We start from the raw sequence: 113,857 nt of genomic DNA on the forward strand, positions 1-113,857 counted from the left end.
TGCACACCCAGCATGGCAAAATGCAGCCAAGCTGCCAATCCTTCCATTCCAGTCCTTCCCCACCAACAGAGAGGCTGAAAAAAACCCTGAACTGCAGTGGAACCACTCCTGACACGAGTCCTGAACTCCATGGCATTCCCAGACATCAATCCAGCAGCAGAAATTATTGCTGGGATTGGACTTGGGGAGTGGAGCTGGTCTTGAGATCACAGAATGTTCTCAGCTGGAAGGGACCTACCAGGATCATCAAGGCCAGCTCTCAGGTGAGTGACCCACAATCACAGCATGGTGTTTTTACAGATATTAAACAGCAATTCTTTATAAGCACCTGGTTTTATAGCCACAAAAGGAATTTATGTTTTAAAAAAACAGGAAAAAACTCAGAGCAACAAATAAGTGCAAACTCCACATTCACCCTCTCAGCTGCTACCAGGATTCCCCAGGCACCTCGAAGTTTTCCATGCTGTAATCACACGAAATTCAGATCCCAGGCACACCCAGAGCTGGCAGGTCTGAGCAGCTCCCACCCCTCTCCCAGCTCAGCCTCCTGCCTGTGCTCACAGGCCCTTCCCAGGGCTCCAGAAGGGGCTGATCCCCACGGCCCCGGGACAGATCCAGTCTGGAGAGATGCCTTGGGAGGCTGCCCCAGAGCAGGGGCTGGGCAGAGCCCCAGAATAAAGCAGGGATTGATTCCAGGATCTCCTCCATGGATCCACCTGGGGCAGCACCAGAGCCCAGCCAGGGCTGCCCCCAAGATGACCCAAAATGGCCCCAAAATGCACGAGCGCTCCCGGGGTCTCTCCCTGGGATCAGCTCTGCTCCATTTGCACCTTGCAGTTCATTGTCCCAGCCCAGCTTTAGCCCAGGCACTCCCACCCTGCTCGTTTTTCTCTCTCCAGCCCACGGGGTTTGTGCTCCTGGGCTGAGATTTGGCTCCTTTGTCCTTGGTGCCCAGCTGGAGCAGGAATTGTTTTGTCTCCCTGCTCTGTGCACAGAGCTCAGCATCCCTGAGACATGATCCCTTTTACACTAAAGCAGCACAGAGCCTGAAAAATAGGAAAAACTGAACCTGAGGCATCAGGAGGGGAGGGAATAACTGGTGAAGGGGCTCTGTCCCTCCTGGGAGCTCCACTCAAAGGAGTTAAACAACACTCAGGTGTGGGAGATGTGAGGGGATTCCTGCTGGATTTGTGTGGTTTCTCCAAGGCAGTGTTCTATCAAACACCACAGAATAAATTCCTATTTATAGGAGTATAAATAAATAATATAATTATAGGATTTTACTTATGGAAACTGAGACAACTTGTAGGAAACAACAAAGATCCATCCAGCAAACAGGAAGGGTCCAGAAACACAGAGAGAATCACACACAGAGAAAAATTAATGCCAAAAGACACACAAAAGAAACACAGAGAGTCTCACAGACAGATGGGAATGAGGCACAGCAGAGAAACCACCAAGGGAATGGTGCTCCAGGAAACCCAGGCTCATCTTAGTGATGTGGAATAAAGATTGGAATTGTCAAGGATGGAAAGTCCTCCTCAGATCATCACAGGCATCCATTCCCAGCTCTGATCCACACAAAGGCCCACTGAGCAAAACACAGAGAAAGAGAGGAAAACACACAAAGGCACTGAGAGACACACACAGAGACTCACACAGACACAGGGATTCACACACACACACCCAGGGATTCACACACACAGAGACTCACACACACACAGGGATTCACACACACAGAGACACACACACACACCCAGGGATTCACACACACAGAGACCCACACACACACCCAGGGATTCACACACACAGAGACACACACACCCAGGGATTCACACACACAGAAAACCTCTCACTCACTCACAGACTCTGAGAATGACACCCACACTGACTCTCACACACAGAGAAACACACACACACACACACACAGAGAAATCACACACACACACACACACAGAAATCACACACACACACACACACAGAAATCACACACACACAGAGAAAAATCACACACACACAGAGAAAAATCACACACACAGAAACACAGTCAGACACAAACACACACAGAGAAATCACACACAAAGAAATCAGACACACACACAGAAACATAGACACAACACACACACAAACACAATCAGACACACACACAATCAAACACACAGAGAAACCAGACAGAGAAACTGACACAGAAATCACATGCAGAAACACTCACACACAGAAACACAGAAACAAACACGCTCACACACACAGAAATCAGACACACACACAGAGAAACACAGTCAGATACAAACACACACACAGAAATCACACACACAAACACAATCAGACACACACACAACCAAATACAAACACACAGAGAAATCACACACAGAAACTGACACAGAAATCACATGCAGAAACACTCACACACAGAAATCACACACCCAAACACAATCACACACCCAAACACAGACACAAACACACTCACACACACAGAAATCACACACCCAAACACAGAAACACAATCAGACACAAGTACACTCACAGAAATCACACACAGAAACACAATCACACACAGAAACACACTCACACACGCAGAGGAAGACACACACAAAATGACCCTGTCACACAAGACACCCACACAGACAAACTGACAGACACACACACAGACTCTGAAAGATTCACACTCACACACACAGACTACACACACCCCACAAATAACTCCCCATTCCCACACACAGAAAGACTCCCAGAAAGACACACACACACAAAAATCACACCCACAAAGAGAAACACACAGGAAAAGGCTCCACACACCCCTGAAAAGATTCTACACTCACACAGACTACACACAGAAGGACACACACAGACTGATACACACTGAAAGAAATCATACAGGAGCACAGGGGAACACACACAAAATGACCCCATGACACAGAAAGACACCCACACAGACACACACAAGAGAAAAACTGACACAGACAGACTCACACAGACTCTGAAAGATTCCCACACAGACCTCACACATGTCCCAAAAAAGGCTCCACACTCACACAGACTCACACACACAGAGGAAGACACACACAAAATGACCCTGTCACACAAGACACCCACACAGACAAACTGACACAGACAGACTCACACAGACTCTGAAAGATTCACACAGACCTCACACACCCCCCAAAAAGGCTCCACACTCACACAGACTCACACACAGAGAAATTACTCCCAGAAAGACACACACACACAAAGAGAAACACACAGGAAAAGGCTCCACACACCCCCAAAAAGATTCCACAGATTGCACACTGATTCTACACACAGAAATCACACACAGAGGGAAACATACACAGAAAGGCTCCACACACCCCCAAAAAGATTCCACACTCACACAGAAATCACACACACAGAAAAGCTCCACAGCCCCCCAAGAAGATTCTACACTCACACAGACTACACAGAGTTTCTACACACACAGAAATCACACACACACAGAAATCCCACAGGAAAAGGCTCTGCACACCCCTAAAAAGATTCCACAGATTTCACACAGATTCTACACACACAATGACTCACACAGAAATCACACACACACACATAGAAATCACACACACACACACAGAAATCACACACAGAGAAATCACACACAGAGAAAAGCTCCACGCACCCCCAAAATATTCTACACTCACACAGACTACTCAGAGATTCTACACACACAGAAATCACACACACCCACACAGAAATCAAACACACATAAAAATCACACACACACACACAGAAATCACACACACACAGAAATCCCACAGGAAAAGGCTCCACACACCCCTAAAAAATTTCCACAGATTGCTCACAGATTCTACACACACAGAAATCACACACACACACAGAGAAATCACACACACAGAAATCACACACAGAGAAATCACACACAGAGAAATCACACACAGAGAAAAGCTCCACACACCCCCAAAAAGATTCTACACTCACAGACTACACACAGATCCTACACACAGAAAGACACACACACAGAAATCACACACACACAGAAGAAGGCTCCACACACCCCCAAAAAGATTCTACACTCACACAGACTACACAGAGATTCTACACACACAGAAATCACACACACACACACAGAAATCACACACAGAGAAATCACACACAGAGAAATCACACACAGAGAAATCACACACAGAGAAAAGCTCCCCACACCCCTAAGAAGATTCTACACTCACACAGACTACACAGAGATTCTACACACACAGAAATCACACACACAGGAAGGCTCCCCAGCCCCCCAAAAAGATTCTACACTCACAGATCCTACACACAGAAAGACACCCACACAGAAATCACACCCACACAGAAGAAGGCTCCACACACCCCCAAAAGTATTCTACACTTACACAGACTTCACACAGATTCTACACAGAAATCACAGAAATCACACACAGAGGAAAAGGCTCCACACACCCCTAAGAAGATTCCACACTCACACAGACTACACACAGAAATCACACACACAGGAAGGCTCCACAGCCCCCCAAAAAGATTCTACACTCACACAGACTACACAGAGTTTCTACACACACAGAAATCACACACACACTGAGAAATCCCACAGCAAAAGGCTCCACACACCCCTAAAAAGATTCCACAGATTGCACACAGATTCTACACACACAATGACTCACACAGAAATCACACACACACACAGAGAAATCACACACAGAGAAATCACACACAGAGAAATCACACACAGAGAAAAGCTCCACGCACCCCCAAAATATTCTACACTCACACAGACTACACAGAGATTCTACACACACAGAAATCACACACACCCACACAGAAATCACACACACATAAAAATCACACACACACACACACAGAGAAATCACACACACACACAGAAATCACACAGGAAAAGGCTCCACACACCCCTAAAAAATTTCCACAGATTGCACACAGATTCTACACAAACAGAAATCACACACACACACAGAGAAATCACACACAGAGAAATCACACACAGAGAAAAGCTCCACGCACCCCCAAAATATTCTATACTCACAAAGACTACACAGAGTTTCTACACACACAGAAATGACACACACACACAGAAATCCCACAGGAAAAGGCTCCACACACCCCTAAAAAGATCCCACAGATTGCACACAGATTCTACACACACAGAAATCACACACACAGAAAAGCTCCCCACACCCCCAAAAAGATTCTACAGTCACACAGACTACACAGAGTTTCTACACACACAGAAATCCCACAGGAAAAGGCTCCACACCCCCAAAAAGATTCCACCCTCACCCACAGAAAACCACCACACTGGCACAGAGAGACCCCCCACACCCCAAAAAGCCTCCAGGCTGCACAGAGAGCCCAGCATCACCTGGCAGGGGAGGAGGACCTGCACTGCAGGCTTGGTTTCCCTTTTCCAACTCTTTTATCCAGGGACTGTGGCACATAAAACCCCCTGGCATTCCCAGGCAGCACCCAGGCCTCTGGTAAAGCAGGACAAAGCTCCCCATTTCCAGAGAGAGGTGGTTTTAAAGGGTTTTTCCCTCTCCTCCCTCTCCACAGCCCCAGCACAGGTAAGAGGAGGCCCCTGGCAGCTGCTGTGAATTCCCTGCTACCAGCAAAGAATCCCAAACACTGATTTTAGGGTCCCTAAAACGTGGCCTTGCCTGGATTTCACTGCTGTGTTAAGGGCTGCTTTCAAACTGTGTCAGAGTTTTCACAGGTAATCAATGCCTATCAGAGCAGGGAAAATGCATTTCCCCAAATGAGCTCAGGCACCTCTGACCCTGATTAACAATTAACCCTCCTCCAGTCAGACTCAGGAGCTGATTAACCACTGCAGCCTTGGTGCAGAAAGGAGACAACTCAGGTAAAGAAACCCAAATAAACAAGAGTTTAACATTCTCCCTGAAGACAATAACAATTTGTAGGGGCACAGCTGTCAGAAAAATCCTGAAGGGATTTCCCCTTCTTTCCTTTTCCAGAGAATAAATCCCAGATTCCCCACACCAACCCATGTTTTATGTGTATCTACATTACATCTTCCTGCAGTAGTAAAATGAATAAACCTGAAACTCTCAAAGGAACTTTACTGCCCATTTTATAGATTTCCCTTTGATGAGCTGCCATTCCAGCAGGCAATCTCAGTTTTGTACCTTTGGTGCTCCTCCTCTGCTCAGCCCCACCCATTTCCAGGCTGGCTGTGGGAACAGCAGGAACTGGGAATTTGCCAGGCATCTCCCATCAGGAATGCTCCCAGCAGGGAGCCAAACCCCACAAGGACTGGGTCCAAATCCAGTGTGGAGGGAAATAAAATATGATGGGAATAAGGCACAGCAGAGAAGCCACCAAGGGAATGGTGCTCCAGGAAATCCAGGCTAATTTTAGTGATGTGGAAAAAACTGGAATTGTCAAGGATGGAAAATCCCTCTCAGACCAAGTCCAACCATCCCCAGCACTGCCCCTGTCCCCAGTGCCACATCCACAGGGCTGTGAAATCCCTGCAGGGATGGGGACTCCACCTGAGCACCTTTTCCTGAAGGAATTGCCCCAATATCCAATTTAATCTTTTCCTGGAGAACTTTGAAGCCATTCCCTCTCCTCCTGTCCCTGCTCCCTGGGAGCAGAGCCCAACCTGGGACTGTCCCCTCCTGGCAGTGAATTCCAGAGAGGGAAAAGATCCCTGGGGATCCTCCTTTGCTCCAGGCTGAGCCCCTTCCCAGCTCCCTCAGGGATTCTCCAGCCCCTTCCCAGCCCCCTCAGGGATTCTCCAGCCCCTTCCCAGCTCCCTCAGGGATTCTCCAGCCCCTTCCCAGCTCCCTCAGGGATTCTCCAGCCCCTTCCCAGCTCCCTCAGGGATTCTCCAGCCCCTTCCCAGCTCCCTCAGGGATTCTCCAGCCCCTTCCCAGCTCCCTCAGGGATTCTCCAGCCCCTTCCCAGCTCCCCCATCTGCTCCTCACAAGATTTGTGCTTTTTGGATTGCTTGATCCCATATTAAGACAGAAATAAATGAATTTTGCTCCAGCCAGGAGAGCTGGACCTCCTCTTTCAGTCGCTCCAAATAAGTCAATTTTCTGCAGGTCTGAACCTCGAGTTTCCAGTGGGCAGCACCTTTAAAAACAGAGACAATCCCAAGATTATCCCCATGCCAAGGGAGGGAGCCTTCTCCATCCAGGGATTTTGGAACCAATCCCATTCCAGCTGTTCCTCCTCTGTCTAGAAATCAGGTGCTGAGGCTGACCAAAGAAATGTAAATCCTGAATCAAATTATCTGGCAAAGCACATGAAGAAAACATCAAAAAGCTCCAAGCAAGTGGAGGGATGGAAATGAAAGGCACTTGCCACAATCCACACAATTCCAACTCCTGCCTTTGTTTGGGGGGATAATCAAATCCTGCAGGTGCTCAGAACAAAATCCTTCCTTTAAATGCTAGCTTCAAATGGAAATACATCAGAGCTTTAGTCCACAGTTGCAAAGTTTATTACTTTTCAGATTTCTTCTGCAAAACAACCTGCAAAGAGCTCCATTTTGGTGGAGGACAGACTCCCCATCTGCCCACCTGATCTGACTGCTGGTAATTAATTTTTAACAGATTTTATACTCAATTTCTACGTCAATTTTAAACAATTTTTCAATCTACGGACACAGACATCCATGTACACCTGGAGCTGGTTTTCAGGGTTTTTCTGCTTGGAAGAAAAACCTGTCCTGTGGTGTCCAAACCCAGAAAATGTCCCTGGACACGTGAATTTATTGATGAGCACCCTTTGTGTGCCAGGGGAAGCACAATCAGGGCCAGCCTGGGATTTGAAGGATTTGGTGTCAGGGGTGCAGAGAGACAGGGAAGACTGACAGGTGATCAGAATCCAAATTTATTGTGGCCTGCCAGTGCTGATACCCTGTTTGGGGAGACCAGGAATGGTTACTGCAGTGATTAGGGTAAAATCACATGCACCAACTCAGGCATTTTAAACATCTCTTGCTTGCAGAGTTTGATGAAATTTTCTTTTTCTGGCAAACCAGTCTGGTTTAATCTTCTTGCAATCTTGATCTAATTCTCACAGTTCTGTTTGCTCTTGCCAAGGCATTTTGTCCATCAAATCTCTCCTGTTAACCAGGCACAAAGTCCATCCTCTGTCTGGTGTCCCAATATCCCAGCAGAGTGGACAGATTTTACAGATTTTACACTCAGTTTCTACATCAATTTTAAACAATTTTTCAGTCTATAGACACAGACATCTATGTACACTTGGAGCTGCTTTTAGGGGTTGTTCTGCCTTGGGAAAAAAAACCTGTCCTGTGGTGTCCAAACCCCAGAAAATGTCCCTGGGCACGTGAACTTATAGATGAGCACCCTTTGTGTGCCAGGGGAAGCACAGTCAGGGGTTTTGCAGGCTGGGTGGATGCACTGTGGACAAACCAGAGGTGCCCAGCAGGTGATTTTTGGCAGCTCAGAGGCAGGAGGAAGAGTTTCCTCTCCTTTCCTTGCCTGGGGCAGCCCTGAGAGGAGGACTGGGGAATGAATTCAGTGATTGCTCTGGTGTAAAACGAGCAGCACTAAAACACAGCCCTGGTGGCAGAGCCCAGCTCAAATCCCACTTTTACCTGATACACTCCAGAGAAAACTGAAGCAGCTTTGCACCAACACCTGTGCTGAAAGCAGTGCTTGAAAGAAAATTTTTTTTCAGCTTTTCTGTATAACTAAGGAACAGTTCAAGAGTTGTGCTGTGGCTGCTTTTAGCTGTGTTGACTTTAAAAGTGTCTGAAGTGCCAAGTTTCAGGTTTCACCTCCCGCATGTGCCCGGACATGTGGTTTAGCACATTATTCTCCAGCACTGCAGCCTTTTTTTTTTTTTTTTTTTTTTTTGGTGGAAGCACCTCAGGAAAAAACGGGGGAAGGCAAAGCATTCCCTCCCCAGCCCCAGTGGATTGTCTGGAAAAGGCTTCATAAACTGATAACATTCCTCAGGCACAGCAAACCCCTCTCCAAGGCACAGGGGGAAAAAAATAAAGCACAAAGAGATTTAAATGTGAATTGTGGCATCAACCTGTTACAGCACAGGGAGACAGTCCATGATCTTATCTAGGGGTGGTTAACCACAGGCAAGGTTGTAAACATGGATTTAACCGGTGAAGACAATCCTGACAATTCAGAGAAGATCTCAGCTCCCTTTATTTTGGCAGCTAAGCACACAAGTAAAAATTCCTTTGGCAATTAAACGTTCTTTTTAAAAGGGTTTATCGTGTAATTGCTTCACTGTGGCGGTTAAACTACTCACAAAGCCACATAGAGATATATAGTTTAAATAAATAAATATAATGTTTACTAATAAATATATATTTTATATATAAACTATATATATTGTCTATCATATAATAGATATTGCCTATTATACAATATATACTATATAATATATACTGTATAATAGATAATATAGAATATAGACTATATAATCTGATGTAATATATAATATATTTTTTATGCTTTTTATACTTTTATATCCTTTTTCTTTTTTGAATAAATATATCCTTTGCACTTAGCTGGGTATTAACTGAGAAGAAAAAAGTTGGTTTCTATCCACACAGAATAAAGGAAACTTTCTGTGGGAAGAGAGCTACAAATTGGATTTTCTCCCCCTCACAAAGGCAGCACCACATTTTTGGCAATATTAAAGAAAATATGTGGGTTTAAAATCCCCAAACTCTAAAAATGACATTATCTGATCTGAAAAGTCACCAAGCATCCACAGGACTCCACAATTAAAGTACCCAGGTGGAATATTAACACCATTCATAAAATCAGACAAAAAGCAGTTTGGCAATATTATGTACAACAAGCCTGAGTGATTTCCCTGAAATATCCTGGATTTTTGGATTAAACACAACCTGATAACCAGCTGGAACAACCCCACAGCTCATCCTTCCCAAGACCCCCAGGCCTGAGGTCAACCCCAACCCCAATTGTGGCCCTCATTCCCAAATTCTCCTCTCAGAGCTGTCCCAGAATTAAAGCAGGGCTGCCCCAGGCAAGGAAAGGAGAGGAAACTCTCCCTCCTGCCTCTGAGCTGCCAAAAATCACCTGCTGGGCACCTCTGGGCTGTCCACAGTGCATCCACCCAGCCTGCAAAACCCCTGACTGTGCTTCCCCTGGCACACAAAGGGTGCTCATCAATAAATTCACATGCCCAGGGACATTTTCTGGGGTTTGGACACCACAGGACAGGTTTTTCCAAGGCAGAACAACCCCTGAAAGCAGCTCCAGGGGGCTCTGCTCCTTCCTGGCTCTCTGCTCCCACTCCTGTGATATTCCTGCACAGATTTTACAGAGCTCTGACTTCAGCTGCTGACCTGAGGTTAAAACCTGAGCCCCGCTGCAGCTCTGGGGGTATTTTTTATTGAGTTCATCAGAGGAGCTGCTGTTTGCCCTGGGCTTTTTGAGAGAGAAGGGAAAACACAGCTCCTTTCAATCCCAGGCTCGTGCTGTCATCCAGCTTTTGGGGAGGCACCGTCCCACCCTACAGCTGCAATTCCTGAAGGATTGAAAGGCCTTCTGCAAGGAGGGGGTGAGAGTCTGAGGTCTGAAAAGCCAAGAGTAGCCTAAATACAAAGCAAGAGGTTTGGGTGATCAGTTTTTATGGGATAATAATCAGTTATTATGGGATAATAATATTATGGGTGATCAGTTATTATGGGATAATAATATTCCACTGCAGAATGCACTTTTAAAAATTATTTAAAATAAAAGAAGAGAAAAAGCAGCTCAATAAGTGATGCAAAGGCAATCACTCATGCTCTCCCATCAGCACATGAATGCCTGACCATTCCCTGAGGAAAAGCCCTCTTTGGAAAGACCAAATCCTCAGGTTTTATTGCTGAGGAAGACATGATAAGGTATGGAAATGAAGTGGAAAATGCCTTTGATCAGATCAGATCTGCCGTCCCAGCTGGCTCCAGTCAATGCACAGAACCAAATTCTGATGCAGAAAGACAAATTCTGCTCCTTTCAGATGTTACATAACCCAGCAGAAATGCATTTACAGTATCTGATGTGACTTCAGTCACCCCGTGTGCCTTTTGGTAAAAAGAAGAGGAAAGGATCTTCTCTGTATCAAAAACCCACATCTCATTATTATCCTTTTTAGAGCTGGCCCTTGCTGGGCTCACTGAGTTCTGCCAGGGAAAAATAAATCCTGGGGCACTGAAATACATGAACAAAGGTCTTTTCCTCCTCTCCTCGGAATTTTAAGGGATATATTTTTCTCTGCCTCTGAAAGGTGGCTTCAAACCACAGCAAACAATACTTTGCCAGCAGCCAACCACCATTTGTCAAACCACCAGGGCATTTCTGAGTCAGGGCTGGTCAGGAAAGGGAGTCAAGGCTACTCCAGCATTCCCTGGAGAATTCACAAGAGCTCAGGAACTGAGGCTCCCCGTCCTGGCAGGTGGGTGGGAGGGATAAATAAATGTGAGGAGTTGGTTCAAAGCAATCAATGCCACAGCCAGGAGTGACTGCAGCTGGCAGGGAGGACACAAAGGGACAAAAACAGTAAAAACAAAGGAGCTGTGGTTTGATTCCCTACAAGACAAATCCACAAATATTACAAACTGCTATGTCCTGGTTTTGAAAATTTAATCTGTTTGGTTCCAATATCCTGACTTGGAAGGGACCCACAAGGACCATCCTGCACCTCTCCCAGGAGGAAAGGCTGAGGGAGTTGGGAATGCTCAGCCTGGAGAGGAGAAGCTCTGGAGTGAGCTCACTGTGGCCTTGCAGCACCTGCAGGAGCTGCAGGAAAGATGGAGAGAGATGACTTCCATGGGATGGAGGGACAGGAGCCAGGGAATGGCTCCCACTGCCAGAGGGCAGGGATGGATGGGAGATTGGGAATTGGGAATTCCTGGCTGGGCTGGGATTCCCAGAGCAGCTGGGGCTGCCCCTGGATCCCTGGCAGTGCCCAAGGCCAGGCTGGAGCAGCCTGGGATAGGGGAAGTGACACCTTGTGAATGCTGCCCTAGAGCAGGGGCTGGGCAGAGTCCCAGAATAAAGCAGGGATTGATTCCAGGATCTCCTCCATGGACCCACCTGGGGCAGCACCAGAGCCCAGCCAGGGCTGCCCCCAGGATGACCCAAAATGGCCCCAAAATGCACGAGCGCTCCCGGGGTCTCTCCCTGGGATCAGCTCTGCTCCATTTGCACCTTGCAGTTCATTGTCCCAGCCCAGCTTTAGCCCAGGCACTCCCACCCTGCTCGTTTTTCTCTCTCCAGCCCACGGGGTTGGTGCTCCTGGCCTGAGATTGGGCTCATTTGTCCTTGGTGCCCAGCTGGAGCAGGAATTGTTTTGTCTCCCTGCTCTGGGCACAGAGCTCAGCAGCGCTGAGTGTGAAGCTCAGAGCTGCACACTGAAGCAGCACAGAGCCTGGAACACAGAAAAGCCAAACCTGAGCCATCAGAAGGTGTTCCTGCCCGTGGCAGGGGTGGGATGGGATCATCTTTAAGGTCCCTTCCAGCCCAGGCCACTCCTGGGTGCTGAATGCCCCAAATTCCACTTTGATTTAGCACAGAGCTCACAGAGCCTGGGGCACTCCAGGGAGGCAATGACAGCCCTTCATCTCTGCCTCCTAAAGGAAAAAAATGCAGATTTTAGCTAAATTAGCTGGATGATTCAACCAAAACCTCACTACTCTGAGTATTTCATCCAGCTGCAGTGGAGAGTGCAGGTCAAAGGACACTCACAGCCCTGCACCCCAAATCTCTCATTTCCTGTAACCACTGAAGGAGAAATCCTGCCTGGCTCCACACATCACTCTCCTGGTCTAATTGGACTGTAATTATTAACTTCACTTATTGCTTCACAGAGAAGAGATCTTCAAGTCTGTGCAGATCAGCTGTAAATCTGCAGCTCTTTGATACCTCATGAATATTATGAACACCTATATTAAGGTTTTCTCCACAAGAGACCATTGGTGCCAGTGTCAGTTTTTTAGCCATGGTTTCACAAATCTCTCCAAATGTGAGAATTATTACAGGGAAGGAAAGGAAAGAAAGGAATTTCTGTTTCTTCATTTTTTGAAATTTCTTCAATTTGAAGAAATTTCTGTTTCTTCATTTGAAGAAATGAAGCCAAATAGTAAATTCTGAAATGTTATAGAGACTTTATATATGTATACACACATATATATATACACATATATATACATACATATATATACATATGTATAAACATATATACAAATAAATAAAAGCCTGAAATAAAGAAACAAGAAAATGAAACACAAAAACCCACAGCTAAAGCCCTCCCTGAAACAGAAAGAGTTTTTCCCTTCTGTGCTGTGGATTTTCAGTGTTATCAGACTAGATTGATATCAGGCAGTGTCGCAACAATCTCAGAAAAATAAAATAATTATGAGGAACAGAAAGCAGCCCCAGGCTGGAATTAGGTCTGCACGGGGAGATTCCCCAGCCCTGACACCCACATGGTGTTCTAAAAACTGATATCCCAGAGGAGCAGCTGCAGTGCCAGGATCTCCTGGGTTTGCTGGGACATTCTGCTGCCCTGAGTGCTGCAGAAACTCTGCTGTTGGGTCTCATTAATAAACTTGAAATTCATTTTTATATATTTATATAAACACCCTCTGCTTTGACTCTACATCCATGTGAGGCAGATGAGCTGCCCTCAACCTTCCCAAAGAGGCAGGAACCACTGTAATCCTAATTTTTGGGGGTTTTGAGGTGTAGGCTTAGTTTTAAAGGATGGGCACAGGAGCTGCCCTGGGAGCAAACTCCAGTTTTGGAGCAGCCACGTTTTCCTGGAGAGCTGGGACCCAGCAGCTGCTGCTGAAACAGCCAAGGAGGGGATTATCCCACAGAGTCCAAGGTGGGAATGACAGGAACAAGGATGAGCCTGGGAAGATGTTTCACTTCTCCAGCCAGGCACAACAGATGGAGACAGAGAACTTCCAAGGGAAAAATGATGATCCCAGCCAGAAAACAGTGCTGGGACCTGAGCATGCACCTGATGCCCTGAAAGTAAAGGCCAAGGAAAAGCCATAAAAACCATCAAAACCCACAGCAAAAGCCATTCCTGAAACAGAAAGAACTCTTCCCTCCTGTGCTGTGGATTTGGAATGTTATCAGACAAACCACAAAGAGACTTTGGTGTGTCCAGCCTGGGGAAAACACTGAGGGGAGGGAGACTCATCCCAGCCCGGAGCCTCCTCCTGAGGGGCAGCTCCCATCTCTGTGGACCAGGGAACACCTGGAGCTGGGTCAGGGCAGATTTAGGATGGATTTTAGGGCAAGGCTCTTTCCCCAGAGGGTGCTGGCACTGCCCAGGCTCCCCAGGGAATGGCACATTCCCAAGAGCTCCGGGAGGGTTTGGATAACACTGCCAGGGGTGCCCAGGGTGGGGTTTTGGGGTGTCTGTGCAGGGCCAGGAGCTGGATCCATGATCCTGTGGGTCCCTTCCAGCTCTGGAGATTCCATAAAATGGATTTCCTTAGCTGCCAGCTGAAAGAAGGAACAGCCACACTGTCCAAGCCCCACACCTAACACATGAAAACTCTTCTCATCCAAGCACCAAAACGCCTCAAGCCCAGCCTTAAATGACATTAAACGGAACCAGCCCCTGAAAATGAGGTTTGAGGCACTCTGGAGGCACACGAGGCCCCTGGCTGTGCTTCTCTCAAAGCTTTTAGCTCCATTTCAGGCTCTAAGCTGAGCTCTGAATTAGTGCAATTTGCCACAACAGGTTTCTTCACATCAGGACAAAACCGGGGCAGCATTTTTCCCAAAAAAAAAAAGGGATTAGATGACGCTAAGTGCTAAGTGCTTCCATCTGCGTGTTTAGACTCCTGAGCAGGTAATCACCACCCTCCAGGGCACATCCCCAGGGCTGGGGAGATTAGCTGGTGTCTGCCTTGCTGCTTCTGACGTGGCCGAGAGGGAAGGTGAGGAAGGGAGGGTGGAAAAGTGCCCTGGAGCACCAGGAGCTCACCAGAGCCAGAGGCAGCTCCTGGAGGAGCCAGGCTGGGATGGCAGCTCCTTCCAACCCCAAACAGCTTCAGCCTGAGTCGATTCTTTGGGGATTTTTGTGAGGTTGGGATTAAATGTGTGAGAGGCTATTTCTTGTTGGGACTCAGGTGTTTATCAGCTCTTATCTCTGTCACAGCCCCACAAACCCTGAGTTCACAGCACTTCACTCTGACACACTGAAATGGAGCTCTGTCTCTCTCTACGAGGCCTTTGAAGGATCAACTGTCCCATTAAGAAATGACACCTCAATTATTTCCAATTTAACCCAAAAACCAACCACCCATGTCCTGCAATGGGGACTTTTTATCCAATGACACAAAACCACCCAAACCCAGGGAGGAGAAGGAGGAGAAGGAGGAGAAGGAGGAGAAGGAGGAGAAGGAGGAGAAGGAGGAGAAGGAGGAGAAGGAGGAGAAGGAGGAGAAGGAGGAGAAGGAGGAGAAGGAGGAGAAGGAGGAGAAGCCTCCACCCCAAACCCTCCACCTTGCTCTGTATCCATTCCTGCATTCTAAACCTTAAACCCTGAGTTTTGCACCCTGTGGTATCACACACTTCTATCCAAACTCCACACCCACAATCCCAGTTCTCTCATTCCATTCTGGAAGCTTCTCCACAGCCTCAGGTCAGTGCAGTGTTCTCCTGGGGTCAGAGCCTGCCAGCACAGAAATCTGAAATTCTCAGCAGGAACCAGAGTTCCAACAGAACCCCTCCTGTTTGAACTATAAACATTGTTTTGACATCTTTGTTAAATATTTGTTGGATATACTGAAGTAGACAAGGTATAAATACTATGGGAACTAGGATGGTAAATAACACATACAGGTATTCTTAAAAGTTTTCTCTACACTGTTTTTTCTACAACCTCAAATCAAACACAATATTCTCTTAAAAATCAATACCTATCAACACAAAAAATCTAAAATTCTCATAATTCCAACATCAACCCTGCACTCTGTGGAAGGGATTGAAGGGGTGAAAAGTTCCATGGGGCCACCAGGGAAGGAATTGTTATGATGCCACTAAAGATGGGGTTTCACACAGGTTTTTTGCCTGTTACATTTGAAGGAACAGACAAAAATTGCATTTAAACTTAGGCAAGGCTGCTCCTACAACTTGTTAACTCTCCACCCATATAAATCAAGGTAGGCTGAAGGATTTCAGTCTTAGCTTCCCTAACATTTGGAAATAGTCATCAAGGAAGAAAACCACATTTCTTTATAGGAAAACACAGGCATTTTGGCATTGTTCTCACAGACACACTAATTTATAGGCAAAACTAATTAGGAGTATGAGAACAACTCTATTTCAACATTTTGAAGAAGCAGAATGTCCAATCTATTTATTCACCTGATTTCTCACCCCGTTGTTGCAAGGATCTCTTCCCACTTTGTTTTTTAACATGTACTCCTGTTACAAAAAATGGAGGATAAGGAAGGATGAAAATGAAGGGTGGAGTGGGCCTTCCCCTGCATTGAGAGCTGGGGAGTTGAAACATTGAATTTCAGAAATCACAATTTTCCCTGCAGAGCAGTGAGGGCAGGACTGTGTTCTACCTCTGCCTCAGGAGAATTGCTGGGAATGGGATGAGCTTTAAGGGCCCTTCTAACCCAAACCATTCCAGGATGATTCTTTGGGGTTTTTTTAAGACAAACCCTCAGGTTCTAATCCTTTACCATTTCCAGACCTATAAGATGATACCAACAACGGGGTTCATTCCAAGCAGCTTTCACACAACAGTTCAGATTTGTTTGAACATCAAAGCAAAACCCAAATAAAAACCATTTTACCCCCAATTTGGTCCAAAGCCAAAGCCTGTGGCTCAACCCAGGCACATCAAAAAGCCCCAGGCTCCAGGCAAGAAATCCCAATCTTGTTTTGTTGGATCATAGCTTGTGCTCCCTGCTCGTGGGCACAGCAAGAAAACAAGGAATGCCAAAGGTTATCCTGAGCCTTCACTGAAAACCACAGAATCCCAGGATGGTTTGGGTGGGGAGGGACCTTAAACCAATCCCACTGCACCCTCTGCCACAGGCAGGGACACCTTCCACTGCCCCAGGTTGCTCCAAGCCCTGTCCAAGCTGGCCTTCAGCATCTGGCCCTTGGAATGACCATCCTGGTGTTCCAACATCTGCAGAAATCCCGTGCAAAGCCCAGCTGAAACCTCCTTATTCAGGCTAAAAGATTCTCCCAGCAATTACTGGAAAAATAGCTGCCAGCATCTCATGCATCACTCAATCGGCCTCAATCCTTCAGGAAAGCTGCCACCCGAAATTCCTTCTGAAGTTTATTGGCAGGGAACTATCAAAGGTGCCTTTTCACCACTTCTGAACCGTTGGACATGCACCTCATCCAGGAGGCCTTTGAGGCACACACAGGAATAACCGAAGCATTCCTTTCCTTTGAGTCCACAAGATCCAGCCAGCAGATCTGGGGAAAGGAATTAAAGTATGGAGGAACACAGACTTGGGGGGAAATAAACAGGGGGAATGTTCAGAAGTATCACACTTCATGCAGCAAAACTAATCTTTTTTAGAATTTTTAATCACAGAATGGTTTGGGTTGGAAGGGAGCTTAAAGCTCATCTTGTTGCAAGCCCCTGCCATGGGAAGGGAATCTTCCACAGGCAGGGAATCTTCCCCTTGGTGACTTCTGAGTTTGGAACTCCTGATTCTGAACAGGGCTCTCCCACGTGATTATCACAACCATATAAAAAGGAAATACTCCCTCTTTTTTCTCCCACAACTGAAACTTGGGAAAATGCAAAACCAGGCAGGAAGAGATTGGGATAACGTGCCTCGACCTTGAGTTAACAAGGCACAGGTGTCTCTCCTCCTACAGAGCTCCCAAGGGTGCAGGAAAAGGAAAAAAATTGATTTTTTTTCTTGCAGCACCTCGGGCTGCCAATGGCAATCACCTCCCTGACCTAGAGATCACATTCCCCCCACCTTGGCCGTGCTTTCCTTCCTCCTGCCAGACAAAGGGGATTCATCCCAAGAGGATCAGCAGGCGGGATCCATCCCGTGTAAGCCACTTATGGGATGTCCCTGCTCCTGACAGCGAGCATCACCCAGATGTCAAAGCTCAGAGAGAGGGCCCTGCAGAGCCAGGCTGAGGCCAGAGGCTGCAGATTGTCCCTCTGGAAGGGATGTCACCGAGAGGATGGGGCTGGCCGGGAGCAGAGCAATTATCACGCTGGGAAGCACTAATTGACTTAAAGCAAGGAAGGCACGGCGGGAAGAGGGGGAGCTCTGGTAAGCCAGTTAATTGTGGGCTGACTGAAGAGTAAAATATCACCATGCAAAGGTTGATGAATCACCAAGCCGTGGAACAACCTGGACAACTCCCCTGCTCCGTGCCATAAAACATCCCCCTGCAATTACCTCTGGAATTCACCTGCGCTGCAGGTACAGGGCCTGGCTGGGCAAGGGGACACAGACACACAAAACAGGGACAGAGTCAGCTCTGAATTCTCCTTCTCTGAGCTGATCTTTGTGCTCTCACGCTTTATTCTCTGTCATCACAAACATTTTAATCTTTTTGTCCTTTTCTTGGAAACTCATCCAAGCAGAGGTGTGACAGTGGGGAGGTTTGAAGGCATGGAGGAAGCTTGGAAACTTAGAGGTCCAAAACTGACCTGAGAAACAGAGATCTCAACACTTCATATTTTTATGATTTTAAACAAAAACATGTTGATTGAGGGAGAGAAACTTGACTCATTCTCTGAGCATCTGGGATTAGCAGCGCGGCATTCCTGGAGGAGGCTGCAGCACATGGCTCTGCAGCTGCTCTGATCTCTGCCTTACCCTCTGACAGATGGGAAATCACACAATCCCATTTTCCTGACACTGCCCTCAGGAATCAACCAGCTGGGTCTTGCAAACCAGTTCTATCTGCAAGAACCACGTGCACTCCTCAACCCCAGAAGTGTTTTCACTCCCTGCATCAGCAGAGCACCCAGGGCCTCGTGCAGAACCGAGCCCTCGGTGCCCACCATCCCCACACCGCTGCTGGGTGTTGTTCCCAGGGATTTACAGCCTGATTCAGCACAAGGATATGCACCTGGATGTGGGGAATAGGGACCAGAAGCCTGTGTCCATTCTGAAGGAAAACACCATGCTAAAGGCAGCGCTTTTCCAACCTGACAGTCACCCCAGCACCTGCCTGTGGGCCTTTACAGGATCACGGGATAGTTTGGGTTGCCAGGACCTTAAACACATCCCAGTCCACCCCCTGCCATGGGCAGGGACACCTTCCACTGTCCCAGGCTGCTCCAGCCTGGCCTTGGACCCTTCCAGGGATCCAGGGGCAGCCACAGCTTCTCTAGACACCTGTGCCAGGGCGTGCCCACCCTCCCAGCCAGGAATTCCTAATTCCCAATATCCCATCCATCCCTGCCCTCTGGCAGTGAGAAGCCATTCCCTGTGTCCTGCCACTCCAGGCCCTTATCCAAAATTCCCTTGCAGCCTTCACAGTGGGCAGCTTGTATTTTTCACTCACAGGTTTTGCTGCACTAAGTACATTTTTATGGTGTTCTGTCACTTCCTACGGTGAAGCCCCACTGCTAAAGAGCCCGAGGTTGGCGTCCACACCTGTGGAACAGGGAGCCCAGATCTTTTTACAGCTCTATAATCATCAGGAGATGTGTAATAACTGCACTTTTACAAGGGACCTGTTAAACACAGGCTGTGAACCGGGTCCCAGGCACTTGACGCTGCACACCCAGTGCTTCCCACAGCCGGGCTCCGTCCTGCCACTGCCACAGCTGCTGGGGACACCCTGGTTTTGGTGACACCTCCTGCTTGCTGTGTGGCTGGGAACACCTTGGTTTAAGGGCCACGTTCTGCTCCCCAAGACTGCCAGGATTGGAGACACCTGTTTTCAGTGCCACCTCCTTCTCCCCACAACCACCAGAGCTGCTGGCACTCTGATAACTCTGATTTTGGTGTTCCCTCCTGTTCCCCAAAACCAGCAGGCCTGGGGACACCCCCTTTTGGTGTCACCTCCCACTCCCCAAAACCGCTGGGGCTGGAGACATCCTGATTTCAGTGACACTTTCCACTCCCCGAGAGCTGGGGACACCCAGATTTCAGTGCCATTTCATGCTCCAGTGGGGCTGAGGACACCCAGATTTTGGTGCCATTTCGCCCTCCGGTGGGTCTGGGGACCCCCTGATTTTGGTACTACCTCTCGCTCCCGGAGGGGGTTGGAAACACCCACATTTCGGTGCCAGCTCCCACTCCCCGGGAGCTGGGGACACTCACATTCCGGTGCCACCTCCCAGTCCCCGGGAGCTGCGGGCACCCACATTTCGGTGCCACCTCCCAGTCCCCGGGAGCGGGGGGCACCCAGATTCCAGTGCCACCTCCCAGTCCCCGGGAGCTGCGGGCACCCACATTTCGGTGTCACCTCCCAGTCCCCGGGAGCGGGGGACATCCACATTCCGGTGCCACCTGGCCATGCCCGCTGCCGCCGGGGCTGGGACGCGGCTCAGCATCACCTGGGGCGGCGGAGCGGGACCCGCAGCCCCGAGCCCGTCCCGCTCCGCTCTCCCCTCCCGGGCCCCTTCCCCGCACTCACCCTCCGTGCCGGGACGCCGAGATACCGGGACAGCAGGACAGCGGGACACGGGAGCAGCAGGACACCGGGACAGCGGGATGTTCGCCCCTGGCCGTGCGGGCGGCGCCGGCGGAGGAGGGGCCGCGGCCGGGGCGGAGCGGGCGGCTCGGACACGCCGTGCCCGCCCCCGGGGCGGTGGCACCTGCGGGCAGGGCGGGACCCGGACACCTGCGGGGACAGGGGGCGGCTCCCGAACCTCCCCGGGGGTCCTTGGAACTGGAACCTCCCCGACACCCCCTGCCCCGGGAGCCACGCAGCAGTTTTCCATCAGAGCTCATCAGGGATCTTGATCCCGAACTAGCGAATATTCCCATTTTAGGGTAAATACAGCTTCCCTTGGGATCAGCTCTGCTGGAAGGTGAATTTACAGGGAATCGGTTTGAGCTGAGCGTTTGAATCAATACCGGCAGCGTTGCGGTGGGTCTTTTTCTAGGGATGCGACTCCCATTCCTTTGTTTTTCCTGCACTCTTGCGAAAGGTGGATCCTGGAAATGGATACAGTAATTTGTGTTTTCACAGAGTTAATTAACGGCTGCAATCCCACATTCCGAAAACGAAATTGTAGGGATACACTTGCAAACAGTCTGCTCTGTAATTGAGCTCATCCTCCAGGCATGAGCTTTATCGAGGAGATCTTGAAGGGTGAGTATTTTTTGACTCATGGAAAGAGCTCTGGCACCCTGCAGTGTTTGCCTTCCTCTGCAGGACTTTTGGGGAATGTTTGGACTTCCCACCTGCAATCCTTAATACAAACCATCTCCACTGGAATGCCTCTTCTTCCCGGGTGGAGCCATCTTCATCCTGCAGGAGCTTCTCAGAGGGTGAGGAGGCGCCTCTTACGCACCAAAACCAACATTTATGGCAATCCACAATTTATTCATCATTTTTAACAATCGACTCCAAATTGTACTGGACTAATTTCCATGTCTGCTCATGTTTTTATGGTGCAAACCCCACATAATCCTCATTAGGACTCTGCTCAGCAGCAAAAAAGAGAGCAATCCATTCCTACAGAAACAGGAATTTGCATTGCCGAGGAGAAAAGTAATGATTTAATTGTGAAATGCTCAGAGTTATAATTACTGGAAATAAGCTGTTTCTAAAGCTCCCAAGTATGACTTTAGGGAAGTGGCAAGGACACACGAATTTTACATAAAGTGAGTGTAATATTCCTATAAAAATGGAAATACATGCACAAGGGAAGTGGAAGAGTCTCCCTGTCATCCTCCAGCTAATGAAAAAGAGCAGGAAGAAGGAATATATCCATGGAGAGGTGGTAGAGATGATGAAATTATTTATTAAAAAGATTTAAAACTCTGCTGTGTTCATTCCCCTGTCACCCAAATCTTTTAACTAGTGCCCCTGGATCCCTTTCCAGTGTCCAAAGCCAGGTTGGACAGGGCTTGGAGCACCCTGGGACAGTGGAAGGAGTCTCTGCCCATGGCAGAGGTGGAATGGGGTGAGCTTTAAGGTCCCTTCCAACCCAAACCAGTCTGGGTTTTGATCATTTTGTGAATGACTTCGCACAGGTTCAAAGGAAAGCTGAAATCCAGAGCGTGGACTCAGCCTACTTTGGAGTGTGGTTCCACTCAGTGGGAATCTGGGAATCTCCTGAGCTGGAAGGGACCCACAGGATCATGGATCCAGCTCCTGGCCCTGCACAGACATCCCAAAACCCCACCCTGGGCACCCCTGGCAGTGCTGTCCAAACCCTCCTGGAGCTCTTGGGAATGTGCCATTCCCTGGGGAGCCTGGGCCGTGCCAGCACCCTCTGGGGGAAGAGTCTTTCCCTGACACCCACCCTAAACAGCTCCAGCCATTCCCTCAGTCCTATCCCTGTCACAGGGAGCTGTCACTGCTGCTCGGAGTGCCCTGTCCCGTGTCACACCAGGCCCACACGGCAGAGTTCAGTTCAGTTTTATTTTCCACTGTAACGGATTTCGAATGATACATCATGCAGTCTGCCAGTGTATCCATCCATCTCCGACAGAACTTCAGCACGAAGATAAAAGACTTCTCTCCACGGGCTGGGGGGGGAGGAGGGTTCAGGTCTGCTATCAAGGGTTTAATACAGTTCAGCATCATTTGATGCAATGGCAAAAAAAAAAAAAAAATTTCCCCTTGTTACCAGTAAAACGTGTCCACCATTTATTTCTTTTTTTTTCTTTTGTTTTTCTCTTTTTTTTTTCTCCTAAATTGAACACTACTGTAAAGATACATAGAGCCCAGAGAATACACATCTGCAGTACACGTTACACACTTTACAAACTAGACAGGGATAAATCTACAGAGTGCCTCAGCCCGTGGCTCCATCCCGCACAGCGGATGGCGCCGCTGCCCGGCGCGGCTCCTGCAGGCACCCGCAGGACTCGAGTCAAAGCAAGGGGAGATTCAGATTATCCTGCCCGTCTGTTTCCCTCTTTTTTCCCCTGTGAAGGAGTACTTCAGTCATGGTTAGGTGAGGTATTTCTCCTCCAGCAAGGGGGATCTGATGAGCCCTTTTCTTTCGGACCTTCATCGCCATTATTTAAACAGTTCTTGGAATAAAACCGTGTTCTAATTAAAATTCTTGATTTCGTTTATTTTCAAGCCTTAGGGCAGGGTTAGATGGGATTTTGGGAAGGAATGCTGTGAGGGTGGCAGGCCCTGGCACAGGGTGCCCAGAGCAGCTGTGGCTGCCCCTGGATCCCTGGGAGTGTCCAAGGCCAGGCTGGACATTGGAGCAGCCTGGGATAGTGGAAAGTGTTCCTGCCATGGCAGGGAGTGGAATCAGCTGATCTTTAAAATCCCTTCCAACCAAACCATGCCATGATCCTATAATTTATAAAGATTTCAGACAAATGTGCATCTCAGTCCATTAGGCTTTATAAAGTGAATTTGAAAAGCTACTCAAGGCTCTGTGGGCAGGAATTGTTGTAGCAAAATATTTTTGGTGACTTGTTTTTAAGTTTTCAGCATCTTCAGGATAATCGAACTCTCACCCTTGTTGAGTTTAATACAAAACTTAAAAATGCATCAGCCAAGGTCTTTCCAAGCTTAAAACTTTCCTTGCTTTCCAGAAAACAAGTCGATGAAACGTGAACTCAAGGACAAACACAAGATATTTGAACATATCAATAAGAGAAGCTCAAGTGAGCCAGAAATACTTTTCAATTACTAGCAAAAAGAACAATATGCACTTTAGTTCCATCTGAAATCCGTTTTCCATTTGGGAATGGTATTTCCACCCCAATTTGTCCCATGCATGACATTTTTGGATGTGAAATTTCATTTGCGCTGTACAAACCACAACTTTAAAAATGAGCCTGGAATAAATAGAACACAACACTCAAAGAGCAAAGAAAGAAAGATGGGCTCAGGAAACAGCAAGAGACAGGTTCTGCTCTCTGCAGAGCAGATGTGTGGTTTTCCTTTCCAGATATAAAATGTGAAAGCCTTAGAAATGGTACAAAAGTTGAATATACAACACGCAGTACAAACTGAAGTTGCCTAATTAAAATAGGCTTCAAAAATAAAAATTGATACAAGCAGAGTATGTTCAACTGAGAATTTGTAATTTCCAACTATTAAATATCTCAGGTATTTAATTTTGAGGATTTTAGCCTAAGGCATCTTTGGGGCATTGCTGAAAGTCCTCCTGCAGTGTTGGTGTAAAAGAGAACTTGGAGAAACTTCATCGTTTTGCTGCTGGTGGCACTGACTGGCTGATCAGCACCAGCATGAGGAAGAGATGTCCAAGTTCACTTCTCCCTCAAGCTGCAGGGAGCTGGCAGAACTGTCCCCAGAAAATTCCTGGAGATGCCTTGAGGAATCCAGACCTTTTTGTGGTCATGAATGCTGCATTTACAATAGAATTCCGTACCAAACTCTGAGAGACACAACAAAAAGTTTGCCTACAGTACAAAAATCGTTGCCAGCAAATAAGCTTGGGATCTTTTCCTAGAACCAAAACAAGGATTATTAATTCATAGTAGAAAGCTCAGCTCTCACCAGCTGGTAAGATAGCACAGAGTAGTTCTGAGTTAGTGATTTTATTAAAGATTGCATATGGCAAGTTCACAGTTCATTCTTCTGGCAGTGCACATGCACGTAACGAAAGAAAATATAAAACTTTGGAAAATACAAAATAAATTAAATACATGCAAATCTGCAACTTCGTTAAATATGTTTAGCAAAATGCTTCCCCAAAATAGTGCAACATTAAAAAAAAAACAAACAAAAACAAAAAAACCCAAAAAACAGTTAAATTAAGTTCAACTTGCTTTGCAACACCCTAATTTCAGTAGAAAAAAAATATCTAAAGTCAACTCACAATCTTCCAAAACGCTCTATGGAACTGAAGAGTTCTACACCTACACATTCAGAAATTAAAAAAATCCCAGTCAATCTCAAATGAAAGAAGAGGAAACGTCTGCAAAAGAAGACCAGAGAGCTACTCTCGGCCGGAGCCTTCCTGGAATTCCAGCTTCCCGGAGCCTTCCTGGAATCCCGGCTTCCTGGAGTCCCACCTGCCCCAGGAGATGGGGAGGGAGGGAGGGAGGAGGAGGAGGAGGAGGAGGAGGAGGAGGAGGAGGAGGAGGAGGAGGAGGAGGAGTAGCACCTCCTGCCTGCCAGCAGAACCTTCCCAGAGCAATTCCAGTGCCCCCTTGCTGGGAAGATGGAAATTTGCTGTCTGACAGATCCAGGGAAGGCTTTCCCTTCCCTCTGGACCTTCCACAGGATGAGAGGATATAGTGGCTTAAAAAGACATTCCCTTCCCCTTGAAATGTGCTCCTCACATCTCAGAAAAAAAATTCCCAAATTTGGTCTGCAAACAACAGCTCGAGTGTACAACTCTCACCTCCTTCAGGATTTTTTTAAAGGAAGGGTTTGGGAGATTTTATTTTCTTTGTTCTGGTAGGGGACTGTTCCCTCTGGGATCTGAACTCTGGTGTGAACAGATCAGGGCTTGTCTGGGGAAAGGGGGAGGGGGGAGATGCTTGTCAGATTTTCCAAGGCAAGATTTCCACAGCACTCTGAAATCCTTCAAAAATTCCTAGGGAACAACTCTTACAAACACGTGGCTAAGCCATCCCACTCCAGGAAAACCCACCACTGTAGGGAGAACTACAAGGGAATAGGAGCTTAATTTTGAAACAGGTCACACAGATAAATTCATGGAACTACCAAACTTCAAATCCTACATCTATACTAACAGATTTCTCTGCATCCCGTTTGTTCTTTACCAGGTACCGCAATAAAGGTTATTTTATACAGTCCAAAGATTATTATTTTTTTTTTTTAAATCAGGATATTACAAATGGTTCTTTGGGGAAATTTCCTTCTGAAAATGTTAAGCAGTAAAATTAAACCACATAGCAGCACATTTTCATCCCCTAAAAATATAAAATAATATGTATATTATACAGGAAATCAGTCATGACAGAGCACAATCACCTGCCTTTGATGGCACTTGGTCATTGAGTAAATAATTCCTTGATGCCAGAAGTCGGGAATTACCGATGCCAACGGAGGACTCGGGAGGAAAAAAACAAAAAGCATCACTCTGAGTGGAGAAGCCCCAACCTAAGCAGCGCCAAGGGGTCGTGGAATTCGGAGTGGCAGACTCCCTATGATCCTTACTGAGGTGGGAATGTTCCAGACACCGTACGAGGATCTGGAGGAGCTGAGCTGGACACTTCTGTACACGTGGAGATCCTACGAAGCTCGGAGTACCTGGAGCGGGGCGTCGCCGGCGGCCGTGGGAAGCGCGGGATGGACGGGACGTGGACCCGGGTGGAGAGGGGCAAAAAAGAAACTAATGTGACTTAATGACAGTCCTTAACATGCTAAGTGGAACTGACCTGCCAGAGAGAGCGAGAAAAGGAAGGGAAATTAGCGGGTTTGGGGGATTGGAAAGCAGAGCAGCCAAACGGGACGGGCAGCAAACAAAGAACTGCAGTCACGTTTAAAAAACGATGGAATTTGGGTCCCACAAAATGAGCCAGTTCTCCTGATGGAATTCGCTGTCTGCTGCCTGCAGCCTGGAATTATGCCTCACCCAAACACTGTGGGAAATGGATCTGTAGAAAATTCTCAGCAAGTATTACAATTCACACCAGCACAATCAAAACCCAACTATTTCCTAATTGCAATACACTAGAAACATTTCTTGGCCTATCAGCTTTTACCACACCATGCTACAAACACCTTAAAGCCAATCATCTAAAATTACCCCTCATGAGTCCTAATACAATACAGCTTTCATAGTTCTATTTCTCCAAAGTATCTAATCTTTTCTACAAAACTATCCTTTGAAACTTATTTCTAGTTCCATTTCTCTCTCAACAATGTCTGTCCTATTCTGTGGTATTTCTAAATCAACATTTCTTATCTCAAAGTTTACATACAGATACATCCTGTGTGAACCTTCTATCGAGTTTTAAGAATTTTCTACAAATCCATTTCCCACAAACACCATCTAAAGGTCTAACTTCTTTTTCCCCCCCTTTTAATTTTCTGTTCCTTTCATGGGATTTTTCTCTTGGCTCATCGGATGTGCTGAAGAGCTGGTGTGTGTTTATCTCATGAAATATAGGGAGGGAAGTAACAGCAGCACAATTTGAAAATTATGAAATCAAAAGGATGAAAAAATAAAAATTCAAACCAATCCTTGTCTCCTGACAGAGATATTTTCCTGATATATATACACATGTATAAAATAAGTGTTTACAGAAATGCCTGAAATATTTTCTATATAATATCATGACAATATTATAAAAATATATTCTATAATTTTATAGATGCACATTAAACAAGCACATTTTATTAAAACCCACATTTCTTTCTCTTCCATCTGCTGGGTTAATCAATCATAGCCACTGACCAGTGTAACAGCACAAAGTGTCTTTTATCTTTATGGTGAATAATGAATGAACACAAGATCAATCTCTCCTCAGCAAATGTTGAAATAGGAACCTCCATTTCATTTCTCTGCTGTTAAATGACTATAAATGAGAGTTTTGTTCTAGTGCCAGCTGGGTAGAACTGCCCCACTCCAAAGCACTTTCTGCAGAGCCCAGGAACGTCTCAACAATAATCAGGAAATAATCTGGATGAAGTTCTCCCTGCGCTGGCAGCACCTTTACTAACACCCTCACTCAGACCCCTGGGTTTCCATGCAAGATCAGAATTCAGCTTACTCAGATACTCCCAATTTTGGCAGCCAAATAGTTGGAATTTGCCAATAAAATTCTTAACCAAAGGACCAAAACTGAGGAGAACTGACCTTCTCCAGTCACTTCCCAGCCTTCCTGGACTACACCTTCCACACTTATTTCTGGATATGAGCAGAAATCTAGAACACACTGTTGAAATGGTTTCATTCCAGCCTCTAGGGCTGCCATTTGGTTTCCTGATTTTTTCCTAATTCTTTTCCAGAAACCCCAAGTCCATAACTTTATCCAGTTTCTCCTGAGATCTTCCATCTTCTTTTTCTCCAGCCTCATTTTCCTTGGTGCTCCTCTGCAACCTGGCCTGAAGCTGCTCATCTCCACAGCCCTCAAATCTAAACCTCAGCATCTGAAATACCTGGTGAGTATTTTATGCCTCCTGATTGCTTTTCCTTGACTTCCACAGTCCTGCCTTGTTATTACAAACCCATCTGGTTTGAAGTGGGGTTATTTTATTAATATCTTTTATTAATCTACAGTTGTTCACTTGACAACTGTGGCCTGTTTGAGTCTGACTCTTCATTTCACTGCAGCTGGTAAATTAAAGGTGCATTTATTTGAGGCAGGTGGCAGCTTTTCCCCCTCAGAGTAGCTGTTACAGGAAATGTTTAGAAATCTTTGACAAGGCTCTGTACCCCACTCTTTGCCAGGTCACAGAGGTGGGAATGCGATGGAGCAGATGGACAGAGGCACCTCACTCCTGAGGTGGAAAAGCCAATTTCAGACCAGAATGGACAAAACCACTCAGCAAAGCCTTGCCCTAATTTATCCACAGAGGAAATATTTGTTGCTGGAAGCTCATGGCAAACACAATGAGCAGGAACAATCCCCCAGCACAATAACAGCTTGAGTGTGGCGTGATGGATGCTTGGCATGCAAGCCTGACATGAAACATTCCCAAAAAAAAGCTAAAAACACCCAAGAATGCCTCGAGGAGACCACAGACCATGAAGAGAGTTGTGCGACAGAATTAATCCTCAAGGAAGGCAAAAAGCCAGACTTGGAGGGACAAGTTTGCTGTCCCCAGGCTGCTTTTCACAGCCACTCACTGCCATCCAGCTCTTGGCATGTCTGTGGCATAAAGTGATCGTCTAAAACAATGCAGATTTAAAACCTCTCCAATAAGCATTTATTTATATTATAATATATATATTATATTTATAAAATCTCTCCAATGAGCATTTAAAGAAAGAAATGGCAGGATGGAGTCCATGGAACAGTGTCCTGGGAATATGCTGCTCATCTTTTGCTTAGGAGAAACTCTCAAGCCCTGGCAATTAAAGTAAAATATTTAGGTTTTTTGTTTTGTTTTTTTTTCCATGAAGAGAACTAAGAGTGCAAAGTGTGCCCAATGATGACACTCAAATTTGAATATGTCTCTTGCTGCCACTGAAAGCTGCTCTACCCCTATCCCAGGCTGGGATACCCCAACATGGAAACACATCCATGGTACAGAAAGCAGAAGTTGATGCTGGCAGAAGGAACCTCTGGATCTGTATTTTTACTACAAGAGTTTCATACCTCTGTTTGTGAATTTCAGTCCAGATTTACCAGAGCAGTTTTTAAAAAAACTTTAAAGTGCTAAGTCATTAAAATAAAACCTCTCCTCAGCAGCTGGCAAAGCCACTTAACAGGCACTCAATTAATGAGTATTGTAATTATCAACAAACAACTACTAAAAATAGAAAAAAAATTACTGTGGGTCTCCTAAAAGCAAGATGAAATGTAAGGGAACTGAGTGATCAGTGGGAGAAGAGGTGAGTAAGTTACTCTGGCCTTACCTCTCGTTTATTTGGTGTTGTGGTAGTAGCTGGAGTTGGACATCCCTCCCCCTCGGATGGCGTGGACGGCCGTCGGAGAAGACGCAGGGTAGTGACCAGGGCGGATGGGCTTGGCTGCACAGGGGAAGGAGGGACCAAACAGGACATTTTACCTTTCCCATTTTAGCTTCCCACCTCCCCTTCTCCTCCAAGGGAAACCCCATTGCTTCCCAACTCAGTGGTTTCTGATCCAGCTGTGCAGAACACAGCACTCCCTGCTTTGGCCAACAACAAATACACCCGTTTTCCTGCTGGCAGATCCTTTTTCCTGCTGGCAGATCCTTTTTCCTGCTGGCAGAGCCCTTCCACCTTCCCATGCATTGGATCTACAAAGATTCTGGACTGTCCAACAACACAGGGAAGTCACTTGGTGGGCAGTGAGGCAATTTTTATGTCCAATTTACACCATTCCAGAAGATGTCAAGACAAAGCTTGGATGGCTCCCTACAAGAGGAAGCATTCAGGAGGTGACACTTTGTGCTGTGTGGTTCTCCCTCGGGATTTAATACCCCAATATTGTCATCTCCATCTAAATTATTATCCTTTTTAATCCCAACAAATCATTCCAAGAATTGCCCCATTCCTCTGTTGTGTGCACACATTGCATTGTGCCTTGGAGATATATCAATATCTGAAGTACAAAGGAAGATTTTTTTGGAATTGAATCACATGGAGGAGTAATCAGGGGGAAAAAAGAGAAATGGACAAGGTCCAGAAAGGCAAGGAAAGAATGAAAGCAGAAAGGGAGCATGTAGGGGGAGGAGGAGGAAGAAAGTGAGCGACTAATTTAAGGAGACAAGTTTTCAGGTCACTAGAAGGGCACACAAGACCCATTATGCCCCTTTATTTACCCAGTGGAACACAGAGCCTCTTTAAACTCGAGGTGGGGCAAATTCCATGAAAAAAACCCGAGGCCTTTGAAGATTCCTGTGCAGCACAGGAGAAGCAGCCCCTATTTTTTTCTCCCTCCACTGAACCCCCAGCAACCAGCCCCAGCCTGAAGCACATGAGCAGCCCCTTTAGCTCCATGTCCTCACCAATTTGGGCAGAGTGTGCTCTCCGGGCCATGTTTTTGGCTCTCACGGCCTCCTTAATGCGATCCACCTCCTGCTGGTAGCGCTTGCGGTCGCGCATGGCGTTTTCCTTGGCCTCCTTCAGTGCACTCTCCAGGGCCTTAACTCTCTCTGCCGTAGCTCGAAGGCGTTTCTCCAGCTTAGGAAGCTCGCAACGAAGATCTGCATTATCACGTACCAGCTGCAGGGAAAGCCGTGCAAAGTTAAAGGAGGTAAAAAGAAAGGGGCGAAAATCTCCTCAGAGAAATGGCGGGAAAAGTCCCCTCACGGGGAAGGAGGAAATGCCACTGGTTGCTCTACACTCCTCATACACTAAAATTAAACAGATTTCTCCCAGAAATCAATGTGAAAACTTAGGTTAAAGAGAAATTTAGAATGTCCTGAGCTGGAATGGACCAACAAGGTCAAAAGAAAGTGGTAAAAACCACCTCAGAGAAATGGCGGGAAAAGTCCCCTCACAGGGAAGGAGGCAATGCCACTGGTTGCTCTACACTCCTCATATACTAAAACTAAACAGATTTCTCCCAGAAATTATTGTGAAAAGCTTAGTTTAAAGAGAAATTTAGAATGTCCTGAGCTGGAATGGACCAACAAGGTCAAAAGAAAGTGGTAAAAATCTCCTCAGAGAAATGGCAGGAAAAGTCCCCTCACAGAGTGAAAACGCCACCGTGCTCTCCATGTGTCATGTACTAAAATTAAACCAATGTATACCAAAAATTATTGTGAAAAGCTTAGGTTAAAGAGAAATTTAGAATGTCTTAATTGGAATGGATCCACAAGGTCAAAAGAAAGTGGCAAAAATCTCCTCAGAGAAATGGCGGGAAAAGTCCCCTCACGGGGAAGGAGGCAATGCCACTGGTTGCTCTACACTCTTCATATACTAAAAATTAAACAGATTTCTCCCAGAAATTATTGTGAAAAGCTTAGTTTAAAGAAAAATTTAGAATGTCCTGAGCTGGAATGGACCCAACAAGGTCAAAAGAAAGGGGCGAAAATCTCCTCAGAGAAATGGTGGGAAAAGTCCCCTCACAGAGAGAAAACACCACCATGCTCTGCATATGTCATGTACTAAAATTAAACAGGTTTATTCCAGAAATTTATGTAAAAATCCTAAGTTACATAGAAATTTAGAGTGTCCTGAGCTGGAATGGACCCACAAGGATCAAGTCCAGCTCCTTACCCCACACAGGGCACCCCAGCAATCCCACCCTGTGCCTGAGAGCATCGTCCAAGCTCAGTCTTACTCATAAAATTCACTTCTCTGGCTGAGGAGTGATATTCATTTTAACTGTTCAGAAAGAGCAAAGAAAAATAGAGTTTATTCCAGTCAACAAGATTCCACAGATCTGATCCTGAAAGATGAGGACTCCAAAACCAACCCTGATACTGCAGAGCACTTGACAGCCAGATGTGCTTCTCTACACATCCAAAACTGCAGCAGAAACTCTACAATTCCTCAGAACACAGAAATCTCCAGGATTTTGCAAGTCCTTGATCACCTCATTATTTTAAAATAATAATGGCTGAATACATCTCACAACAACACCAGGGATCACTTCCAAATTCATCACTTCTGATGTGTTCCCTACTCAGCCACATGGGAAAACTGGGAATTCACTAAGAAATCCCTTTTAGGCCTGTAGCTACAAATATAATGATTCTATGCAACTTTGAATTTGTGCACTTCCTCGGTTTAACATGAAGCTGAGCGAGGTCTATCAATTACACAAATCACATCTGACCTCCCACGCAGCAACAGCCACGAGAGGATTGGTTTTGAACAAACACAAAACTGATGCAAACGGGCAGAAAATCCAGCCCAATTTCTACTGAACAGATTACACCACTGCTGGAAGTCCACAGAAATCTGCTCCAAAGGAGTGACTCTCCCTCTTCTGGAGAGAAAAGTGGATTAACAATCACATTAATAATACAGCAAAGCAACAGCATGTCCTGACATTCACACAGGATGTGTGTTGTTTAACAATCAGAGCATTTTGCACCTGCTGGGCCAGGCTTAGTGCTGGAGAAAAACACAAACAAGCTAAAAAAACATTGTCACAATGTGCTTTTACTGCAAGTGCTGAACCCTTGTTGTGTGAAATAGTTATGATACAAGATCTAAGCAGGATGGTATCAAGTCCAATGTCACTTTTCTCTGCAAGTTTCCTACAAGATGTGGATTTCAAGTTGATTGTGAGTAAATACACGCTAATGAGAGCTATAAAAATCCATATTTGAAACCCAGCAGATGCATGAAACGAGTGCAAAAAAAAGGCAAAATGGTAAAAGAAGAACCACTCTGAACATGTCCCAGTTTCCACATTTAGAAAGTAGGTCTTGAAACCATCTGTTCCCTGTGAATCTGAAAACCCCAAACCTTAGCAGACACTTGTCACAGTCCAGCACTTCCTGCTCTTTGGGCACTTCCACAGGAGTAATTAAAGCAAATCTGGGAGTGTGGGTCACTAATACAGATCAGGAGAGTGCAGTGCACAGTGTTATGCCACTGCTCAAAAAAGAAATCAAAACAGCTTGAGTGCTTTGTGGTGTGATGCTGAACGGTGGGACACAGCTCCAGCATAGTGGGAGAGGGGATTTTAGAGAGAAATTCTTCCTGCAAGGGTGGGCAGGCCCTGGCACAGGGTGCCCAGAGCAGCTGGGGCTGTCCCTGGATCCCTGGAAGTGTCCAAGGCCAGGCTGGACAGGGCTTGGAGCAGCCTGGGACAGTGTGGGACATGGCAGCATGGGACTGGATGGGCTTTAATTCCAGATCTGGGATTGTATGAAACTGGAATTCCACAAAGGAGGGAGGACACATAAATGGACAGGCCCAGAAATTACCAACATCAGCACCTCAGGGAGGCACCAGCCCTTTAGCTGCACAGAAAACCCCAATTCCACTGTTTTCATTGAAAACCCTGCTGGTTGAGCCCACTCCAACCACCTCCAAGGTGCCTCTGAGCAGCTTCAGGCCAGGAGTCAAAGTGGGGATGCAGAAAACAGCTTTTTTTATATTTCCTAGTGGCAAAACAGATCTATTTTCACAGGAAAAAAAAATGTCCTTATCTACCACATTCCTAGAAGTACAGGGAGTGGGAAGATCAGCTCTAACTCCTGATCCCAAGGAGTTTGTTGGGTACCTTTTCCTCAGACAGGTTACCTTCCAACATTCCTCTTGTAAATATTCCAAAAGTGCAAGTTTTGATGGAGGGAGGGAAGGAGGGAAAGGAGGAGGAAGGACAGGAAGGATAGGAGGCAAAGGGGAGAGGAGGGAAGGAGAGAAAGGAAGGAAGGTGGAAAGGAGGAAAAAAGGAGGGAAAAAAGGAGGGGGAAAAAGGAGGGGGAAAAAGGAGGGGGAAAAAGGAGGGAAAAAAGGAGGGGAAAAAGGAGGGGAAAAAGGAGGGGAAAAAGGAGGGGAAAAAGGAGGGGAAAAAGGAGGGGAAAAAGGAGGGGAAAAAGGAGGGGAAAAAGGAGGGGAAAAAAGAGGGAAAAAAGAGGGAAAAAAGAGGGAAAAAAGAGGGAAAAGGAGCCTTTACCTGTTTGTGAACCTTTGTAAGTTGTTCCAGGTTGTTCTCAAGAAAGGAAATTTTCTGCTTCTGCGCAGCACTTCCACCTCCATCATCACTATCCAGTTCAACACTCTGCACACAAAATTGCAGCACTCAGCAAAGCCAGGCACAAACTCAAGGAGAAGCTCAGCTCTTTGGGAAATCTGAGCTCCCCAAAGGCAGAAAAGTCTTACAGAGCTCCAAATTTAGGAGAAATTATTTTAACTCTTTGTTTGGTTTTTAGGAATCACATTTCCCCTTACACAAAAAAAAAAAAAAAAAAAAAAATTATATTTACTGAACAAGTATGGGGGAATCCTGAATAGGAAAATCAAGTTATAAATAGTTATAGTTCAAATCAAGTCATAAATAATTTCTAAAGGTCATCATCTTTGAGAATTTTGTAGCTGAACTGCACTGGATAAGTTTATTTCCCTCACCCACCAACATTTTCCTTATCAAATTAGGACCAAATAAAAGCTGATAAACATCAGAACAGTTTTAATCTTGTTTCTCACTGCTACTAAAAAAGGCAATATCCCATTTTGTAAATGCATGCACTAAAGGCTTCCAGCAAATCACAAGAATGCTGCACATAAAGGAGAAGATTTGGGTTTAAAAGAGCAGAGTTTTACTTTTTTAACACGGGTGGTAAGATCCTGGACAAACAGCTTGCGCAGATTGTGAAGAGTCTGAAGCTCCCTTGCCTGGAATAAAAGTAATAAAACAATAATTTTTAGAAAAGCACAAATGACTAGGACATAGCAGATGCTCTGGTGTAAAAGTTCTCCTTGGATTTGAGTTGGTAAGAGGAGATAAGAACTCTGGATTTTCTCTCTAGGAGTCACTCTGGATGCCACAAAATAAACCCCAGCCAGCCCCAAAACCACGCTGAAAAGAACAATTTCTCCAAAATTGGTAAAAACAACATTTTTTAATGTTAATTTATGTAGTTCAAAGCTGTTTACTCAAAAATTAAAATATTTATCACCAGGGTATACAGATATAGGGGGAAAAGCTGAATAAAGTGTAATTAAGACCTACCACTGTTTCCTCCAGCCCTTTAAGGTCTTCTCTTGCTTGTTCCCTTTTATCATTAAGGAGTCTGGAAAGATCCCAACATGGAACACAAATCAATCACAAGAAACAGAGGAGAATCAACCAGCACCCCCCTGGAGCAGCACATCTGCAGTGGCAGCAAATTGCACATCTCTAATTACGCTTTTGATTGCCCCAAATATCCAATTTTATCACCTGGAAGGGCTAAGTCACCACCTCCATCTTTGTGTCCACACATGGGATTTTTCTCTTATTTCCAGGAAAGGCTTTTTACTCAAACATCTGATTTTAACCCCCCCCCAAAAATCAACAAACCCCACCAAAAATTACCAACTTCTTTCATGCTTGTTTTGCTGTGTATTAAGGAAGGAGAGATTTAAGACTTGCTGGGATATTTATAAAATCAAAACTGTAATGAACTCTTTTTGTAGTCGTCAAAGCCACTATTAAAAAGCTTGTGGTATAAAAATAGAGAGTAATTGGTAATTATTTGTTAGTAGCTCCTGCTGGCTTTGCTACTAAAATCATATTTTCAGTGTGAATATTCCAACACAAATCCCTCTCCCTAGCACGTTTTCCACACATGAAGATGTTCAGGGATACCAAACTGTGCACTTACATGAGCTTCTCCAGTTTCATTTCTCTTTCCTGGTCCTCAATTTTTAATTTATCATAATCAGCACTCAGCTTCTCCTGTTCCAGCTGCAGCTTCTGGTTCATGCTGGAAATGTGAAAGGAAAAGTCAGCCCAGCTCGGGAGGAAGGGAGGTAAATCTCCACAAACAAAATGGGATTGGGCAGAGGAAAAGGAAAGCTGTAACTCTCTACTGAAAAGCTCTGGAAGAAATGAAGCATAAAGAACCTGGAGGACATTATTTTAAAATATTGGAGGGCTAAATTCAGTGGTTTGCTTTGTTTGCCTTAAAGGAGGGCCCAAATTGTTGTTGGTATCTTTCTGCCTTGCTTCCTCATTTCCCTAGAATTAATCTTTGGCCATACACAATAAATATGACAAAATAACAACTAGATTTTAGAAAAAGAAGAACACAGGAGCAAAGCATAACAGAGTCACATTAGTGAGTGAGGAAAAAAATATAAAAATGTGTGAAAATGGGAGCTGTTGGAGTCACCCAGACTCTCAGAAGGTCTGGGGCAGGACTGTGAGAATCTCAGAACCTCCCTGGAGACGTGGTTCAGTGGTGCCTGAACTCGACGACCTTGAAGGATTTTCCAACCCAAATGATCCCATGATCCTTTAAAACCTGCCCTCCTCCAAGCTCCTCTCACCTCCCGACCTGCAGGTGCAACATCACCCTTTTTTATAAGCTCCCTATAATTTTATGGCCTTGTTAAAGCTCCCCAATAAAGAATTAGGCACTGTAATCCACCCTGCAAAATAATTACAGGGTTGGCTGCTGCGTGTAAGGGCAGAGCTTGCAAAGAGACATCCATCAAACCTAACCAACCCAAGCCCAAAGCATCCCAGGACAGAGGAGGGCTGGAGAGGGTGAACTTACTCCCTGATTTCATCGATTGTTTTCTGCTTCTCTTCGATCTCATCCCTCAGCCTGGACAGCTGCTTCTGGTGGGCTTCCCTGTGGCTCTCCATCTGCTGCTCCAGAGCCTTCTGCAAACACAGAGCTGGGAGTCAGAGCAGCCAGGGACACACAGCTCCCTCTTCCCAGCCTCTGGATTTGAGGGGGAACACCAAATCCATCCAGGAATCTGCCTGGCATTTTCTTCTGTCACCACTAAACTCTGGGCCTGCTAGTCCAACCTTTTCATTCAGTTTTTAGCAACAGATAAACAACAATTTTGACTAATTTTCTTGCAAAAAGTACCCCATGAAAACCCAGGGCTTGGCCACAAATGCCACTGATTTTACACCAATCCTCTTTTATTTCCCCTATTCATCCACCCAGGAAATACTTGTACAGCTCTACCTGTGACAGAAATAAAACCCAAACCTCTGAGAATTGTTTATCCACAGCCCTGCTATTGAAATTGGTTTTTAAATTTAAATTCTAGGAGTAAATATGCCTCAAGCAACAGGAAAATACTCAATTTATGTCTTTAGACTGCTAACACAAACTTGGCTTTTTTCCTTGGAGCTGTAAGGTACAACCACTTTAATCACAACTGCTTTAATCACTTTACAACTGCTTTCATCACTTAAAATTTTAACAATGGAGTGAAAAGTTCTGCAGCTGGCAAAGCTCTATCACCCTCCTTGTAAAACTGTATTTTTCCTTGTCTGCAGTGTGCAACCCCATCAGAACAACTCATTATTGCAAACATTTCCTGGCATTCCAAAGGAAAAATACCAGAAAATGGGTTTATATATTTTACTATTATTTCCAGGAGATAATCAGAATTCCAGCAGAACTTTGGGGAAGCAGCCTCTTTTAAAATCAAATTTACAAGTACCTAAATGATATTAACCCCAGCAGCCTCATTCACTACTGAGCAAATTGACTTCCAGCAGAGCTCCAGCAGCAAAATATTAGTGTAACACAGAGGTGAATCAATGTAATTTTTACCATGTGAACAGGAAGACGAAATTCCACCCCAATGAACAATCTCACCAAGAAATTCCTTCCAAATTTCCACTGTGCCAAGCTACCTTCATCTCCTCTGCATCCTGGAGTCGTGTCAGGTGCTCCTTCTCCTTGTCCTTGAAGCTGACTTCGTGCATCTTTTCTGTATAAAGGTGTAGACAGTTTTAATTTTAAATTTAAATTTTAGATTTTTCATTAAGTTTAATTTATTCCAGGGGATGGAATAGAGATTCTGTTCTAACAATGCAGGGGATGATAAAAAAATTTTTTAAAAATTAAAAAGTCTTGTCCCCACCTGCTGCTTCCCCAGAGAGGGAAAATCCCTTGTGCAGAAATCCAGGAAGATTTTAAGGCTGCAAGGTTATAAATTGATATAACCCAGGAGCTTAGCAAAGCTACAAGAGCTCCTTTTGATACCTACACATTTTCCACATTAAATTGGAAGCCTTGAAACTGAAGTCAGCTGGGAAAGACATAGCTTGTGCACATCTGAGGGAAGCAGCTTGCCTTGGAACAAGGCAGGGATGTTGCAGAGGGACAACTGAAACTTAGATAAATCCTTATTTACAGAAATCCAGAATTATACAGCATATTCAGCAAGACTGACTGGTGCTGTTTGGTAAAGGATCTGTGTGGGGTTTTTATAGTTTCTGACATGATTAAGACACAAAACTGAGTCTCCTAGGATGGCAGTGATGAGGCCCAGAGCGGTACCTTGAGCGCGTAACTTGGCCAGCTCCTCGTTGAGGGAGTCCTGGGACTCCTCCAGCTGCCTCCTCTTCTGCTCCATGTTCTGCATGTAGTCTGTCAGGGATTTGATCTTCGCCTCGTGCTTCAAGGACAAGGAACAGCGGTGAGACGGGAGAGCACAGCCCTGCCCTGGGACTCCAGGGACAGCTGGCCCGTGGAAGGGAGAGGAAACAGGGAATTTCCACATCCTGAGGGGATGGCTGGGAGAACTCAGAGCAGGATGGCTGGGAAGGAGCTGAGAGAGAGTCTATCCTATCCTATCCTATCCTATCCTATCCTATCCTATCCTATCCTATCCTATCCTATCCTATGATATAATATAATATAATATGATATAATATAATATGATTTGATATGATATAAAATGATATCATATCATATACTATCAATCATATACGATCATATATCATACTATACTATAATAAAATATAATAAAATGTAATGTAATATAATGTAATATAATCAAATATAATGTAATATAATGTAATATACTATAGTGTACTATAATGTAATGGATATGATATGATATATAATATAATATGATATCCTATGATATGAATATACTATAATATAATATGATTTATTATATACTATGATATGATATATGATATAATATGATATAATATAATATTATATACTAGAATAATGTAATGTGATATTATATTATATTATATTATATTATATTGCTGATATATTATAATATAATATAATATGATATATTATAATATAATATAATATATTATAATATAATATAATATGATATATTATGATATAATATAATATGATATAATATAATATAATATGATATAATATTATATAATATAATATAATATAATATAATATAATATAATATAATATAATATAATATAATATAATATAATATAATATAATATAATATGATATACTATGATATGAATATACTATAATATAATATACTATAATATAATGTAATATAATATAATATAATTATATTATATTATATTATATTATATTATATGATATACTATGATATGAATATACTATAATATAATGTAATATAATATAATATAATTATATTATATTATATTATATTATATTATATTATATTATATTATATTATATTACATGACATTATATTATAATATTGTATTATAGAATACTACAATGTACTATTGTATTATAATATATAACATTACAATATAATATGATATTATAATATATCAGCCTTCTGAAAGCTCCAAGCCAAATTCTCACCTCCCACCTCATCCCCAAACCCTCAGACCAGCCCAGCTGGGAGGGCCCCAGGGCCAGGAGCAGGCAGGAGCAGACCCACCTGGGAGATGAGGAGCTGGCAGGCTGCCAGCTCCCTCTCGCTGGCGTTCATCTTCCTGTTGGAGTCCATCTGGGCACTCTCCAGCTGCTTGCTCCTGTTCACCAGGGACTTTACCTCCGACTTCATCTTGCTGATGTAGAGCCTGGCCATGGTGAACTCCTCCTCGATCACGCCGTTCACATCTGCCAACTGAGCACACGGGGAGGGCCAGCCGCTCGCACCCAGAGCTGCTCCTGCTCTGGGAAGCAGCCTGCAGGCTGGCTCTGCGCTTTGGCATGGCTTCACAGGCCAGGGGCCATTTCAGAAAGAGAGTTTGGAGCAGGGGAGAAGAGCATAAGCTACTTCTGAAAACTTAAAACTCGGATTTGGAGGACAGAAATATCAGAATTGGGATCTTTTCACAAAGCAATGAGTGCTTATTACATTAAGGAGATACCTTCCTTCAGACTTTTTGATTTGATTTGTCCTTTTATCTTGTATATTTCATTTATCGTGGATATTTCACATTTGCGTGAAGGAATATCATATCCAGGCATTGGTATGGACATCAGGGAAAGGCTCTTCCCCCAGAGGGTGCTGGCACTGCCCAGGCTCCCCAGGGAATGGCACATTCCCAAGAGCTCCAGGAGGGTTTGGACAGCACTGCCAAGGGTGCCCAGGGTGGGGTTTTGGGGTGTCTGTGCAGGGCCAGGAGCTGGATCCATGATCCTGTGGGTCCCTTCCAGCTCAGGAGATTCCACTGGGGAGCTGTGCAGGTTCTCCCTGAGCAGTAACACAGCTCAACTTCATCTGCTTCCCCTTTTTTCCCAGCACTGCCAAGGGGAAGGGAACATGTGCTGCTTCTTCTCCCAGAAATCCTGAAAAATGATACTTCTTCCAAAATTTTCAGTCTGCTCTGAGATTAGACACACTTGGAAAAGATGCTAATTGCCAACAAATTTGAAATTACTCTCAAAAAGCTCCTCAGTCTGGCCTGATTTTCACTGGCAGCTGCCCCCTGAAGTGCTGACATCTCAGTTCCTACAAAAACTTGTACCAAACTGCCTCTGCCTCCATTTGCAGAATTTCCTCTCCCATCCCGGCTCCTGCGGCCACCAGAGGCTGCTGTGACATCTCCGAAGGCTGCAATCTGCAGCACCTCAGGGACAGCAGGGACTGTGTCCTCTGCAGCAGGACAGGCTGGAGCTCCTGCTGGCCTGAGAGAGCCTTGGCAGGAGGACAACAAAAAGTGAACTAAAAGTATGAAAAATGTACTGCAAGGAGTTTTCATACATCTCAAAAATGAATTTAGCCACTTTCAACCACTGCTATTTTTCATGGGGTTTTAAATAGACAAGGATGGCATTAACACCACCAAGGAGATTTCTCCAGGCCATGGAAAGTTTCCATTGCTGCCATCTAGCAATGACCATACAAATATTTTCTTTGAAATCATCATTTTGTTCTTCTACAAATGTGACAAAGTGAGCAGCCCCCTCCTCTACTGTATCCCCAAACCCCACAGAGCCACACAAAGGCAAACCTCAAAGCAGGGCTGACCAAAACGTGCACCAAGCTTCAGATCAAAAACTGGCCACCTCAGAAGTCAGTATTTGCATATTCTGAGAATTCTGAGTCATGCCAGCTAGGGAAGGAGTTGGGCTACGTGTGTATTGTTTGGGGGGAATCCAGACCTCCCATTAATCAGTTCAGCGACTCTCAGACGGGCTCTGGCCCCAAAAACTGAGCTGGGAATAACTGTGGGAGCTGTGAGCCCAGACACTGAGCCTCTCCTGATGCCTCAGGTTTAGCTTTTCTGTGTTCCAGGCTCTGTGCTGCTTCAGTGTGCAGCTCTGAGCTTCACACTCAGCGCTGCTGAGCTCTGTGCTCAGAGCAGGGAGACAAAACAATTCCTGCTCCAGCTGGGCACCAAGGACAAATGAGCCAAATCTCAGCCCAGGAGCACAAACCCCGTGGGCTGGAGAGAGAAAAACGAGCAGGGTGGGAGTGCCTGGGCTAAAGCTGGGCTGGGACAATGAACTGCAAGGTGCAAATGGAGCAGAGCTGATCCCAGGGAGAGACCCCGGGAGCGCTCGTGCATTATGGGGCCATTTTGGGTCATCCTGGGGGCAGCCCTGGCTGGGCTCTGGTGCTGCCCCAGGTGGATCCATGGAGGAGATCCTGGAATCAATCCCTGCTTTATTCTGGGACTCTGCCCAGCCTCTGCTCTGGGGCAGCCTGCACAAGGCATCACCCCCATTCCTGTGGGATCACCTCTGTCACAATCCCTGTCCTGCTTTGTCACCTGTCCCCTCCCTGGTTTTCCTGCAGCCTCAACACCTTGGCTCCCCTGCAGAGGAATGGAATTTTCTCATTCTTTTATGAGTTCCCAGTCCTCAAGGAGGGGATTTGTTATTCCTTTATTATTCCTATTCGTAATTCTGATATCTTGGGGTATTTACTGAGCTGGCCTCTTGATAAATCCCTGCTTTATTCTTTAGCTCTGTCTAGTCTCTGTTCTAGGGCAGCCTTCACAAGGCATCACTCCCAGCCAGACAAAGAGCTCTGCAGTGTCCTCCTGTGTGCTCAGCCAGGATTCACACAGAGTGTCCTGGGACAGGCACTGCTGGATCCACACATTCCACACCTGTGATGCTCCCAGGGCTGGAGCCAGCCTGGGAGAGCTGGGAATGTTCCCCTGGAGAAGGGAAGGCTCCAGGGAGAGCTCAGAGCCCCTGGCAGGGCCTGAAGGGGCTCCAGGAGAGCTGGAGAGGGACTGGGGACAAGGGCTGGAGGGACAGGACCCAGGGAATGGCTCCCACTGCCAGAGGGCAGGGATGGGTGGGAGATTGGGAACTGGGAATTCCTGGCTGGGCTGGGATTGCCAGAGCAGCTGGGGCTGCCCCTGGATCCCTGGCAGTGCCCAAGGCCAGGCTGGAGCAGCCTGGGATAGGGGAAGGTGTCCCTGTCCCAGGCAGGGGATTTGGAACCAGAAGAGCTTTAAGTCCCCTGCAAGGCGAGCCCCTGTGGGACTCCCTGCTTGGCTGGGGTGTCTCCCTGCAGGAGGAGCTGGGGCAGCCCAAAGCCCAAAGCCCAAAGCCTAAAGCACAAAGCCCAAAGCACAAAGCCCAAAGCCCAAAGCCCAAAGCACAAAGCCCAAAGCACAAAGCCCAAACACAAAGCCCAAAGGCCAAAGCACAAAGGCCACGCACGGTTTTCACGTCGTTGGTGCCGATGATTCCGCCGATCTCCCCCAGGTCCTTCAGCAGCAGGTTCAGGATTTCCGTGGCTCTCTTCTTCTGGTGGTTGCTGAGCTCCTGCAACTGGCCCAGCTCCCTCTGGGTCGCTGTCAGGGCACTCTGGAAAGGTTTGAGAACAAGAATTACCCTCCCCTCTGCAGGCTGGGCAGTTTTCATGGGGTGTTTTCCTCATGCCTGCTGGCACAATGTAGTGACACATCCAGTTCCACCTTGGCATAATCCACTTTCACAACTCCCTTGCCACCAAAGGCTACTTTAGATCTATTAAATGTAGCAAATCCGCTAAGAATCTGATTTGCATAATACATCAAAGGAGGTTAATCGCAGGGAAATAGGTAGAGAGGGATAGAAAATTCAATTTTTTCCAATGGATTTCGTGGTAATCTGGTTTACTGGGGGAGATAACAAAGTCTTTAATGAAACAGATCTGTTAACAACGGCTCCTTAAGTCGGTGTAATGAATTAAGGGAAAAGGGTGCTTTAAGCTACTAAACCAATCTTGATTTTCCTCAGATCCCATTTTTTGCTTAAGATCAGGACACATCAGAGCTGAAAAAGCCGATTAATTTTTTTTCCTGCTTCCTTCCTTGAGATCCCCTGGCTCCCTGCAAAATCCCAGCTCCGCAGCACAGAGTCCAGAAAACCACAAAACGCTGCCATTTGCACGAGGCAGATTTTCACAGCTCTCTTGGCAAAATACAGCTTTTAAATATCCAAAACACAGGATGGCCACTTCTCACATCCAGTCCCTTGCTGCAAGAGCCACAATCTGCCACCACCTTCCACAGAGCAGCTTCTGAATCCCCTTAATTTCGTTGTTTAATGGAGACAGGGAAGAGAGGGTGGCACCAGCAGGTTTTTGGGAAGCCCCTTGGGAATGCTTAGGGAGCAAGGAGAGAACCAGGAGGGTGAACAAGCTGCTCTTACACTTTTCTGTGCCAGCTCATCTGCCAGCTGCTCGTTGGTCCTGGTTTTGTCCTCCACTTCCTGGGATTTCTGGTCATAATTGACAGCCAGCTCTTCCAGGGCTTGGAGCACCTCCTTCACTTCATCCTTGGCCGCCTCGTTCTCGATCTGGAGTCGAGTCAGCTCCTCCTGGATCTTCTCATAATCCCTCCTGGTGGAGGCCAAAAGCTGGGGAGGAATAGCACAGCAGCAGTGAGTGACCCCGAAACTCCTTCAAAAGGCAGTATTGAAAAGGAGAAATACAGGCAAAGAGGGGGAAAAAAGAGTGAGCACAAATCGTGAGAAATCCTGAAAACAGCAGCAGTTCCAGCATAAAAGCGTTTGAAGGAAGCACAAAAAAAAGCTCTGAACTTCAACGAGAAAAATCTTCATCAAATCCTATTAGGACCCAAGACTGAGGCACAGAAACTGACTTTGAGCAGTATCAGAGCTCCAAAGACATTTTCTGCCCTCAATCCAGTGCTGCAGCTCAGAGCAAAAAAAAAAAAAAAAAATCCCACCAAGTCAAATGTTTCACCAGAGGCTCAGGGCTCAGAGCTGAGCTGGGGGAAAGGGCTCTCTGAGGCAGCCTCAAAGACCTCGTGGCTTCACAGAAATATTCTGATAAGCAAACCTAAGATGATTATTCTCAGTTCTCATCTGAAGGATGATGCTGAGGACAGATTAGCTGCTCCTGTTTGCTGAGGGAAAATATTCATCTCAGAAGAAAATACTGACTTCACACACGCACTTTAGGGAGTGTTTCCAAGCTGGGAAAACTTCAATTTACTGTTTGCTTCCTGCTGAGGTTTCAGTGGTTGTGGGAGGTCGCTGTCCCTTGCCCTTGCAGCAACACTCTGTGAGATGTTCAAGCTTTGAAAATTCAGCTGTGCTGTCCTCAGCACAAGCCCAGCCCCACCAGCAGCCCTGCACTGCAGGATGATGTGAAAATAAATAAAAGGGACGCCTAACATTTATTGCTAATACTGCACTTTCAAGAATAATAACAAAACCAGGGCTTGACATGGCATGAAAACATCAGATAGGGAATTAGAACAGATAAAAGCAGTGCAGGAGATGTGGGAGGGCCTCCTGCTCATCCCAACAGCAAAGTTGGGGCATTCATTCACGGAATTTACTCCTTCCCAGGAAATATGGGTTATGGATTGGTATAATATTGCAGACAGTGCAATAAAACCTTCCCTGCTGAAGTGTTTAGGGTGGATTTCTCCTGATCTGCCCACCCAGCAGCTGAGTGAGACCCCCAGCAAAAAAAAACCCACTTCTGTCAAGCAGACCACCCAAAAAGCAGAATGTCCCAGAAGAAATGGCTTTTGCTTTTTTTTTTTTTTTGGCTCAGAGTGCCTGTAGAAAATAGGAAAGCAGGCAGGCAGCTCTGGAGGCTGGCACGTGCCCAGAGAGGACTCAGATGCAAGGGAAATTTATCTCCCTGGTAATGCTGCAGCCTCAGAAGTGCACTCACGTTATGGAAAAAGCCATTGGATTGCCAGAGCCAGATGGCATGTAAATATTTTAACAACAAAATAGCTTCAAATCATCTTCCTGCTAAACACAGATGGAGCTATTATTTACATTTACTTCAGGAATTTTCTGTGTGGCTTCAAGGAGTGGTGAGCGTCACCTGCAGCATAAACAAGGAGATTCTGGCTGATATGGTGTGGAAAAATGGAGCAAGCTTTCCAAAAACCACCAAAAAGCCATCATAAAGAGGAGCTGTAAATCAGGAAAAAGGCCCAGGGCTGCAGCACTCCATGGATCTGTTCCACCTGGGCATGGAATACCCAGAATCCCCCCAAACACCCACCTGAAGCAGCAGCCAGAGGTGAAAAGGCACCAAAAAGCCCCAAAATCAGCCTCATCTGCAGCAGGTTTATAATTAACCTGCTGCCTTAATCAAGCAGAACTAAGGGCTGGTTAATTAGGGGGAGCAGAGTGAGGCAGCTGCTGGTGGATCAGTGAGCTCATCACCTCTCCAGGGACAGCTGATGTGGGGAAAACCACCTTGAATAATAAAATATCACCTTTGAATAACGAAATAGCACCTCTGAATAATAATATCGCCTTTGAATAATAAAATATCACCTTTGAATAACAAAATATCACCTTTGAATAATAAAATATCACCTTCTCCTTCCAAGGTAAGGGCTGCTCAAGAGCTGGGACCAGGCAGAAAAAGGCTCTGGACAGCACCAGGTGCAGAGATTTTGGGATTTAGCAAAGCTGGACTAGGAATGTGCAAAAAAAAAGGGGGAAATGGGCACAGAAAAGCTGATTGATCTTCCAGAGGTGGCACTGGAACAGGAGGTGAGGAATAATTCTGCTCCCAAGCAGGAGGGATGAACATCACCCCAAAACAAAGGCACAGGTGTGGGGGAAATTCAGCCTCAGGGGAGAAAAGGGGTGTGAAAAAGATGGGAGAAGTGAGGTGACACAAATAAACTCCTAATAGACATCAGGAAATAAATTATTATAATAAAATACCATAATACAACAATATATTCTTGTATCATAACATACATTATTGTTATTATATAATAAAACTATTATATATTTTATATCATTTAAATTTATTATATCAGATAAATATAATAATGCAATTCAAGTGCATTATTATTATTATTATTATTAATTGCCCAGCACAGGGCAATCAAATCAAGCTGTGGCAAGACAATGAGGAGCTTCATCATAAATAAATTAAATTTAAAAATAAAATAAAATAAAAATAAAATAAAATAAAAACAAAGCTGGAGATTCCCCCAGCCAAGTCCCCAGAGGGGGCAGGTAAACCCTGAGTGATGAACACAAGTTCATAAATTGTTTTTTTCTCTAATAACACCTTGGAAACCCTTCCTGAGGGCCTGGATACACAACAAAAGCCATCCCTGAGAAATATCACAGCAACATTTGGGGAATTTGGTGTCACTGCCTCATTTTGCATCCTCAGAACTGCTCACGGAAGGGAATGGCTTGGCTGAGTTTACTGCTCAGGTTCTCCATCCCAAACCCAAGAAAAATTCATTTTAGGGACAGAAACAGTGCAATCAAATGCTTGAATGAGCAATCCAAGATTTCACAGCAAATCTGGGGCAGCAGGGTTTTCCATCTCACAGATTGCTGTCTCCAATGGCCAAAATAATGATAATTAGTGATTGCATCTCAGGAAATCTCTGACTGCCTGTAGTCCATCGTGCCTGCACACCTGAATGGGCACAGACACATCAAAAATCACATTTGGAGTGAAAAGTCCTGGCCCCACTCCTACCTTGGACCTCCAGCATCACTTCCCAGCAGGAGGGATTGTTATTTCAAGGACTTTTATCAAGGCTTAATGAGAATATGATGAAATTTCAGGTTGAAGCCTGGCTGACACCTTTTCCACTTGAATTTTAGCCAGTTCACGTGAACAGCTGGGACAGAATCATTAAACAAGGGGCTCAGGAGCAAAATGTAAAGGCATTTTTAGGCTGGTTTATTTATTTTAGTTCCTTACCTCCTCTTGATCCAACATTTGCTGCTTTAATTTTTCAGCCAGCTGGCTCTGCTGGTTGATTTCATCATCCTGCAATGAAACAGGGGTGGAGATTTTTAATTTCTTTTCACAGCTCTCGTTTGATCACTTTTTATTTCCTATTTCTAGGAAAGAAAGGGGAATAAAACTTTGTGCATGATTGAGTGGTATGAGGGGGGATAAAACCAAATACACATAAATAAATGTACATAAATACACCATAAAAAATAAATAAATATACACAGAGCTCTGCAGTAAAAGCTGTCAGGACTGGTACAAATGGTGATATTTTGGGGTTTGGATCCCTGTGTTTGGGATCAAATATCTTTTCTCATTTCCTACAGTCCTGTGTCAAATTATGCTTAAGGAAAAACCCAAACCTGCTCCAGTTCCCTCCACAATAATTCACTGGGCTTTGCTGCTTTGGATGAGCAAAGTGAAACAATGGCTGAATTTTTTTTTTCCTTTTCCTGATCAATATGGAAAAGCTGGAGAGTGCAATCAGAGAAAAGCTGTCATTTCTTACAGAAAACTGCTCTTTTCAGCAGTGCCACCAGACTGTGCAGGGAGACCAAAATTCAGGTTTAAACACAATCCCTCTGTGCCCACAAACAGCCCAACCTCAGTATGAACAGGCAGGGACACACTGGGCTTTTTGCTGCCATTTTCCTGCTAATTACAAGTGAATTCTAAAATTGATTCATGATGAGAGCTGCCTTTTTTTTTTTTTTTTTTTTTTTTGCTGCTCTCATCCAGGGTGGTGAATGGGCTTTTTCTGGGCCTTTTTTTCCCCCACTTTTCATCTTCCCACAAGCCAAAGCTCTTAATGGCTGGAGAAGGGAATTGCTGAGAGCTTTAAGTGCCACTGATGTCCCTCCAGCTGTGCAAAGAAATAAACAAATAAATGAGCCTTTTGGGCTGTGCCTGCAGCTCCAACCACACAAACAAAAGGGGATGGGGTGTATTTCCCTTAAAATTCTAGGATTTTTTCCCTCTGGTGACTCCAAGATGACACCACAGTTTGCTGAGGGATTTTACACGAATCACTGAAGAAAAGGGAAAGCCTGGACTTGAAACTATCAGGAAACTGGGCTCTGATTTCCTGGAGAGTGCTCCCAAACACAACTATCAGGAAACTGGGCTCTGATTTCCTGGAGAGTGCTCCCAAACACAACTATCAGGAAACTGGGCTCTGATTTCCTGGAGAGTGCTCCCAAACACAACTATCAGGAAACTGGGCTCTGATTTCCTGGAGAGTGCTCCCAAGCACTGTCTGCACAGGGAAAGGGGTGCAGAGCTGACAGGATCTGCTTTTATGCAGTATTTGGAATATTCCAATGTTTTCCAGTTAGAAACAACAGGAACAGCAGCAAAAATACACAAATAGAAAAAAAATAGAGCAAAAAGACACAAATAGAAAAAAAAATAGAGCAAAAAGACACAAATAGAAGAAATAGAGCAAAAATACAAAAATCTTGGCAAGAATTGTCCATTCCCCCATGGGATCCAACATTCCCACTTGGAATCCAACATTCTCCCATGGGATCCAACATTCCCACCTGGAATCCAACATTGCCACCTAGAATCCAACATTCCCACCTGGAATCCAACATTCCCAGCAAGGATCCAACATTCCCCCCATGGAATCCAACATTCCCCCATGGAATCCAACATTCCCCCCTGGAATCCAACATTCCCCCATGGGATCCAACATTCCCCCATGGGATCCAACATTCCCACCTAGAATCCAACATTCCCACCTGGAATCCAACATTTCCACCTAGAATCCAACATTCCCCCATGGAATCCAACATTCCCACCTGGAATCCAACATTCCCACCTAGAATCCAACATTCCCACCTGGAATCCAACATTCTCCCATGGAATCCAACATTCCCCCCTGGGATCCAACATTTCCAGCATGGAATCCAACATTCCCCCATGGGATCCAACATTCCCACCTAGAATCCAAAATTCCCCCCACGGAATCCAACATTCCCCCCATGGGATCCAACATTCCCCCCATGGAATCCAACATTCCCACCTAGAATCCAACATTTCCAGCATGGAATCCAACATTCCCCCATGGAATCCAACATTCCCACCTGGAATCCAGCATTCCCACCTTATCATCCAGCTGCCTGTAGAGGCTGGCGATCTCCTCGTCGTATTTCTGCTTCTCCTCTGTGGAGATGCTGGCGACCACGGGGGCGATGTTATCAATGATTGGGGTGTTATCACAAGGCTCCAGGTTCTTCTGGTCCTTGGCACTGATCTGCTCCTCCTCAGGCACAGCTTCTCCTGCAGGGAGCACAGCTCATGAAAATCCTGCAATCCCAAATCCAGGGCTTCTCCAGGATGGGCATTCCTGGCCAAGGAAGGGCTTTGTGCCACTGCCAGGGATACAAATGACAATGAAAGGTGTGGGGAGGTGGCCACCCTCGTGAGGGTGATGGTCCCATGGAAATGCAAACTCCATGTGATGCCTCAGGTTTGACTTTTCTGTGTTCCAGGCTCTGTGCTGCTTCAGTGTGCAGCTCTGAGCTTCACACTCAGCGCTGCTGAGCTCTGTGCACAGAGCAGGGAGACAAAACAATTCCTGCTCCAGCTGGGCACCAAGGACAAATGAGCCCAATCTCAGGTTTGTGCTCCCAAGAGCCCAAACAACTGTGGAAGAGGTTTTACAGCAGCTTCTGTGAGCCACAGAGAAGTTTGACAAGAGGATCCATTTTTACCCCGAAAGAATTTTCTACCAAGGCCTTTGACATAGAAACCAAGAGAGAAAGAAGGATCAATAAGAGAAACCTGCAGCTGCCTGTCCCAATGAGCTCTTTGTTTGTTTCTCGTGACCAATGAGTGAAGTGTAAACTTAGGAGTTTTGTAGGAATGTATAAAAAGCATGCATGCTAGAATAAAACCAGTTTGAAGCCTTCTGAAGATGGAGTGTGTTGCTTTGTGCTGTCTCTGCCTCAACTACAACAACCAACGTGGGCTGGAGAGAGAAAAACGAGCAGGGTGGGAGTGCCTGGGCTAAAGCTGGGCTGGGACAATGAACTGCAAGGTGCAAATGGAGCAGAGCTGATCCCAGGGAGGGACCCCGGGAGCGCTCGTGCATTTTGGGGCCATTTTGGGTCATCCTGGGGGCAGCCCTGGCTGGGCTCTGGTGCTGCCCCAGGTGGATCCATGGAGGAGATCCTGGAATAAATCCCTGCTTTATTTTTCAGCTCTGCTCTGGGGCAGCCTGAACAAGGCCTCACATGGACCCCAAGAGGTCTTTTCCAATCTTGATGATCCCATAAAATCCAGCAGCAGGTTGAACACTAAAAGGAACTCCTGGCTCTCCTTTCACTCCCTTGATAGTCAGGATTAGCTCCATGGATTAACAGAGGTGTAAAAAAGGAGGGAAATCCCCCCAGATTCCAGCCCAAAATCTGCTGGCATTTAAAAATCTCTTCCTCCAGGATGGACCAGCACAGCCGAGTTTAAAACAATATTCAAATTTACCTTGCAAATTCCAGCACAAACATCAACTTCCAGAGGTTGCCTGTGCACAGCAGACACACTTCCCACAAAATCCCTGTCCCCAAGGAATATTTCCTTCAGGAACAGCCCTGGGCTACAATTACAGGCTCAGAGATGAGGGATGGGTGATCTGCTCATGGCAGAAATTAAATCCACCCTCACCAGAGGCTGGGGAAGCCCCTGGATGCTGCACATGTTGCTCAGGGGGTGGGAAGGGTAAAGGCTTTTTCCTTTTCCAGGAAAAAATTCCAATATTTTAGCTCCTGAAAGCTTTACCAGCCATTCCTCTTGCCAATTTATCTCACTGGCAGGGGAACAGGTCACCAGGACCAATAGATCAAAGCCCAGAAAGGCTGAGGGGGCCTCAGAGCAAAACAAAAAGGGCAAGAAAAAGCACAGGATGATTTTTTGCCCAGCTGAAAGCATGGAAAAAGTGGGATTTGAAATCAAGCAGCATCACCTCTCTCAAGGTACTTGACTCCAAATGTTTTCTGCCCTATTTCTGAAGGCTTAGTGGCATTTTCTATTATTAATGAGGGAAATGGGAATTGATTTTTCGCTGTTGGAGCAGGGAAGGAAAGGTGGGTTTGGTCAGAATGCCTTGTGCACAAAAAATGTTCCTCGGGCTGTGGAGAATCCACCAGGATAAACATTTTGGGATTAAACATTCCCAAAAGGAATGTGTAATTTCTCACTCATTGGATGAGAACCTCCTGCCTGGAAAACACAGAAAAATTGGGCAGCTGGAAGCTGAAATGCTCAGCTCAGCCATTCCCTGCCATCCCTTTCTTTTGTAGAATAAATCCTCAATTCCTGGAGTAAGCTGTGCTGGTGGAATATCATCCAAGATGGAATGGCTGGGACAGTTCCCTTTGTAGAAAGCCTCCATCCTTCCAGGGGATGGGAGTGCACAAGGTCAGACAAGAAATCAATAATCTTTTGAATGCATTGCTGGGTAACAGCAGCACTCAGGGAGGGGAGGAGGATATTTGAAAAAAAAAAGATCCATCCAGGCTTTTGTAAAAAAAATATTCTTTGGATTGTGTTTTTTTTATTGTTGGTTGATTTTTAAAATGTGAAATAAACAATTCAACCTAAGGCTGGTTTGCTAAAATTGTCTGCCAATGTTGCAGACTAAATTATGTTTTTAAAATTTGGTTTTCAATAAAAATTCTTTCATTTGTGTGTACCCATATTCTGCCTCCTGTACCATCCTACAGCTGATGTTACAACCTACCCTGAACAGCAATTCCCCACGTTTTGAATCAGAAAATTGGCTGATCTCAACAAAAAACTTCATTTAGAAGCCACAGGAGCAGACAAATGGTGATTCTTCCAAGCAGATGCCACTCCCTGTCATTGTACTAAAGGACTAATTATTCTAATGTGAAATTCAATTATAAAAAACCCCCAAAGCCAAGGTCCAATTACCTTAAAGCACAATGATTCTCATAACTGAGGAGCAGAGGTATTAAAAAAAAAACCCAAATATAATGACATTTTTTCCTTTTTTATTACTATCATTAACAATATTCACATTAGTGCTGCCTCCTGTGTTCTCTACCCTGAAATCAGCAATTTTGGCATTTTCACTGGTTTCTCCCACAAATGGCTGCTGGTTTGCTTCTTCACCTTCCATGATTATTATGAACTGTGAGTTATAATGTGAATTTAGATTTAGTGGCCAGACACAATTAATAAAAATTGTGATTTAGGCCAAGAATTCAACGCAGACACGCCCAGCTCCCAATTTCTGGCACCTACCATTCCTCCACCTGTTCAGCTCCAGCTCCAGGTGCTGGATAACATTCTTTAAACTCTTGTTTTTGTCCTTCTCCTTCTCATACTTCTTCTTCCATTCCTCTGCTGTCAGTTCCAGGTTCACAGACACCGTGTTCTTGATGGTCTTGGCCCTGCAAACACATCCCAGGGCAGCTGCTTTGGGGTTTTTATCCCAGTGCAACCGTGGGGATTGGGAATTTTTCCATCATACAGAGGGAAATGAATGGGGAAATTGTGGATTCCTCATCTCTAGAAGTGTCCAGGATGGGGAAAGAGAGAGGAAAGGAGAGAGGAAAGAGAGAGAAAAGAGAGAGAAAAGGGAGAGGAAAGGGAGAGGAAAGGGAGAGGAAAGGGAGAGGAAAGGAGAGAGGAAAGGAGAGAGGAAAGGAGAGAGGAAAGGAGAGAGGAAAGGAGAGAGGAAAGGAGAGAGGAAAGGAGAGAGGAAAGGAGAGAGGAAAGGAGAGAGGAAAGGAGAGAAAGAGAAAAGGAAAAAAGAAAGAGGAAAGGAAAGAGGGAAAGGGGAAAAGGGAAAAGGGAAAAAAAGGGAAAAGGGAAAAAAAGGGAAAAGGGAAAAGGGAAAAGGGAAAAGGGAAAAGGGAAAAGGGAAAAGGGAAAAGGGAAAAGGGAAAAGGGAAAAGGAAGTTCCTGCCTCCCTAGGCAAAAATATCCCAAATTTCAAGCCTCCTAACAGCCACCACCACTTTATTATTCTGAAAGTGCTCAGCTCCAACCCAACCCAACCAATTGTGCCAGGGAATGCAAAGCAAGCAGAAAACAATGCCCAGCACCTACTCCAGCAAATCCACATGGAAAAGGGAAACCCAACCAATCATGATGAATTAGGAAAGCCTCAGATCTTTGCCCTTCACTGCTCAGTCAGTGAGTCCCTTCCAATGCCTCCAGTGTTGTTGGATAAAGCAGATAAGGGAAAGGATAACAGATAAGCCCTCAGCAGTTTATAAAGCTCCAGTGATTTGCACTCTGTGGCAAGCAGGACTTTTATTACCTTAAAAGTATTTTTTAAATAATCTTGTGCATTTAAAATAATTTCCTAATGGTCAGGGTTTACACTTTGCTAAAAGCACAGCTCAAGTTTCTGCTGATTTAACTGTACCAGGGATAAAAAACCCCACCACACCAGGAAGATTCTCCTGATGATGGATGAACCCCTTACGGACAACCACAATTGAAAATGAGATAAAAACACCAGAAAAGATGGAGTAGAAAGAGAAAAAGCTGATTCACTACTATCAAAGGAGCACTTGTACAGTTTGATTGGTACAAGAGCTCCTCTGAAGATGGATTTCACTCCTGACATTTATTTTAATGGTGACATAATTCTTTCTTTTCCCAGGAAAAACCAGCCATGAGTCATGGACCTTCCCTTTAATGCCACTGAGCTCCTCAGCTGTGTCACATCAGGAAAATGAGACACAAGAACCCAAGAGCCTGGAAAAGAACCCCCATTCCCACCATTCCCACCCAAAATCCTGCCAGAGAATGTTGTGCATGGATAATCCATGGGCTGCTCTGCAGAGAGCACCAGTCCTCCCAGGGAAATACAAATTATCTCCTTCCTGACAATCCCTGGAAATTCAGCTGCTGTCCATGAGGAGTGCCTCATAAATATTTCCCTGTTTTCCCAGTTCTTGCACTGCCACCCTGGTCCTCAGTGAGGATCACCCCCAAAATGTTCCTCCTCCCAGGAAACTGTTCAATATTTAGCCAGGATGTGCAGAGTCAGTCAGAAAACTGCCTTGCCCCCCAAAAAGGCAAATTTTACTCATTACTGGAAAGAGGAATGAAGCCAGGGGGAACGTACACTGAAACTGAACTTGGAAGCTGGAGTTCAGAGTTGTTCACGCCCTTGATTTCATTCCTGCACCTCAGGACACTTGGTTCTGCTCAAGACACAATCTGATCAGTAGAAATTTGGATCTTCAGTAGCTAAAAACCATGTTCAGCTCACAGTGGGGGAAAAAACCTACAAAGGACCCCTTAAACCTGATTTTGCTCATGGCCACTGCCTCTTTTTGCAGTCCAGAAGCTCCACGAGCTGGAAAACAACCCAATTTTAAACAAAGCTGCTGCATCCTCAAACTGTTCACCTCTCTCTAAACACTCCTAACTTGCCAGTATTTTTCCTTTCTGCTACTACACAAATCAAACAAAACAAGGAATTTTCCAAAGGATCCCAGTTCTCCTCAATTACCACAAAAGCAGTAATTACATAATGAGCCTGACCTATTTCTGCAAACCTTCCCAACGCATTTCACATCACTCTTGTCAATAAACACTCAAGGAAGAGTAATTCTTTCTGGATCCTTCCATATTTTTTGTTCCTGAATTGTCCAGACCATCCAAACATCAGGTCCATGAGCTACCATGGCAAGCTCTCAAAGCTGTCCACACTCTTTAATTTTCCTAATTTTTAAAGATATTTTTTGCAGCCATACCAATGATCCCTGAGGTGGAAGTCAAGGAGAAGACAACTCTTAAAACCATCAACAGCACTGTTAGATAAAGAAAAACTGAATTTTTCCACAGAAAACTGCCCAGTGCCTTTATCTCTCTTAGCAAGCCAAAAATGAGATGTGGTGGAAAACAACCCATTTTCACAGCAAGACAAATGTATTGTGTTCTAGAGCTGCTAAATTTCATTTTGCACAGTCCTAAGTGGTATTCTTCCTTTCTGCTACTACACAAATAAAACAAAATTTGGATTTTCTGAAATCTCCAATAAAGCAAAACTGAATTTTTCCACAGGAAACTGTGATTTTATCTTTCCCATAAAATTTCAAGGAATTAAGATAACATCTTAATTTTTCTGCAGGAAAATCAACCAGGAAGGAATTCAAAAATCCCTTCTAAACATCCCTCCATGCATTGCCCAACCCTTCCCCACTGTGCTCCCAAGCAGAGCAGCTGCTCCAACATTAACCCCGATTTTCCTGGAGGATTTTCCTGGAATCACCAGGAATAAAGAGCCAGCTCTCTGAAGCTCTCCAGATTTTTTTACCAAAAAAAGCTCTGGATTCCATGGGAGGAGGGATGCATCCAGGCTGCTCCCATGGGACTCACCTCTGGCCAAACATCAGCGTGGACTTGGTCTCGGCCTCGTTGAAGATGGAGGGGGAGCAGCAGATGACGATGGTGGTCCTGCAGTTCCCCCCCAGGGAATCCTGCAGGATCCTGGTCATTTTGCTGTCTCGGTAGGGAACGTGGGTTTTCTAATCCAAACACAAGCAAAGGACAAGAACAATTCTTTTAACCAGAGAGGAGCTGTCCCAGACTGCAGGGCAAGATGCATTCTACCACCATCTGCATGGCAGCTGTCTGCTGCTCAGTGGGCAGTTCTCTTATCTCTTCCACACCCACTCCTCCCTCTGGGCAGACACCTGCTGATAACAGGCCATGGAATGTCCCTGCATGGCTGATAAGAGCTGCAGCATCCCACTGGGAGATGTGAGCCCAGGGGGAGGAGCCAAGCATTCCTACCCGGATAGAATCTGGAGATTGTGGAACACCAGCACGGCTTCTCCACTGGATTTCCCAGAGGAGCAGCAGCTGCCTCTTCCCCTGGATCTTCAGAGGAAGACTGAACCCTTCTCCAGGATCCCTGCTCCAGCAGAACCACCCTGGCACTGCAGGAGGGCTGAGCCACAATTCCAATGGGAATGGGACTGCTACAGGATCCCTGCTCCAGCAGAACCAGCCCTGGCACTGCAGGAGGGCTGAGCCACAATTCCAATGGCACTGCTGCCAGCACCCTGACCCACAGGGTGTCAGGCTGTGCTCTGGCTCTGGCAGTGTTGGTTTAGTTCACTGCAGTGTTTATTTTATCCATTTCTTCCCTATTAAAGAACTGTTATTTCCTGTTCCCATATCTTTGCCTGAGAGCCCCTTAATTTAAAATTCATAGCAATTCTCAGGGGTGGGGAGGGTTCACATTCTCCATTTCAGGGGAGGCTCCTGCCTTCCTTAGCAGACACCTGGCTTTCCAAACCAAGACAGGAGCTGAGTCTGTGCTGGCAGGAGCCACAATTTGTTGTGATTGTGCCCAGATTTGGGAGCTGCTCCAGTGCCATCACTGAGAATTAATTCCTCATCTTGGGCAGAACAGAAAAACTGCCGCTGGTTTGTGACAATATTTTGTTTGTTAGTATTTTACTAACAGCCAGTATTTTCTCCCTTCAGAGCTGAAATGTTAGTTCCTTTTTTCCCCTGTGGATGGCAAAGAAGCAGGTAAATAAAGCCCCTTCCTCACCCCCAGCCAGGATTACTTACAGTTCCCTCTGCCAAGGCCGAGATCACATTGCCCAGAGCAGACAAAGACTTATTGATATTTTTAGCTTCATCCAGAACTGCCCCCTCTGCTCCAGTTTTGCTGACCTGCAAAGAGAGCAGGAAAGAGTCAGGCTCTGCTCCAGCACAAAGCTCCAGCCCTGCAAAGCTGCGCCTAAAGATGCTCCTGGAGGAGCAAAACCTGGCTTAGCTCAGCGTGGGCTGGGAGAATTTCACATCAACTTTTTACGTCCCATTTTTATATCAATTTTTATAACTTTTTTGGTAGTGCGAGCCTGGAATAATTCCACTTTTCTCCCACTCCAAGAGCAAGGTGTAATTTTATTTTAATTCAGGGAGAAGTCTGTGCTCAGCTGAGGACATTTGGGAACCACTCCCAAGGCCGAGCTGTGCACACAGACAGGGAGCACCACCCCAGTGGCCCCAAAATGAGCATCTTGCCTTTTCATGCTTGCATGGACCAAAAAATGTCAAAAATCATAGATTTTCTTCATGGCCACTGCCTCCTTTTGATGGCCAAAGACAAGATGTGGTGGAAAATAACCCAATTTTCACACCAAGACAAATGTATTGCGTTCTAGAACTGCTAAATTTTATTTTTCACAGTCCTAACTTGATGGTATTTTTCCTTTCTGCTATTACACAAATAAAACAAAATTTGGATTTTCTAAAGTATCCAAATAGAGGATAAATCCACATATTTTTCTCTACATTAAAACTATCTCTACTTTCACCTAAAAATGCCCCATGACATGAAGGAAAAGCAGTTGTGTCTTTTAAGAAGACAACCAACCCAAGAAATCCATACTTCAGGTTTTCTGTACCAAAACAAACCACAAACGTTGATTTTCCAGAGGAGAGGAGTGCCTGCCCAGGCCCTCATTTTGCAAACATCATAAAGAGCTTTTAATTTGCCAAATCTATGCACTCCTAGACATTAACATGATTAATTACTCTGACGAATCACTTCTGCATTGCACCCGTGGGTCATCAATTAACCCATCCCAATGAGCAACCCCAAATCCCAATAAAGCTGATTTTAAACACTCCAGAGGAAATCAGAATGAGAACTGGGAAACATTTTTGCATTGCAGCACTGTTCCAAACCATTCCTCTTCTGGTAAATAAATAAAAGTCATTTTCTGGGGTTTATTCTTCTACATGGGAAAGCAGAAATAGTCACCACAATCAAGATTCAGGGAGCTTTGAGAAAACTTGAAAACTGCATTAACTGCTGGCATTTAATTCGTTTACTATGTGAAATAATTACAAAAAAACCTGGGAACAAGACACAACAATATAAGCAAGTTAAAATATGTCTAATTTGATAAATTATTTTTTTAAATTATATTTTAAATTATTTCTATATTAAAAATACATAAATTTTATAGCATTATCTATAAATTATATTAAAATTACATTCCTTTTTTCAGCTACACAGATGCAAACGTGAAGGCATATAAAAAACACTGGTTCAACTCAATCCACTACAAATGCAGATTTTGGGAGGGTTGTCTTTCATGCCAATAATTCTGATCTACTCCTTTTCTCCATCCCACATTCAAAAATAAAAATTAAAATAGCCTTTTTAATGATAATCTGAGGTGAGGGCTGTGTGAGACACCCTCCCATCCTCACTGTGGGGTCCCAGTGGAGGAAAAAGGGAATTTACCTTCTCACTGCCAGCCAAGTCCACCAGGTAAAGCTTCCCACTGAGCTTCTTCTCCGTTTCCACGTTCTCCTGCTTGATGTTGATGAGGAAGATGCTGTGGCTCCTCGAGCTGTGCTCGTTCATATCTGAAACCACAGGGCACAGCTTCTGCTAAAAGTGCCTCTCAAACCTGGCGGGGGACTCCATCCCACCGGAATTCCCAAATCCCAGAGGAGCTGGGCAGCTCGTGGTGTAACTCACAGGATTCACAGATATCTCAGTGCTATCATTTATAGATATCTCAGTGCTATTATAGATATCTCAGTGCTATCATTTACAGATATCTCAGGGCTATCATTTATAGATATCTCAGTGCTATCATTTACAGATATCTCAGTGCTATTATAGATGTCTCAGTGCTATCATTTATAGATATCTCAGTGCTATCATTTACAGATATCTCAGTGCTATCATTTATAGATATCTCAGTGCTATCATTCATAGATATCTCAGTGCTATCATTTATAGATATCTCAGTGCTATCATTTACAGATATCTCAGTGCTATCATTCATAGATATCTCAGTGCTATCATTTATAGATATCTCAGTGCTATCATTTACAGATATCTCAGTGCTATCATTTATAGATATCTCAGTGCTATCATTTATAGATATCTCAGTGCTATCATTCATAGATATCTCAGTGCTATCATTTATAGATATCTCAGTGCTATCATTCATAGATATCTCAGTGCTATCATTTATAGATATCTCAGTGCTATCATAGATATCTCAGTGCTAACATTTACAGATATCTCAGTGCTATCATTTATAGATATCTCAGTGCTATCATAGATAGTTCAGTGCTATCATTTATAGATATCTCAGTGCTATCATTCATAAATATCTCAGTGCTATCATTTACAGATATCTCAGTGCTATCATTTACAGATATCTCAGTGCTATCATTTATAGATATCTCAGTGCCATCATTTATAGATATCTCAGTGCCATCATTTACAGATATCTCAGTGCTATCATTCATAGATATCTCAGTGCTATCATTTATAGATATCTCAGTGCTATCATAGATATCTCAGTGCTAACATTTACAGATATCTCAGTGCTATCATTTATAGATATCTCAGTGCTATCATTTACAGATATCTCAGTGCTATCATTTACAGATATCTCAGTGCTATCATAGATATCTCAGTGCTATCATTTACAGATATCTCAGTGCTATCATTTACAGATATCTCAGTGCTATCATAGATATCTCAGTGCTATCATTTACAGATATCTCAGTGCTATCATTCATAGATAGTTCAGCAATTAAACCATCCCCAAGATCACTCCCAGCCCATGGTGGACAGGAGGACCCTGGGTACAAGGAATTTTAGACTTTCCGTGGTTTTAAGCACAGGCCCTCAAAAAAACCACTATTTTTGACCTGAGGCTGTAGAGAAAGCTTCCAAAATTGATGAATAACACTAAAATTACAGGAGTGGAGTTTGAATAGAAGTGTGTAATAGCACACAGAAGAAAACTTTCAAAATATAGTCTTATATATAAAACTAGGAGAAAAGTTTGAAAGCAGTAGCTAATCCTTCCCTTCACCTTCTTCTTGATAGGTCTGGGCAGTATTTTATAATTAGGCAAAAAAATCCACAATGCCAGACACAACTATTTAGATATTAAGTTAAAAATAAAAATTATTTAAGTGCCATTTCTTAATTTGATAGTTTTCCCTTAAAAAACCTTGTAAAGATAGATACAAAATCATTTTTACAACTTACTAGCAGATTTAAAAAATTATTTATATACTTTAATAATATACTACATTTATTTTATTTATTTATTTACTTTCTTAGTATGCAGTATTTTACTTATTGGTAAAATACTGTAGAACTCACAGCTTGAGTTTATTTTATTTATATAGTTTATGTATATAGTTTAATAATATACTGTATTTATTTTATTTATTTATATATTTTATTATTACACAGTATTTTACTTAGTAAAATACTGCAGAGCTCAGCTTGGGAAACTGCAATATATAAATATATACAGTGTATATTTTAATAAAATAGTATATATATTAAAAAATATATAAATGTAGAATATATATTCTATAAATATGTAAATATATTTTTATAAATAGATAAATATAGATAAATGTAGAAAATATAGAAATTATAGAAAATATATAATGTAGAAAATAAAAATATGCTTAAAATAAAAAAATATTTGAAAATAAAATAGATTAAAAATAGATTAAATTTATATACAATATATAATATTAACATATTATAAATTTATAATAGTATAGATTTGTATTTTACGATATTACTTTATTATTATAGTATATTACGTTATTGTAAAATAAATAATAGAAATTTATTATATATAAATGTAATATATTTAAAATCTAATAAAAAATAAAGATCTGAGCCTAAACACAAAACACCATCTCCAACCCCTGTAATCCCAGCCGTGACAGAAACAACACAAAACCCCAAGAGCCAACACTGAGTGGCGAGTCCAGAGCTCCAAGGAGGATCCCAAGCCCCTGGGGAGGGAGCTCGGGGATCTGGGGACACTCACTTGTCACAGCCACGTGCCTGTTGGCCTTGCCCTCGTCGATGACGTCCAGAACTTCCTCGGGGCTGGACACGAACCGCTCGGTGCAGCCCTGGGGACAGCAGGGGCAGGCAGCACAGCTCGTTAGGCACTAATGAGCACGGTAATTAGCAGCAGCATCAGCAGCCCCCAGCACCCCCCGGACCCCACCCAGCCTCGGGGTGACGTCCAGGGGAACTTGGGAGCCAATTTTGTCCCCCAGGATAAAAGACTCCGTGTAATCCAGACACAGGGCACGAAATTTTCCACTGAAAACACGGCATTCCATGGTATCCCATGGTATTCCAGGTTATCCCATGGTACCCCATGGTATCCCATGGTATTCCAGGTTATCCCATGGTACCCCATGATATCCCATGGCATTCCAGGTTATTCCATGGTATTCCAGGTTATCCCATGGTATTCCATGGTATTCCAGGTTATTCCAGGTTATCCCATGGTATTCCATGGTATCCCATGGTATTCCAGGTTATCCCATGGTATTCCATGGTATTCCAGGTTATCCCATGGTATTCCAGGTTATCCCATGATATCCCATGGCATTCCAGGTTATTCCAGGTTATCCCATGGTATTCTATGGTATCCCATGGTATCCCAGGTTATCCCATGGTATTCCATGGAATCCCATGGTATTCCATGGTATCCCATGGTATCCCATGGTATTCCAGGTTATTCCATGGTATCCCATGGTATTCCATGGTATTCCAGGTTATCCCATAGTATCCCATGGTATTCCAGGTTATTCCATGGTATTCCATGGCATTCCAGGTTATTCCATGGTATCCCATGGTATTCAATGATATTCCAGGTTATTCCATGGCATTCCAGGTTATCCCATGGTATTCCATGGTATTCCAGGTTATCCCATGGTATTCCATGATATCCCATGGTATTCCATGATATCCCATGGTATTCCATGGTATTCCAGGTTATCCCATGGTATTCCAGATTATTCCATGGTATTCCAGGTTATTCCATGGTATTCCAGGTTATCCCATGGTATTCCATGCTATTCCATGGCATTCCAGGTTATTCCATGGTATTCCATGGTATTTCAGGTTATCCCATGGTATCCCATGGTATCCCATATTATCCCATGGTATTCCAGGTTATTCCATGGTATCCCATGGTATTCAATGATATTCCAGGTTATTCCATGGCATTCCATGGTATTCCATGGCATTCCAGGTTATCCCATGTTATTCCATGATATCCCATGGTATTCCATGGTATTCCATGATATCCCATGGTACTCCATGGTATTCCAGGTTATCCCATGGTATCCCATGGTATTCAATGGTATTCCATGGTATTCCATGGCATTCCAGGTTATTCCATGGTATTCCAGGTTATTCCACGGTATTCCAGGTTATCCCATTGTATCCCATGGTATTCCATGGAAGTTTTCAAAACCAGCATGTATTCCTAATTTGGGTTAGATCTCATACCCAAGTTAATGTAATTGAATCAGCCCCAAGTTAATCTTTCTCCCCCAACTGCAACACAAAGTGCAAACTCCTTCTCTCTCAATGCAAAATTACTGAATAAATTATTTTCTCTGTCAATGCAAAATTACTGAATAAATTATTTGATCGATTTCTGTTTGCTCCTCAAGCTGAGAATAAACAGAAAAATATTTTATATCTATATTATTTAGGCTCACATATGTTCATGTCAAGCATTTGGCATTCAAGTGAGGGCCCAGCAAGTCCTAAAACAAATTCCTAACCCAACCAATCTGTTCTGAGTTATTGAGAGATTACAGCACCCATGCAGCAAAATATTAGAGAACAAAATGCCTCAAGTTGTTCTCTTTCATTTCTGACATGAAAGGGGAACCTGAATGCTTAAAATTTAACAAAATGGCAATGTTCAAAGTCAGGAGAATAAAACAAACATGATTCAAGCCCATTAATATTTCAGGGAACTTGTTTAAACCCAGGAACCAACACAACTTGAACATTCAAGGTTTCAAACAGGAGTTGAATTGTTCCAGCAAATCACACTGGATGCAAATGAAATGTGTAAATAAATGCATTTGTGGGAAAGAATGAAAAGCTGAGGGCTAAATTATTCTTTTACCTTAACATAGGGGACTCTGTTTTTATCTTCATGTACAGCAAGGTTTGTCTTTGACACTGGAGAGAGACGTGGAGATCATCAGGAATATTCCAGAGGCAATAAATAAACAAATAAATGAATAAATAAAGGGTCAGCTCCAGGCATGGCAGACACATTTTGGGGATGGAAATTTGTATTTGAGATCTCAGCCATTCCCCACTCCTTATGCACCTCCAAAATTTCTGACACACAGGAATCACTTCCTGCTCTCCCCATCTTGTGCCTGCTCACTTAAATTCAACTTTGGGGCACAAAAGTTTTTGGTTATTGCTCGGGTGAATGAAATAAACCCAGACTAAGCTGGGCTTTGGCAGAGCAGAGGAGACAGGAGAGCAGCCTGGAATTCAGAGCAGCTCAGAGCTACATTTGCAGACATTTCTGCATTGACAAAAATGTCTGCCTTTACAGAAATTCCTACCTTTACAGCCATTTCTACCTTGACACATATTTCTACCTTTACACATGTTTCTGTGTTTACAGCCATTTCTACCTATACAGCCATTTCTATATTTACATATTTCTATATTGACATGTTTCTATACTGACATATTTCTATATTTACACATATTTCACTTACAGCCCTTTCTACCTATACAGCCATTTCTAGATTTACACATATTTCTATATTTACATATATTTCTATATTGACATATTTCTGTATTTACACATATTTCACTTACAGCCCTTTCTACCTTTACAGCCATTTCTAGATTTACACACATTATTTCTATATTTACATATTTCTATATTTACACATATTTCATTTACAGCCCTTTCTACCTATACAGCCATTTCTAGATTTACACATATTTCTAGATTTACATATATTTCTATATTGACATATTTCTATATTTACACATATTTCATTTACAGCCCTTTCTACCTTTACAGCCATTTCTAGATTTGCACACATTATTTCTATATTTACATATTTCTATATTTACACCTATTTCATTTACAGCCCTTTCTACCTATACAGCCATTTCTAGATTTACACATATTATTTCTATATTGACATGTTTCTATATTTACACATATTTCACTTACAGCCCTTTCTACCTATACAGCCATTTCTAGATTTACACATATTTCTATATTTGCATATATTTCTATATTGACATTTTTCTATCTTTACACATATTTCATTTACACCCCTTTCTACCTATACAGCCATTTCTAGATTTAAATATATTTCTATATTGACATATTTCTATCTTTTCACATATTTCATTTACAGCCCTTTTCACCTATACAGCCATTTCTAGATTTTCATATATTTCTATATTGACATATTTCTATATTTACACGTATTTCACTTACAGCCCTTTCTACCTTTACAGCCATTTCTAGATTTACACATATTTCTATATTTACATATATTTCTATATTGACATATTTCTATATTTACACATATTTCACTTACAGCCCTTTCTACCTTTACAGCCATTTCTCTATTTACACACATCTCCACATTTGCAGCCCTTTCTGTGCTCACCCTGATGAACAAAACTCACTTTCATTACCCCCCAACCTGCAGGGGCAGAGCCACGAGCTGTGGGAGAAGCAGATGCTCCCCACCACACTCCCTGCCAGGAGCAAGGGATCATTCCAAACCACTCCCTGCATTGTGAAATTGGATTTTTTTACCATTTTCCCTCGAAGAACAGCCCTTGCCAAGGAGCCCCAGCCCTGGCTGGCAGGCAGTGAGATGCTCAGAGCTCTGATTCACAGCAAAGCTCGTGCTCTGCAGAGGCAGGTGTGCAGGATCAGGTGGCTGAAAGTGCCAAATTCTCCAGCTTAAATTTAATCCCCTCCCAAATAAAGCCACTGCTCCCCCCCAGGCTTTGGTGCCAAGCTCCAAGGCACTCATTCCATAAAACACAGAACTTACCATCAAGCAGGTCCCTTATTTTGTCCAAATATATCTCAAAGTAGGAAACCTAATTAAATAATCACAAACATCACAGATTTAAACGTTGCTGATTTCGTGTCTTGCTGCCTCTGTGTTTCCATCCCTGTCAAAGCAGCAAACTAAAAATAAAACCCCACCTCCCACACGGTTTGAATTCCATCTTTCATGGGAACACATTTGTCCCTTGAATGGTTTACAAAGCCATTGATCTTCCTGCATTTATCAATGGAAAAGTACACAAAAAACCCTGCAGGCAAACCTTATCTTCTTTCTTTTTTTTTGTAACATGGGCAAAATTGACAAAAAACATCAAAGCAATCCAGCTCCTGCCATATCTGTGCAGCTGCAGGATTGTAAAAATTGTACATTGATTTTCACCCCCCCAAAAAACAGAGAGCACCTTCACCATTGCATTCCCAGAAGCCCCAGCACTATATATTAAATTAAACTTTTAAATGAAGCACACGTGGTGCTTCTGCCTTGAATCAAACCCAAAGGAGAAAATGAAAATGAGCTTGGCTGCAACAAAGAGAGACAATTGTCCTCGAAAAAGAAAAAAAAAAAAATACAAAAAAAGGAGAGGAGAATGATTGAATGAATGAGTTTCTTAATAAAAGGGATTTGACTCACAGAAGGAAAGAGAAATATGTGAGGGGAGTAGGGCCAGACCCTTCCCTAATGAAGGTTTATCCAGATTCTTTGGCTGGAACACCACAAGGCTGCATTCTAGGTATCAACAAACCCCTGCTATTTCCTAAAGTCTCATTTTCTGTCATCTGAAAAAGAATGTCAGGGCTTTTCACACAGCTGAGTGGAACTTTCCACGTGAAACTGCCATTAGATACAAACAGATTTTGAATTTCTGCCTTTACTTCCCCATTTAAAGCCTTCCTCTGGACCAGCTGATTCCAACAGCCCAGTTAGGCCAGACTTAATATTTCACACTGAAAAATCCACACTCCTGCAGAGGAGAGACCAAATCCTAACTGTGGTCCCTATTAGAGGGGACCTAAATCCCTGTTAGAGAGGGAAAAAATGCCATTAATTCTCAGAGCCTCAATTCTGCAATGATTATTAGCTCAGGGACAGTTTGGCTAAGCCCAGGCTGCTGCTGACAGAACATTTCTCTCCCTGACAGCTCAGGGCAGCTTTTCTGGGAGAGATTCATCAGCTCTGCTGGGAAATCTTTGGGAAAATTCTGGGATTTCCAACGGGACAGGCCAGGAATTCCCTCCAGCCTGGGCTCTCTTGGTACCCAAATTGTACAGTCCAAGGTCTCTGCAGGTATTTCATGGTTTTGGAATATTTTCAATTCCAATTTGGAATATTTTTTCTGTCTGTACCTCACTGCTGGGAAGGTTCCCAATACATGACCAAGCCCTTCCAGAAGCAGATTCAGAGGTCCAAGATGATTAAAATAATAATAATTTATAGACAGACAGACATTTCTGTCCTCACACTGATTAACTTTTACAAATAATTGTGTCCTCACACTGATTAATTTTACAAATAATTGTGTCCTCACACTGATTAACTGTTACAATTAATTGTGTCCTCACACTGGTTAGCTTTACAAATAATTGTGTCCTCACACTGATTAGCTTTACAAATAATTGTGTCCTCACACTGATTAGCTTTACAAATAATTGTGTCCTCACACTGATTAATTTTACAAATATTCATCCAGGGCCACTTCAAGGGATTTAGTGCAAATAGCACTAAAAAGTAAATTAACTTTCAGTTAAGCTGAAGCTAGTAAATCCAGGTTTTAGGTACAAAAAGCTCCACCCTCAGTGAGCAGCAGGAGGAGGGACAGTGGCTTCACACCCACCTGTGCTCAGCCACTGCAGCTTTTAGGGCTGGCTTGGCTTTGGGGCAGGGATGGCACAGAAAAATCCTTTTCCCTGCAATCCATGGCAGTTTTACTGGTGGAAATCCCATTTTGCTGCTGTCTGCTGGCACAGAAGCTCAGCTCTGCAGATGGAGCAGAGCCCCCAGAGCTGAGAGCCCCCCAAAGGGGCAGGGGGGGGATTCAAGGTCACTGCCAAGAATTTGGGAGCTCACCTGGCTGGGATCAAGGAAGGACATGGAAAAACCCTGCACCAGCATCAGAAGGAATTCCAAAATCCCCTCTGAGCACCTTCCCTGCCTTGCCCAAGCTCTCCCCACCTTCCATCCCCCATCCTGAGCCAGGATGGCAGGATGCTCCCAAATCTCCATGGGGTTGGTGGTCAGCAGCAGCAGGGTCCAAGCTCTGGAGGAGCTGCACTAAATCAAAGTTTGGTTCCAGCAAACCTGAGCTGGACACTCCCTCCAGGAAAAAATAATAACATAAAAAAAACACCCAGAAGCAACATCAGCAATAAATCTTGGAATTTGTGCTCTACAGGGGATGGAGGGGGGGGAAAAAGCAAACCCAGGAGATGCCAAGGCAGATTTCCCATGGACTCCCCCCACCCCAAAAAGTGACCCCCCATAAAGAGCACCCAAAAATTCCCCCCAAGGGCACCTTGATGTGGAACTCCAGGTTCTCATCCATGGAGTAGATGTGGTCGAAGATGTCGTGGGCGATCCTGGGGATGATTCCCATCAGCTGAGGGTCGTGCAGCTTCCCCTGGGGACAGAACCCAAAGGTGACCCAGGAACCTCCTGCTGCCTCCCTCCACTGCTGTGCCCTGCAGGGGCTGCAGGGGAGGGCACTATGCACTCTACAGGCAGAGAAATCTGTGTTTTGGACTGCACTGAAGGCATCCAGGGGGAAATCCTCAGCTGTCAGGGGCTCTGGGCCACAGCTGCTACAGCAGACATTTCTGGGGAGTTCCATTAAAAATAATAATTGGATTATGTGTTATTTTATATATGTGTTTTATATATATAGATAGAGATATAGAGACATAGATATATAGATATATCGATATATAGATATGTGTGTGTGTATATATATGTGTGTATATATAAAAAATCTGTATTTTTGACTATATTTAAGGAAATCCAGGTGGAAATCCTCAGGTGTCAGGGGCTCTGGGCCACAGCTGCTACAGCAGACATTTCTGGGGAGTTCCATTAAAAATAATAATTGGATTATTTGTTATTTTATATATATGTTTTATATATATAGACAGAGATATAGAGACATAGATATATAGATATATCGATATAGCGATATATAGATATGTGTGTGTGTATATACGTGTGTGTATATATAAAAAAATCTGTATTTTTTACTATATTTAAGGAAATCCAGGTGGAAATCCTCAGGTGTCAGGGACTCTGGGCCACAGCTGCTACAGCAGACATTTCTGGGGAGTTCCATTAAAAATAATAATTGGATTATGTGTTATTTTATATATATGTTTTATATATATAGATAGAGATATAGAGACATAGAGACATAGATATATAGATATATAGATATATAGATGATATATAGATATATAGATATATAGATATATAGATATATAGATATATAGATATATAGATATATAGATATATAGATATATAGATATATAGATAAATAGATATATAGATATGTGTGTGTGTATATATATGTGTGTATATATAAAAAATCTGTATTTTTGACTATATTTAAGGAAATCCAGGTGGAAATCCTCAGGTGTGAGGGACACTGGGCCACAGCTGCTACAGCAGACATTTCTGGGGAGTTCCATTAAAAATAATAATTGGATTATGTGTTATTTTATATATATGTTTTATATATATAGATAGAGATATAGAGACATAGATATATAGATATATCGATATAGCGATATATAGATATGTGTGTGTGTATATACGTGTGTGTATATATAAAAAAATCTGTATTTTTTACTATATTTAAGGAAATCCAGGTGGAAATCCTCAGGTGTCAGGGGCTCTGGGCCACAGCTGCTACAGCAGACATTTCTGGGAAGTTCCATTAAAAATAATAATTGGATTATGTGTTATTTTATATATATGTTTTATATATATAGATAGAGAGACATAGATATATAGATGATATATAGATATATAGATATATAGATAGATATATAGATATATAGATATATAGATATATAGATAGATATATAGATATATAGATATATAGATATATAGATATATAGATATATAGATATATAGATATGTGTGTGTGTATATATATGTGTGTATATATAAAAAATCTGTATTTTTGACTATATTTAAGGAAATCCAGGTGGAAATCCTCAGGTGTCAGGGACACTGGGCCACAGCTGCTACAGCAGACATTTCTGGGGAGTTCCATTAAAAATAATAATTGGATTATGTGTTATTTTATATATATGTTTTATATATATATAGACAGAGATATAGAGACATAGATATATAGATATGTGTGTGTATATATATGTGTGTATATATAAAAATCTGTATTTTTTACTATTTTTAAGGAAATCCAGGTGTAAAAGCTGAAGTGTGAGGGACACTCAGGCCCAGCTGCTACTGCTTCAATCAGGAGAAATTGCAGTGGACTATTATTATTATTATTATTATTATTATTATTATTATTATTATTATTAAATTTTATCTACTATGCATTATTATGGTTAGTTTTATTTTATATATATGTATGTATGTATAGATATGAAAATCTATATTTTAGACTGTATTTAAGGACATCCAGGTGTAAATCCTCAAGTGTCAGGGGCTCTGAGCCACAGCTGCTACAGCAGAAATTTCTGGGGATTTTTATTAAAAATAATAATTTTATTATTTTTTATTTGAGAGATATATATATGTATATATATTAAAAAATCTATATTTTTGACAGTTTTTAAGGAAATCCAGGTGTAAAAGCTGAAGTGTGAGGGACACTCAGGCCCAGGTGCCACTGTTTAAAATCAGTAAAAACTTCTCTGGAATTTTTATTTAAAATAATAATTTATTAGTAGTAGTATTAGATGTTATCATTATATATTGTTATTAAATATTATTAAATAATATTATTAAATTTGTGATTTATTTAGATACATGTGTGATTTATTTAGACAAATTTGTGGTTTAGATAAATTTGTGATTTATTTAGACAATTTGTGATTTATTTAGACAAATCTGTGATTTATTTGGATAAATTTGTGATTTATTTAGATACATTTGTTGTTTAGATAAATTTGTGATTCATTTAGATAAGTTTTTGATTTATTAAGACAAATTTGTGATTTACTTAGACAAATGTAGATACATTTAGACACATTTGTGGTTTACTTAGATAAATTTTGTTTTATTTAGATGCATTTGTGGTTTAGATAAATTTGTGATTTATTTAGATAAATTTGTGATTTACATAGAAAAATTTTGATTTATTTAGATACATTTGTGGTTTATTTAGATAAATTTGTGATTTATATAGAAAAAAATTGATTTATTTAGATAAATTTTGATTTATTTAGATAAATTTTGATTTATTTAGATACATGTGTGATTTATTTGGATACATTTGTGGTTTAGATAAATTTGTGATTTATTTAGATAAATTTTGATTTATTTAGATAAATTTGTGATTTATATAGAAAAAATTTGATTTATTTAGATACATGTGTGATTTATTTAGATACATTTGTGGTTTAGATAAATTTGTGATTTATATAGAAAAAATTAATTTATTTAGATACATTTTGATTTATTTAGATAAATTTTGATTTATTTAGCCCAATTTTGATTTATTTAGATACATTTTTATTTATTTAGATAAATTTCGATTTATTTAGATAAACTTGTGATTAATTTAGATAAATTTGTGATTTATATAGAAAAAAATTTGGTTTATTTGGATACATTTTGATTTATTTAGATAAATTTTGATTTATTTAGATACATGTGTGATTTATTTGGATACATTTGTGGTTTAGATAAATTTGTGATTTATTTAGATAAATTTTGATTTATTTAGATAAATTTGTGATTTACATAGAAAAAATTTGATTTATTTTGATAAATTTGTGATTTATATAGAAAAAAATTGATTTATTTAGATACATGTGTGATTTATTTAGATACATTTGTGGTTTAGATAAATTTGTGATTTATTTAGATAAATTCCTGATTTATATAGAAAAAATTTGATTTATTTAGATAAATTTTGATTTATTTAGATAAATTTTGATTTATTTAGATACATTTGTGGTTTAGATAAATTTGTGATTTATTTAGATAAATTTCTGATTTATATAGAAAAAAATTGATTTATTTAGATAAATTTCTGATTTATTTAGATAAATTTCTGATTTTATATAGAAAAAAAATTTGATTTATTTGGCTAAATTTCTGATTTATTCAGACACATTTGTGGTTAGCTAAATCTGATTGATTTGGCCCAGTTGTGATGGACTGAGCTCCTCCCCCAGCTGCTGTGGCTGTGATTTCTGCCCCCTTTTTCCCCAGTACCTCCATGGTGTGGGTTTTCCCCGACGAGGTCTGTCCGTAGGCGAAGATGGTGCCGTTGTAGCCCTCCAGCACATCTGCAGGAAGGAGGAAAAACCATTTCAACCTCCCCATGGCACCCTCAGGAGGGACAATCAGCACCTGTCCAGTCTTTGCAGGGCTGAGGCTGGAATGGGGTGCCATAAAAAATGGGGGAATGAGAGATATTGGGCTGATTTTAGGGGGAAAATCGTAAAAAAATCTGAATCTGAGAATTACAGGATTGTGGGAATGTCCCTCCCTGGCTGGGAGAAAAATATCTCTGGAGATCAGATAAATATCTCTGGAGATCAGATAAATATCTCTGGAGATCAAATAAATATCTCTGGAGATCAGATCAATATCTCTGGAGATCAGATAGATATATCTCTGGAGATCAAATAAAAATGTCTCTGGAGATCAAATAAAAATATCTCTGGAGATCAGATCAATATCTCTGGAGATCAGATCAATATCTCTGGAGATCAAATAAATATCTCTGGAGATCAGATAAAAATATCTCTGGAGATCAAATAAAAATATCTCTGAAGATCAAATAAAAATGTCTCTGGAGATCAAATAAATATCTCTGGAGATCAGATCAATATCTCTGGAGATCAAATAAAAATATCTCTGGAGATCAGATAAATATCTCTGGAGATCAGATCAATATCTCTGGAGATCAGATAGATATCTCTGGAGATCAAATAAAAATGTCTCTGGAGATCAAATCAATATCTCTGGAGATCAAATAAAAATATCTCTGAAGATCAAATAAAAATGTCTCTGGAGATCAAATAAATATCTCTGGAGATCAGATCAATATCTCTGGAGATCAGATAGATATCTCTGGAGATCAGACAAAAATATCTCTGGAGATCAAATCAATATCTCTGGAGATCAAATAAAAATATCTCTGGAGATCAAATAAATGTCTCTGAAGATCAGATCAATATCTCTGGAGATCAGATAGATATCTCTGGAGATCAGATAGATATCTCTGGAGATCAGACAAAAATATCTCTGGAGATCAAATCAATATCTCTGGAGATCAGATAAATATATCTCTGGAGATCAGATAAATATTTCTGGAGATCAGATAAAAATATCTCTGGAGATCAAATAAATATCTCTGGAGATCAAATAAAAATATCTCTGGAGATCAAATAAAAATATCTCTGGAGATCAGCCAATACATCTGGAGAACATGGGGAAGGAAAAACTGGACTGCATTTAAAACCAGCATTTAAAACCAGCATTTAGAACCAAGCTGAACTGCATTTAAAACCAGTATTTAAAACCAAAGCTGGACTAACTGGCATTTAAAACCAGCATTTAAAACCAAAGCTGGATTGCATTTAAAGCCAGTATTTAAACCAAAGCAGGATTACATTTAAAACCAGCATTTAAAACCAAAGCTGGATTGCATTTAAAGCCAGTATTAAAAACCAGCATTTAAAACCAAAGCTAGACTAACTGCATTTAAAACCAGTATTAAAACCAAGCAGGAGTGCATTTAAACCCTGCAGAAAATGCAACAAATTCAAATCAGCTATTGTTTTATTACAAACTCCACTTTCTATTTCCTACTCCTGCTCCCCAATTCCAGCAATCTCAGAGGGCTGTAAATTGTATTTTGTGGTGGTTCCCATCCTCTGGATCTCAGTTAACAGAGGTTTCCAAGCAAAAAAATATTATATTATATTATATTATATTATATTATATTATATTATATTATATTATATTATATTATATTATATTATATTATATTATATTATATTATATTATATTATATTATATTATATTATATTATATTATATTATATTATATTATATTACATTACATTATATTACATTACATTACATTATGCATATATATTATATGGTATCTATAATATATAGTGTGTAATATATTAAGAACTAAATAAAGTCTATAATAACATTATATAATTAAAATATAGTATATATTATATAATATATAATATGTATTACATTATATATCATATATTATATATTATGTATAATATAGTATAATATAATATAGTATAAGATAATATAGTATAATATAATATAGTACAACATAATATAATATAATATTAGTATAATATAGTATAAGATAATATAATTAAGATAATATAATATAATATAATATATCATGTATATATAATATACATTACATTCTATATACTATATATTATATATAGTATATTATATATACTATAGATAATACAGTAACATACATTACATTTAATGTATAAAATACATTACATATATATGTTAAGTGAAAATAATTAAATTACATTCTACAATTTATATTATACCTGATATTAAATTAAATTATATTTTATACCCTATATATTATACATGAAATTAAATTTTATAATATATTTTATTTTCTATTAATTAAATTCTATTATTTGCATAACTACACAAATAATCTCCTTATTTGCCTCTCCATGGAGCTGCTGCAGACAGGAAGGAAGATGAAATAAAATACATCAGTAAAATATAAAAGAAGTCTTGAACTCGAAGGGAATGACAAAGTTAGAGGCCATAATTACTGCCCTCCTGGAATTAACAATTCATTTTTAATTAATTTAGCATCCTCATCTGCTCACAGAAACAGAGACGCTGCTTATCCTTGCTTTTAGGGAACAAAGTTTGAAATATTTGATAATAAATAACATTTGAACGGATTAAAAAAATCCAGGTGTTGTGTTTCATAAGGGTTTGTTGCTAAGATTTCATCTTTTGCCAGATTTGGTTCAATTTTAAAGAAATTGCTTGAGTTAAAAACAAGGAGGGGAAATGGGGGTGGGAAAGGGGGGAAATGGGGGGAAAATGGGGAGGAAAAAATCTGGGGGGAAAAAATCTGGGGGAAAAAAAATCTGGGGGGAAAAAAATCTGGGGGGAAATGGGGGGAAATGGGAAAAAAAGGGAAGAAAGTGAGGGAAAAAAGAGGGGAAAATGGGGGGGAAAGAGGGGGAAAATGGAGGGGAAAATGGGGGGGAATGGGGGAAATATTGGGGGAAAAATGAGGGAAAAGGGGGGATAATAGAAGGGAGAGGGTGAAAAATGGGGAAAAAGAGGGGGGAAATGGGGGGAAAAGGGAAAAAAGAGTTTTTATGGCCAGGTGAAGGCAAGGGAGCAGCTGAGCTCACAGCCAGGGGGAAATAACCTGGTTCATGAACTGTTATGTAAGAAAATTGCTCAGAATTTGCATCAATATTTGCATTTTGCTGGAGGAAGCAGAGATCAGCAATTTACCTTTCTAATTAGCAAATTCCACCTTATCTTATTAAAAAAAAACCAAAAAAAACCCCAAAAAACCAAGCCAGCCTTCTGCATCAGCTGCAGTGCAAACAAGTCAGAAGTGTCAGGTCTGAGGTTATTTTTGGTGGAAGATTTTCCACCTTTAGTCATTTTCAGACCATCTGTGCCCTGAACCCAGCAAGAAAAAACCCAGACAAAAAACCTGCACAAGACTCCAGAGGGAGAGGAGGAAAAAAAAATCAGATTAAAAAAGACACTGAAGCAAGATCAGGTGGGATTTTTACATCATTCCCAGAAAAAAAAAATAGAAATAATAAGTCCAAGTGTTTTTCTCAAGTCCAACTCTCCCCTCAGGGATTTCCAGTTTTTGCCCAAAATTTTTCTCTGCTGCCTTTTTTTTTTTTCCTGTGTGAGCACCAAATTCTGCATGCAGAGCAACTCCCAAACCAGCCCTGCAATGGCCCCACTCATTTTACATCCCCACTCTGATTTTACCCACACTCAATTTCACAGAAATTCCACACTCAGCCTGCACTGCCCTGCACCCAACCCACACTTTTTGCCCCTTACACCCAAAAAAATAACATTTTGTGTGGAGTAACAAGGAGAGAACACAGAACACCTGCTGCAATCCCTTCAGCTCTTTTGTTTGGGTTGTTTTGGGGTTTTTTTCACCCAGACAACCCCTAAAAAAAAGGGAAATACTTGGAATTAATGATGCTAAACTCTCCAAACAATCATTGGTGTGAAACACCAAGCTGTGTTTGTGTCAGGTACAGACAGGCAACGTGTTTGTGATTGTGATGTGTGTGGAACCCAACCATGGGACAGTTCTAAGGATGAATTCTAATAAAAACTGAGAAAAATAAAGCATGGAAGAAGGCCCTTGAACCCATCCTTTGTTTGCAATTAACCTTGATAAGTCTTAAGTTGATTTAGGAGCACTTGAATTAAAGCTTTTAGGATGTTGCTTTTGACAGGAACTTTCTGCTTGCAGTTAAACCTTGAAGAGTTTTGCAATGAGAACTTTTTGAAGTGTGATTTTAGAGTATTGCTTGTAGTGAGGATCTTTGAAACTCCAGCTTTAGAATGAATAGAAAGGAAACCTGCTCATCTCAGGCCTTAACAAAAGAGGGAAAAGCAGCTGGAGAAAGGAAGATGGACAGCAACTCCAGGGTTAAATGCCTCGAGCAAGGGAAGCTGGACATCACTGGTGGGAGATTTATGGTCCTTGCAAGCAAAAGCTGGAGCCACATCTGGAAGCTGGACCTCACCAGATGGAATACTCCTTCCTTTTTTTCAAGAAACCAAAACCACCACCTGGGATCCTCCTTTTTCTGGGATGCATCCTGAGAAAAACTAAATCACAATGGTGTATAGAACTGTGACGTAAAAATTGGAATGGAAACTGCTGAGAGTAAAAACTGGGAACAGAAACTGCTGAGAAAGCTGCTGAGTACCCCTGTAAATAAATACCTGAAAGCCCCAAGTGTTGGTGTGCAGTAGGAGGGAAAACTTCCCCCACTGTACCCAGCACTGTGCTGCTCATACTTTCCCATATTAATTAATAAATTAATTGCTGCTTGAATATTGGCCTAGTCAATATTCACATTTATAGCATTAGCCAGAGTTTAAACAGCTGGAGGGCACAGAGATCCTCTTCCCTGCCCTAAGGAGGGACAGTACCCAAGGACAACACCTACCTTTGACAATCTGCTTGGCACAGGCATTATAAACTTGTTCCTGGGTTGTGTTGGGAGGTAACACCCTGTCAAAGACGTAGGGCTTCCCTTGCTGCAAAGAAAAAGGAGAAACTGTGAGATAAAGAACATTTCTTGCACTTGAGCACCCCGGGTTCCCAGCCTGGAATGCAGAATTTCCCCAGAGGAAGCTGGGCAGGGCACTGCACAGTGGGATATGTTGTGGGCTGAACAGATGGGACATTTTGGGTGCTCCAAAGGGATTTTTTTTTTCCTGTGGCTGGTAAATAAAAGGTGGCAGATGTTCCCTGTGTGCTCACGCTGGGGTCACAGCCATGGATGTGGGACACAATCAGCTGGAGCAGCAGGAGTTGGGTGTTTCCTTCCTCTCCTGGGAACTCAGGGGGCATAGCCATGTAAATATTGGGGGATAATCCCGTAAATATTGGGGAATAGTCCTGTAAATATTGGGGGAATAGCCAGGTAAATATGGGGGGAATAACCCTGTATATATAGGGGGAATAATCCTATAAATATTGAAGGAATAATCCTGTAAATATTAGGGGAATAACCTCGTAAATATCAAGGAAATAACCCTGTAAATATTGGGAGAATAGTCTTGTAAATATTGGGGAAATAACCCTGTAAATATCAAGCCAATAATCCTGTAAATATTGCGGGAATAGCCCTGTAAATATTGGGGAATAATCCTGTAAATATTGGGGAAATAACCCCATAAATAAGGGGAGAATAATCTAGTAAATATTGGGGAATAATATTGTAAATATTGGGGAAATAACTCTGTAAATATTGGGGGAATAATCCTGTAAATATTGGGGGAATAACCCTGTAAATATTGGGAGAATAATCTTGTAAATATTCGGGGAAATAATCCTGTAAATATTGGGGGAATAGCCCTGTAAATATTGGGGGAATAGCCCTGGAAATATTGGGGAATAACCCTGTAAATACTGGGGGAAAAACCCTGTATATATTGGGGGAATAATCCTATAAATATTGAAGGAATAATCCTATAAATATTAGGGGAATAACCTTGTAAATATCAAGGAAATAACCCTGTAAATATTTGGAGAATAATCCTGTAAATAATGGGGGAAGAGCCCTGTAAATATTGAGGAAATAACCCTGTAAATATCAAGCCAATAATCCTGTAAATATTGCGGGAATAGCCCTGTAAATATTGGGGAATAATCCTGTAAATATTGGGGAAATAACCCCATAAATATTGGGAGAATAATCTTGTAAATATTGGGGAATAATATTCTAAATATTGGGGGAATAGACCTGTAAATATTGGGGAAATAGCCCTGTAAATATTGGGGGAATAGCCCTGGAAATATTGGGGAATAACCCTGTAAATACTGGGGGAAAAACCCTGTATATATTGGGGGAATAATCCTATAAATATTGAAGGAATAATCCTGTAAATATTAAGGGAATAACCTTATAAATATCAAGGAAATAACCCTGTAAATATTTGGAGAATAATCCTGTAAATAATGGGGGAAGAGCCCTGTAAATATTGAGGAAATAACCCTGTAAATATCAAGCCAATAATCCTGTAAATATTGCGGGAATAGCCCTGTAAATATTGGGGAATAATCCTGTAAATATTGGGGAAATAACCCCATAAATATTGGGAGAATAATCTTGTAAATATTGGGGAATAATATTCTAAATATTGGGGGAATAGACCTGTAAATATTGGGGAAATAGCCCTGTAAATATTGGGGGAATAGCCCTGGAAATATTGGGGAATAACCCTGTAAATACTGGGGGAAAAACCCTGTATATATTGGGGGAATAATCCTATAAATATTGAAGGAATAATCCTGTAAATATTAAGGGAATAACCTTATAAATATCAAGGAAATAACCCCGTAAATATTGGGAGAATAGTCTTGTAAATATTGGGGAAATAACCCTGTAAATATCAAGGCAATAATCCTGTAAATATTGCGGGAATAGCCCTGTAAATATTGAGGAAATAACCCCATAAATATTGGGAGAATAATCTTGTAAATATTGGGGGAATAATCCTCTAAATATTGGGGAATAATATTGTAAATATTGGGGAAATAATTCTGTAAATATTGGGGGAATAATCCTGTAATTATTGGGGGCATAGCCAGGTAAATATTGGGGAAATAACCCTGTATATACTGGGGGAATAATCCTATAAATATTGAAGGAATAATCCTGTAAATATTAGGGGAATAACCTCGTAAATATCAAGGAAATAACCCTGTAAATATTGGGAGAATAGTCTTGTAAATATTGAGGAAATAACCCTGTAAATATCAAGCCAATAATCCTGGAAATATTGTGGGAATAGCCCTGTAAATATTGGGGAAATAACCCCGTAAATATTGGGAGAATAATCTTGTAAATATTGGGGGAATAATCCTCTAAATATTGGGGAATAATATTGTAAATATTGGGGAATAATATTGTAAATATTGGGGAAATAACTCTGTAAATATTGGGGGAAACAGCCATGTAAGTTTTGGGGAAATAATCCTGTAAATATCAAAGGAAAAACCCTGCAAATATTGGGGCTATAACCCTGTAAATACCAAGGCAATAATCATGCAAATATTGAGGGAACAGCCATGTAAATATTGGGGCAATAACCCTGAAAATATTGAGAGAAAAATCCTGAAAATACTGGGGGAAATAGCCACGTAAATTTGGGGGGAATCAACCTGTAAATATTGGGGGAATAAGTATGTAAGTATTGGAGAAATTGCCATTTAAATATTGGGGGGAAAATCCTGTAAACATCAGGACAATAGCCACATAAATACTGGGGAAATTGTAATGTAAATATTGGGGGAATAATCCTGGAAATACTGGGGGAATAATCCTGGAAATATCGGGGTAAATATCCTGTAAATATTGGGGGAATAATCCTGGAAATATTGGGGGAATAATCCTGGAAATATCAGGGCAACAGCCACCTAAATACTGGGGAAATTGTAATGTAAATATTGGGGGAATAATCCTGGAAATACTGGGGGAAATATCCTGTAAATATTGGGGTAAATATCCTGTAAATATTGGGGGAATAATCCTGGAAATATTGGGGGAATAAACCTGTAAATATTGAAGCAATAACCCTGTAAATATTGTGGGAATAATTGTGTAATACTGGGGGAATAATCCTGTAAATATCAAAGGAAAAATCCAGTAAATATTGGGGCAATAATCCTGTAAAGAGCAAGGGAATAATCCTGTAAATATCAAGGGATTAACCCAGTAGATATTGGGAGAATAATCTGATAAATATTGGGGCAATACCATGAAAATATTGGGGCAATAACCCTGCAAATATTGGCAGAAATTTTGCTGTTCACCCCCACAATCCAGTGAAAGCTGTGCTGTAAGAAAAGCCCAGAGCTGAGAGAAAATGAAATTTGCTATCCCGAGTTCTGCTGAGCCCAAGGTGACCCAAAGCTGTCCCAGCACAGTCCCAGCACCCCACTGGCTTCATTTCCCTGCTGAAAACACAAATGTGCCACCAAAAGCACAGCTCAGAGCCAGCCAGGAGCCCAGAGCAGCCACGGCACCCTCAACTGGGATTTTATCCAGGAATTGCTGATTTTATCCAGAAAATGCTGATTTTATTCAGAAAATGCTGATTTTATCCAGGAATTGCTGATTTTATCCAGAAAATGCTGATTTTATTCAGAAAATGCTGATTTTATCCAGGAATTGCTGATTTTATCCAGAAAATGCTGATTTTATTCAGAAAATGCTGATTTTATCCAGGATTTTCTGGGATTTTACCCAGGAATTGCTGGGATTTTACTGAGGAATTGCTGGGATTTTACCCAGGAATAGCTGGGATTTTATTGAGAAATTTCTGATTTTATCCAGGAATTGCTGGGATTTTACCCAGGAATTGATGGGATATTACCCAGGAATTGCTGGGATTTTATTCAGGAATTACTGGTATTTTATTCAGGAATTTCTGGCATTTTACTCAGGAATTTCTGGGATTTTACTCAGGAATTGCTGGGATTTTATCCAGGAGCTGCTGGGATTTTATTCAGGAATTGATGGGATTTTATTCATGAATTGCTGGGATTTTATTCAGGAATTGATGGGATTTTATTCAGGAATTTCTGGGATTTTATTCGGGAATTGCTGGGATTTTACCCAGGAATTGCTGGGATTTTACCCAGGAATTGATGGGATATTACCCAGGAATTACTGGTATTTTATTCAGGAATTTCTGGGATTTTATTCAGGAATTGCTGGGATTTTATTCAGGAATTGCTGAGATTTTACTCAGGAATGGCTGGGATTTTACTCAGGAATGGCTGGGATTTTACTCAGGAATGGCTGGGATTTTACTCAGGAATGGCTGGGATTTTACTCAGGAATGGCTGGGATTTTATTGAGAAATTTCTGATTTTACTCAGGAATTGCTGGGATTTTATTCAGGAATTGCTGATTTTACTCAGGAATGGCTGGGATTTTACTCAGGAATTGCTGGGATTTTATTCAGGAATTGCTGATTTTACTCAGGAATGGCTGGGATTTTACTCAGGAATTGCTGGGATTTTCACCCCCAGCACCAACAAATCACTTCCCACCCTTGGGGAGTGCTCCACAATGCCATTTTGGGAGGGCTGCTGTCACCCCAAGCCCTGAGCTCCCTGATTCCCGAGTGACATTCCCACAGGGATACCCAAGAAAACCTCCATCCCTCCTTGCAACAGCTGTCACTGCTCTCCAGGCACACACACCCCCCTAAAATCAGATTTTGGTGACACTTCCAGGGCTGATCCATCCTCCAGAGCCAGCTCTGCTCCCCCAGCACCAAATTCCCATGGAAAACAGGAATCCTTGATCCAGCACGGATGGGCAGCACCCTCCTCACCTCCCACCAAACTCCTGCTGCTCCCCCTTTGCCAAGGCACCCCCAAGCAGAAAACCAAGACAAATTAACCCCTTCAAAGCTGAGCAGGTGGTGGAGCCCCAGGTGCCACCAGAGCCACTGGCAGCCAGGCTCTGCCATCTCACCAAAATTCAGATTTTGTCACGCTTGGATTGGACTCCCAGAGATGCCAGCAGGAGCTCCTGCTCCTCCAGCTGGGGGAAAGGAGGCAGGGAGGGCTGAGCCTGCCATGTGTGACCCTGCTCCAGCCTGGGGTTTGGAGCTCCAGGAGGAGGAGGGGATTCCCAAGGGGTTCAGGAGATAATTCCCAGGTTTGGGGCCACCCAAGGAGCCCCTTAAGACACAAGAGGTGACTCCTGAATTAACTCCTGATCCCAGAGCTCCCCCATTCCCAGGAAACTGGGGGAGCAGCCAGCACCCACCCCAAATTCTGTCTCTCCACTGGGATGCTCCCAGCCAGCCAAAGCTCTGCACTCCCAGCAGGAGCAGGGCCCAAATATTCCCCAGACTCTCAGAATTTGACCTCCTTACCCCCATTTTGCCCATCCCAAGCTCCAGGCCAAAAATCCCAGGGATACACAACCTCAAACATCCACTGATCCTCTGCTGCCATCACTCCAGCCCTTCCACAGAGCATCCCACACCTGGAATGGCAGAGAGCCTCAAAAAAAAGCCATTTTATCCTAATTGTGCCCCAAACAGCTGGGAGAGGCACTGCTGCAAATGGGATGGACCTGCCCAGGCTGAAAAGCTGCAAAGGTAAAGCAGCAGCCCATAAATGCCCTCCACAGGTCAGGTTTCCCCCTCAGTTTTGGTTTTTTGGGAAGCTGAAGGGCTGGAAAAACCTGGAGGAAATAAAGGAAATGTGAGGGATCACAGAGGATCTTCACTGACTGCACACAGTGAGAGCAGCTGGGGGGGTTTGGGGAGGTGTTTTGGGCTTCAAACCCACATTAATCCTCATTTTTGTGTCCAGGAGTTCCTGCTTGGCTCCCTGATGTTGGAGAAATGTTGGGATCGTCCTGAGCCTTCCCTCTGCGCCCCCAGCTCCTCGCTGCCACATCCACCCAGCTCTGTGGGGCTCCTTGGGTTCTTTGTGTTATCTCCTCCTTTCTGACAGGTTTTCCTCAAAGGCAACAAAACCAAATCCACCCTACAAAGGCAACACCCTCCGGACCCAAGGGGTTTGCCCCGAAGCAGAAGGGAGAATGAGCAACCATGAAAATCCCGATTTTCAGCCCTTTTCTCCCTATTGTCACCTTCACAAGTGACACCGACTGCTTCCTTTTTTTTTTTTTTTCCTGTTTTGTTTCCAATGTAACTCATCCTGCATTAAATACCCAAATCAGGCAGTGATTCAAGAGCAAAACAGCAGCCAGAAAGAAAATGTTGTTTTCTGAGCCACGCCAACGATTTTATCTGTGCCCCTCCCCGTATTATCCCCCAAGTTTCTGGTGACAGGCAGTGGGTTATCTGCCATCCATAAATCACATTTCCCTTCCTTCCAGCAGCCCCCCTGCCAAGCTGTTCCATTAGCTGGTGCCACTGCTGCACGATGGGCTGGGATAAGTGCTCTGAGCCACCCACACAATTCCTGCTGCATCCACAGATCCTGCTCTGGGCCCTGGATACCACCAGCAATTCTGTTCAGGCACAGTGACAATCATTATTTCACTTCTTTGGTTCCCTATGGGGTTGAAAGGCATTGAAAAAAATAATCAAACCAAAAGGATTTTCACCATAACCCCCAAATTTACCCCAGTGACATCCCAGGGCAGCGCCAGCACCTGAAGCTGATGCAGCCTCAATTAAAGAAATTAAAAATAACCAAACACATCTCCTGGTCTGATCAATAAACAAATCAACCTCAGCTGCCCGGAGTTCCCCAGGGAGAGGAAATGAGGAGAGCTCAGGGCTGAGGGTGGGAAGCCCTGCTGGAATCCCAGGATGAGTCCCCTGTGAGCCCAGCCTGGGAGGGGCAGGGAGGAACAACCTCCCCCCCAGACCCCCCAAAAAATCCCTTACACAAACCACGGCCAAGGTGGGATGGCTCAGAACAGAATTCCCAGCTGCTGGAGGAGAAAGGGAGCAGCCAGCCAACAAAAAAAAGCTGGATTTGTTTGATTTGGGAGGGGCTGGGGGAGGCACTTGAGTGTGACCCAAAATCAGAGATCCTCACAGGAGCACCAGAGCCCAGAGGCAGGAGGGGACCCTGAAAAGCTCCCAGGGAAGCTGAGGCTGCCCCTGGAGCCCTGGAATGCCCAAGGCCAGGCTGGAACACCCTGGGGCACAGGGAGGTGTCCCTGCCATGGCAGGGCTGGCACCAGGTGGGATTTAAGGTGAGGGATGCTCTGACCCACTTCAGGATTGCACAGGGGGAAAAGGCGAGGGAAGGGAGAGCCAGGGCTGATCTGAGGAGGAAGCACAGGGACAAAAGGGACAAAAGGGACAAAAGGGACAAAAATGACAAAAGGGACAAAAGCCCCAGCTGGAAGCAGCTGCTGCCACCCCTGTGCTGCTCTGCCATGCCCCACACTCCACCTGCACCTTCCCATCCCATCCCAAAACTCCTCCAAACTCCTCTTCCAGGTGAGGAAATCTGCATTTTGCATCTGGGCTCTAAGGACCAGCCAGCAAAGGGGGCTGGAGATCACAAGGTTCCCTGTCCCAGGTCCCCAGGTCCCCGTGTCCACACTGCCCCTGCTGCCAGGAGGGTTGGGAAGGCAGCAGGAGGGTTCTTCCCCCCCTGCCTCCATCCCCTTCCATGAGAAATAAAAAAATCACTAAATTATTTTGAAATATTCATAAATATTAATATAAAAATATAATTCTAGGTTAATTTTACTATAATATATATCTATATATATTATTACAATATATTGTATTGTGGTATTATATGATATTTTATATATTATATATTACTATGTTAATATTTTATATATTATATATTACTATGTTAATATTTTATATATACTATATATTACCTTAATCTATTAATGATGATATTATATTAATTAATATTACATTATATATCCCATTATACTAGAGTATAATTAATATATATTATTATATCGTTTATATATTTATATAAATGAGTTTACATATTTCTATTTATAGGTTTATATTTTATATATTGTATTTAATAATTTTATATTTTATATTTTATATAAAATATTATTTTCAGAATATTATTTAAATCCTGGAGCCCCTGGCAGGGCTGCCTGAGCCTTGCAGTCACTCAGGGAAGTTTTGGAAGCACAAACCAAAGCCCCCAGCTCAGCCTGAGTCCCTGTCACTGTCACCCACCCTGAGAATTTAATGGTTTACAACATAGTAATATACAAAAAGCAAGATAAGAGGTTTTAAAGCAGAGACTAGTCCTTCTTCTTCACCTTCGTCTTCACAAGTTTAAGTAATATTGTGTAATTAAATAAAAAAGTCTGCAGTACAGAACACAAGTAGTCAGTTATTTAGTTAAAAATAAAAAATAATTGAAATGTCGTTTCTTAATTAGATAGTTTATCCTTAAAAAGCTTCACTGGAAAGAAGCCACAGCTCCATTTTTACCTTGTTAGAAGAAAGTACTGCAAAACTCACAGTTTGTAAAGATGGAAATAAAAACTAACAAACATCTGAGTCTGAACAAAAAATACTGTCCCACACATTTAATCCCAACCTTACCAAAAAAAAAACAAAACCAAAAACTCAAAAAACCCAAAAAACCCAAAAAACCAACACCCCATGGCCCTGTGCTCAGGCCAGAGAGGTTGATGGATGCAGCTGGGATGATCCCAGATTTTTTATGGGGATTTATGGGGATTTGGGGCACCCCCCACCCCAAACTGGTGGCCCGAGGTGGAGCAGATTAATTAATATTAATTAATAAGAATGATTTCCCAGATAGCTCCCAGCAGCCCAAGTGCTCTTGCAGGAGAGGGTTTATAAATAAAAGATGGAAAACTGCAGGCCTGGAGGATGGAATTGTTCAGAGCAAACTCCCCCAGTGGTTTTGGGGAGCGAGGCACGGAGCTGCTCCCTGGGAAGGTGGAACCAACCCCAGCCCTGCCAAACCCATCCCTGCCAACCCCAGCCCTGCCAACCCCATCCCTGCCAACCCCATCCCATCCAACCCCATCCCTGCCAACCCCATCCCATCCAACCCCATCCCTGCCAACCCCATCCCTCCCAACCCCATTCCTTCAACCCCATCCCTGCCAACCCCATCCCTCCCAACCCCATCCCTCCCAACCCCATTCCTTCAACCCCATCCCTTCCAGCCCCATCCTTTCCAACCCCATCCCTGCCAACCCCATCCCTTCCAACCCCATCCCTTCCAACCCCATCCCTTTAACCCCATCCCTTCCAACCCCATCCCTTCCAACCCCATCCCTTTAACCCCATCCCTTCCAACCCCATCCCTTCCAACCCCATCCCTTCCAACCCCAACCCTCCCAACCCCATCCCTTCCAACCCCAACCCTCCCAACCCCATCCCTGCCAACCCCATCCCTGCCAACCCCATCCCTTCCAACCCCATCCCTTCCAACCCCATCCCTGCCAACCCCATCCCTGCCAACCCCAGCCCTTCAACCCCATCCCTTCCAACCCCAGCCCTTCCAACCCCATCCCTTCCAACCCCATCCCTGCCAACCCCAGCCCTTCAACCCCATCCCTTCCAACCCCAGCCCTTCCAACCCCATCCCTTCAACCCCATCCCTTCCAACCCCATCCCTGCCAACCCCAACCCTTCCAACCCCATCCCTTCCAACCCCAGCCCTTCCAACCCCATCCCTTCCAACCCCATCCCTTCCAACCCCATCCCTGCCAACCCCATCCCTGCCAACCCCATCCCTTCCAACCCCATCCCTTCCAACCCCATCCCTTCCAACCCCAGCCCTTCCAACCCCATCCCTTCCAACCCCATCCCTGCCAACCCCATCCCTTCCAACCCCATCCCTTCCAACCCCATCCCTTCAACCCCATCCCTGCCAACCCCAGCCCTTCCAGCCCCATCCCTTCCAACCCCATCCCTTCCAACCCCATCCCTGCCCTCCAGCTGCAGGAATTAAATCTTCCCCTCTGAAAAGGGAGAGTGAAGGCTCCTCCACTCCCAAGGGGATAAACTGCTGGCCCTGCAAATTCCCTCTGGAATTGCAGAGAACTTTGTAGATGGAGTGTGGTGCTGTGAGGGTCCCCAGGAGGAGGTGAGAGATGAGAACTGACCCCCAAGTTCTCAGAAGGCTGGTTTATGATTTTATGATACTGTATTAAAAGAATTGCTACACTAAAACTGTACTAAAGAAAGAGAAAGGAGACATCAGAAAGCCAGAAAAGAATGAAAAATAAAAACCCGTGACTGACCAGAGTCTGACACAGCTGGCTGGGATTGGTCATTAATTAAACACAATCCACATGGAACCAATTAAAGATGCACCTGCTGGTGAGTAACCTCCAGAGCACATTCCAAAAAAATCACCTAAATATTGTTTACATTTCTTTTCTGAGGCTTCTCAGCAGAAAAATCCTGGCAAAGGGATTTTTCAGAAAACATCACGGGCACAATGGAGGGAATTCTCTCCTCACATCCCACAGGGATGCTGCACCTCCAAGGCTGTTGCTGCTGGTAAAACCCAAGAAATAAACTGGATCCTGTTCTCCTAAAGCCATTTATCTCTGCTGGGAATTGAAAACATGGTTGGAAACAAATGGAGAAAATCAAAGCAGGTCAGAAAACCAGCAAAATTCAGCTGTACTGACTGGGGAAATGCTGCTGCCATCCCAATCCCTCTTCTGTGCCCCATCAAAACCTTGCAACAGCAGCAAATCACCCAGTGGGGGAAAACTCAGAATCCCTGAAAACTCAGAATCCCTGGAAGGGAGAGAACAAGGAAAGAAAAAGAAAAGGAAAAAGGAAAGAAAGAAAAAGGAAAGAAAAAGAATAAGGAAATTTATCCAGAATAACCTGAATACGCCACCAAGCCAAACCAAAGAGTCCAAAAAAAACCCTAAAAATCCCTAAATCTTGGTAATATTCCTAAAACTCATTTGGAAAATAAATGAAAGCAAGCAGCCCTGTGTGAGCAGGCACTGCAGAGCAGCTGGAGTCAAACCCAGCATTGCTTTTGCAGAGGGGGCTCAGTTATTGATTTCCCAGTGGAGCTGCTGGAGCTTGGCTCATGGCCAGTGCTCCACTTTTCTTTCTGCCAGCAGAAAGAACTTTTTAATTTTTGCAACAAATCTCCCCCTCAGAAAGCATCGTTTTATTTGGGTATGGGACTGCAATTCAGGAAATCAAAGCCTGGGAATTATTTTCAATTAAGGAATTATTTCATTATTTCCACCTTGATGCACGACCTGGAAAAAAGACTCTTCCAGAAAGGAAGTCTAAAGATCTCCCAAAACAAAGGCAGCTATTAAAAACCCCTCTTGAGCAGCATTTTTGCATAGTTCTGACACAGCAATACTCAGAGCAGCAGCTCTCTCCCCATTATTGACCTGCACTGGTGCAACCAAGGCACTGCCAGACTCAAAATAATCCCAATTTTCTCCAGTTTTTCCCAGGCTCCAACATTTCAGTCGACCTAGTCCCTTACAGCAATGGGAGGAGGGAATTTGGGAATTTATTTAGATTACAAAACAATGCAAATTAACAGTTTTGACAGAAAAGGCAGAGAAATATTCTCTGTAGAAGAAAAGGGAAAGAAAGGGGCCGTAATTCATCAAGGCTGAGACCCCTGTAACAGAGGAGAAACTGAGAATGAAAAGAGAACAGAGGATAGAAGGAAAAGCTTCTTCCCAAAAAGGGTGACCCAGGGGTGAGGAAAGTGTGGAGTGCTCACCCTGCAGGGATTTAGAGCCCAGGTGGATGTGGCACCTGGGGACAAGGGGCACTGCTGGGCTCAATCCCCTCCAGGGTCTGTCCCAACCTAAATTCCACCAGGGTCTCTTCTGTCAGAACTCACTCTGAAACTGACCCTGAACTCCTGTGGGTTTGTGGTTATTTAGGGAAAATTATGGTTTCCTTCTCAAAAAGCAGAATTTCCCAGCAGGGCAAGAAGGGTCAGACCCACCATGGAGCAGGTTTAGGGCACCCCAAAACACCTGAGCAGGTGGAGCTCTGCAACCAAAGCACATCTGGGAGAAGCCCCAGGAGCTGCAGCAGCCCAGCTGTGCCAGGTGTTCATGTTTATATCTGTTAATCTCCGGGGTGATATTTAAGGGTTTGATTTAATTCTTACACATTTCATCTCATGGACTCACGCCACGGTGTAATTTTTCTTTCCTAATTAAGTTAAGACACACAAACCTAATTTCTTTGTTTAACTTTGTGGTCACTTCATTTTTTAAACCCTAAAACTCTAAACTTTCTTTTACTTGGTTTTTACTTTAAACTAGAAATACACTATAGAAACTATACACACACTAGAAATACACTATAGAAAATAAATATACTATAGAAACTATACAAACACTATAAATACAATATAGAAAATAAATATACTGTAGAAACTATACATACACTAGAAATACACTATAGAAATTATACACACACTATAAATACTCTGTAGAAAATAAAGAGAATTTAGTGTATTTATTTTCTATAGTGTATTTATAGTGTATGTATAGTTAATTTAGTGTATTTGGTGTATAATCTTAAATAAATAAATGGAAACTATACACACACTAGAAATGCACTATAGAAAATAAATATACTGTAGAAACTATACACACACTAGAAATACAATATAGAAAATAAATATACTATAAATACACCATAGAAAATAAATACACTATAGAAATTATACATACAATAGAAATATACTACAGAAATGATACATATACCATAAATATACAATAGAAATTATACATATACTATAAATACACTGAAAATGAATATAAATAGAATAAATAGAAACTATAAAAAATAAATAGAAGCTAATAATATTAAAATAAATAAATAGAAACTATACACACACTATAAATACACTATAAAAAATAAATATAGAAACTATACATACACTAGAAATACACTATAGAAATTATACACACACTATAAATACTCTGTAGAAAATAAAGAGAATTTAGTGTATTTATTTTCTATAGTGCATTTCCAGTGTATGTATAGTTAATTTAGTGTATTTGGTGTATAATTTTAAATAAATAAATGGAAACTATACACACACTAAAAATACACTATAGAAAATAAATATACTGTAGAAACTATACACACAGTGGAAATACACTATAGAAGTTACACATATACTATAAATACACTGTAGAAAATAAACAGAAATAGAATAAATAGAAACTATTAAAAATTATACATATACTATAAATGCACTATAGAAAATAAATAGAAATAAATAGAAATTATTAAAAATAAGTAAATAGAAACTAATAATATTAAAATAAATAAACAGAAACACACTATAGAAAATAAATATACTATATAAACTATACATACACTAGAAATAAACTACAGAAACCATACATACACTAGAAATACACTATAGAAAATAAATACACAATAGAAACTACACATACACTAGAAAAACACTTTAGAAATTATACATATACTATAAATGCACTGTAGAAAATGAATAGAAATAGAATAAATAGAAACTATTAAAAATAAAGAAATAGAAACTAATAATATTAAAATAAATAAATAAAAGTATACATACCCTATAAATACACTATATAAACTATACATACACTAGAAATACACTATAGAAAATAAATACACTATAGAAACTATACATAACTAGAAATACACTATAGAAATGATACAAATACTATAAATGCACTGTAGAAAATAAATAGAAATAGAATAAATAGAAACTATAAAAAAATAAATAGAAACTAATATTAAAATAAGTAAATAGAAACTATACACACACTAGAAATACACTATAGAAAATAAATACACTATAGAAACTATGCATACACTAGAAATACACTATAGAAATTATACATATACTATAAATGCACTGTAGAAAATAAATAAAATAAATAGAAACTTTTAAAAAATAGAAATTAATATTAAAATAAATAGAAACTATACACACACAATGAATACACTATAGAAAGTATACATACCCTATACACATACTATACACTATAGGAAATGAATAGAAATAGAATAAATAGAAACTATAAAAAATAAAGAAATAGAAGCTAATAATATTGAAATAAATAAATAGAAACTATACACACACAATGAATACACTATAGAAACACTGTGTGTGTCTCTACTTAAAGCTATAAATCCACATTCTCACTCCTAGCACCTGAGTTTGGGAGCCTTTTCCAAGGGCTCAGACCAAATCCTGAGTTTAATTCCACGCTTTAGCTTACAAACACCAAATTCTGGGAGCTCCTTCCCTGTCAGATTCCACCATTTCCTCTGGTGCATTGCCCAGGGATATTCCAGAGCCTGGTTTGTTGTGTGGCTGAATCCTGAGGGAAGAATTCCTGGAGGGCTTGGTCCTGCCCCCTGTGCCCCCAGCCCTTCCCTGGGCAGAGGGAGAACCCCCAGGACCCCCAGGACCCCCAGGACCCCAGGCCAAGGCCCCTCCCCAGAGAGCTCTGCTCTCCTCCCCCCATCTGAATCATCCCTGCAGATTATCCAGATTATTCTCCTCTGCAAATCCCGACCATTCCCAGCTCCAGGAGGGAGGATCATCCATCCTTTTCCAGCCTCCACCAGTGACCAGAGCAGGCAGAGCTCAGGGACAAAGCCCTGGCTCCCTGCTGGAGCTCCTGTCCCCAGAGCCAGCAGCTGACATTCCCAATTCATCTCCCTTCCTCACCCACCAATGGAGCTGGGATGGCCAGGGATTGATGCTGCAGCAGGATTCCCAAAGCCTGGGCTGGAACAGGAACCTCCCCTGCCCTGCACCAGCTGCAAACCTCAGGGACAGAAACCCAGCCCAGAAGTGCAAAGGGCAGCAGCAGCACCCAGGGCTCTGCACTCCCCCAGCACAAAGGGATGCACAGAGGGCTGGGAGGGCAGCGTGGGGACCAGGAATCTGGAACTTCCACAGACACTGGAGGGTGTGGTCTGCAGCCTTGGGAGGTTTGATGTAAAAATACAGCACACAGACAGTAGGCAGAAAAATCATCAACTTCTGTTTCTACAGCTGTGAGTAAGAGTATGGTTTAAATAAGTGAGGAACTGCATGGGTGAGATGGAGAAGGGTTTATAGTGGAGGGGTTGTGTAGGGTAAGCTGAGATTTCAGAAGTTAGAAACAGAGTTCAGAAGTTAGAGCAGAAACAGAGTTCAGAAGTTAGAGCAGAAACAGAGTTCAGAAGTTAGAGCAGAAACAGAGTTCAGAAGTTATAGCAGAAACAGAGTTCAGAAGTTAGAGCAGAAACAGAGTTCAGAAGTTAGAGCAGAAACAGAGTTCAGAAGTTATAACAGAGTTCAGAAGTTAGAAACAGAGTTCAGAAGTTATAGCAGAAACATTCTGTGTGTGAGGCAGAAGCCATTGGACAGGAGTAGCCCCAGTGCAGCAGAAGTAAGTAAAGGTGATAGGCTGGAAAAGCAAACCAAACCCTGTGGCAGCTGTCTGTTGGGTTAGAAAGTTCTAGAATGCCTTGTAAAGCAGAACTTGTGGCTACTCTTGAGCTGTGGCTGACAGCTTGCTCCTCTAAAATCTCACAGCCCCTGAGACTGATGTTTATCTGAGCAGTAAATCATTCTTAGCACCTTGAAAAGCACGGTGGGCACTTTGGGTGGCACTGTGGCACAGCGAGCCCTGCCAGGAGCTTCCCAAATCCATGGTTAAACCTGGCTCAGCACCCCAAGGAATGCAGGGACAGCTGTGGTGTGTTGAGTTTGTGAGGTCCCCAGGACGAGGTGAGAGATGAGAATCTGACTCCATGACCTCAGGAGGCTGATTCATCATTATATTATATGGTTATATTATTATATTATTATATTATTATATTATTATATTATTATATTATTATATCATATACTATATGTTATACATTACATAATATTTTATATTATATATTATTTTTTATTTTATATTATATAGTATTCATTATATTTTATATTTTATTTATTATCTTTTACATTGCCTTATATTACATGATATTATTATAAGAATGCTATAGTAAAACTATACTAGAGAAAGAGAGAGGACACAGACAGGAGGCTTAACAAGAATGATCATGAAAAACTCATTACTGACTCCTCAGAAAGTCACTCACAGCTGGCTGTGATTGGTCATTAATTAATAACAATTCACATGGAATTGTTATTAATTAATGACCAATCACAGCCAGCTGTGAGTGGTCATTAATTAATGACCAACCAAACATTCACCTGTTGGTAAACAATGTCCAAGCCACATTCCAAGGCAGCAAACACAGGAGCAGCAATCAGATAATTCTTGTTTTCACTCCTCCCTGAGGCTTCTCAGCTTCCCAGGAGGGAAACACAAATATCCCATATTTCTAATATATTATATAAATAATATAGATTATATATTAAGTCTATATGTTCAAACTTCTTATATATTATATATATAATTATCTATTATATACATAGTATATAACAATAACACAACAATGTTGCAGTAATATGTATATTATATAGTATATGTTATCATATAATAATATATATTACTATATATATTTATAGAATATATATATAATAAATACAATAAAGAATGGCTCATTTTAAGGGAAACACAAATATCCCATATTTATAATATATTATATAAATAATATATATTATATATTAAGTCTATATGTTCAAACTTCTTATATATTATATATAATTATATATGATATACATAATATATAACAATAACAACAATGTTGTAGTAATATGTATATTATATAGTATATATTATCATATAATATTTATTATACATATTATATATTATATATAGTATATATAATATATATATTGCTATATTATATATAGTATATATTATCATATATTTATTATATATATTCTATAAATATATATTACTATATATATTTATATAATATATATAATAAATACAATAAAGAATGGCTCATTTTAAGAGAAAGACAAATATCCCATATTTATATTTTATATAAATAATATATATTATATATTAAATCTATATGTTCAAATTTCTTATATATTATATACATAATTATCTAATATATACATAATATAATATATAACAATAACACAATAGCAATGTTGTAGTAATATGTATATTTTATAGTATATGTTATCATATAATCATATATATTACTAAATAGATATATATTTATAGAATATATATAAAAAATAAGTAAAATAAAGAATGGCTCATTTTAAGGGAAAGACAAATATCCCATATTTATAATATATTATATAAATAATATATATTATATATTAAATCTATATGTTCAAACTTCTTATATATTATATATAATTATATATGATATACATCATATATATCAATAACACAATAACAATGTTTAGTAATATGTATATTATATAGTATATGTTATCATATAATAATATATATTACTATATATATTTGTAGATTAAATATATAATAATAAATAATATCTATAATAATATATATAATATATACAATAAAGAATGGCTCATTTTAAGGGAAACCCAAATATCCCATATTTAGGGGTTGCCTCTGCTCCATTCTGGCACAAACCCAGCCACAAAACCCCCTCATTTTGGGTTTTTCTCCCATTTTCCCCCAGCTCCTCCCAGCATTCCCACCTTCCTCCTGCACAACCCCACATCACACAGGGCACAGAAAATAAGTTTTTTATTCTTTGTTTGCTCCATAACCCTCAGAAAATCTGGGCTGGGAATAAATCCTCCACCACCAACACAAACAAACATTTTTCCATCCAGGGGGAAGCTCCTCCACGTGCTCCTGTGTAGTGAGATTAATTCTGATTTCCAGATTTGTCTGCAGCACTGAGCTGCTCCTGCTTTGAAGTTAAATTGTCAGAGAGGCCAGGAGGGGAGGAACAATCAAAGCAAACAATCCAAACCAGCTTCACACTGGGAATTTGTGGGTGGCCCAGAAAAGGGGGAAAATACAAAAAAAAAAAGCACAGGGAGAGGTCCTGAGAGGAGAAAATCAGGGAAAATGCAAGATAAAAAGAAGGAGAAAGGAGAAAGGGATGAAGTAATAGAAGGGAGAAGGTGAAAAGTGAAAAGGAGAAAGGTGAAAAGTAATAATAAAGGGGAGAGAGGGAAAGTAATAAAATAGGAGAGAGGTTAAAAGTAATAGAAAAGGAGAGGAGAAAAGTAATGGAAAAGGAGAGGATAATTGTAATAGAAAAGGAGAGGGGGAAAATAATAAAAAAGAAGGAGAGAGGAGAAAAGTAATAGAAAAGGAGAGGGGGAGAATAGAAATATAAAATAAAAGGAGATGATGGGATAAAAGGCCACGGGAGAGAGAAGCAGAGGATGGATGTGACTGGAGGTGCTTTAACAAAAATCCAGGTGATTTTCTGGGAGGGTTTCTGGCAGATCCTCCCCCAGTGAAGGAGGTGAGACCCCCCCCCAGCCCTGGGAGAAGCTGCAGCATCACCCCCATCCCCCTGCTCTAAATCCAGCAGGGATTGCAGCAGGGCAGGCAGGGAAATAATCACGAAAAAAAGAGATTACAGCTGCAGAAAAACCCAACTTGTGCAACAGCCTGGCTAAAAATACTGCCTAACCCAGTTCCCCCAATTCAGAGAACGCTCTCCTGCTCAGCCTCTCCTACAAGGGGGAATGATCCCCAGCCAGGATAATTCCTGGGGGCTTTGAAATTCAACTTTCACCCCTCAGAACCGGAGGGTTTCAGCTCAGGAGCTGCCAAAACCATTTTTTTTTTTGCTGGCTGGGAAGTGCTGCCATAGCAAGAATAGCTTGGGCAGTTTGGGGGTGTTTGGTACTGCCAAAAAAGGGGCTGAAGGTTTTGGGGTGATTTAATGTGGGTTTGGTACCAAACCCTCCTGGTGGAGGAGAAATGTTCTGCAGTTTTCCAAGGCTCACTCCACTCCCAGAAGAGGGATTTTTACACCATGCTGTCCATCATCCCAGCCAGGCAGTGAAAAGGGAATTCTCTGGGCAGAAAGAGAGAAAATGAATCACTTTCAGCAAAGAATACTATGAAATATTTAAGTTTTTGTCTCTGGATACTCATTTCTCATGGGGGGGAAAAAAAAATCCCACATTCTTGGTGTCAGTGAGGCTCTGAGGTGGAGAATGGAAAATGGACATTTCCTCATTTTCTGGAGCTGTCCTGCCACCAGTTATTGCAATCTGAGGACAACCACAAGCATTTCCCTTAAAAATTGAAAATTTTTACATTTTAAGATTTTTTTTTAAATCCAAAAATTAAGAAGGCCATAAATAGATAGAAATGGAAGGACAAAACCAGGAACCCATCAGCAACCCCACACCTCTAAGGCTGTGAGGGATCCCATTTTGGGTGTTTTGGGGTGATTTTTTGCTGCTGTGTTGGCTTTGTTTTGCCAGGGTTATTTAAGCAATGTTTTCACACTGCAGAACCCAGTAAAAGTGAATTAAGGCATTTTTCCAGTTCCCACACAAGCACCACAATCCCACCTGCACCTTCCAGGGGAGCTGGAAAAACCAACACAGCCCAACCCAAAGTGCCCAACCATCCCTGGGCAGCTCCAGATCTCTTTTCTGCCTCCACCCCTGCCCTTTAAAAGGCTGCAGCAACACCAAATCAAGCCAAAAAAGGGAAATAAAGAGAATATTTGGGAGGTAAGCATGGGTGATTTTAAGATCAAACATGTCAAGCTCGAAGAACGCAATAAAAACCAAAATCCCCTGGAGGTGTAAAGAAAAATACAACAAACCACAAGTGATCCCCCTGCCTAGGAGGGATCTTTTGAGGGGAAGATTCCCTCCAGATTCCAAATAAACTTCTGCATCCAACTGAAGCAGCCAGAATTAAAAAATAAAATAAAATAAAATAAAAATAAAAATAAAAAAAAAAACACCCAGAAACACTTCAAAACCCAGACACTTTCAAACTCCTTAAACACTTTAAAAAGCAGAAACACCTCAGCAGCCCCAGGGAATGGAAGCTGAGGGGGAAATGGGATCATGTGGGGTTTTTAGGAATATCTGGGAATGACTGGAGACACCTCAGGCAGCACAGAACAAGGGGTTTTGGAAGAAAACAACTCCCAAGTGAGGCATTTTGGGACACCCAGGATAATGCCAGGGGTGTCAGCAGCAGAGTTAAAACCCTCCAAAAAATCAGAATTAAATCATCTTTCCTCCCAAGCCTGTTTCCTCACAGAAACTCCCACAGAAAGAGAAAAGCAGGTCAATATTCAAGCCTCACAAATGGCATTGCATCCCTGATTTTCTCTTTTTTGAGCAGCTTTTACTCTCCTGGCAGAGAGAACAAAATTCTCCTCCTTTTAGGCTCAGTTTAAGACCCTGAGCACACAGAGGAGCTTCCCTGGGGCAGGGGAAATCCTCTGCAGAGGAGCACACCAGGCACCCCAAAAAACCCCAAATAACCCCCAAAAACCCCAAATCTCACTGCACCAGGCTCAACAGACACTTGCCAAAACAAATCCAGGCCCCAGGGGTTGATTGGTGCATCCCAGGGGAAGGAAAAGCACTGGGACCACCCAGGAATGATGCTCAGTGTTTAAACCTCCTGATCCCCCAAAAAAAGGAGGTACCAGAGGGGAAAAGACAGCACAGGGTGGCTTGAAACCCCATTTTCCTGTGGTGTGACAATGCAGCTGGTTGAAATCCATCACCTGTACTTTAAATGTGGAAGGTTCAAGTAAGAATCCAGATTTTTGACAGGCTGGGTTTGGAGAAGGATGCCCAAAGGGGATTGGGAAAAGGAAAAAAAAAACAAAAAAAAAAAAAGAGAAAACACGAAAGGGGAATTGGCTGGGGGAGGAAATGTGCTTTTCACTCAGAGTAAACCATCCCTCCTGCAGCACCACCCATAAACAGAGGCCATTCTCACACCTGAGCTCTCAGCACTCTTCCAGAGAGCAGAAAAGCAAACACAGCAGCAGCTCCATCCCTAAAGCACACACTGATCCAGCTCAGGCTGGCAGAGCAGGAACAGCCATTCCAGCAGGAGAACAGCTGAGGAGCCAGGGAAAGCCAAACCAACCCCCCAGAAGGGGCCAGGCAGGAAAGGATTTTGGTTTGGAATGGATTGGGAAGCAGCTCTGCCTTGGGAACAGCTCCCAAACTGGGTCAGCTCCAGCCCCAGGAGCTGAACTCTGCCACCCCCCCAAAACCTGGGGTGGGACACAGGCACAGTGGAACAGGAGAATATCTGGAGAAATCCTTCTCAGCAGAGATTTCTCCCACTGACACTTTGGCACAGTTATTTCAGCCCTTCATGGGAGTCCCCCTGCCACAAAAAATTAATTTATTTCTTAATAGAACAACCACCAAAACCAGAACCAAACCCCTCCTCAGACACCTCATCAGGCTCCTGATTTTCATCTTCCACACCAGACAAGTGTGGAGCCCAGGGATTGCTTCAAACATCAGATTTGGGAGCAGCTCCCTGAGCAGCCACAGCATTCCTCAGGAGATGGAACTGGCTTTGTGCAGGGCATGAAAAAGTGACCCAGACCCAGTGGGACCATCCTTTGCTCTTTCCCAAAGGATTCTGCTCCTTCCCAGGGAGCAGGAGCAGCCCAAAGGAGGCAGCACAGGCTGAGGCAGATCTGGCAGGGCTGAGCTCTGGAAATATCTGACCTGAAAGCACCAGAGCCACAGGGGATGAGCACTGCACATCCTCCATGCAGTGAGGAGAAGCAGCAGGATCCAGGAGTTCTTCCAGGCTGCAGGAAAATCCCAGGGTGTGCAGGGAGGGTGGGGACACTTGGGGGACACACAGCTCCCATAAAAACCCTGAAAACATCAATTCCCCAGGAACTGGGGGGGAAAAAATGGGTGTTTGTATCCCAAAATCCTTCTCAGCAAACCAACCCAGTCCTTCCTTTCAAACCAAACCCTGCTCTGTCCTTGTGGGAAATGAGTTTGTAAAGACTCCCAAAGCCTGGCTGAAAGCTCACACGAGTTTGTACAAAAATTTTGTACAAAAATAAAGTTTGTGTGCAAATTCTGAGCTAAAGTGTGCTGGCTTAGGAAGGAATGGAGTAGGGATGGCACTGGTGAGAGAGAGACTGAACCAGGAACAAGTTTCAAAAGATGGCATTGCAAAGAAAAACCAGAGATTTTGGAGAATCAGAACTGTGAAAGATGCACTGCAGCGAGACCACGAGGGGTACAATAATAATAGATAATGTTAATAATAAATTACAATAATGATAATAACCATAATATTATAATGATGATGATAATGATGACTTGAAGCTAACAGGCTGAAAAACATTTCTAAGGGACTGTGACCAGGAGATAGGGTGGCTTCTGATGGAATGGTGCTGAGTGTTACATCTCTTGTGTCTCACCCTACATCGAGACTGAAAAGAGAATAAAATCTTCCAAAGCCCCTCCCAGCTGCCCCTGTGGAGCTGGGATTTTCCAACAAGTCCCCAGAGGAAAAGAGGAGCTGGAGAGCAGCACAAGAAGCAAGGAGGAGCTCCCAGATGGAGGGAGCTGCCAGGAGAGCAGCACCTCCCATCCCTGCCAGCTTCTCCAGCAAGGCACAAGTGCCAGGCTCCCATCTCCCATGCAGAAGGAGCTCCTGGCAGGAGTTATTTATGGACACACCAGGAACAAATCCTCCACAGCACAGCCCTTGTGGCTTTGGGGGTAGAGATGGACCCTTGGCTCTTGGGAAAAGCTGCACACACACAAAAAAAATATTCCCAGCACGGCAGTTGTTTCATTTTTGGTGGTTTGGTTTTGTTTTTTTTTTTAACTATTCATTTATCTATTATCCCAAGAATTTATTTATTTTTTTAAAGTCTGTTTCAGCCACAGAGTGACAAGGGGCAAAGAGCACTCAGAGATCTCTGTACTGGAGGGATTTTAGAAGGTGCACAAACTCTGCTGACTTCACTGGTGTACGTGGAATAAAAGACAAAGCACAGCCAAATATTTTCGGGATGAAAACAAGCGAGAACCTCTCCACAAGACACTCCAAAAAGTACTTCTAGCAGAAAGCATTTTTTAAAAAATAAATAAATAGAACAAAACCACATCCCTGCTCAGACAGGAATCAGCCACCAACCCTTGTTTTCCTCCCTCTCACAGAACATTCCCAGCTGGAAGAGACCCCCAGGGCTGAGCCCTGCTCAGGAATCCCTCCCTGCCATGGAGCATGACACTGCAGAGCAGCAGTCAGCAGGCACAGGAGGCTCAGCTGATGCTTTGTGTGCTTTGGGCCACATCACTGATTTATTTATGGGCAACATTTCACAGCTGACACAACAGAATTCCCACCCCGGGAGTAAAGCCCAGCCCTGGGGGATCCTGCCACCCATCCCGGAGCTCTCCTGGATTTTCCCAGGGCTGGAGCCCCTCGGGATGGGCAGAGAGGGGAAGGGGGAGGCTCTGCAGAGCTCAGCACTCCTGCTAAGCCCGGCTTTACAAAGCCCTGCCAGCGCCAAGAGCAGCTGACAGCACAAAGGGGAACCTTTGATCCCTCCCTGGGAACAGCACCAGGTCCCCGAGCTGCCTTGGGGTGTTCTGCATCCCACCAGGAGGGGTCTGCCTGGACAACCCCCCTGGATCAGCCCGTGCTGCCTGCTCCACGCCTAGGGAGAGAAAGGAGCTAAAAACATCAACACAGCCCCCCTCCACAACTAAATTCTTATTTATTTGGCATCAGAGAAAAAGGAGCTGAAAATATGAAAACACACCCCCCACAACTAAATTTTTGCTTATTTTACATCAGAGAAAAAGGAGCTGAAAACATGAAAACACAGCCCCCCTCCACAACTAAATTCTTATTTATTTTACATCAGAGAAAAAGGAGCTGAAAACATGAAAACACAGCCCCCCTCCACAACTAAATTCTTATTTATTTGACATCAGAGCTGGCTGGAGGGATAACCAAGGCCTAAAGCTAAGGCAGGGATTATCCCAGCAGGTGCTGAAGCTCTCTGCATCCCTCCCCTCCCAGGTGCAGGGGGACAGAAGCACCTGGAGGAGCAGGGCACAGCCCGAGCTGCTGGGCTCTGCCACCCCAGCAAACAGCTCCACGCTCCCCCACCAGCAGCAAACCAGCAGCAAACCACATTTTTGGGTCTGTCAGCCAAGCCAATCCATCAGAGTCACCTTGAGGCTGCAGAGGGAGGTAAAACCAAGCTGCAGCCCGGGGAGGCTCCTGAGCAGCCCAGCGCAGGGGGAAGCCCTGGGTTCATCCCCTTTATCCCCTTTCCCTGCCCTGCTGACAGGGCAGACTCACCTCAAAGGCTTTTTGTGCTTTAAGCTCTCTGGCAGGATGCAAACACAGAGTTTTTGAGTGGTTGAAGCAAAGGGGAATTCAAGGGAAAAGGTTTTCACCCTCCAGGCTTGACACGGAGCTGGACAGGAGACACCAAATAAACCCAAACCAAATAAACCCAACCCCAAAACTCGGGGTCAAATCCCAGCCCCAGGGATTTATCCAGCTGGAAAGGACTCGGGACACTGCCCTGGGCCAGCTCTGCTCACACAGCCCCAGCCCAGCCTAAGCAAACCCAGCCTAAGTGGTTAAACCTCCCCTCTCTGCTGCTCTCCCAGAAACACCAAGTCATCATCTGAGATTTTTTTGCCCAAGGCCCCAGGGAAGTGTAACAGGAGATGACAGTGGGAAATTCAGGGAGAAAGCCTCTTCCCTGTGTTTACTGGGAAGGAATAAATGCATTCAGACTTACTGGTCAGGAAAAAAAAAATAGCTGTTTCCCTTAAACCAGTTATGTTTTATTTTTTTTTCTTACACGATGACATAATTCCTCTGAGGGGAAGTTGGTCGTTTTGTTTGGTTCTTTAAATTTTAACAGAACCCTTCAATTTGCAATCCATGGATCAAAAATAAAAGCTGCATTGCAGTGTTTTTCAAATGCTATGGTAAAACAAAAAAAAAAAAAAAAAAAAGTGGTTGGTCCTGGTTTGTTTTTGAAGCTTTTGAAGAGTGAAATCCTGCTTTTCCTAGAAGGAACTCTGCTCTGCTCTGCCTCTGCACAGATCAGGATTCCTTGCCCCTGCCAGGCATCATTTGTGGGAGCAAAGCAGCCACTTCAAACTAATGAAATAATCAAAATAATAATAATAAAAAAAAAAACCCAGCAGCACTTCCCAGTCCTGCTGCAGTGGGATCCACTGGGGATCGAGTTACACCAGAGCTCAGGGCTGCCAATAAAGAGGACAAAGAATCCGGGGAGGTTTCTGTGCTCACTTCCACTCAGCAGAGCACAGCTCTTCCCCCCGAGCTCCAGCTGACAGCTCCTCCTCGCTGAACAGGAGCTGCATTTGAGGACATATTGCATTAGCTGGGCTGATTAAAATCCCAAATAATTACAGGTTTTGCCTTAGGAAAGGCAAGGCAAACTCAAAGCTTCTGACTAGATTTTTCAACCTGAAGACCCATGTAAAATACAATCTATATCAATAAATACATGCACTTGTCTTGTTTCTCTCTATTTTTTTTTAACTCCCACGGTAGGAAATTACCAGTTGCTGTTATTTTTTTTCCTTTCTTTACCCTCACCAAAGGAATTATTGCCTGCCTGCAAAACCCTTTCCCAAAGCACCACAGTTACTGTGTTCCCAGCCAACAGACACTTCATAGACAAAGACACACTATGAGTGGGAAAAGAGAATTCCAAACTCCAATTCCCTTCCAAACACAGCATGGGAAAGGATTTACAGGAGCTGTATTTTAATCTGCTTTTCATGTGTCTGAGGGTTTATTTATTTAGGGGGAGGGGAACTTGCTGACATTTGTTCCTCAGCCACCACAAAGGCACAGACTCATTTTCCCTGCCAGTATCTGCTGGCCAAAGCCAGCCCTGTGCTGCTGCCCGAGACTGATACCCACTTTGATTCTTCTATTGTTAGCAGTCTGCTGGGGGTGCCACACACGGCTTTAACCTTCACAGAAACACAATTAATTTGGGCAGGACAGAGGGCATTTCACATTCAAAAAAATAACCACCACAAGCTGTTTATGCTCATAATTCACCTTTCCCCCCCCCCCCCCCCGAGGCTGTTCTGCAACTTTCACCAGCAAAGTTTCTGATGACCTCAAGGGTTTGGATTTTAACAAATTGTGGATTTTAACAAATTGTGCAAGGAGTTCTGCTGACAATTAATTTTAGGGTCTCTTCATCACCACACAGCACGGAACATGTTATTGATGAGCAGTGCATGAAATAGATGTCACAGATGACCAGTATATGAAATATTTATATATAATATAATGTATATATATGAAATAAAGCACTGCAGACCAGGCTGGCTGGACACTAGACTAAAAATCTGCTCGTGAACACCAACCCAAAGAGACACCGGGGGTTTCTGAGTGCTGCCCTCTGAGGGACCAGCTCCGGGAGAGGGGAGAGGGAAAAGGGAGAGGAAAAGGGAGAGGGAAAGGAAAGGGAAAGGGAAAAGGAGAGGGAAAAGGAGAGGGAAAAGGGAGAGGGAAAAGGGAGAGGGAAAAGGGAGAGGGAAAAGGGAGAGGGAAAAGGGAGAGGGAAAAGGGAGAGGGAAAAGGGAGAGGGAAAAGGGAGAGGGAAAAGGGAGAGGGAGAGGGAAAAGGGAGAGGGAAAAGGGAAAGGAGAGGGAAAAGGGAAAGGGAGAGGGAAAGGAAAGGGAAAGGGAAAGGGAAAGGGAAAGGGAAAGGGAAAGGGAAAGGGAAAGGGAAAGGGAAAGGGAGAGGGAAAGGGAGAGGGAAAGGGAGAGGGAAAGGGAAAAGGAGAGGGAAAAGGAGGGGGTAAGGGAAAAGGAGAGGGAGAGGGAGAGGGGAAAGGAAGCTGCGGGGCTGGGAAGGAGCCGCATCCCGACCCTTTGTTCCCATTAAACCCTGGAGCAGCCGAGCCCCAGCAGAGCGCGGGGGGCGCGCAGGGCCGGGCGGGGGGAGGCGATTTGGGCTCGTTTCATCGTTTTAAACGCGGAAAAAAAAAGAAAACCCAAAACCCAAACTTGGCTGGCATCCCGCAGCGCTGCTCAGCGCCGTGCCGCCGCTCTGCGGGGCTGCCGGGGACGGCGATGCCGGCCGGGCACGGCGATCCCGGGATGCGGAGCCGGCCCCGGGATGGCTCCGGTGCCGGCGCTGCCGCAGGGGCGCGGCGGAGGCGCGGGCGGCCGCCCCAGCCGAGCATGCCCAGTCCCCGGCATGACATCAGCGCCCGAGCCCGCGGCTCCCCCGCGCCCCCCGGCTCCCCCGAGAGCCCCCGCACCCCCGGGCACCCCCGGGCCGCTCGTCCGGTGGGTCGAGGCCAGCCCGGCCGGGGGGGCGAGGGCAGCGCCGCCGCCCCCATCCCGCTCCGAGGCTGCGGGAACAATGGAGGGGATGGGGGGGACCCGCCGGGAGGCTCGGGGGGCAGCGGTGGGGGAATGCTCGCCCCGCGCCGAGGGATGCTCGCCCCGCGCCGAGGGATGCTCGCCCCGCGCCGAGGGATGCTCGCCCCGCCCGCAGCGGGATGCGGGCTGCGGCAGACTCACCCCGATGACCACGGTCTCGTCGCCCTTGAATTTGGGGATGAATTTGTCGCCGCGCAGGATCTCGGCCTCGTTGAGGGGCCGGAAGCGGCACATCACCTTGATGCTGCACTCGGCGGGGTCCGCCATGGCGGCGGCGGGCCCGGCGCTGCCGAGCGGGGCAGGTGCGGCAGCGGCGGGGCTGGGGCCGCCGGGCGGGCGGGGCCGGGAGCCCGGGCAGCCGCTCCGAGCCCGCCGACACGCCCCGCACCGGCCCCGCCCGGCGGCGGCTGCGCGGCCACCGCGGGGCCTCCCCCCGCAGCATCGCCGGGATGCGCCCGAGGCACCCCGAGCATCGCCCGGTGCCGCCGGTGCTGCACCTTGCACTGCCAGGGACACCTTGAACTGCCCAGGGACACCTTGCACTGCCCAGGGACACCTTGCACTGCCAGGGACACCTTGAGCTGCCAGGGACACCTTGAACTGCCCCAGGGACACCTTGAACTGCCCCAGGGACACCTTGAACTGCCCCAGGAATACCTAGCACTGCCCCAGGGACACCTAACACTGCCAGGGACACCTTGAGCTGCCCAGGGACACCTTGAACTGCCAGGGACACCTTGAGCTGCCCAGGGACACCTAACACTGCCCAGGGACACCTTGAGCTGCCAGGGACACCTTGAGCTGCCCAGGGACACCTTGCACTGCCAGGGACACCTTGAACTGCCCAGGGACACCTTGCACTACCCCAGGGACACCTAACACTGCCAGGGACACCTAACACTGCCCAGGGACACCTTGAGCTGCCCAGGGACACCTTGAGCTGCCAGGGACGCCTAACACTGCCCAGGGACACCTTGAACTGCCCCAGGGACACCTTGAGCTGCCCAGGGACACCTTGAGCTGCCCAGGGACACCTAACACTGCCCAGGGACACCTTGAACTGCCCCAGGGACACCTTGCACTGCCAGGGACACCTTGAGCTGCCCCAGGAATACCTAGCACTGCCCCAGGGACACCTAACACTGCCAGGGACACCTTGAGCTGCCCAGGGACACCTTGAACTGCCAGGGACACCTAGCACTGCCCCAGGGACACCTTGAACTGCCCAGGGACACCTAACACTGCCAGGGACACCTAACACTGCCAGGGACACCTAACACTGCCCCAGGGACACCTTGAGCTGCTAGGTACACCTAACACTGCCCCAGGGACACCTTGAGCTGCCAGGGACACCTAACACTGCCAGGGACACCTTGAGCTGCCCCAGGAATACCTAGCACTGCCGCAGGGACACCTAACACTGCACCTTCCACTGCCCCAGGACACCTTGAACTGCCCAGGGACACCTTCCAGTGTCCCAGGGACACCTAACACTGCCCAGGGACACCTAACACTGCCAGGGACACGTTCCATTGCCCAGGGACACCTTCCACTGCTCCAGGGACACCTTCCACTGCACCTTCCACTGTCCAGAGACACTTCCCACTGCCCAGGGACACCTTCCACTCTCCCAGGTTTCTCCAAGCCCCATCCAGCCTGGCCTGGGATATTTCCAGGGATCCAGGGGCAGCCTATGTCAAGGTCTCCCCACCCTCACAGCGAAGGATTTCTTCCTTCTATCTAAACTAAATTGCCTCCAGTCCCTCTCCAGCTTCTCTCAGATGCTGGAAGCCTACTCTGGGCTCTCCCCACAACCCTCTCCCCACAACCCTCTCCCCAGCATTCCCAGCCTGATTCCTTGGAAGGCGCTCTTGGTTTCCACACCAGCCTCGTGGTGACCCTCTGGATCTGCTCCAGCAGAGCCCCTCTCCAAGCTCAAGGATGTCCCTGGCATCTCCCCTCCGCGTTTTTCTCCCTCTGCCTCTGGCACAGGTGGATCTGTGACCAGGTTAAAGGATATTTTTCCTGGAATGTTGCTCCGTGTCTGTTTCTGGGAAGAGCAGCAGAAGCCGAGGTGCCTCTGGGCTTTGACCTTGCTCAGCTGACACAAAGCTCTGTCAGGTGAATCAGCATCTGGGAAAAGCAGCCTGGAGCCTGCTCCTCCTCACAGGGGGGCTCTCCTCGTCCTCCTTCCCCAAAATGCTCCTTCCTTACCTGCTAAAATCACCTGCAGCTCTCCCTCCTGGCTCGCTTGTTTCCCTGCACTCCGTGGTTGTGAAACAGTCTGAAATACCACGGGAAATCTCCTCCTCCATCAGTTTCTCCCGACAAGAATCTCCTGCTTGGAGAAGAACCCAGACATCCATGATGTCTCCTGGGAAGCTGCAGAAGCTCCAGCAGCTCCTGCTCCTGCTTTCCACCAGAGTTCCACCCTTCAATTACCCTCAGCTGTACAACTGAGATGAGGGTGGACAATCCTGCAGCGTTTGGATGGAAATCTCCCTCTCTCCCAGTCATTACCTGAGGTGGATGTGAGGAGCAGGCTGGCAACAAAGCCTCTCACACCCTTCCTGAAAGCAATTCCATGGGGGAGAGTTAGCAATGTGCAGCATGTGATAAGCCATTATTACATAATGGGATTTATTCCCCTGGATTACCAATTATCCCTTTTATTTCTCTTATGTTTCAAGCTTTTACCCTGAATAGCAAATTTGTTAGTCATGACAAGCAGGGGCTTAGTCATAAAAGAGGAGTCTTTGGATGAATTCATCCTTATTTTCCTCCATTGTGGAGTGCTCATTTTGGAGTGAGATAAGCAAAACTCGATTTTTCTATGAGAGCAGGTATAATCTGCCATCAGGAAGAATGCAGAGAGCCATCTTTTCTCAGCAGCTTTGTCACAAACAACGTGACATTGTCTGGAGTGCAGACAATACTGAACTGTCACCCAGCTGCTGCTATTTTTACTACTTAGTGCCAGATGAGGTGGAGCAGCCTGGTAGGAACGTGAATTTTTGGGCAGATTTGGGAGTCACCAGCACCTCCCTGGGTCTGTGAGCTTCTCCCAGGCTGGGCTGGGTGCCTGAAGGTGGGATGGACACTTTGGTGGGAACCTGCTTTATAAAAATCCAAGAAAATACAGAAAGGCACAGCTGAAATACCTTATTGTTTTCACCTTCATTCATTTCTTTCACCTCTCAAACCATGCCATTTTCCAGCTGTACACTTACAAGAAATCCACCTAGATATATGTTTTTCTGAGCTGACTTACACCTGAACACATGAAAATTGCCTTCCTACCAGCCCCACAAAAAGAGAAGCTGGATGTTATCTCCTTTCCCACTTTCCCAGCTCTCCAGCTCCCCAGTTCAGCTCACCCTGGCAGATCAGATGTGGTTTAACAGCAAATTCTGATTTTTCTGAAGAAATTCTCCAGCTGAACCAGCCTCAGCTCAGTAAACACCCAAGATCTCGGAATAACAAATAGGAATAATAGAGGAATAACAAATCCCCTCCTTGAGGACTGGGAATTCATAAAGGAATGAGAAAATTCCATTCCTCTGCAGGAAAACCAGGGAGGGGACAGGTGACAAAGCAGGACAGGGATTGTGACAGAGGTGATCCCACAGGAATGGGGGTGATGCCTTGTTCAGGCTGCCCCAGAGCAGGGGCTGGGCAGAGTCCCAGAATAAAGCAGGGATTGATTCCAGGATCTCCTCCCTGGATCCACCTGGGGCAGCACCAGAGCCCAGCCAGGGCTGCCCCCAGGATGACCCAAAATGGCCCCAAAATGCACGAGCGCTCCCGGGGTCTCTCCCTGGGATCAGCTCTGCTCCATTTGCACCTTGCAGTTCATTGTCCCAGCCCAGCTTTAGCCCAGGCACTCCCACCCTGCTCGTTTTTCTCTCTCCAGCCCACGGGGTTTGTGCTCCTGGGCTGAGATTTGGCTCATTTGTCCTTGGTGCCCAGCTGGAGCAGGAATTGTTTTGTCTCCCTGCTCTGTGCACAGAGCTCAGCAGCGCTGAATGTGAAGCTCAGAGCTGCACACTGAAGCAGCACAGAGCCTGGAACACAGAAAAGCCAAACCTGAGGCACCAGGGGAACATTTCAGCATTACCATTGCTCCCTTTCACTGCTGCCAGGCCCCAGGAATGGGCTCTGCATTTGGGAGGGAGCTGCAGGAGGAAGCAGCAAGGTTGAATTTCTGCTGTGCTGAACAATTCCGTGCAAGGAGCGGAGGAGCAGCGCTGGCCAGGGCCGGGAGCTGTCCGCAGGAGAGCAGCCTTAATGCACATCCCATTGATCCCGGGCCCCAGCGGCAGCCAGAGGCAGGAAATCTGATCTCTCGGTGTCATCGGGGCTCCCAGGTGGCTCGGGGGAAAGGGCTGCTAAAGGATTTCTCCCAGGAGGGACCAAAAGGGTGGGATCCCCGTGACAAAAGGCGATTTTAAATGTCACCCGGAGTTAATGTCCCGCAGACACTGAGAGTGCGCCAGGGGAGGTTTGCAAAGGCAGAGCATGGAAGTGTTTAGCAGGAATAAAAATAAAGGCAGGCTGGAGAACAGGCAGAAATGAGCTGGAGAGTGCTGAGGAGGCAGCCAGGAGGAGCTGAGGGTCAGGAATTATGTGCTCTGCATCCCCAGGGATCATCCAAGGCACGGGGACACATACCCACAGCTCAGGAGGGACTGGGCTGCAGGAACAGTGGGCCAGGCAGGGGAAAATTCCACAGCAAAATGAACAGGGTCTGTACCCCTGACACCCTCAGGGTGATTATCCCAGACCCAACATCTCCTTGGTCAGACAGGTGAGGATTTCTTTGGGATCAGCACTGCACTCTGCACCCCTGACACCCTCAGGGTGATTATCCCAGACCCAACATCTCCTTGGTCAGACAGGTGAGGATTTCTTTGGGATCAGGGCCACAGGGGTTCCTTCCTCAGACCTCCACAGGAGTTTGGATGTGGAAATGGAGCACTGGCACTCCAAAGATACTCCGTGAGAAAGTGCTGGGGGCTGTGCAGGCAGGAGTTGTTTCTCATTTGCAAGACACTCCAATATATGCTTACTTAAAAAAAGATAAAGTACACACATAAATCTCGATCTCCATATAAATTATTCACGTTATGCACAGTCATGTACTTGGTGTTAAACCCACCTAAAAAAAATGGGTTTGCTCAAAATAAATAAATCGATTTTACCACTGTATAAAACACCAAAACGTTTCAGGTCATTACAGAGTACTCAAAACATTTTTTCCAAGTCACTATCTTTACATTTGGGTTAATAAATCAGCAAAACAAAAGGGTTGTAACTCGGAAAAAAAACCCTGTTTTCTTCACCTTACAGGAAGTTTTAAAGCAACCATAAAATACCGAACGGGCAGGAAAGCCCTAAAACCACCCAATCCCAAAGCACAAAGGCTCCACGGAGATGCAGAAAGAGTTAAGGAGCATCGCAGGCAGCTGATGCCATCTTCTGGTGTCACTTACAGCGCTGATTTAAACCCCCCTGTGCCGAGTCGGGGCGGATCAGCATCAGGAGAACGCTGCTGTTCGTGGTGTCCTTTCCTCAGGGCAGGATTCAGGATCAGCATCAGGTTCAGGATCAGGAGGAGGGAGCACTGCTATTTGTGGTGTCCTTTCCCCCAGGGCAGGGTTCAGGATTCAGGATCAGCATCAGGAGAAGGGCAGCGCTGCTGTTTGTGGTGTCCTTTCCCCAGGTCAGGATTCAGGATCAGGATCAGGGAGCACTGCTGGTTTCGGGGTCCTTTCCCCAGGGCAGGATTCAGGATCAGGATCAAGATCAAGATCAGGATGAGGATCAAGATCAGGAGGAGGAAGCACTGCTCTTTGCAGTGTCCTTTCCCCCAGGGCAGGATTCAGGATCAGGATCAGGATCAGGGCAGCGCTACTGTTTGGGGTGTCCTTTCCCCAGGGCAGGATTCAGGATCAGGATCAGGATCAGGGCAGCGCTGCTGTTTGGGGTGTCCTTTCCCCGCTGTTTTTGCATCCTTTCCCCAGGGCAGGGTTCAGGATTCAGGATCAGGATCAGGGCAGCGCTGCTCTTTGCGGTGTCCTTTCCCCCGGCCAGGATTCAGGATTCAGGATCAGGATCAGGGCAGCGCTGCTGTTTGGGGTGTCCTTTCCCCAGGGCAGGATTCAGGATCAGGATCAGGAGAAGCGAGCGCTGCTCTTTGCGGTGTCCTTTCCCCAGGGCAGGGTTCAGGATTCAGGATCAGGAGAAGGGCAGCGCTGCTGTTTGCGGTGTCCTTTCCCCCGGGCAGCTCTCAGTGAGCGCGGGTGTCACCGTCGAGTCCGGAATGGGAAGAAAGGCGACACGACACACTCCATGGATTTTCGGAAGGCATAAAAAGCTGACTTTATGACAATCTCCCGATATCTATAACCAATATCGCTCACCCAGAACCTGACTGGTTCTTAATGACACCTGCCCCCCATTGGTTAATTAGGAACCTCCCTTTGGTGAACACCTTATGGTGAGAAACAGCTGCCCAAAACACCAGCTGCAGATTGGTTTGCATCCTTCCTCTCAGCCTTCTCAACCCCCAGAACAATTCCTGGGAAAGTTTCTCTGCCTTTCTCCCTCTGGCCGGGCTGTCGGTATCCGCATGGGGGCTGCGGGAGCGGCACCGGAGCGTCCCCAGCCCTGGTGGCACAGCCAGCCCGTCCCAGGCAGCTGCCACCAGCCCTGGCGAGTGGCAGCAGAGGGGACCCGGCAGCTCCTGCTGTGCCACAGCTGAGCCCAAGCGTTGGGAAGCGCAGCTGGGCGCTGGCTGCTCTCGGCTCCATCTGCCGCTCCTGCCCTCCCGGGGATCCCGTCACGGTGATTTGTACTGACATGCCCACAGTGACACCACCGAGCCCACAGTGACACCACCGTGCACAGGGATGGAGCGCGGGGAGACAGAGGTGTGGCCTCCCAGCAGATAAACCAGCCTGAATCTTCTTATCTGTCACAAATTCTCTGTAATCTGCCGCAGTTATTGCCTCCTCCCTTCCCTGGCTCCTCCCTGGGTAATCGCCCTTGGGTTGGAGTTCAACCAGAGTTCTGTGGATTGAAGGCAGGCTGGACTAAACAGATTCTACTTTTCTTAGTCAGAGAAACAACCCAAACTTCAGGAAATGTGTCAGGCTGGGAGGGTGGGGAGGAGCTGGAATGGAATTCCCAGAGCAGCTGGGGCTGTCCCTGGATCCCTGGCAGTGTCCAAGGCCAGGCTGGAAGGGGCTTGGAGCAGCCTGGGACAGTGGAAGGTGTCCCTGGCTGTAGCACAGGTGAGTTTTAAGGTCCTTTTCAACATAAACCATTCTGGAATCCAAGGATTCCAAAAGTGATTGGAGTTACTTCAGTGTTACTCCCTGTTAGTTTCACATTTTAGTCCTTTTTCAGCTACAATAATTTATTTTATTTTTATTTAACCTGGAGTTCCTGCATTACAATACAGACTGATTAACTGAGTTAAATTCATCGCAAAATACAACCTACATGTGTGCTTATTAATTTTTTGAGATGAAACCATTCAAAACCATCTGAAGGACACAGAGATTGCATTTAGAGATGGAGCAGGTGACTGAGAGAACAGCAAGTCACTGAGAAAACAGGGAATGTATCCTGAAGCTCCCTTTTCCTCCTGGAAGGCACGTGAGGAGCAAATGTTCAGCTCAGTTCTCACACCAGGGAATGACACTTTGGGCCCTGTCACTGCAGCAGGATGGCACAACCCAACCAGAGCAGGGGCCTCCACGTGCCCCCACTGCTGCTGGGTCCTGCAAGAACACTCCCAGTATTTCCTGCATAATCATCTACTTGGATCAGCAGTAATTACCTCCCATGTTCCTCTGTTCAGATGGAAACACTTGGATCTCCACAGCTCACCCAACTCAGGAAAAACTCCCTCTCCCTGATTTTCCTTCTTTCCCAAGCAGCACTTTGCTGGCTTTGATTTACCAAGGTTATTCCCAGTCTTTCCAATTAAAGTGTGAGTGCTGCAAACCCTCAAAGCAGCAGAAACATGGAAGTGAGCTTTGAAACTTTCTCTGCAGGCAAATCCAGGGAGCCTGTTGGGATGACAAACACACACCAAAACTCCAGTCTATCCATAAATAAATAGAAATATTATTAGAGAAAGAATCAGCATTTTTTAGCTCCTGACATTTAAAACTCTGCACCTGACATGAAGTCCAGTATGAATTGCTTAGATAAGCCAGGATTCCACCATCTTACCTGAAAGATATTCCCAAAACACAACAGAACAGAAATCCCTATTCCAATCCTGCTGCAGAGATGCACAAACAAGGCAATTCAGACTGAACATCATATCCTCAACATGCTCAAAGAGCACAAAACCACCTCAGTCAGTGGCAATCCCAGTTAGACAAAGGAATTTAGAGCACTAATCCCTCCCCTTTCTCTTTTTCTGCTTTTTAATGAAGATTTCCACGGCCTGCAGCACCATCCACCACTGCTCCCCTTTTCCTGCACTCGAGGCTGTGCAAGGACTATTCCAGTTCTGCTTCACAGAAGGTTTCATCACCACTAATCCTTTCAATGAAAGCCATCCCACAGCTGGCACTTACCATCAGAGCCTTGGGAGTTTATGGAATCCTTCTCTGCACCTCACATTTTCCCAGAATCCATTAAAAGTTTGAAGCTCCAGCTCAAGGTTTTTTAAGTAATTAGGTGAGGATTAGACTACACGAAATTAGAGATACACAGCAATCTCAGAGACATCTTCTGGCCAATTTTCCCTGAAAATGATCCACTGAAAATGATCTTTGTAGTGAGAAGAGGCCATGCTAAGTGTACAGCTTTCAATCTGCAGAGGAAATTACTTCCCATTTTCATTAAGCCTCCAAAGGGTTTTGGGGATGGTAGTGAAGCAAGGTTATTCCTAGATATCAAGGAGAATATTTTTTTTTTCTTTTACAGACTCAGATTTTCAACAATTCTTTCAAAAAAAAAAAAAAAATTATACTTCAGACTATCAGCCATTCCCTGAAATGAGCCCAGCTCTACAGAAAGGCTGGAAAGATCAGATAAAGTGGAATTTTCAGGGAGCAGCAATCCCAGTGAAGTCACAGGTGCCCCCCCAAAGCTGCCACCTCCCCTCAGCTGACCAAGGCTGCATCATGGGTTCCTCTATTCCCAACAGGAATAATCTAGCCTCACCTCTCCCTGCAGACATCATACGGAATAGAAACAGAGCATCAGCTAAGCAGAAACCAGGTAATTTTAGCCATCTGAGTTTGTGATGAACGCCCAGGATTTAAAGCTCTGCAAGTGTTTTTAGCTGCCAGGACTTTTAACTCACACAACGTAAGACAAAACAGGTTTGAACATGGCTTGGATTAAAAACAGTTCTTTATATAGAAAGCTAAGATGGAAAATACACTGACTGCATGACAGAGGCAACATTTTCCTGGGAGGGTGAGCCTGG

General features: G+C 43.7%; 1 protein-coding gene across 1 annotated transcript; it reads right to left on the reverse strand.

Annotated features, from left to right (window-relative positions):
- Positions 1–22,572: 22,572 nt before the first annotated feature.
- Positions 22,573–104,718, reverse strand: KIF5C (kinesin family member 5C). The gene is made up of 26 exons (XM_059852504.1): positions 104,542–104,718; positions 77,036–77,126; positions 72,046–72,119; positions 68,159–68,263; positions 65,629–65,677; positions 63,699–63,754; positions 61,581–61,668; positions 58,994–59,118; positions 57,304–57,408; positions 56,098–56,246; positions 52,999–53,147; positions 49,838–50,013; positions 47,695–47,763; positions 44,166–44,372; positions 43,191–43,337; positions 40,000–40,188; positions 38,652–38,769; positions 38,003–38,079; positions 36,897–37,006; positions 36,000–36,101; positions 35,366–35,426; positions 34,957–35,028; positions 34,310–34,414; positions 30,735–30,951; positions 29,659–29,772; positions 22,573–26,509 (listed from the first exon to the last, which is right to left on the reverse strand). Exons 1-25 carry the CDS (start codon positions 104,665–104,667, stop codon positions 29,666–29,668), a joined length of 2,874 nt encoding a protein of 957 aa, XP_059708487.1. The 5' UTR covers positions 104,668–104,718; the 3' UTR covers positions 22,573–26,509; positions 29,659–29,665.
- Between the last annotated feature and the right edge of the window lie 9,139 nt (positions 104,719–113,857).

The sequence above is a fragment of the Haemorhous mexicanus genome, chromosome 8 (genome assembly GCF_027477595.1).
Source record: "Haemorhous mexicanus isolate bHaeMex1 chromosome 8, bHaeMex1.pri, whole genome shotgun sequence".
In the NCBI taxonomy this organism is placed as follows: Eukaryota; Metazoa; Chordata; class Aves; order Passeriformes; family Fringillidae; genus Haemorhous; species Haemorhous mexicanus.

Bases quoted from the DNA above. Each gene is read 5' to 3' on its own strand.
- KIF5C (XM_059852504.1), bottom strand. From the start codon at position 104,667: ATGGCGGACCCCGCCGAGTGCAGCATCAAGGTGATGTGCCGCTTCCGG. The intron at 53,148-56,097 runs GTGAGTCCCATG...ATGTGTTTGCAG, and splicing joins ACGCTGATGTTTGGCCAGAG to GGCCAAGACCATCAAGAACA. The intron at 38,770-39,999 runs GTGGGTCTGCTC...TTGTCCTTGAAG, and splicing joins GCCAGCTCCTCATCTCCCAG to CACGAGGCGAAGATCAAATC.